This window comes from Bufo bufo, chromosome 2, assembly GCF_905171765.1.
Source record: "Bufo bufo chromosome 2, aBufBuf1.1, whole genome shotgun sequence".
In the NCBI taxonomy this organism is placed as follows: domain Eukaryota; kingdom Metazoa; phylum Chordata; class Amphibia; order Anura; family Bufonidae; genus Bufo; species Bufo bufo.
This window is the reverse complement of record NC_053390.1, coordinates 602,996,443-603,121,963: the sequence shown is the minus strand read 5'-3', so window position 1 is coordinate 603,121,963 and position 125,521 is coordinate 602,996,443. Positions and strand designations below refer to the sequence as shown.

The window sequence follows — 125,521 nt, the reverse complement described above, 5'->3', positions numbered from 1 at the left end:
TGCCTCTGTCTCTTTCTCTGCTTCCTCAAGCTCTAGAAACTTCTGAGCTCTAAACTAGACTCCGTCTCCCTCTCACTTCCCTGACTGGGCCTTATATACTCTAGCTCCCTCTAGTGACTAGAAGCTGGAATGACACCCCTAGCAGGCCTGCACATGTCATAGTAACAGGGAAATACATAACATTACATTACATGACAATTTATAAAGATGACATATACCAACTTCCCCATAAATAAGGGGGGACGACAGCACACCAAGTGACACTTTTGTAGTGACGGGTATTACAGTCCCCGTACACTACATACCCCACTGCTTTAAGCTGAGTACGACCTTGTACTCCATCAGGGCTCGCCCAACTGGAATCTCTACCTGAAACAGAAAAAGAGACATGCAGGCATACATACATGTAATTCATCTGCATTTACATTCACGTCAGGTCCAATTGGCAAAGGTGAAGTGTGGTGACAAGGGGCGTCGTTCTCTTCTCTCAGGATAGTGAATGGAACTGGGGCGCTGACCTGGCACAGCGTAACATTATAACCAGGATAGTCCATGACAATGAATAAGTCCATAATAGAACAGCAACATAGATAAAACAGTATAAAAGTTCTTGGAGGCTCAAAGAACAAACATGAGTCCGTACCCAGGTTATTTTCCTATTAAATCACAGAGGCTCTCATGCGGTGGAGTCCATCTCTGGGCACATTTCCTTTTAAAAGAGCAAAAATCTCAGAGGCTCAGGTTCTTTTGAGTCTGTCTCCGGGCACGGTTCCTTAGTATGAAGTTGCACAATAAAATGACAGTAAAGACACGTACTGTAATACCCCTGATCAACCTGAAAAGGGTGTGAAGGGTAAAAGGTGCAAATAAGGAACAGGCACAACTTGGCGTGGGGTAGCAAAAGCAGGCAGGAGGTCCTGGAAACAAACTTGGCTTTGTTAGCTTTATTACTTCAGTGGTCAACACCTACCACTGAGCCGTGGATGAACTGTCAGCCGCAACAAAGGACCAGGAAACGTAGGACCCCTGTCCTGGAAGGGTTAATACCCTCATTATTTGCTGAAATAAATCAAAGGCCTAGCAGGCTGATTCACAGTGGCACATCATAACCACTTGCCTCTGCTGGCAAGTACGGCCTGTAGTAGTCCTCTACAGGAGGATGGGCCCACATAACTGTATTGGGGGGTAGCTGCAAGGTGAAGGGGCCCCTAATAGGTATAGGCCCCATGGGCCTAGGGGTAAACCCTTGGGTGGACCGTACCGGTCCCGGCATAATGATTGTGGGGTGGAATGGTGTGGTTACCGCCGCCTCAAGCGGTCCGGTGGGCTCTGCGCAGCTATTCACAACTACCGGAGGTCTTCTTTGGGGCACTGGCGGAGCGGTGGCAGCAGAAGGTGGTCTACGGGTGGTGACAGGCACCCTTACCTCGTCCTTCTTTGGCGGCGTCTGGATCCTGGCGGTCGCGATCTTGCGCAGCTCCCGCAACTTCTCCTCCAGCCGGACAATCTGCTCACCGATGCTCTCTGTGTCGGAGTCGCTGTCATCTGCTGGCGCCGCCGGCGCAGGTACAGTCACCGATGGCGCGGACTCGGCCTCTGCAGGTTCTGGCGATGCGTCTGGTCTCCGACCCTTCCGGATGTTCTCCAAGGTAGCATGAAGTCCTTTCAAGTTTTCCATATCTTGTATGGTCTTCTCCCGACGAGGCAGCTCGGGGGAAGGATAGGGGCTCACCCATTTTTCCAACACGGTTGGCTGCCAGAAGACGTTGGGCCCAATGAAGGAGCTCCGCTCCTGGAAGGCGTGATGGGCCGGCTCTGGAGAGCGTTCCGGTTCCCGCTCGCAGCCAGAGTAGTCTTCTTCTTCTGCCTCCCAGTCCTCAGGTTCTCGCTTGGGACGGGTCACGGCAGTTGCATAAGGGCCTCTCAGGCTCTCGGCAGGGGTGAACTCCACTTCCTTTCCCTCGCGGAGGCTGTGCTGATAGGAAGGGAGGTAGTCTCTCTTGACAGATCTTCTGTTAACATATAAGTCTCTGCCAGTCAGGTAATCTTGTATGAACTCGTAGCCACGGGTTTTGTCAAAGGACACCACCACTCCCTTTCTCCTTTCCAGGCGGGGTTGGGTGTTGGTGTGTCGTTCATGGATAGTCTTGGTCAACTCCTCATAATAGATCTTAGTCTTTGTATTCCGCTTTATAGCGGCCTCCCGGATCTCTGCCATTAGTGAGGACCACTTGAAAGAGGGCTGAAAGAAGTCTCTCCACGAGCCATAGCAGGGCTCTGGTTCTTTCTCCCTTGGGCGGCAGGCGGGTTTCTCCGGTCCCGGAGAGTAGGCCGGTGGAGCCTCCTCTGGCTCTACACCAATATCAGACATCTTTGTAATCTCAGGTGCGGACGTTGCAGCAACGCTCTGTTCACTTTCCAACATGCTCGATCCTTCTGAGGAGAGCGATAGGGTCGCGTCAATTAAATCAGCCAGCTCCTCCCACTGCACTGGGAGGCCGCCCCCCAGGTATTCCAGTATATGGAAGGCGGTGTCCATGCTGGCAGACATGCAAATGTCCAGATAAGCAGTGGCGCCTGACCTTGAACTCTTTCCCGCTTTTTCCTCAGAAAGGCGCCAATTTTTCCCGCCTTTTCGGGATGAAGATGACGCAGCAGCAAATTCAGCAAGCTCAGCGGCCATCTTTAGCAAGCAACGCTGTCTATTCACTGACAGCAAGCAGAATTGTAAAAAGTCCATAAAACCACACTCCAATGCGGCGATTTTCTTCCTCTGGGTAGCGCAACACTGCACAGCGCTTTTTAGAGGTTTTAGGTACACTTTGGGTATGTTTTTCAGTCCACAAAGTCCACTTCAAATAAACAGGCAATTTGTCACTTTGGTCACAGGGCAACTGTATAAGGCACAAAGTTCACGCTTCTTGCACTAGAAAGCGTGCGTATCCTGTTCGTGACGCCAAAAGAGAGGTGCAGCGTACTCAAGTTGTGTTTAATAGAGTTTCTGGGTGTAGTAGTGCAATAGACACTAACCTGAGACGGCTGACTCTCTGCAAGGGCAGGTGATGGTAGAAAATGTTCGTGACGCCAGTGCCAATTAAACGGTGGCACGCCGTTTGCTGATAGCAGGAATAAATGAGGAACACCGTGATGTTAAAACAGAACTCCAACTTTAGTAGTTTTAAATATAGAGACATTCACGGAAGCGCAGTTCCTTTGCATACAGTCGATTTTTTCAATACGGTTGATGCAGGCAATACAGATTGAGCAAGGTGACTACAGAGTGTTAAACACACAGGACTTGCAGTACAGGAGCTTGCACTCTATTTCTGACTGATCCTGGAACATAGCAAATCTTCTCCAAGGCCCAATAACCTAGCTCTGGCTTATATCCTTGGTTTTAGCTTTATAAAGTACCTCCTCTGTTATCTTGAGTACCTCTTGCTTTCTTGAGCTTTGCCTCTGTCTCTTTCTCTGCTTCCTCAAGCTCTAGAAACTTCTGAGCTCTAAACTAGACTCCGTCTCCCTCTCACTTCCCTGACTGGGCCTTATATACTCTAGCTCCCTCTAGTGACTAGAAGCTGGAATGACACCCCTAGCAGGCCTGCACATGTCATAGTAACAGGGAAATACATAACATTACATTACATGACAATTTATAAAGATGACATATACCAACTTCCCCATAAATAAGGGGGGACGACAGCACACCAAGTGACACTTTTGTAGTGACGGGTATTACAGTCCCCGTACACTACATACCCCACTGCTTTAAGCTGAGTACGACCTCGTACTCCATCAGGGCTCGCCCAACTGGAATCTCTACCTGAAACAGAAAAAGAGACATGCAGGCATACATACATGTAATTCATCTGCATTTACATTCACATCAGGTCCAATTGGCAAAGGTGAAGTGTGGTGACAAGGGGCGTCGTTCTCTTCTCTCAGGATAGTGAATGGAACTGGGGCGCTGACCTGGCACAGCGTAACATTATAACCAGGATAGTCCATGACAATGAATAAGTCCATAATAGAACAGCAACATAGATAAAACAGTATAAAAGTTCTTGGAGGCTCAAAGAACAAACATGAGTCCGTACCCAGGTTATTTTCCTATTAAATCACAGAGGCTCTCATGCGGTGGAGTCCATCTCTGGGCACATTTCCTTTAAAAAGAGCAAAAATCTCAGAGGCTCAGGTTCTTTTGAGTCTGTCTCCGGGCACGGTTCCTTAGTATGAAGTTGCACAATAAAATGACAGTAAAGACACGTACTGTAATACCCCTGATCAACCTGAAAAGGGTGTGAAGGGTAAAAGGTGCAAATAAGGAACAGGCACAACTTGGCGTGGGGTAGCAAAAGCAGGCAGGAGGTCCTGGAAACAAACTTGGCTTTGTTAGCTTTATTACTTCAGTGGTCAACACCTACCACTGAGCCGTGGATGAACTGTCAGCCGCAACAAAGGACCAGGAAACGTAGGACCCCTGTCCTGGAAGGGTTAATACCCTCATTATTTGCTGAAATAAATCAAAGGCCTAGCAGGCTGATTCACAGTGGCACATCATAACCACTTGCCTCTGCTGGCAAGTACGGCCTGTAGTAGTCCTCTACAGGAGGATGGGCCCACATAACTGTATTGGGGGGTAGCTGCAAGGTGAAGGGGCCCCTAATAGGTATAGGCCCCATGGGCCTAGGGGTAAACCCTTGGGTGGACCGTACCGGTCCCGGCATAATGATTGTGGGGTGGAATGGTGTGGTTACCGCCGCCTCAAGCGGTCCGGTGGGCTCTGCGCAGCTATTCACAACTACCGGAGGTCTTCTTTGGGGCACTGGCGGAGCGGTGGCAGCAGAAGGTGGTCTACGGGTGGTGACAGGCACCCTTACCTCGTCCTTCTTTGGCGGCGTCTGGATCCTGGCGGTCGCGATCTTGCGCAGCTCCCGCAACTTCTCCTCCAGCCGGACAATCTGCTCACCGATGCTCTCTGTGTCGGAGTCGCTGTCATCTGCTGGCGCCGCCGGCGCAGGTACAGTCACCGATGGCGCGGACTCGGCCTCTGCAGGTTCTGGCGATGCGTCTGGTCTCCGACCCTTCCGGATGTTCTCCAAGGTAGCATGAAGTCCTTTCAAGTTTTCCATATCTTGTATGGTCTTCTCCCGACGAGGCAGCTCGGGGGAAGGATAGGGGCTCACCCATTTTTCCAACACGGTTGGCTGCCAGAAGACGTTGGGCCCAATGAAGGAGCTCCGCTCCTGGAAGGCGTGATGGGCCGGCTCTGGAGAGCGTTCCGGTTCCCGCTCGCAGCCAGAGTAGTCTTCTTCTTCTGCCTCCCAGTCCTCAGGTTCTCGCTTGGGACGGGTCACGGCAGTTGCATAAGGGCCTCTCAGGCTCTCGGCAGGGGTGAACTCCACTTCCTTTCCCTCGCGGAGGCTGTGCTGATAGGAAGGGAGGTAGTCTCTCTTGACAGATCTTCTGTTAACATATAAGTCTCTGCCAGTCAGGTAATCTTGTATGAACTCGTAGCCACGGGTTTTGTCAAAGGACACCACCACTCCCTTTCTCCTTTCCAGGCGGGGTTGGGTGTTGGTGTGTCGTTCATGGATAGTCTTGGTCAACTCCTCATAATAGATCTTAGTCTTTGTATTCCGCTTTATAGCGGCCTCCCGGATCTCTGCCATTAGTGAGGACCACTTGAAAGAGGGCTGAAAGAAGTCTCTCCACGAGCCATAGCAGGGCTCTGGTTCTTTCTCCCTTGGGCGGCAGGCGGGTTTCTCCGGTCCCGGAGAGTAGGCCGGTGGAGCCTCCTCTGGCTCTACACCAATATCAGACATCTTTGTAATCTCAGGTGCGGACGTTGCAGCAACGCTCTGTTCACTTTCCAACATGCTCGATCCTTCTGAGGAGAGCGATAGGGTCGCGTCAATTAAATCAGCCAGCTCCTCCCACTGCACTGGGAGGCCGCCCCCCAGGTATTCCAGTATATGGAAGGCGGTGTCCATGCTGGCAGACATGCAAATGTCCAGATAAGCAGTGGCGCCTGACCTTGAACTCTTTCCCGCTTTTTCCTCAGAAAGGCGCCAATTTTTCCCGCCTTTTCGGGATGAAGATGACGCAGCAGCAAATTCAGCAAGCTCAGCGGCCATCTTTAGCAAGCAACGCTGTCTATTCACTGACAGCAAGCAGAATTGTAAAAAGTCCATAAAACCACACTCCAATGCGGCGATTTTCTTCCTCTGGGTAGCGCAACACTGCACAGCGCTTTTTAGAGGTTTTAGGTACACTTTGGGTATGTTTTTCAGTCCACAAAGTCCACTTCAAATAAACAGGCAATTTGTCACTTTGGTCACAGGGCAACTGTATAAGGCACAAAGTTCACGCTTCTTGCACTAGAAAGCGTGCGTATCCTGTTCGTGACGCCAAAAGAGAGGTGCAGCGTACTCAAGTTGTGTTTAATAGAGTTTCTGGGTGTAGTAGTGCAATAGACACTAACCTGAGACGGCTGACTCTCTGCAAGGGCAGGTGATGGTAGAAAATGTTCGTGACGCCAGTGCCAATTAAACGGTGGCACGCCGTTTGCTGATAGCAGGAATAAATGAGGAACACCGTGATGTTAAAACAGAACTCCAACTTTAGTAGTTTTAAATATAGAGACATTCACGGAAGCGCAGTTCCTTTGCATACAGTCGATTTTTTCAATACGGTTGATGCAGGCAATACAGATTGAGCAAGGTGACTACAGAGTGTTAAACACACAGGACTTGCAGTACAGGAGCTTGCACTCTATTTCTGACTGATCCTGGAACATAGCAAATCTTCTCCAAGGCCCAATAACCTAGCTCTGGCTTATATCCTTGGTTTTAGCTTTATAAAGTACCTCCTCTGTTATCTTGAGTACCTCTTGCTTTCTTGAGCTTTGCCTCTGTCTCTTTCTCTGCTTCCTCAAGCTCTAGAAACTTCTGAGCTCTAAACTTGACTCCGTCTCCCTCTCACTTCCCTGACTGGGCCTTATATAGACTAGGGCTCTCTAGCTCCCTCTAGTGACTAGAAGCTGGAATGACACCCCTAGCAGGCCTGCACATGCAAGTGTCATAGTAACAGGGAAATACATAACATTACATTACATGACAATTTATAAAGATGACATATACCAACTTCCCCATAAATAAGGGGGGACGACAGCACACCAAGTGACACTTTTGTAGTGACGGGTATTACAGTCCCCGTACACTACATTCATTCACGGCAAAGGGGGGTTCATGTCACCCAGCAATACAACAGAGGATTTGGAGAGATTTAGGCCCCTGTCAGCAATGCAGAGCAGGGGTTCATTCACGGCAAAATGGGGTTCATGTCACACAGCAATACAACAGAGGGTTTTGAGAGATTTAGGCCCCTGTCAGCAATGCAGAGCAGGGGTTCATTCATGGCAAAAGGGGGTTCATGTCACCCAGCAATACAACAGAGGATTTTGAGAGATTTAGGCCCCTGTCAGCAATGCAGAGCAGGGGTTCATTCACGGCAAAATGGGGTTCATGTCACCCAGCAATACAATAGAGGATTTTGAGAGATTTAGGCCCCTGTCAGCAATGCAGAGCAGGGGTTCATTCACGGCAAAAGGGGGTTCATGTCACCAAGCAATACAACAGAGGATTTTGAGAGATTTAGGCCCCTGTCAGCAATGCAGAGCAGGGGTTCATTCACGGCAAAAGAAGGTTCATGTCATCCAGCAATAGAACAGAGGATTTTGAGAGATTTAGGCCCCTGTCACCCAGGCACAGCAGGGGTTCATTCATGGCAAAAAGGGGTTCATGTCACCCAGCAATACAACAGAGGATTTTGAGAGATTTAGGCCCCTGTCAGCAATGCAGAGCAGGGGTTCATTCACGGCAAAAGGGGGTTCATGTCACCCAGCAATACAACAGAGGATTTTGAGAGATTTAGGCCCCTGTCAGCAATGCAGAGCAGGGGTTCATTCACGGCAAAAGAAGGTTCATGTCATCCAGCAATAGAACAGAGGATTTTGAGAGATTTAGGCCCCTGTCACCCAGGCACAGCAGGGGTTCATTTACGTCAAAAGGGGGTTCATGTCACCCAGCAATACAACAGAGGATTTTGAGAGATTTAGGCCCCTGTCAGCAATGCAGAGCAGAGGTTCATTCACGGCAAAAGGGGGTTCATGTCACCAAGCAATACAACAGAGGATTTAGAGAGATTTAGGCCCCTGTCACCCAGGCACAGCAGGGGTTGGTATACTCCAAAAATGGTAAAATGTCACCCGACAATTGAAAATAAGATTTTTTTCAATTTAGGGCACTAAAATAGTCCTTGAAAAGGCTAGAGGGATGTAAAAGACAGTAAAATGTGCTTAAGAGCATGGCAACTGCTCTGCAAACGAATGTGGATAGGGAAATAACTTAAAATGAAATAAAATAACTAAAAATTACAAATAATTAACCTGCAACTCAGGGAAGGAGGTGGATATGGACTCGGAGGTTGAGGAGGCGGTGAATGTGGTGTTGTAGGTGGAGGCAGCAATGGAGGAGGAGGAGGTAGCCAACAATGTTTATTTTTATTTTTTATTGGGTAGGTAGCCCCCAAAATATTGGGACAAATAAAAAAAAAAGAAAACAAAGAATCATTGCACTTGACTTGAGTACAAGAATGTATGTTTGATGGTGGTATAAATGTCTATTCTGCACAAGGTACAGACAAGTCTTGTAGGATCCAAGCCTGGTTCATTTTAATGAACGTGAGCTTGTCCACGTTGGCTGTGGACAGGCGGCTGCGTCTGTCTGTAATGACGCCTCCTGCCGTGCTAAATACACGTTCAGAGAGTACACTGGCTGCAGGGCAGGCCAGCACCTCCAAGGCATACAGGGCAAGCTCTGGCCATGTGGACAATTTGGAGACCCAGAAGTTGAATGGGGCAGAACCATCAGTCAGTACGTGTAGTCGTGTGCACAGGTACTGTTCCACCATGTTGTTCAAATGCTGCCTCCTGCTAACACGCTCGATATCAGCAGTTGGGGCCGGTTGTTGCGGCGAGGTGACAAAGGTTTTCCACATGTCGGCCATGCTAACCCTGCCTTCTGAGGTGCTGGCGCTGACACAGATGCGTTGGCGACCTCTTCCTTCTCCCCTGCCTTCGCCTTGTGCTTCCACTTGTCCCCCGGCGTCAGTCGGGAATGCTCTCAGGAGCGCGTCTACCAGCGTGCGCCTGTAGTCGCGCATCTTCCGATCACGCTCCAGTGAGGGAATTAAGGACGGCACATTGTCTTTGTAACGGGGATCCAGCAGGGTGGCCACCCAGTAGTCAGCACACGTTAAAATGTGGGCAACTCTGCAGTCATTGCGCAGGCACTGCAGCATGTAGTCGCTCATGTGTGCCAGGCTGCCCAGAGGTAAGGACAAGCTGTCCTCTGTGGGAGGCGTATCGTCTGCGTCCTCCGTATCCCCCCAGCCACGCACCAGTGATGGGCCCGAGCTGCGTTGGATGCCACCCCGCTGTGAACATGCTTCATCCCCATCCTCCTCCTCATCCTCCACGTCCTCCAGTAGTGGGCCCTGGCTGGCCAAATTTGTACCTGGCCTCTGCTGTTGCAAAAATCCTCTTTCTGAGCCACTTCTAAAAGACTGGCCTGAAAGTGTTAGAGATGACCCCTCTTCCTCCTCCTAGTCCTGGGCCACATCCTCTTCCATCATCGCCCTAAGTGTTTTCTCAAGGAGACATAGAAGTGGTATTGTAATGCTGATAACGGCGTCATCGCCACTGGCCATGTTGGTGGAGTACTCGAAACAGCGCAACAGGGCACACAGGTCTCGCATGGAGGTCCAGTTATTGGTGGTGAAGTGGTGCTGTTCCGCAGTGCGACTCACCCGTGCGTGCTGCAGCTGAAACTCCACTATGGCCTGCTGCTGCTCGCACAGTCTCTCCAGCATGTGCAAGGTGGAGTTCCACCTGGTGGGCACGTCGCATATGAGGCGGTGGGCGGATAGGCCGAAGTTACGCTGCAGCGCTGACAGGCGAGCAGCAGCAGGGTGAGATCGCCGAAAGCGCGCACAGACGGCCCGCACTTTATGCAGCAGCACAGACATGTCGGGGTAGTTGTGAATGAATTTCTGCACCACCAAATTCAGCACATGCGCCAGGCAAGGGATGTGCGTCAATCCGGCTAGTCCCAGAGCTGCAATGAGATTTCGCCCATTATCGCACACCACCAAGCCGGGCTTGAGGCTCACTGGCAGCAACCACTCGTCGGTCTATTGTTCTATACCCCGCCACAACTCCTGCGCAGTGTGGGGCCTGTCCCCCAAACACATCAGTTTCAGAATGGCCTGCTGACGTTTACCCCTGGCTGTGCTGACCGGATGAGGAGGTGGTAGAAGAGGTAGAAGAGGAGGAGGAAGCCGAGTAGAAAGAGGAGGCAACAGGAGGCAAAGAATGATGCCCTGCGATCCTTGGCGGCAGAAGGACGTGCGCCAAACAGCCCTCCGCCTGGGGCCCAGCCGCCACTACATTTACCCAGTGTGCAGTTAGGGAGATATAGCGTCCCTGGCCGTGCTTACTGGTCCACGTATCTGTGGTTAGGTGGACCTTGCCACACATGGCGTTGCGCAATGCACACTTGATTTTATACGATACTTGGTTGTGCAGAGAGGGCACAGCTCTCCTGGAGAAGTAGTGGCGGCTGGGAACGACGTACTGTGGGACAGCAAGCGACATGAGCTGTTTGAAGCTGTCCGTCTCCACTAGCCTGAATGACAGCATTTCAAAGGCCAGCAGTTTAGAAATGCTGGCATTCAGGGCCAGGAATCGAGGGTGGCTAGGTGGGAATTTACGCTTTCTCTCAAAGGTTTGTGAGACGGAGAGCTGAACGCTTCCGTGTGACATGGTGGAGATGCTTGGTGACGGAGGTAGTGTTGTTGATGGCACATCCTCTGTTTGCTGGGCGGCAGGTGCCAATGTTCCTCCAGGGGCGGAGGAAGAGGCCGAGGCAGCAGCAGAAAAGGGAGCAGGAGGGGCATGAGCCCTTTCGTGGTTTTGAAGGTGCTTACTTCACTGCAGCCCGTCTCTGGCATGTAGATGCCTGGTCATGCAGGTTGTGCTAAGGTTCAGAACGTTAATGCCTCGCTTCAGGCTCTGATGGCACAGCGTGCAAACCACTCGGGTCTTGTCGTCAGCACATTGTGTGAAGAAGTGTCATGCCAGGGAACTCCTTGAAGCTGCCTTTGGTGTGCTCGGTCCCTGGTGACGGTGGCTAGTAGCAGGCGAACTGTTTTGGCGACGGCTGCTCTGCTTTTGCACCCTGCTCCTGCTTTTGCTACGCTGTTGGATCGGTCTCACCACTGCCTCTTCCTCCAAACTCTGAAAGTCAGTGGCACGACCTTCATTCCATGTGGGGTCTAGGACCTCATCGTCCCCTGCATCGTCTTCCACCCAGTCTTCCTCCCTGACCTCCTTTTCGGTCTGCACACTGCAGAAAGACGCAGCAGTTGGCACCTGTGTTTCGTCATCATCAGAGACGTGCTCAGGTGGTATTCCCATGTCCTCATCAGGAAACATAAGTGGTTGTGCGTCAGTGCATTCTATGTCTTCCACCCCTGGGGAAGGGCTAGGTGGATGCCCTTGGGAAACCCTGCCAGCAGAGTCTTCAAACAGCATAAGAGACTGCTGCATGACTTGAGGCTCAGACAGGTTCCCCGATATGCACGGGGGTGATGTGACAGACTGATGGGCATGGGTTTCAGGCACCACCTGTGCGCTTTCTGCAGAAGACTGGGTGGGATATAATGTGAACGTGCTGGATCCACTGTCGGCCACCCAATTGACTAGCGCCTGTACTTGCTCAGGCCTTACCATCCTTAGAACGGCATTAGGCCCGACCAAATATCGCTGTAGATTCTGGCGGCTACTGGGACCTGAGGTAGTAGGTTCAATAGGACGTGTAGCTGTGGCAGAACGCCCACGTCCTCTCCCTGCACCAGAGGCTCCACCAACACGACCATGACCGTGTCCCTTATTAGATGTTTGCCTCATAGTTAGCGTTTACAAAGCAAAGTAAAAAGTGGTTAAGTCTGTTAAAAAAAAATAACCACCAATAAAAACCCTGATGTAGGGTATTGCACAATTTATTTATTTTTTTAATTCTATATGACAGCGGTATTTGTGGCCTAAATGTGACACTCACTTATGCACGTGTAATCCCAGATGTGCAATAAATTAGAGGCTTTTTTCACCCCAGTAACCAAAAAGGCGTATTTCTGGCCTTTTAATGTGACAATCACTTATGCACGTGTAATCACAGATGTGCAATATATTAGAGCATTTTTTCACCCCAGTAACCAAAAAGGCGTATTTCTGGCCTAAATGTGACACTCACTTATGCACGTGTAATCCCAGATGTGCAATATATTAGAGGCCTTTTTCACCCCAGTAACCAAAAAGGCGTATTTCTGGTCTTTTAAAGTGACAATTACTTATGCACGTGTAATCCCAGATGTGCAATATATTAGAGGCATTTTTCACTCCAGTAACCAAAAAGGCGTATTTCTGGCCTAAATGTGACAATCACTTATGCACGTGTAATCACAGATGTGCAGTATATGAGAGGCTTTTTTCACCCCAGTATGCCAAAGCCGTATTTATGGCCTAAATGTGACAGTCACTTATACACGTGTAATCATAGATGTGCAGTATATCAGAGGGTTTTTTCAACCCAGTAACCAAAAAGCTGTATTTCTGTCCTAAATGTGACAGTCACTTATGCACGTGTAATCACAGATGTGCAGTATATGAGAGGCTTTTTTCACCCCAGTATGCCAAAGCCGTATTTATGGCCTAAATGTGACAGTCACTTATGCACGTGTAATCCCAGATGTGCAGTATATCAGAGGGTTTTTTCACCCCAGTAAGAAAAAAGCCGTATTTATGGCCTAAATGTGTCAGTCACTTATGCACGTGTAATCACAGATGTGCAGTATGTAAGCAAAAAGCTGTATTTCTGTCCTAAATGTGACAGTGACTTATGCACGTGTAATCACAGATGTGCAGTATATTAGAGGCTTTTTTCACCCTAACCAAAAAGCTGTATTTCTGTCCTAAATGTGACAGTCACTTATGCTTGTCTAATCCCAGATGTGCAGTATATTAGAGGGTATGCCAAAGCTGTATTTCTGGACTTGCAGATAGCCTATGCTGGTGCACTATCGTTGCATAAAATGGCTGCCGATCAGGTATTGATATTGATGAAATGAAGAAAAAAAAGTTTGTTTTCAGCAGTAGTTAGCTCAGGGCAGGCTTAAAAAATTGTGCACTGCACCCACAAAACACTTTTTCTGTAGATCACTGAGTACATAAACCAGTTCTTGATAAGATCGCTCCCTGATCTCTCCCTCACAGCAGCTGCAGCCTCTCCCTACACTAATCCAAGCAGAGTGACGGGCGGCGCTACCTGACTCCAGCTTAAATAGAGGCTGGGTCACATGCTGCAGTTGGCCAATCACAGCCATGCCAATAGTAGGCATGGCTGTGATGGCCTTTTGGGCAAGTAGTATGACGCTTGTTGATTGGCTGCTTTGCAGCCTTTCAAAAAGCACCATAAAAATCGCCGAACACCGAACCCGAACCCAAACTTTTACGTAAATGTTTGAGTTCGGGTCCGGGTGCCGAAAAACCTAAAGTTCGGTACGAACACGAACTTTACAGTTCGGGTTCGCTCAACTCTACACATAATCAACACTTCTGCAGAAAGCAAAGCACGTAGACAACCGTTCTGAAATTTAACCACCTCCGACCGCCGTACGCAGCGACGCGTCCTGGAGGTGGTTGATTGATTCCGCCTGGACGCGCCGGCGCGTCCTCTCGCGAGACGCGAGATTTCCTGTGAACGCGCGCACACAGGCGCGCGCGTTCACAGGATCGGAAGGTAAGCGAGTGGATCTCCAGCCTGCCAGCGGCGATCGTTCGCTGGCAGGCTGGAGATGTGATTTTTTTTAACCCCTAACAGGTATATTAGACGCTGTTTTGATAACAGCGTCTAATATACCTGCTACCTGGTCCTCTGGTGGTCCCTTTTGTTTGGATCGACCACCAGAGGACACAGATAGCTCAGCAATATGTAGCACCAAGCACCACACTGCACTACACCCCCCCCCTGTCACTTATTAACCCCTTATTAGCCCCTGATCACCCCTGATCACCCCATATAGACTCCCTGATCACCCCCCTGTCATTGATTACTCCCCTGTCATTGATCACCCCCCTGTAAAGCTCCATTCAGACGTCCGCATGATTTTTACGGATCCACTGATAGATGGATCGGATCCGCAAAACGCATACGGACGTCTGAATGGAGCCTTACAGGGGCGTGATCAATGACTGTGGTGATCACCCCATATAGACTCCCTGATCACCCCCCTGTCATTGATTACCCCCCTGTCATTGATCACCCCCCTGTAAAGCTCCATTCAGACGTCCGCATGATTTTTACGGATCCACTGATAGATGGATCGGATCCGCAAAACGCATACGGACGTCTGAATGGAGCCTTACAGGGGCGTGATCAATGACGGTGGTGATCACCCCATATAGACTCCCTGATCACCCCCCTGTCATTGATCACCCCCCCCTGTCATTGATCACCCCCCTGTAAAGCTCCACTCAGACGTCCGCATGATTTTTACGGATCCACTGATAGAGGGATCGGATCCGCAAAACGCATACGGACGTCTGAATGGAGCCTTACAGGGGCGTGATCAATGACTGTGGTGATCACCCCATATAGACTCCATGATCACCCCCCTGTCATTGATCACCCCCCTGTCATTGATCACCCCCCTGTAAGGCTCCATTCAGACATTTTTTTGGCCCAAGTTAGCAGAAATTATAATTTTTTTTCTTACAAAGTCTCATATTCCACTAACTTGTGTCAAAAAATAAATTCTCACATGAACTCCCCATACCCCTCACGGAATCCAAATGCGTAAAAATTTTTAGACATTTATATTCCAGACTTCTTCTCACGCTTTAGGGCCCCTAGAATGCCAGGGCAGTATAAATACCCCTCATGTGACCCCATTTCGGAAAGTAGACACCCCAAGGTATTCACTGAGGGGCATATTGAGTCCATGAAAGATTGAAATTTTTGTCCCAAGTTAGCGGAAATGGAGACTTTGTGAGAAAAAAATAAATAAAATCAATTTCCGCTAACTTGTGCCCAAATTTTTTTTTTTCTATGAACTCGCCATGCCCCTCATTGAATACCTTGGGGTGTCTTCTTTCCAAAATGGGGTCACATGTGGGGTATTTATACTGCCCTGGCATTCTAGGGGCCCTAAAGCGTGAGAAGAAGTCTGGGATCCAAATGTCTAAAAATGCCCTCATAAAAGGAATGTGGGCCCCTTTGCGCATCTAGGCTGCAAAAAAGTGTCACACATGTGGTATCGCCGTACTCAGGAGAAGTTGGGCAATGTGTTTTGGGGTGTCATTTTACATATACCCATGCTGGGTGAGATAAATATCTTGGTCAAATGCCAACTTTGTATAAAAAATGGGAAAAGTTGTCTTTTGCCGAGATATTTCTCTCATCCAGCATGAGTATATGTACAAAGACACCCCAAAACACATTGCCCAACTTCTCCTGAATACGGCGATACCACATGTGTGACACTTTTTTGCAGCCTAGGTGGGCAAAGGGGCCCACATTCCAAAGAGCACCTTTAGGATTTCACAGGTCATTTACCTACTTATCACACATTAGGGCCCCTGGAAAATCCCAGGGAAGTATAACTGCCCCACAAGTGACCCCATTTTGGAAAGAAGACACCCCAAGGTATTCCGTGAGGGGCATGGCGAGTTCCTAGAATTTTATATTTTTTGTCACAAGTTAGCGGTAAATGATGATTTTTTTTACTTTTTTTTTCTTACAAAGTCTCATATTCCACTAACTTGTGACAAAAAATAAAAACTTCCATGAACTCACTATGCCCATCACAAAATACCTTGGGGTGTCTTCTTTCCAAAATGGGGTCACTTGTGGGGTAGTTATACTGCCCTGGCATTTTAGGGGCCGAATGCGTGAGAAGTGGTTTGAAATCAAAATCTGTAAAAAATGGCCGGTGAAATCTGAAAGGTGCTCTTTGGAATGTGGGCCCCTTTGCCCACCTAGGCTGCAAAAAAGTGTCACACATGTGGTATCGCTGTACTCAGGAGAAGTTGGGCAATGTGTTTTGGGGTGTCATTTTACATATACCCATGCTGGGTGAGAGAAATATCTTGGCAAAAGACAACTTTTCCCATTTTTTATACAAAGTTGGCATTTGACCAAGATATTTATCTCACCCAGCATGGGTATATGTAAAATGACACGCCAAAACACATTACCCAACTTCTCCTGAGTACGGCGATACCACATGTGTGACACTTTTTTGCAGCCTAGGTGGGCAAAGGGGCCCACATTCCAAAGAGCACCTTTCGGATTTCACAGGTCATTTACTTACTTACCACACATTAGGGCCCCTGGAAAATGCCAGGGCAGTATAACTACCCCACAAGTGACCCAATTTTGGAAAGAAGACACCCCAAGGTATTCCGTGAGGGGCATGGCGAGTTCCTAGAATTTTATATTTTTTGTCACAAGTTAGCGGAAAATGGTGATATTTTTTATTTATTTTTTTTCCCTTACAAAGTCTCATATTCCACTAACTTGTGACAAAAAATAAAAACTTCCATGAACTCACTATGCCCATCACGAAATACCTTGGGGTGTCTTCTTTCCAAAATGGGGTCACTTGTGGGGTAGGTATACTGCCCTGGCATTCTAGGGGCCCAAATGTGTGGTAAGAAGTTTGAAATCAAAATGTGTAAAAAATGACCGGTGAAATCCGAAAGGTGCTCTTTGGAATATGGGCCCCTTTGCCCACCTAGGCTGCAAAAAAGTGTCACACATGTGGTATCGCTGTACTCAGGAGAAGTTGGGCAATGTGTTTTGGGGTGTCATTTTACATATACCCATGCTGGGTGAGAGAAATATCTTGGCAAAAGACAACTTTTCCCATTTTTTATACAAAGTTGGCATTTGACCAAGATATTTATCTCACCCAGCATGGGTATATGTAAAATGACACGCCAAAACACATTACCCAACTTCTCCTGAGTACGGCAATACCACATGTGTGACACTTTTTTGCAGCCTAGGTGGGCAAAGGGGCCCACATTCCAAAGAGCACCTTTCAGATTTCACAGGTCATTTACCTACTTACCACACATTAGGGCCCCTGGAAAATGCTAGGGCAGTATAACTACCCCACAAGTGACCCCATTTTGGAAAGAAGACACCCCAAGGTATTCCGTGAGGGGCATGGCGAGTTCCTAGAATTTTATATTTTTTGTCACAAGTTAGCGGAAAATGATGATATTTTTTTATTTTTTTTTTCCCTTACAAAGTCTCATATTCCACTAACTTGTGACAAAAAATAAAAACTTCCATGAATTCACTATGCCCATCACGAAATACCTTGGGGTGTCTTCTTTCCAAAATGGGGTCACTTGTGGGGTAGTTATACTGCCCTGGCATTCTAGGGGCCCAAATGTGTGGTAAGAAGTTTGAAATCAAAATGTGTAAAAAATGACCGGTGAAATCCGAAAGGTGCTCTTTGGAATATGGGCCCCCTTTGCCCACTTAGGCTGCAAAAAAGTGTCACACGTGGTATCTCCGTACTCAGGAGAAGTTGGGGAATGTGTTTTGGGGTGTCATTTTACATATACCCATGCTGGGTGAGAGGAATATCTTGGCAAAAGACAACTTTTCCCATTTTTTTATACAAAGTTGGCATTTGACCAAGATATTTATCTCACCCAGCATGGGTATATGTAAAATGACACCCCAAAACACATTCCCCAACTTCTCCTGAGTACGGCGATACCACATGTGTGGCACTTTTTTGCAGCCTAGGTGGGCAAAGGGGCCCACATTCCAAAGAGCACCTTTCGGATTTCACCGGTCATTTTTTTACACATTTTGATTTCAAACTACTTACCACACATTTGGGCCCCTAGAATGCCAGGGCAGTATAACTACCCCACAAGTGACCCCATTTTGGAAAGAAGACACCCCAAGGTATTCGCTGATGGGCATAGTGAGTTCATGGAAGTTTTTATTTTTTGTCACAAGTTAGTGGAATATGAGACTTTGTAAGAAAAGAAAAGAAAAAAAAAATCATCATTTTCCACTAACTTGTGACAAAAAATAAAAAGTTCTATGAACTCACTATGCCCATCAGCGAATACCTTAGGGTGTCTACTTTCCGAAATGGGGTCATTTGTGGGGTGTTTGTACTGTCTGGGCATTGTAGAACCTCAGGAAACATGACAGGTGCTCAGAAAGTCAGAGCTGCTTCAAAAAGCGGAAATTCACATTTTTGTACCATAGTTTGTAAATGCTATAACTTTTTCCCAAACCATTTTTTTTTTACCCAAACATTTTTTTTTTATCAAAGACATGTAGAACAATAAATTTTGAGAAAAATTTATATATGGATGTCGTTTTTTTTTGCAAAATTTTACAACTGAAAGTGAAAAATGTAATTTTTTTGCGAAAAAATCGTTAAATTTCGATTAATAACAAAAAAAAGTAAAAATCTCAGCAGCAATGAAATACCACCAAATGAAAGCTCTATTAGTGAGAAGAAAAGGAGGTAAAATTCATTTGGGTGGTAAGTTGCATGACCAAGCAATAAACGGTGAAAGTAGGGTAGGTCAGAAGTGTAAAAAGTGGCCTGGTCTTTAAGGGTGTTTAAGCTATAGGGGCTGAGGTGGTTAATGTACACCGTGAGTATGCAGGTTGGAAAAGTTTTTCTTACAGAAATGGGTGACTAATTGATTCTACTACAGTATTTGCCAGGATTTTAATTGGTTTTAGTCATATATCAAACCTGGCAGAGTGGTTCAATTATCTTATGCATTACACATTTTGTATTTTCATTATTTAAGATGCCTACCAACCCAGATTACCTGTAAATGTTAACTGTTTTCATTAATTCACCCATTTCTGTTTATGAAAGTTTATTAGTTTATCAGTTGTGTGATGTTTGCATGAACTTGTTCTTTTTCATATTACTTAGGGCTTGTTTATGTCTGCGTTGGCGGCTTCAATTGTGGCCTTCCGGACAGACACATAGTATGTTAAAAAAAACGGAAAGAAAAATCCTGCATGCAGGACTTTTTTCTCCTGTAAAACACAGGTTAGGGTACTTTCACACTTGTGTTTTTCTTTTCCGGCATAGAGTTCCGTCACAGGGGCTCTATACCGGAAAAGAACTGATCAGTTTTATCCCCATGCATTCTGAATGGAGAGTAATCCGTTCAGTTTGCATCAGGATGTCTTCAGTTCAGTCGTTTTGACTGATCAGGCAAAAGAGAAAACCGCATGCTACGGTTTTATCTCCGGCTAAAAAAACTGAAGACTTGCCTGAATGCGGGATCCGGCATTTTTTCCCATAGGAATGTATTAGTGCTGTATCCGGCATTCAGAATACCGGAATGCCGGATCCTTCCTTCCGGTATGCGCATGCGCAGACTGAAAAAAAGGTGAAAAAATAAATGCCGGATCCGTTTTTGCCGGATGACACCGGAAAGACGGATCCAGCATTTCAATGCATTTTTTCGACTGATCAGGCATTTTTAAGACTGATCAGGATCCTGATCAGTCTTACTAATGCCATCAGTTAGCATACATTTTGCCTGATCCGGCAGGCAGTTCCGGCGACGGAACTGCTTGCCGGATCTCTCTGCCGCAAGTGTGAAAGTAGCCTTACTGAATGGAAATGATAGTCAATGGAATTCAGCTTTGTTTGGGTCAGTTATGTGCCCTATCCAGCATTTCCGTTATTTTCATTGTTCTGCTCCTTGCAGCCCTTAAATGTTATATTTTTCCAAATATGTATACAGCTGATGTATGCCCTATTTCATTAAACTGTAGGCCCTTCATAAATTTAAGAGCTATATTTATGTGAATTACTTTATTTTCCATTGTTACTTCGCATGCTACAAGCAAGGGCCCCTTGCTTGTAGCATGCAAAATAACAATGGAAAATAAAGTAATTTACATAAATATAGCTCTTAAATTTATGATTCTGTAGATACCACTAATTACATTGATTAGTACAATTTTTTATTAGATTGGTATATTACACAAAAAAAAATGCCAGGCCTGTTAATTAAAAATGAGTTCTTGGTTTTCAGGCCTGACTAAAATGTATTCACAAATTTATCAGTGTTACATCTAAAAGAATAGGATGGCAATAATACCTGTCAATATTAAAGTTTTTGATTATAGGGTATAAAGCATCCGTACATATAACATGGGAACAGAAATACCAACCTGAGAAAAGAACCTAATATATCTCATTTATGTTACAGGTTGGCCGATCGTTTTACTGTTTTGAAGTTTGAAAGTTATCAAAGTTTGTTGAATTTGGAAAATATGAAGCTCTACTGTTGGTTCTGGGTGAAAAATGTCACTTGCTTTATTATCTGAAAATTCACCGGTAAATACTGTAAGTATTCTGAGTGTAAGAGTGCATTCATACAACCCTATGTACTTTGCAGTCTATTTGGCATCCATATTTACATTTGGACCCATTGACATGTTCTATCCTTTGCGTAACGGACATATAGATGCGGACAGCACACGTATAGCATTCGTATTTTGTAGAACTACATTTTGCTGTGTGCAAAACAGATATGGTTGTGTGAATGGTCACCAATGGTCACCTGTGTAAAATTTGTAGTTCAGAAAATCTTTTTTTAGGTTTTCAAATTTTTACTTTGCACAAAACTTGACAGGGTCATCTGTTTTGGCTAATATAACAGGAGGTAAATCCAGTATTACTATTGACAACAAATGTATTGAATAAGCTGTAACAGCTCAACTTAACATGTGATATGCACTTTGTTTTACTCTTTCAGGTTTATTTTCTGATCCCTGCCATGCTACTGTATTTCTTTTGACTTGGACTTTCAGATGCAGAACCATGTCATCTTCAAAGTAAGTAAATAATTTATTTTTCATTTCGTATGGGAATATTTTAAATATAGCTTATCTATAATATTTGATTTCTGTTTTATTTCACAGAAAAAATCCTTATTGGAAAATATGTATACTTTTTTTAAAGGGAACCTGTCACCCGATTTGATACATATGCAAATTAACCTGAGATGAGTCCTGTATGTGACTCATCTCAGGGACAGGACTCATCTCAGGTTAATTTGCATATGTATCAAATCAGGTTTTTTACACAATAAAAGCACCCAGAGCTATGGGGACTGGGTATTGCGGATGTGCTAGTGGCCATCTAGCAACCCATGTCCTCAGCTCTATACACAAAATCCCGGTGACAGGTTCCCTTTAAGTTACTTCAGCAAAGTTGGTTAATTAAAAAAGAAATAAAAAGATTTATCCCTAACGGTTTCAGTAGGTCATGTATACAATTCTTTAATGGGGGTGTGGCATGGGAGGAGCCAGGACAGGAGGTGGGATGGGCCAGGGGTCGGTAGTGGGCGGGGTTAGGGGGCCCAATTCAGATTCTTGCTATGGGGCCCAGTGATTTCTATGTACGCCCCTGCTCTTTCCTCAGGCGTCGCTGGGCCCCCCAAATTCAGGCTTCTTCAGTCTTGTAGCCCCACAGCCCTCCTGGCTGGGACCACACATAGCCTCTGCAGGCTTCCTTTCCGAATTCCTCTCCCACCTGAGGATAGATGCTGACTTTTAAATGACAACCGTGGACATGGGCCACATGTGAAACCCAGAGTGGATTGTGGGGAAAACACAGCAAACCATGACATGCATCTCCTCTAATAGGTTTCCTGCACCATTCTAGGAGACCCATATCTTCCCTCTTCATATATGAGGCCTGTCACTGCCTCACAGTCTGAAGACTTTCTGATTTGTACATTACATGTTGAATGGTGTAAGGCAGGGGCGTAACTACCATAGCGGCAGACTATGTGACTACTATGGGGCCATGGGCAAGAGGGGGCCCAGTTGGGATCATCTCCTCTTCTACTGGGGGTGAAAACTTGGTCAGGACTCTACCCTCTAAAGGAACAACTTTTTGCAAATGAGGCAGTGAAAAAATGTCCCAAGGGTCACTGAAAGGGGTTTAGGTGCAAACGCTTCTGTCCTCTTTGAGGGCCTGGTTTGATCCTTACTATGGGGCCCTTACTTCTCCATGTACGCCACTGGTGTAAGGATACACCCACAAGTGGAATTGTATGTGGAAAATCTGCAGCATTTACAGTAGCAGTAAACTGGATGAGAGTTCTAAAAAAAATCTTATCCACATGCGCAGGAAATTGTCCACAATAGGATCCACACATAATTTGACATGCGGTGCCGATTTTAAATCCACAGAATATCAATTTATGTGGCAGATATCTACTGCATTTCAGCCTTTGAAATCTGTGGCAATTCTGCAGCAATTCCAAACTCTGTAGAGAAATCTGGTTTAAATGTTGCCGCTGTAGATTTTTCTGCAGTGACCCTGCTGCACACTTAAAAAGACATTCAGTTTTTTATTAATATTTTTGCACCACCTTAACAAACAATTAAAGTCAAATGCAATTAAAATTTGTGTTTTTTTTTTTTATTACATAAGAAAGTTACATTAAATTAATTTGGGGGGTGGGTGGCAACAAATTAATGGTTCTTTTGGAAAGGGGACGGCATCAAACTGAATTTTTATTCGCAGGTGAATAAAAGTCTAGACCTCTCGCTAAGGCCTCATACATATGAACGTTGTTTGGGTCCGCATCCGAGCTGCATTTTTTGCGTCTTGGATGCGGACCTATTGACTTCAATGGAGCCGCAAAAGATGTGGACAGCCCACGGAGTTCCGCTGACCTTTCAAAAAAAAGTGAACATGTACTATTCTTGTCCGTATCATGGACTAGGATAGGACTGGTCTATTAAGGGCTAGGTCTTCTGTTCTCAAAATGCCGAACGCACACGGCCAATATCCGTGTTTTGAGGATCTGAGACACACTACGGCCGTGGGCATGAGGCCTAAGCATAGGGAAAGATCTGTCGTTTGAACACAATTTCAGTTTCAGAAACCCATCAGTTTTTATACAACTACGCCATCATGTGGGGAGTTTAGAGAGTGCCATTAGCCATGGAACACAATACAATTACATTTCTGCTAGCCTTCTGCTGTCTAGTTCTACTATGTGGATTCTCTTGCACAGAAAATCTGCTATATATTTTCCATTCTTTGTTTACTGCTTAGATCAAACAGCTAGACCCTGCTCTTTGAGATGGGCTGAGCGGAAACCTTTTTGAATTTTTTATTTTTTTTTGCATATTTTGTAGCATTTTTTTTTTACCCTTTTAATGAGATCAAATTTCTCACACATTTATCTGGGTATCTTGGTATCTGGGCAGTTAGAGAAATCTCTAGAAAGGGCACACAGAGTTGGAGCACTTACCTCCTCCGTTTGAGAACGAAAGTCCAGCCACCGCTATCTTGATTAAAGATCTCGCACAAAATCCAGTGTGCGGTGACGTACTGTATGGCATCACCACACCGGTGATGACGTCATCACGGGCCATGCGAGATTTCGCACTAGATCTTCAATCAATATGGCGGTGGCTAGCTCTTTGCGATGAAACGGAGGAGGTCAGTATAATTTTTTAAAATTTTTATTTTACACTGTATTATTACTGTCAGATGCCGTGATCAGCTATGAACGCGGCATCTGAGGTGTACAATGACAGAGGCGGCGCAATCGCCGCTTCCTGTGATTGCACCCACTAGGAAATGCGCTCCACGACAAAGTCATTTGCCACAAAGCGAATAAAAAAAATAATAATTTGGCGAAGCAGCCGAATGAAATTTTTCAATACTTTGCTCATCTCTACCTATGATATTTCGAAAGAACATTTACACTTAATTTGCCTTATAAGGCTTTATTCACACATCCGTGTCTGTGATGACATCCGTGACATGGTGGTTAGTGGTTCATTCATGAAGATGTCCGTGAAGGATTTGTGTTTGGTCTGTGTGTCTGTTTTTTGCCCTCCCTGTGTCATCCATATTCCACAGACACTGCTCAGCTTAAAATTTATTTCCACAGCATCTCCTATCAGTGGTCCGTGAAAAGTCACTGACACAACACTGATGCCATCCGTGTCAGTGGTTTTTCACGGACCCACAAACTTCACCAGGTGTGTTTGGTCTGCATCATGAAGTAGTACTTGCCTCCATAGGTCAGTGGAAAGTCACTGATGTGTTAACCAACACATTAGAATCGGTGGGTACTTGTGCTGTCTATAAAGAACATGGACAGCAGACATCCATGTGCAACGACCGGGCCGCAGGGGCAATATGTGAGTGCTGGTGGGCCGATGGGGGTAGTAGTTGTTTACTCACTGTTCTGTAGAGCTGCCTGGGCCGGCGTGCAGTGAATGGAAGGACAGCACCAGTTCCTTCCGGGGAAACTGTTCATGGACTCCCGCCGGATGGTGGTTCAGGTGCCCTTGGTGGAATGGCTTAAGGTGCCGTGGAGACAGGGTCCCTGGTGTTCGTTATGCCAGCACCATTAGGAGCAAAGGAAGGTGGTAGAAAAGATGAGGAGTCAATGGTTGTAAAGAACGGAACTTTTACTTGATCAATTGACTCAGAGTAGTCTTTACAGTTTAGGCTACTTTCACACTAGCGTTCTGCTGTCCGCTCGTGAGCTCCGTTTGAAGGGGCTCACGAGCGGAGCAGAACGCTTCCGTCCAGCCCTGATGCAGTCTGAATGGATGCGGATCCGCTCAGACTGCATCAGTCTGGCGGCGTTCAGCCTCCGCTCCGCTCGCCTCCGCACGGCCAGGCGGACAGCTGAACGCTGCTTGCAGCGTTCGGGTGTCCGCCTGGCCGTGCGGAGGCGAGCGGATCCGTCCACACTTACAATGTAAGTCAATGGGGACGGATCCGCTTGAAGATGACACCATATGGCTCAATCTTCAAGCGGATCCGTTCCCCATTGACTTTCAATGTAAAGTCTGAACGGATCCGCTCAGGCTACTTTCACACTTAGAAAATTTTCTAAGTTTTAATGCAGACGGATCCGTTCTGAACGGATGCGAACGTCTGCATTATCGGAGCAAATCCGTCTGATGAAACATCAGACGGATCCGCTCCGAACGCTAGTGTGAAAGTAGCCTTATTTGTAATTAGCAAAAGTAATAATCCAAATATTAGCTCAACTGTAATCCTTGTAACAGGCTTGGCAGAAATAGCTTGCAGAGGTGGGAGAGATTCCTTCTTATATCTGTCTACACTATGTCCACACTCTAGCAGCCAGGTACTGGATATAATAACTTCTTAGGCTACTTTCACACTAGCGTTTTGGCTTTCCGTTTCTGAGATCCGTCATGGCTCTCACAAGCGGTCCAAACGGACCAGTTTTGCCCCAATGCATTCGGAATGGAAAAGGATCTGCTCAGAATGCATCAGTTTGCCTCCGTTCAGTCTCCATTCTGCTCTGGAGGCGGACACCAAAACGCTGCTTGCAGCGTTTTGCCGTCCGCCTGACGAAGCGGAGCTAAACGGATCCGTCCTGGCACACAATGTAAGTCAATGGGGACGGATAAGTTTTCTCTGACACAATCTGGCACAATAGAAAACACGGATCCGTCCCCCATTGACTTTCAATAGTGTTCAAGACGGATCCGTCATGTTTATAGAAGACATAATACAAACGGATCCGTTCATGACGGATGCACATGGTTGTATTATTGTAACGGAAGCATTTTTGCAGATCCATGACGGATTTGCAAAAAACGCTAGTGTGAAAGTAGCCTAACTTGTAATTAGCAATCCACAGGGTGCTCTCCCTAACGGCAAAATCCTCTGCTCCATTATTTGTACAGGATACTTTCCTAAACTCTGGTCCACAATGTCCATAGAGCAGTGATGGTGAACCTTTTTAAGACCGAGAGCCCAAACTGTAACCCAAAACCCACTTATTTATCGTAAAGTGCCAACACGGCAATTTAACCTGAATACTACAGTCTAATATAATATATCTTCCATGTACTTTATCATTTAGCTATAATAGCCTGCCTACGTTCAATGCGCTGCCTGTGCCCTTCATAGTGTGCCCTGTACTGATGAATGGCAGGAAAAGTCTAAGGCATATTGGTACACCATAGACTTTTTCCAGGGTGTGGGTGCCCACAGAGAGGGCTCTGAGTGCCACCTCTGGCACCCGTGCCATAGGTTCGCCAACACTGCCATAGAGGAATGTGGTAATAGACAACTTTGCGCCTAGTCGTCCAGCTGTGTCCAGGTGCTTTTAGGCTTCTGGTGATGGGGAGTCCATAAGCTAATGCTGCTTCTATCTACACTAGACTTTCCCTATATCTATGCATTCGCCCTCTGGTCTGGCTAGGTAGCCGTAAGGAATTTGTCCAGACTCCCTCAGGCTGGCCAGGGCCAATAGGTGGAAATTGGATACCTTTTTTACCCAGGGAGGATGGCCTGTCTTTTAAGGCTCCCTATGCCAACTATGTGTGATCTCCACAAGGAGAAACATTATTCCCCCCCAAACCTTTGATAACTACATGTGGAGTGCTTTTCGTCCTATAAGATGCACCTGCCCATAAGACGCCCCTAGGATTTAGAGGAAAATAAGAAAAAATATATTTTTCATCAGACCTCAGATCATACCCACAATGTTTCTCATACCTCATATCAGACCCCCAGTGTTGATCAGACCCCCCAGAGTTTCTCAGACCTTATATCAGATGCCCAATCAGATCACCAGTGTTTATGAGACCGCCAGTGATTCTCAGACCTCAGATCAGACCCCCATTGTTGATGACACCCCCAATCAGACCCCAGTGATTCTCTGATCTCATATCAGAATGAATAAATAACAAAATAATAAAAAATAATTAACAAAAAACTAAATTAATTCACTTCTCCTGACTAGTGATGGCCGAACAAATGTTCGTGAACCGCAATTTCGTGGCGGGCCCCATTCACTTTAATGGCAGGCGAACCTAAAAAACCTTCAGCTCATATTTGCAGCCACCAAATACTTAGTAGAAGTGTACAAATAGTCCCACAACATGGACAGTGACATACTAGAGGGGGATGAATGACAAAAATTCCAACAAAAAATATGTATCTTAATCAGGGGACATTTTTATGCGTCTTAAAGGGAAATTCTCTGAAATGTGCCCTGTTGGAGCCTAGAAAAATTCTATTTTAGGCCACAGGAGTACGGGCCTTAAAAATTAGGCATTCACCTGACATAAAAGAAATTCTAATTATGTGGCTCGAGGTACATTATGCAGTCAATGGATAAAAATTTTACTGTAGGCCACTGGACTACAGGCCCTAAACATTAGGCATTCACTGGACAGAAAAGATTAAGTGATTATGTATATTACATGGTCAATGGATATAAATTTTACTGCAGGCTAGTACAAATACAGGTCAAATCCATATGTTTAAAAGAACAAAAAATATAAAATTGGATTAAAAACATGGCTAACGAAATCCCCCCTCTTGAAAAAAAAACCCTAATGATAATAGTTGAAATTCGATGACACGTGGTTGTCACTGGTGTTGAATTCCTCCGAGGCCGCTACAATTATTTATTCACTGTACAGAAAAGAACAAGTAAGTATGTGGCTGGAGGTAGATCACACCGTCATTGGATATAAATTTTCCAGCAGGCCAGTCTACTACAGGCCTCAAAAATTATGCATTCAGCGTACATAAAAGAAAAAGTAAGTATGTGGCTGTAGGTAGATTACACGGTTATTGGATATCAATTTTCCAGCAGGCCAGTGTACTACAGGTCCCAAAAATGATGCATTCAGCCTACATAAAATAACAAGTAAGTATGTGGCTGGAGGTAGATTACACAGTCATTGGATATCAATTTTCCAGCAGGCCAGTGTACTATAGGCCCCAAAATTATACATTCAGCGTACATAAAAGAACAAGTAAGTATGTGGCTGGAGGTAGATTACATGGTCATTGGAAATCAATTTTCCAGTAGGCCAGTGTACAGGCCCCAAAAATTATGCATTCAGCGTTCATAAAAGAACAAGTAAGTATGTGGCTGGAGGTCTATTAGACGGTCAATGGATATCAATTTTACTGCAGGCCAGTACAAATAGATGTCAAATACATATGTTTAAAAGAACTAAAAATATAAAATTGGATTAAAAACATGGCTAACGAAATCCCCCTCTGGAAAAAAAAACCCTAATGATAATAGTTGAAACGCGTGGTCGTCACAGGTGTTGAATTCCTCCGAGGCCCAAACATTAGGCATTCAACCGACAGAATAGGCCTTTTATGCTGCTGTATTTACCTAAGACAAGGACCAATATTTGTTCTGGGTGGTGGCGGATATTTGTGGGCTGGCATGAGGAAATTCAATTAAACGTGGTCGTCACAGGTGTTGAATTTCTCCAAGATCCATGCCTCATTCATTTTTAGAAATGTGAGGTAGTCCACACTGTCGTGAGCTAGGCGAGTGCAATTATCGGTCACGACCCCCACTGCTGCGCTGAACGTCCTTTTGGACAGGATACTGGACGAGGGGCAAGCCAACAGTTCCATGGCAAATTGTGGCAGCTCTGGCCACAGGTCAAGCCTGCACACTCAGTAGGCCAGGGGTTCCTCACTTCTCAGAGCATCCACATTGGCCGTTACCCCAATGTAGTCGGACACCTGTCGGTCTAGGCGTTACCTGAGGCTGGATCCGGAGGGCCGCTGTCGATGGGTTGGATGCAAGAATGATCTCATATCCGAAGTGACCAACACATCTTAAAACCGCCTTCTTCTGCATGCGCTGTTGGATTGGTACCCACAACTGTTTCTCTGTGAGTGGAAATTTCTCTGGCAGTGCCTGGAAAAGCAGAATGAAGCAAGGCCTGGAAGTGCTGCATTCTGACAGCCCTCTGTGATGGTGGTAACATGTTCGCCATTTTGTTTTTGTACCAGCGGTCTAAGTATGTTGCCACCCAGTACTGATCCTTGCCCTTAATGCTTTTTATACGGGGGTCCCTCTTCAAACACTGGAGCATGAAGGCCCCCATTTGCACTAAACTGGAAGCGATAGAGTGGCCTGGCTCCTGCTCATCGTCCTCGGTCTCCTCCCCCCTAGCCACGGACAACACCAGGGATCCCAAAAAAGTTTAAAGCATGCTCTTCTTGCTCCTCTTCCGCCCCGGTACCATCCTTCTCTGACTCCTCTTCAGACTCCTGTTGTTGACTTGTCTCAGATGGAGTAGCCCCCCCTGAGAATTCATCCAGCATTTCGACTTCCTCATCTTCCTGCTCCTCGACGACTTGATCAATGACACGACGCAATGCAGGCTCCAGAGAGAAGGTGTAAGGTACAATGTCAGTGATGGCGCCCTGGCTGCGACTGACCAGTTTGGTGATCTCATCAAATGGCCGCAGAAGTCTGCATGCGTTGCGCATGAGCAGCCACTGGCGCAGTGAAAAAAAAACAAGCTCCCCAGAACCTGTCCTGCCGCAGAGTTCGTACAGGTAGTCGTTAACTGCACGTTTCTGCTGGAGCAGCTTATCAAGCATATACAAGGTGGAGTTCCATCGCGTTGGGCAGTCACAAATCAGACGTCTGACGGGCAGGTGGTGTCGTCGCTGAACGCCAGCAAGGCAAGCCATGGCTGTGTAAGATCTTCTTCTAAAATTGCCAGAGATTTTCCTGGCCTGCCGCAAGACGTCCTGGACCACGGGGTATTTGGCAACGAATCACTGCACGAATAAGTTCAGGATGTGTGCCATGCACAGCACGTGTGTCATTTTGCACTGTTTCAGCACACTCAGATTGGCACCGTTGTCACACACCACTTTACCAACTGTCAAATTGAGCGGGGTTAGCCACTGATTGGCCTGTGGTAAATGTGAAAAGAGGGGGCACACCAATAAATACAAGTAATCTAAAGAGTGCAAAAGGGTGGTTAAAAAATGGTACAAAACAAGCCTGACCCAAGGGAGAGTCACAAGAACCACCCTATGCATGCACATCCAACAGTAGCCATGTATTAAAATATATATAAAGTTTATTAGACACACCAACAAACACACACATTAAAAATTGTATACAATATGAACAGCGTGTCGGTGTAAAAATTGGTATCACAGACATACAGAATCCACTGAACGTCCGCTGGATAAGGACATGCAATATAACCCAGCTATACAAAATATGCACCTATAAGTAACATAAGGATAATGTCAAATATGGTAAGGCCACTGATAAATAAAAGCAGACCACAATAAGGTCGAATAGCAAAAGCCAAAACCTGTATAAGCAGCTGGTGCAGTGGACCTGAATAGATGAGTGACGCCCAACGCGTATCGCCGGCGCAGTCCGGCTTCCTCAAGGGTACTGAGCCTAATGTCAGTGTGTCACATATATACAGGAAATTAAATCAATCAATAAAGCATAATACAATTCACCTGTGAGATGGAGATGTGGGAGCGCAGCAGCATATCATGAAAACGAACAGCTGAGCAAAAAACGGAAATGGAGGGATCACATGACCGGAAGTATGAAGCAATGGTGAATCGCAATATGCGTTCCACCAGCACCAATAGCCGCCATGTATACATGATGGAGGCATCTAGAGGGCCAATGTGGGGTGCGGATTGCATGCGCTAACTACACAGATATTGGCCCAAAATATGAGAAATATACAAATAATAAAAGAGCCTATATAGAAATCCCAGACTGGAAGTACAGGGGAGCATGTGACCGGAAGTAGGAGGGCCGCAATGGAACGCAAGATGCGTTCCACAAGCGGAACAAGCCGCCGTGGAACGCAAACTGGGCTGCAGATGAGCAGAGGTGTCACGGGGGCCAGTATGCAGCATGAAAAATAGTATACAAATGCATGAAGGATATATGTATGTACACATCAAAGACAAGGCTTGATCAAAATTGGTAGGAGCAATTTAAGTAAGCAAAAATGACAAATGATATATGATGAATAATAAATAGGAAATGGATAACAATAAAAAATAATAATAAATAAATAAGTGACACCATATTAAAGGCTACTTTCAAACTAGCGTTCGGGGCTCCGCTTGTGAGTTCCGTTTGAAGTTCCGCTTGTGAGTTCCGTTGTTCATGGTAATGCAAACGGATCCGTTCTGAACGGATCTAAGCGTTTGCATTATAGGTGCGGATCCGTCTGTGCAGATACCAGACGGATCCGCCCCTAACGCAGGTGTGAAAGTAGCCTTAAGTGTGAAGGTGTAAAAAATACATGCAAAAAGCAAAAACAAAAACCGTGCAAGGGGTGATGGGGAAGGGAATGTGAGTACACCAAGTGAATAAAATGGTGAACAAAACCTGTTGAGGATTGAATACATGATTATAAGATTATAAAAAATTAATAATAGACGATATATACAATAACCGACTAATAATAAATCATGTACTCCAATGGGCACATAAATATAATGTGTGCATAACCCGACCCTAATATTCTGCCATATTGCAGAAAAAATTTAAACAACTGCACTAATGATATATGTGCAGACACCTTGTGTAATTAAAGCACTAATAAGCAATGACGCCCATAGATGCAAAATAAAGTACAAAAAATGTCTAATTATTATTATAATTGCTACCATTATACAATGTATATAAAAATTTATAAAAAATATATAAAAAATATATTAAGCTAACATGATTAGATGACCAATAAATGATTATGAGCCCCTGATAATAAACCCCTAATCAAAGAATAGGTATGTGCAATGTATACATGACAACTCACGGAACTCTATATGATTCCAAAATTCTGGTAACGCAAAAGGACTATGTGCTGTAAAAACCAGTAAATGTAAGTTCTTCATTTAGTCCATGGGGAGCCACCGTTTCCAAAGTGAAGATCCATTTGGATTCTGAACGTAATAGCTGAGAGGTGGCCGAACCTCCCCTCAGATTTTTGCGTACCAGATCAAGACCCACGATCCTAAGTCCAGATATTATGCTTTGGTGGCAATCTAGGAAGTCTGTGGCTATTGAGGTTAGAGGTTTCCTGGCTTGGGTCCGATCTCGTCGAGCCAAGGCAATATTTGATAGGTGCTGTTGAATACGTTTCCGTACTTCCTGACCAGTCTGGCCGACGTAGATTTTGTCATATTCACAGATAAGTGCGTAAACCACATTCCGTGACCGGCAATTGATGTAATGTCCAAGGGAAACCCCATCTGGATGCCTACGGGTGGAAAAGGAGTCAGTGCAAATCATATATTGACAAATTTTACAATTTCCATATGGATATGTCCCACGCAGTCTAATACCCCTCCCTACACCTTGTGTAGGCCTCTGAAAATGGCTACATACCAATTTGTCCCGTAGGTTTGGAGCTCTTCGTGCAATAATCTTTGGACTTGGATTGACATAATCGCGTATCTTTGAGTCCGCCAATAAAAGGTGCCAGTCTGCATTTAATGCTGTATAGAGATCGCGCCATTGGTTGTTGTATCTAGTAATAAGGTGTACCTGGGTACTCCGAGCTTTTGGTTTGGATTTAAACAATTCAGAGCGATCAGCCGCCATTGCTATTTCAAATGCTCCTGATATCACTTTTTTGGGGTAACCACGTGATGGAAATCTAGTCGTCAGATCCCTAGAAGCTTCACTGAAGTCCGGCATGGTCGTACAGTTGCGGCGTAGTCTCAAGAACTGTTCTTTGGGGATGCCCTTCCGCAAATGGACCGGATGGAAACTGTTAAAATGTAACAGGCTATTAGTTGCCGTTTCTTTACAGAATAACGATGTCCGTATGCCCTGGTCATCCAATTGTAGTCGTAAATCCCAAAAATCAGCACTGATTGGCCTGTGACCGCAAAGCTGAAAGGAGTGCAGGACCGGTGTGGCTCTTGGCTTCCAGGCACAACAGCCGCAGCACAGCATGGCAACGTCTCACCTGGCACGTTGAATAGGTTCTGGGGAGCTTGGGGGGCACAGCGGAAGAGGCGGTAGCAGTGGAAAAGGAGGAGTCAGCTGAGGAGAAGACGGAGGATGGAGGAAAAGAAGAGGCAGGCCTGCATGCAATCCATGGCGGTAACACTAAATCCACATGGGTGCCATGGGTTGCATGCTTGACAGTCGTCAGAAGGTTCACCCAGTGGGCAGTAAAAAGTTATGTATCTTCCCTGCCCGTGTTTGCTAGACCACGTGTCTGTGGTCAGATGTATCTTGGCACCGACACTGTGTGCCAGAGATACATTCACTTGTCACTGAACGTGGCCATATAGCTCTGGGATGCCCTTCAGGGAGAAATATTTCCTTCCGGGGGACCTTCCATTGCGGTGGGCCAATAGCCCCACATTTCTAAAGGCCTCCGAGTAGTTGGCGGGCTAGCAATTCTGACAAGCCAGCGGTCAGCCGTTGGGCAAGGGGGTTATCCAGCATCATCATCTTTTTTCATTCGAACATTTGGGCCACGGAGGCCTACCTTTTGCCAGATAAACACGACGACGGCACGGTGGAAGGTGGAGTGGAGGACAAATGGGAGGAGAGGGGAGAAGGAGAAGAGGCTGGACGTGGAGTGCCGGGAGTGTGTCTGTAGGTTCTGACTGTTGTGAAAATTTTATTATGCGGACATTTTATCTTAGGATGTGTGTGTGTTTTTATAGATTGTCATCTGTCTCCCTGTGTCGGATTAAACCGAAGAACGCTCTAGCAGAGGGTACTTGGGTTGAATCGGGACCAGTGGTAAAACCGTCAGTATGAAAACCTTCTCATGGGCTTGGAGACGTGTTCTCAGAGTGTAAGGGGGCGTTTGCCGGTTTGTGAGCACTAAGTGCAATGCACTGGGCTTCTTCCCTTCAAATGTCTATACACATTAGAGAAGTGAAGTCTGCATAACGAGAGATACATATTATACCTCGCTATCTGCTTTTAAGACATGCATATCTGCCTTGTCGGTATACTCATACCGTATACTGACAATAGCCGTAGCAATGTCTCGCAGATAATCTCAAACCTATATAAACCAGTAGAATGATCTTCACTAGATACTGGTCACTTTGAGCAGTATTGAATGGGATCCATGCTGACAGTGATGGGGGATGGGCAGCCACCTGGCTGATCAGACAATGAACATGACTCATCCTTCCTTATACAGGGATGGGGTGTGTGCATTGCACTGTTCGGCCACGTTGATGCCCTCCCCTGTCCTTTGACATGTACCTGCACTATCTCATCTTCCTGTGTCATCACTTCCTGTATCCTTGTCACATGAAGTAAGTGGTCGGGTGACTGGCCAGCCCCTTTCTATTGTTACTGTGACTAAATAAAAGGTGAGCAGACTGTGGAGGAGGGGGAGTGCTCAGCAAGAATTCAAGATGGTAACACCTTTGTCTGACTGCGGTTGAGGGATTTACCTTTCCTTACACAAAGTTTGATGCGAGCGGATTTCTACTATTAATATTTCTATAACATGATGGTGTTGCTCCCACTGGGCTCGGTGATTGGAGGCCAGGTGCCTTCTTAAGGCGGTCGTCCCTAGGTGAGTGTTGGGCTTACCGCGACTTATGCGTTGACAGCACAGGCTGCAGATGGCAACACTATTGTCAGCAGCGGACATGTTAAAAAATGCCCACACTGCGGAGCCATGTGCCGGCGTCCTGGGAGCGCCAGATGTGACCGTGCATGGTGGATGGCTCGTTCTAGATACATTTGCAGTCTGCTTTTTGCCTCCTGTGCACTGTAAGTTCTGCCTGCTTTTCCTCCTTCTCCCTATCTGCTGCTCCGTCTCTCCTCTGAACTCCCCTCCTCTTCCTCTCTTGTGGGCACCCACATGACGTCCATAGACACGTCATCATCGTCCCCTTCACTGTGAAAGTCACTGTTAAAAGGGGCGGCCACTGTGAAAGTCACTGCTAAAGGGGAGGTCAATGTTAAAGGAGCGACTACTGTGAAAGTCACTATTAAAGGGGCGATCAGTGTGAAAGTCACCGTTAAATGGGTGGCCACTGTGAAAGTCACTGTTAAAGGGGCGGTCACCGAAGTCACTGTTAAAGGGGCGGTCATCGTTAAAGGGGCGGCCACTGTGAAAGTCACTTTTAAAAGGGCAGCCACCGTGAAAGTCACTGTTAAAGGGGTAGTCACCGTTAAAGGGTGGCCACTTTGAAAGTCACTGTTAAAGGGGCGGTCACCATTAAAGGGGTGGCCACTATGAAAGTCACTGTTAAAGGGGTGGCCACTGTTAAAGGGGCGGTCACCGTAAAAGTGTTGTGGGGCGGCCACTGTGAAATCGGCGGTCACCGTTAAAGGGGCGGTCATTGTGAAAGTCACTGTTAAAAGGGCGGCCACTGTCAAAGTCACTGTTAAAGGGGTGGTCACCAATGGCATTTGTCACTCTGTGTAGCTGCGGTAACGCAGCAGAACCGCAAACAAATTCTTCACTACCTAAATGCACTATATAGAAAGTATATTATTGGTATATCACACCCTGCTTCAATCAGTTTTTTTGGGGGGCAACTGGTATATCACACCAGTAGAAATAATTTGTTCCAATATCGTTTGGCACTCTGTGTAGCTGCAGTATCGCAGCAGAACCGCACACAACTGCTGCACAATGCAAATGCACTATAATATACTTTCTATGTTAGAAAGTATATTAGAAGTATATCACACCCCTCAGTATATCACACCTATACCAGTCCTCAAAAGGACTTTTGTGGCCCAATTAGCTAGCGTTTGGTGTCCCTAACAGTTTGTCTCTGCTCCACACAGCAACCTCTCCCTACACTGGCAATAAACGGAATGTAAAATGGCAGCCAGATCGGGTTTATTTATAAGGTAGGGGATATGTCCATGTGCTGAAATGTCTCAATTGGCTGTCCTGTACCACCTGATGGATGTGTCATGGGTCAAAGTTCTTCACAATGTAAAAGAATATGGCGACGGCGGACATCGCCATATGTTCGCCCGTTCGGCCAACCGCAAACGAGCAAAGTTTGCTGCGAAACTACCGCCGGGCAAACTGCAAGGCTATCTCTACTCCTGACGACGCCACGGGGAAGACCCTCTTGACCACCTCAGCCCCCAGTGCTTAAACACCCTGAAAGACCAGGCCACTTTTTACACTTCTGCACTACACTACTTTCACCGTTTATTGCTCGGTCATGCAACTTACCACCCAAATGAATTTTACCTCCTTTTCTTCTCACTAATAGAGCTTTCATTTGGTGGTATTTCATTGCTGCTGACATTTTTACTTTTTTTGTTATTAATCGAAATTTAACGATTTTTTTGCAAAAAAATTACATTTTTCACTTTCAGTTGTAAAATTTTGCAAAAAAAAAACGAGATCCATATATAAATTTTGCTCTAAATTTATTGTTCTACATGTCTTTGATAAAAAAAAAATGTTTGGGTAAAAAAAAAAAAATGGTTTGGGTAAAAGTTATAGCGTTTACAAACTATGGTACAAAAATGTGAATTTCCGCTTTTTGAAGCAGCTCTGACTTTCTGAGCACCTGTCATGTTTCCTGAGGTTCTACAATGGCCAGACAGTACAAACACCCCACAAATGACCCCATTTCGGAAAGTAGACACCCTAAGGTATTCGCTGATGGGCATAGTGAGTTCATAGAACTTTTTATTTTTTGTCACAAGTTAGCGGAAAATTATGATTTTTTTTTTTTTTTCTTACAAAGTCTCATATTCCACTAACTTGTGACAAAAAATAAAAACTTTCATGAACTCACTACGCCCATCAGTGAATACCTTGGGATGTCTTCTTTCCAAAATGGGGTCACTTGTGGGGTAGTTATACTGCCCTGGCATTCTAGGGGCCCAAATGTGTGGTAAGGAGTTTGAAATCAAATTCTGTAAAAAATGGCTGGTGAAATCCGAAAGGTGCTCTTTGGAATGTGGGCCCCTTTGCCCACCTAGGCTGCAAAAAAGTGTCACACATCTGGTATCTCCGTATTCAGGAGAAGTTGGGGAATGTGTTTTGGGGTGTCATTTTACATATACCCATGCTGGGTGAGAGAAATATCTTGGCAAAAGACAACTTTGTATAAAAAAATTGTAAAAGTTGTCTTTTGCCAAGATATTTCTCTCACCCAGCATGGGTATATGAAAAATGACACCCCAAAACACATTCCCCAACTTCTCCTGAATACGGAGATACCAGATGTGTGACACTTTTTTGCAGCCTAGGTGGGCAAAGGGGCCCATATTCCAAAGAGCACCTTTCGGATTTCACTGGTCATTTTTTACAGAATTTGATTTCAAACTCCTTACCACACATTTGGGCCCCTAGAATGCCAGGTCAGTATAACTACCCCACAAGTGACCCCATTTTGGAAAGAAGACACCCCAAGGTATTCGCTGATGGGCATAGTGAGTTCATGGAAGTTTTTATTTTTTGTCACAAGTTAGTGAAATATGAGACTTTGTAAGAAAAAAAAAAAATCATCATTTTCCACTAACTTGTGACAAAAAATAAAAAATTCTAGGAACTCGCCATGCCCCTCACGGAATACCTTGGGGTGTCTTCTTTCAAAAATGGGGTCACTTGTGGGGTAGTTATACTGCCCTGGCATTTTCCAGGGGTCCTAATGTGTGGTAAGTAGGTAAATGACCTGTGAAATCCGAAAGGTGCTCTTTGGAATGTGGGCCCCTTTGCCCACCTAGGCTGCAAAAAAGTGTCACACATCTGGTATCTCCGTATTCAGGAGAAGTTGGGGAATGTGTTTTGGGGGTGTCATTTTACATATACCCATGCTGGGTGAGAGAAATATCTTGGCAAAAGACAACTTTGTATAAAAAAAATGGTAAAAGTTGTCTTTTGCCAAGATATTTCTCTCACCCAGCATGGGTATATGTAAAATGACACCCCAAAACACATTGCCCAACTTCTCCTGAATACGGAGATACCAGATGTGTGACACTTTTTTGCAGCCTAGGTGGGTAAAGGGGCCCACATTCCAAAGAGCACCTTTCGGATTTCACTGGTCATTTTTTACAGAATTTGATTTCAAACTCCTTACCACACATTTGGGCCCCTAGAATGCCAGGGCAGTATAACTACCCCACAAGTGACCCCATTTTGGAAAGAAGACACCCAAAGGTATTCGCTGATGGGCATAGTGAGTTCATGGAAGTTTTTATTTTTTGTCACAAGTTAGTGGAATATGAGACTTTGTAAGAAAAAAAAAAAAAAAATCATCATTTTCCACTAACTTGTGACAAAAAATAAAAAATTCTAGGAACTCGCCATGCCCCTCACGGAATACCTTGGGGTGTCTTCTTTCCAAAATGGGGTCACTTGTGGGGTAGTTATACTGCCCTGTCATTTTCCAGGGGCCCTAATGTGTGGTAAGTAGGTAAATGACCTGTGAAATCCTAAAGGTGCTCTTTGGAATGTGGGCCCCTTTGCCCACCTAGGCTGCAAAAAAGTGTCACACATCTGGTATCGCCGTATTCAGGAGAAGTTGGGGAATGTGTTTTGGGGTGTCATTTTACATATACCCATGCTGGGTGAGAGAAATATCTTGGCAAAAGACAACTTTTCCCATTTTTTTATACAAAGTTGGCATTTGACCAAGATATTTCTCTCACCCAGCATGGGTATATGTAAAATGACACCCCAAAACACATTCCCCAACTTCTCTTGAGTACGGCGATACCAGATGTGTGACACTTTTTTGCAGCCTAGATGCGCAAAGGGGCCCACATTCCTTTTAGGAGGGCATTTTTAGACATTTGGATACCAGACTTCTTCTCATGCTTTGGGGCCCCTAGAATGCCAGGGCAGTATAAATACCCCACATGTGACCCCATTTTGGAAAGAAGACACCCCAAGGTATTCAATGAGGGGCATGGCGAGTTCATAGAAATTTTTTTTTTTTGGCACAAGTTAGCGGAAATTGATATTTTTTATTTTTTTCTCACAAAGTCTCCCTTTCCGCTAACTTGGGACAAAAATTTCAATCTTTCATGGACTCAATATGCCCCTCACGGAATACCTTGGGGTGTCTTCTTTCCGAAATGGGGTCACATGTGGGGTATTTATACTGCCCTGGCATTCTAGGGGCCCTAAAGCGTGAGAAGAAGTCTGGAATATAAATGTCTAAAAAATTTTACGCATTTGGATTCCGTGAGGGGTATGGTGAGTTCATGTGAGATTTTATTTTTTGACACAAGTTAGTGGAATATGAGACTTTGTAAGAAAAAAAAAAATAAATTCCGCTAACTTGGGCCAAAAAAATGTCTGAATGGAGCCTTACCAGGGGGGTGATCAATGACAGGGGGGTGATCAATGACAGGGGGGTGATTAATGACAGGGGGGTGATCAATGACAGGGGGTGATCAGAGAGTCTATATGGGGTGATCACCCCCCTGTCATTGATCACCCCCCTGTAAGGCTCCATTCAGATGTCCGTATGTGTTTTGCGGATCCGATCCATGTATCCGTGGATCCGTAAAAATCATACGGACATCTGAATGCAGCCTGACAGGGGGGTGATCAATGACAGGGGGGGTGATCAATGACAGGGGGGTGATCAGGGAGTCTATATGGGGTGATCTCCCCCCCTGGAAGGCTCCAGGGAGACGCCTGTATGTGTTTTGCGGATCCGATCCATCTATCAGTGGATCCGTAAAAATCATGCGGACATCTGAATGGAGCTTTACAGGGGGTTGATCAATGACAGGGGGGTAATCAATGACAGGGGGGTGATCAGGGAGTCTATATGGGGTGATCACCACAGTCATTGATCACGCCCCTGTAAGGCTCCATTCAGACGTCCGTATGCGTTTTGCGGATCTGATCCATCTATCAGTGGATCCGTAAAAATCATGCGGACATCTGAATGGAGCTTTACAGGGGGGTGATCAATGACAGGGGTGTAATCAATGACAGGGGGGTGATCAGGGAGTCTATATGGGGTGATCACCACAGTCATTGATCATGCCCCTGTAAGGCTCCATTCAGACGTCCGTATGCGTTTTGCGGATCCGATCCATCTATCAGTGGATCCGTAAAAATCATGCGGACATCTGAATGGAGCTTTACAGGGGGTTGATCAATGACAGGGGGGTAATCAATGACAAGGGGGTGATCAGGGAGTCTATATGGGGTGATCACCACAGTCATTGATCACGCCCCTGTAAGGCTCCATTCAGACGTCCGTATGTGTTTTGCGGATCTGATCCATCTATCAGTGGATCCGTAAAAATCATGCGGACATCTGAATGGAGCTTTACAGGGGGTTGATCAATGACAGGGGGGTAATCAATGACAGGGGGGTGATCAGGGAGTCTATATGGGGTGATCAAGGGTGAATAAGGGGTTAATAAGTGACAGGGGGGGGGTGTAGTGTAGTGGTGCTTGGTGCAACATATTACTGAGCTGCCTGTGTCCTCTGGTGGTCGATCCAAACAAAGGGGACCACCAGAGGACCAGGTAGCAGGTATATTAGACGCTGTTATCAAAACAGCGTCTAATATACCTGTTAGGGGTTAAAAAAAACACATCTCCAGCCTGCCAGCGAACGATCGCCACTGGCAGGCTGGAGATCCACTCTCTTACCTTCCGTTCCTGTGAACGCGCGCGTCTGTGTGCGCGCGTTCACAGGAAATCTCGGCTCGCGCGAGATGACGCATATATGCGTGACTCTGCGCAGGGCTGCCACCTTCGGAACGCGAATCTGCGTTAGGCGGTCCGGAGGTGGTTAATGCCTCACGCAGTGCTGGCAGACGAAAACCAGGGAGTGGCGAATACAGAGGCCACACAGGGAGCGCTATATTCACCGTTCTCCACTCCTGCTGTACCAATGACCGCTTCCATTCTCTCATTAGTATTCGCCCCATAAGACGCACTGATATTTTTCCCTCACTTTTGGGGGGGGGGGGGGGGGGATTGTGTCTTGTGTAGCAGCAGGAATGGTTAACCAGTTATCGGTGACAGCTGCACTACCCATTGGGGATTTCTACGGCCCATGATGCTTCCTGCTCCCATCTCGAGGATTATGTGATTGCTGGGGAGGGCTCAGTGACTGCAGGAGCAGGGAATAGGGACCTGTGTTTAGCTCGGACAGTCCGGTTTCTAGACTCCTAGTCCTCCATCCAGCACAAGACCAGGACGGACGGTCACAAGTCACTGTCACACGACCCGGATCGAGCGCTCGGCGCACTGACGTCACATGCAGCGCTGCCTGCAGATTTGCGCCAGTCAATTCAGGCGCGGCGGGATTCGCTGAAAGTGGAAGACAGACTCTGAGGAGCGCTGCCTGATACAAGCGCAGCTGCGCTGAGCCAGTGAGGTAGTGGTAGCTTACTGGCATCTGAAAGTGAAAGGTGAAAGGGGGTACGGAAAAAAATAACTACTGTGAAGTGGGGACTGAAAGGGGTTAATAACTACTGTCAATGGGGGACTGCTGAAATTGTGAAGGGCCTTCCCGTTATGTCCCCCGGCTGCGATGGAGGGGGCGTGGCTTCGCGGAGGTGGGCGTGGTTGTCGGTTTGGGGGCGTGGTCGGTGAGGTATGGCTTTCTTGGGTGAAGCCAGTGGCCACCCTTTCACAGGTCCCCCCAAAAATGGCCGGAAATCCCTTTAGGGCCATTAGAATCCATTATGTACTACGAAATGATGCTTTACAGTCAGATACTTATTCAGTCTACTTCACCTTAGAAAAAAAAAATAGTGTAAAAATCGTGTGTAGATAATGAACAACAATATAAGAAAAGTCAGCAATAAAGTGGAGATGCCGGGGATTGAACCCGGGGCCTCATACATGCAAAGCATGCGCTCTACCACTGAGCTACATCCCCTACTTGGAGTCAAGTCCCTTCCAAACGTCTTCTGAGGTAGAGCCTCTCATCATCCCTTCTCACCGCCTCTCATAGCTGCTTACACGTCTTCCATGTTTTACAGGAGCACGAGGTGTGTGCAGCTTGTGTGTATAAACTGCCCTGTGTGAACACTACAACCGTGAGCATCTCAGACACAAGTACAATCACTGCTTGTTCAGCTGCGTCCTCTCGGAAAGTGTGAGAGGAAGTGACAGCCAGGATTAGTTGCTATGGGCAACCAGCGCCTTGATTACACGGCAGGTGCAAGTTGCCTTCTGTGCAGACCATCAGTACTCTGCCGGGAAGGCGTCTACTGGTCACGTGATGTGGTTACTGGCCCCTCCCACAAGTTGGTAAATGGTGGCGTTCATTGCCATCCCATCATTATGTGACGGACATCCCTGTGACTACAGGACGCTGTTTGTTTTCACATATCTTTCCCAAGGTCTCATGTGTGACATGGAGAGACGCTAGGCAGTACAGTTGCCAGGACAACCATCTGACACCTGCATGGGTCCAGTTAAGGTTCCATTCACACGTCCGCAACGTGTTTTGTGGATCCACAAAACATGGACAGCGGCGATGTGCGTTCCGCATTTTGCGGACCGCACATTGCCGTCACTAATAGAATATGCCTGTTCTTGTCCGCAATTGCGGACAAGAATAGGACGTGTTCTATTTTTTTCGGGAAAGGAATTGCGGACCCGGAAGTGCGGGTCCGCAATTCCGTGTCCGGGCAGCACATTGTGCGGCCCCATAGAAGCGAATGGGTCCGCAATTCCGTTCCGCAATTGCGGATGTGTGAATGGAGCCTTATTAGAATGGGACCTCTGACTCAGCAACCATACCTCCCAGCGTCTTCCACACCCTACATGTCAGATCTGGCAGGGGGGTATGTCTGGACAGCCCCTTTAACTTTGCATATTTCAATATCTAGGTGGCATGGGCGTAACCAGTAACATATGTCATGACCATTGGGGATCCGGTCTCCGCCACAGCCAGTGATTGGCTGCAGGCGATGTCAAACCGGATGTTTATATCGAGAGAGCATCGCAGGCCAGGAGCGGGGAGCCAGCAACTCATCTTCTCTTTATGGGTCTGATAAAGTCATAAAATTGCTTACACTCACCCTCCCAGACCACACCGATCCAGCGCCGTGGCTCCATCCCCAGGCAGCAGTCAGTGGTGTATTGTTGTGGCTGCTGTGGTATACGTAGGGTTGATGGTATTTCACCGGCCAAGCCAGTAATTTAGTGCCCCTGCCGGTAATTTTTTTCTACCGCCAATAATAATTGCTGGCATTTTCCTATATGGACTATTACTAATAAGCGCTTCCATTGTGGAGCGCTCATTAGTACAGCCTTTAACTCCCGCCTTCTCCACACAAAAAAGAACTCACCTCATCCATTTGATCACGCCGCTGTGAACACGCGCTGCTCAGGAAAGGACCTGCGAGATGTCATCACCCTGGAGCGCAGGTCCTGTCCTGACCTTCCAGTCAGCAGCGGCATGATCAAATGGATGAGGTGAGTTCTCTTTTTGCATAAGCAGAGACGGGGGCATTATTAATTTTGAGGGGCACTAATGGGGGCATTAGTAATTCTGGGGGGCACTAATGGGGCATTACTAATTACTATCACTGCTAATCGGGGCATTATTAATTCTGGGAAATACTAATGGGGTATTACTATTACTGGGGGCACTAATGGGGGCATTATTAATTCTGGGGGTGCTAATTGGGGGCATTATTCTGGTGGGCACTAATTGGGGCATTAATATTACTGAGAGGCACTAATGGGGGCATTATTAATTATGGGGGTCACTAATGGGGGCACAATTAATACTGGGAGCCACATTATGACATAGCGACTTAACACCCTGTGTTAAGCTAAGCCCTTACAACCACAGCAGCGTATGGCACATATAGGGCACCAGTTTCCTCTAATAAAAAAAAATAACGTGGACAACCCGATGGCTAATTGGTTTATATCTCATATATACAACATGACATCATCATACACCACTCAGTGTGACGTCATAGGCACAAGGTGTCCCAGGATACCGCCCATAGACTTTCCCATTAGATGCATTTTAAGTTTTTTTTTTTATAGCACATCATAAATGTTCGCTCGTCAGAACATCTGTACCTCATTCCAGCTCCACAGCCTTTTGTGATTAGTAGCTTCCATTAGGCCTCTTGCACACGACCATATGGCTTTATCAGTATTTTGCGGTCCGTTTTTTCACAGATCCGTTTTTTGTTTTAGTAGTGTTTCTGCTTTGCCGTTCCATTTTTCTGTTTGTGATCCGTTTTTTGCGGATTGCAAACGGAAACGGAAGCATACAATAATGTTTAACCACCTCCGGACCGCTGTACGCACAGACGCGTCCTGGAGGTGGTTGATTCATTCCTCCTGGACGCATATACGCGTCCTCTCGCGAGACGCGAGATTTCCTGTGAACGCGCGCACACAGGCGCGCGCGCTCACAGGAACGGAAGGTAAGAGAGTTGATCTCCAGCCTGCCAGCGGCGATCGTTCGCTGGCAGGCTGGAGATGTGTTTTTTTTAACCCCTAACAGGTATATTAGACGCTGTTTTGATAACAGCGTCTAATATACCTGCTACCTGGTCCTCTGGTGGTCCCATTTGTTTGGATCGACCACCAGAGGACACAGGTAGCTCAGTAAAGTCCCACCAAGCACCACTACACTACACTACACCCCCCCCCCGTCACTTATTAACCCCTTATTAGCCCCTGATCACCCCTGATCACCCCATATAGACTCCCTGATCACCCCCCTGTCATTGATTACCCCCCTGTCATTGATCAACCCCCTGTAAAGCTCCATTCAGATGTCCGCATGATTTTTACGGATCCACTGATAGATGGATCGGATCCGCAAAACGCATCCGGACGTCTGAATGAAGCCTTACAGGGGCATGATCAATGACTGTGGTTATCACCCCATATAGACTCCCTGATCACCCCCCTGTCATTGATCACCCCCCTGTCATTGATTACCCCCCTGTAAAGCTCCATTCAGACGTCCGCATGATTTTTACGGATCCACTGATAGATGGATCGGATCCGCAAAACGCATCCGGACGTCTGAATGAAGCCTTACAGGGGCATGATCAATGACTGTGGTGATCACCCCATATAGACTCCCTGATCACCCCCCTGTAAAGCTCCATTCAGATGTCCGCATGATTTTTACGGATCCACTGATAGATGGATCGGATCCGCAAAACGCATCCGGACGTCTGAATGAAGCCTTACAGGGGCATGATCAATGACTGTGGTTATCACCCCATATAGACTCCCTGATCACCCCCCTGTCATTGATCACCCCCCTGTCATTGATTACCCCCCTGTAAAGCTCCATTCAGACGTCCGCATGATTTTTACGGATCCACTGATAGATGGATCGGATCCGCAAAACGCATCCGGACGTCTGAATGAAGCCTTACAGGGGCATGATCAATGACTGTGGTGATCACCCCATATAGACTCCCTGATCACCCCCCTGTCATTGATTACCCCCCTGTCATTGATTACCCCCCTGTCATTGATCACCCCCCTGTAAAGCTCCATTCAGACGTCCGCATGATTTTTACGGATCCACTGATAGATGGATCGGATCCGCAAAACGCATCCGGACGTCTGAATGAAGCCTTACAGGGGCATGATCAATGACTGTGGTGATCACCCCATATAGACTCCCTGATCACCCCCCTGTCATTGATTACCCCCCTGTCATTGATCACCCCCCTGTAAAGCTCCATTCAGACGTCCGCATGATTTTTACGGATCCACTGATAGATGGATCGGATCCGCAAAACGCATCCGGACGTCTGAATGAAGCCTTACACGGGCGTGATCAATGACTGTGGTTATCACCCCATATAGACTCCCTGATCACCCCCCTGTCATTGATCACCACCCCTGTCATTGATCACCCCCCCTGTCATTGATCACCCCCCCTGTCATTGATCACCCCCCTGTCATTGATCACCCCCCTGTCATTGATCAACCCCCCTGTCATTGATCACCCCCCTGTAAGGCTCCATTCAGACATTTTTTTGGCCCAAGTTAGCGGAATTATTTTTTTTTTTTCTTACAAAGTCTCATATTCCACTAACTTGTGACAAAAAATTAAATCTCACATGAACTCACCATACCCCTCACGGAATCCAAATGCGTAAAATTTTTTAGACATTTATATTCCAGACTTCTTCTCACGCTTTAGGGCCCCTAGAATGCCAGGGCAGTATAAATACCCCACATGTGACCCCATTTCGGAAAGAAGACACCCCCAGGTATTCAGTGAGGGGCATATTGAGTCCATGAAAGATTGAAATTTTTGTCCCAAGTTAGCGGAACGGGAGACTTTGTGAGAAAAAAATCAAAAATATCAATTTCCGCTAACTTGTGCCTAAAAAAAAAAATTTCTATGAACTCGCCATGCCCCTCATTGAATACCTTGGGGTGTCTTCTTTCCAAAATGGGGTCACATGTGGGGTATTTATACTGCCCTGGCATTCTAGGGGCCCCAAAGCGTGAGAAGAAGTCTGGTATCCAAATGTCTAAAAATGCCCTCCTAAAAGGAATTTGGGCCCCTTTGCGCATCTAGGCTGCAAAAAAGTGTCACACATCTGGTATCGCCGTACTCAGGAGAAGTTGGGGAATGTGTTTTGGGGTGTCATTTTACATATACCCATGCTGGGTGAGATAAATATCTTGGTCAAATGCCAACTTTGTATAAAAAAATGGGAAAAGTTGTCTTTTGCCAAGATATTTCTCTCACCCAGCATGGGTATATGTAAAAAGACACCCCAAAACACATTCCCCAACTTCTCCCGAGTACGGAGATACCAGATGTGTGACACTTTTTTGCAGCCTAGGTGGGCAAAGGGGCCCATATTCCAAAGAGCACCTTTCGGATTTCACTGGTCATTTACCTACTTACCACACATTAGGGCCCCTGGAAAATGCCAGGGCAGTATAACTACCCCACAAGTGACCCCATTTTGGAAAGAAGACACCCCAAGGTATTCCGTGAGGGGCATGGCGAGTTCCTAGAATTTTTTATTTTTTGTCACAAGTTAGTGGAAAATGATGATTTTTTTTTTTTTTTTTTTTTTTTTCATACAAAGTCTCATATTCCACTAACTTGTGACAAAAAATAAAAACTTCCATGAACTCACTATGCCCATCAGCGAATACCTTGGGGTCTCTTCTTTCCAAAATGGGGTCACTTGTGGGGTAGTTATACTGCCCTGGCATTCTAGGGGCCCAAATGTGTGGTAAGGAGTTTGAAATCAAATTCTGTAAAAAATGACGAGTGAAATCCGAAAGGTGCTCTTTGGAATATGGGCCCCTTTGCCCACCTAGGCTGCAAAAAAGTGTCACACATCTGGTATCTCCGTATTCAGGAGAAGTTGGGGAATGTGTTTTGGGGTGTCTTTTTACATATACCCATGCTGGGTGAGAGAAATATCTTGGCAAAAGACAACTTTTCCCATTTTTTTATACAAAGTTGGCATTTGACCAAGATATTTATCTCACCCAGCATGGGTATATGTAAAATGACACCCCAAAACACATTCCCCACCTTCTCCTGAGTACGGAGATACCAGATGTGTGACACTTTTTTGCAGCCTAGGTGGGCAAAGGGGCCCATATTCCAAAGAGCACCTTTCGGATTTCACTCGTCATTTTTTACAGAATTTGATTTCAAACTCCTTACCACACATTTGGGCCCCTAAAATACCAGGGCATTATACCTACCCCACAAGTGACCCCATTTTGGAAAGAATAGACCCCAAGGTATTCGCTGATGGGCATAGTGAGTTCATGGAAGTTTTTATTTTTTGTCACAAGTTAGTGGAATATGAGACTTTGTAAGAAAAAAAAAAAAAAAAAAAAAATCATCATTTTCCGCTAACTTGTGACAAAAAATAAAAAGTTCTATGAACTCACTATGCCCATCAGCGAATACCTTAGGGTGTCTACTTTCAGAAATAGGGTCATTTGTGGGGTGTTTGTACTGTCTGGGCATTGTAGAACCTCAGGAAACATGACAGGTGCTCAGAAAGTCAGAGCTGCTTCAAAAAGCGGAAATTCACATTTTTGTACCATAGTTTGTAAACGCTATAACTTTTACCCAAACCATTTTTTTTTTACCCAAACATTTTTTTTTTATCAAAGACATGTAGAACAATAAATTTAGAGCAAAATTTATATATGGATGTCATTTTTTTTGCAAAATTTTACAACTGAAAGTGAAAAATGTCATTTTTTTGCAAAAAAATCGTTAAATTTCGATTAATAACAAAAAAAGTAAAAATGTCAGCAGCAATGAAATACCACCAAATGAAAGCTCTATTAGTGAGAAGAAAAGGAGGTAAAATTCATTTGGGTGGTAAGTTGCATGACCGAGCAATAAACGGTGAAAGTAGTGTAGGTCAGAAGTGTAAAAAGTGGCCTGGTCTTTCAGGGTGTTTAAGCACTGGGGGCTGAGGTGGTTAAACAGTAAGTACATAAAAAAAATTGGGCCGGACATAATTTTCAATAGATGGTTTCGCAAAAACGGAACGGATACGGAAGACATACGGATGCATTCCGTATCCGTTATGTTTTTTTTACAGCCCCATTGACTTGAATGGAGCCAAGGAACGCGATTTGCAGGCAATAATAGGACATATGGAGTACATTCCGTTTTTTATTTGCGGATCTGTTGAAATAAATGGTTCCGTATACGGAACGCAAAAAAACGGAACGTAAATGGGGAAAAAAATGCTTGTGGGCAAGAGGCCTTAGGCTATGGCTATAATTCAGGGGTAGGCAATCTCCGGCACTCTAGTTGTAGTGAAACTACAACTCTCAGAATTCATACTCTTCTCAGCACTCTCATAGAAATGAATAGAGCATGCTGAGGATTGTAGTTTCATAGCAGCTGGAGTGCCGAAGGTTGCTGACTCCTGCTAAAGATTATTCTCTCTTTAACATCTTACCCTGGAAATACTATGCACCCTCGTTTTTAGTAAAATTATATCATGGAAGAAAAAAAAAAGAGTGGAGATGCCGGGGATTGAACCCGGGGCCTCATACATGCAAAGCATGCGCTCTACCACTGAGCTACATCCCCTACCTGGTTCTGTCTGTGCTTTACTGCCTATCTATAGTAACAATCTGCGACCAGCCTGATGTACTTCATCATTTTATATTGTCTGTGTCATGTCTTATTTGCTGTATACTTGCTACATTAAATAACCGTCTAGCACGTTATTTATTCACAGCAGCACTGAACACAATTCCTCCAGCCGCCGGAGGGCACACATCCCTACTCTTGAGCGATGGTAACAGCCTAGAATGTATGGGCTCCCAAGAGCGATGGATCACGTGATGTCCTCGATCCTTACGAAGTGTCTGCTGGCTCCTCCCACAAGCCGGCGGTTGCGGTGGTGACGGGAGGGTCCTGCAGCCTTGGGCTGCTTTTAGTGACGCAACGTCAGCGCAAAGAGGAGAAGTCATGTCCGCTCCGGGGCCTCCAGCCGCCCAGCACAACGGTGAGAGGAGGGGGTGGATGGGTCGGGCACGGGGTGAGCGGTCGTTGCGGTACAGGCTCTGCTTCTGCGGAGGCCGGCGCTTTCTGCTGACATCACTGTTTGCTGCCTGCTGATAATACGAGGCCGGGGCAGCAGCCGTGTGCCCTGTGTGTGCCCACACATACGTGGCAGTCCGTCCAGCCTGCTGCTGGGTAGCCCTGTGTGGGTCAGAGCCATGGTGATGCCTGGAGGACCCACAACTAATGCTCCATGTCAGGCGGTTTGAGAAGTTTCTGACGGTGTCAACATTGTCCCCCAAGTCCTGGTGGAACTGTTCTGGTCCCAAAGCTTCCAGAATCACCAGTGTATGTGGGGACATCCTGGTGACAGATGTCAGAGGGGAAGGACCTGATCCTTTGTTCCCTTGTGAGGTCAGCTGCCTCCAGAGGTTTGTGACAGCGGCTTCCTCCTGTGTGACAGCGGCTTCCTCCTGTGTGACAGCGGCTTCCTCCTGTGTGACAGCGGCTTCCTCCTGTGTGACAGCGGCTTCCTCCTGTGTGACAGCGGCTTCCTCCTGTGTGACAGCGGCTTCCTCCTGTGTGACAGCGGCTTCCTCCTGTGTGACAGCGGCTTCCTCCTGTGTGACAGCGGCTTCCTCCTGACCTGTTCACCCTTCCCTTCCTACTACCATTCTTTATCAGCCTAACCAGGGATGCTCAACCTGCGGCCCTCCAGCTGTTGTAAAACTACAACTCCCACCATGACCTTCTGTAGGCTGATAGCTATAGGCTGTACTGGAATGATGGGAGTTGTAGTTTTGCAACAGCTGGAGGGCCGCAGGTTGAGCGTGCCTGGTCTGAGGCTAAGTTCACATCTGCACCGTTATCTCCATTGCAGATTCCATCCAAAAACTCCTGGACTGTTGCATCCAGTAAGGGAAACCCGATGGGCCCCCCTTATAGTCAGTGGGATCTGTCTGGTGCCATTAGGTGTGGGACAGAGCACTTGCATTATTTTCATTGTTCTGTACCTGCTAGTGTAAAAAAACCTTCAGAAGGCGGGTCCTCAGGTTTTGGTGAGAAGCCTGCGACTATCTGTCCAGAAGAAGAGGGCCCAAGGGAAGCTGCACAGCTGGGGTGCCATGGACCGCACGCTCCTGGGTGTATATTTCCTAGATACATGCATTTCTCCCTAGTGGGAGGACAGGATACGACATCAATATCTGATCAGTGGGGGTCCATCTTCTGGCACCCCCTACCAGCAGCTGTCTACCGCAGCCTACCAAGCACAGCGCCATGTATTGTACAGTGGCTGTGTTTGGTATTGCATCACAGGACCTTTCACTTGAAATGTCCTGAACCGCACACAGGCCACGTGACTGATGACGTGACGTCACTGGCCTAGGAACAGGCCACAGCGCTAACTGGAGTGCAGCTGATTGGCATGACTTCTGGGAGTTGGACCCCCACCCGAGGACAAATTGTTAATATTTTATGCCCAAAAATGACTTAATAAAGTTTTGGGAAAAAAAAAAAAAAAATATATATATATATATATATATATATATAATATATATATATAAATTTTTTTTTTTATAAAAAGTTTACTTATAACATCAAAAAATATAAAAAATAAATATGACTGGAATTGTTTCTGAAAATATCCCCAAAAAAGCTCCTAGTGGCAGAATTTTTTTTTTTTTTGTCACATCGCCTTCTGACAAAAATAGAATAAGAACTTATCAAAAAGTTGTGTGTCCTTAAAATATATTTAAAAAATAAAAGCTTCCACAGGAAAATAAAAAAAATACAGTAATGGTAGTCAGAATGTCAGTAAGACTACATACAGTTTAAAAAAATATATAAATAAAACAGCTTTGGTTAAACGGTCAGTTTTTCACTGATGCCTTTCTGAAAAACGGTCCCCTTCAATTGTATTGGGGCTGTCAGGCCGGGAAACAGACCAAGTAGGACTCTGACTGCCTGTGTTGATGGTCGTGACTACACCCATAGACTGTCATTGTTCTGGAAATGGCCATCGCACAGCCACTTCTCACTCTCGTGTGGATGTAGCCTAATGGTTCAGTATGACGACACATGGACCGCACTTCACGGTTGAAACTTGTACGAGCTCTGAGGCCTCATTCACATGAGTGATACAAAATGTGTCAGGTTGCGTTCTTTTATTTTTTTTGTTGACTGTGGGACAAAAGCATGATGTGAACAGCCCCCTAGTGACAGCCGGGTGTAATAATGTTGTGTTTTTTTGTATTCCAGGCCCAGCGCAGCCTCGGCCTCCTCATGGCTACAGGCTTTATCCATCAGCCGTCAGCGCTCCTCCAGCGTTCTGCTCCCAAGTGCCGAGTAAAGTTACTCCTTCCCACACGGACCACCAGTATGAGTTTGATTATCACTCGATAAACTATGCAGCCCCACCATTACCACAGAACCCTAATATTCCACCTCTCCCGACCAATCATTTGCATTCAAACCAAGGTCCCCACCAGTTCAGTCATGGACGTTCTCAAAGTGATCACGTTCCAGCATCCCAGCATCAAACCGTAGCTCCCCCTGTACGACCATATCCGCCATTTACTGGTGACTACAGTTATTCTGCCACCTCATCCTTACCTCCTCAGGGATTAGCCAGTCATTCCAGCCACTATTCTGCACCTCTGATGTCTGGTCATATGTATCAAGGCGCACCATACTCCTCCATGCCTGCAAGCAGTCAGTACGGACATGGGACATCTGCCTATGGCACTAACAATGCACAGAGACTGCCGACTGCTCCTCCTCACTTGCTTCATCAAGATTTGCGCAGCTTAAGTGCGCCGCCTGTCCCAGTCGCTGGTCCACAAAGAGCTCATGATGGCCTTGGGCAGAACCAAGCCGTACCCTTGGCTACACACCATCAACAACCCAGTGCAGGTAAGATTATGTCCTTATGCCGCTTTGATATTGCCTCAAACATGTAATCTATGTGTGGCCCTTTGGACCCCAGCATTGTGGAGGCATCTCCTCTCTACCTGCTTTATTGTGAAGGGTTCCAAAAACCATGGAAAAATATATATGCCCCACATTATGGCCTTCTAATGCAACCTTAGGGCTGATGTGCACAACTACTGCTCAGAACAACCTCCGAGCTCTATGGATTCTCAATACGGTACCCTCAGCCTGCCTCCACCATAGAAAGAATCATACTTACCTGCTCCCCACCGCTTCCGTCTTGTACACTAGCTCCCGCATGTCCATCTTCCAATCTGCAGCCAACCACTGGCTTCATCGGTTGGCTCCAGCAAGATGGACATGCTGGACTGAAGCAACAGGGAGCAGGTAAGTAATTCTTTCCGTAGCAGAGACGGGCTACGTGCTTCACTGAAAAGTTATTTCTTCTCAGATACAACCTCTTTAGAGGGGTTTTCCCATCTGGACCTTGAAGGCATATCTCTAGGACCTGCTCCTATCTCAAGAATATGGCTTTAGCTGGCCATGCATGGTCAGCTCCCTCCAGTCACCACTATGGTGCTCTCCGCTATTTGTGGAAGTCCCACAGCAGTGAATGGAGATGACTATACATGCATGGTTCCCGGTGGCGCGCAACAGGGCTGGCACTTCGGATGTGGTTCCCAGAGTTGGGACCCACACTTAGGCTACTTTCACACCAGCGTTTGTGCTTAATCCGTCATAATAATAATACGACCGTCTGCATCCGTTATGAATGGATCCGGTTGTATTATCTTTAACATAGCCATGACGGATCCGTCTCTAAAACCATTGTAAGTCAACAGAGGACGGATCCGTTTTCTTTTGTGTCCGAGAAAACGGATCCACCACCGTTGACTGACATTGTGTGTCAGGACGGATCCGTCTTGCTCCGCACCACACCACACCACGGACAGAAAAACACTGCTTGCTGCATTATTCTGTCCGCGATGGGGAGGCAACCAAATGGAATGGAATGGAACGCATTCTGGTGCATTCCGTTTTGTTCAGTTTTGTCCCCGTTGAGAGTAAATGGGGGCAACACAGAAGCGTTTTCCCCCGCTAGTGAGATGCTATGACGGATCTCCGTAGTGGAAAGGGAAAGCGCAGATGTGAATGTAGCCTTATTAGACACATGATGATAAATGTATGGCCTGATGATCGGCTGATCAATTGCCAGTTACGTTACCTGTTTTGTATTTTTATACTGAACATGCCTGATCATGACTTGGCCAAACCTGCTCTTGTATGCGTGGCCAGCTTTTCTCAAGAATTGGGAGTGGTGTGAACGTTTCATACCTTAGAAATCATGAAGCTCTTTGCCTTGTTGTGGGAACAATTTAACATTGATAAAATACCATGTGGGCTTCCAGTCAGCCTTGGGGGAGGATCTGATGGCATTTACAAAAGGCAGAAGTGGTCCATCTGCTGAACAGGCGAGATAATGAATGTAGAACATCCTGTCACCAAGCCACGAAAAGCATTGAAAGGACTCACTACTGTACTGTAATAATTTATAAAGGCAGAATATAGGGGAAATGTCTCCTGCTACATGCCTAGGAAGAAAACATACTTTCTTGTTCGTATCATTGGGGGACACAGGCTTGACCATGGGTGTAGCTGTTGCCGCTAGGAGGCGGACAATAAGCACAAAAAAAAGTGTAAGCGCCTCCCCTTCAGCTATACCTTTGCGGTGTACGGAGGGGACTTGCAGTGTACGGCCGTGGTGATCCGAATGCTGGAGGGATGCAGAGGTTTTTATCTGAACCTCTGGGCCTCCTTTGCTTCTAGAGAACGGGAAGGAGCAGGGGGTTTGGGAGACGGATTCCCTGTTTGTGATTCCGGAAGGGCCGAGACGAGGGCTGTCAGCGTCACAGACTTCCATTTCCCGATGGATTTGTTTGTCCATTGTGGAAACGTACCGCGTTAAGGACCGGGCCCCGGACTCATTCGGCTCAGGCAGTGGGGGCCTCTTGGGCGGTGCCTCACGGGGCTTTGGCCCTTCAGGTATGCAAGGCGGCTACCTGGTTGTCTTTGCACACCTTTACCAAGTTTTACAGGGTGCACACCTTCTCGTCTGCTGATGCGTCTCTGTAATTTTGCAGACGGCGGTTCTCTGATTGGCAGGAGGGTTCTTTACTATGCCCACCCCGGGGGCTGCTCTGTAACGTCCCATGGTCAAGCCTGTGTCCCCCAATGAGACGGATGAGAAAACTAGATTTTTATAGTTACCGTAAAATCTTTTTCTCTTCCGTTCTTTGGGGCACACAGCTCCCACCCTTTCTTTATGGGCCTCTTTAGGCCTGTGTGGTGCTGGGTTATTACATACTTAGTTTTTTTGGTTTTTGCTCCTCCTACTGCTTTTGCACTAACTGATTAGTCCCTGTAGGAAGGGTATAGCTGAAGGGAGAAGCTCACACTTTTTTTTTTTGCGCTTAGTGTCCGCCTCCTAGCGGCAACAGCTATACCCATGGTCAAGCCTGTGTCCCCCAATGAACGGAAGAGAAACAGATTTTACGGTTAGTACAAAAATCTAGTTTTAATTGTAAAGGGGTTGAAGACATGCCCTATTAGGTCATATGGCTGTCATTTGGGAGATGCGGGGGTTCCCTGCCCAGGATTCCCCTTTGAGCCACTCTGGAAATGGCTCCTGTCCTGGTGTACCTGAGCTATCCCTTTATTAATCTGAATGGCCTCTATGTAAAACTACATTTCCCTTGGCCCAATCAGCTGTTTGCCTGGTGGGGAGCTGAAGGGCCACATTGTGAAGAGTTTTTCCACCACAGTGCCACAAATAGTGATTGTACAAACTTGGCAACCGCACTTTTTAGACCTCGTGCACACGACCATATTTTGTATCTGTGTCCGATCTGCATTTTTTTTGCAGATTGCACGCGGACACGTTCATTTCTATCGGTCCCCATACGAACCGCATACGGATGGCACCCGTGTGCCATCTGCATTTGTGTGTCCGTTCTTCAAAATGATAGAACATGTCTTTATTCTTGGCCCGACCACGGACACATTGAAGTCATTGGGTCCACAGAAAAAAACGGAAGCCACAATGACCAGTTTTCATCTGCTGATTCTGCTTCTTATCTGCTGTGAATTTTGCTGTTGTGAACCTAGCCTAACAGAAGGTCATGGTTTCATGGTACAACAGGTGTGAGCTTGCGTGTGCAGGTGCCTTATGTAGGTTACATTCCCCAAAGAAATGACTAAGAGCGAGAGCATCAGCTGCTAGTGCTTACGGACGGAGAGCAGGTTATATAAACGATCTGTTATCCATTCTACACCACCAGAGAATTTTCACTCAATACATACCATCTAATCTTCAAAATGTGTTATCGTGACCCAAGTAAATGCTGCTGCCCTAATGATAAGGGTCCCATTATCGGGGAAATGGGCAAACGTTCCATGATGTCTTTATGGTGGTCAGTTGAATGGTCAAGAGGCTCCCTAAAAAAAAAAAAAAAAACACACAAGGGGTAATGCCCAAAGGGGACCCTGTCACCACATTTGCCATATGCAACTAATGATTCGGTGTTGTGGGTCACAGAAAATCATTGCTGTGTCTGTTAAAACTGTCAGTTTAGACATTTTGTTGTACCTTTTTCATGTGTACATCTGGGTCATGGACCCATCGTGGAGGTCCAGCTCCTTGGCACCTCTGCTGATGAGCTGTGTGAAGGGGCTACGTGTCTCTGGAGATTGCAGTTATATGCTTGTTATGGCGCCCCTTGTTGATTCCCTGGTGGTCGCACATGCTCAGTTGCTCTGACAAACTAACTGGATCCTCTTGTACATTGGGAGCAAAGTGATTTCTGCAAAGGGTAAGCACAGTGAATAAGGATCCATGGGCTAGAAGTGTCTTCTCACCGTCCTGGAAACCGGCTTAGATGGATGTTCTGAAAGGGAGGAAAAAACATCGGGGGTGCCATAACAGGTATGTAACAGCAATAGCCAGACAATGGAGAATTATTATTTTTTTTTTTTTAAGGGGCTGTCCCGTAAAGACTAAGTGTCTAATCGGCAGGGGCCCAACCACTATGGTCCCTGCCGATTACGGGAAGGGGGCATTTGAATGCAGTTGTGGTCACATATACGTACTGAGGCTAAATTCAGCTCTGTGGGGCTGCCAATCAGTCCTGTAGAAGTGAATGAGGCGCGGACATACATGCATCTCTACCCCTTCATTCAAACAGGGGGCATGAGCCCCAGATCTCAAGTTGTCTTAATGGGACAACCCCTTTAACAATTTTAGTTGGAAATATATTATGTTATGTCTTGCCTGGTCTTACAATAAATTAAGTTAATTTTAGGATAATCCCTTTTAAGCCGTTGGTTGGAACCTCTGGAGGATATTGAGTTGGTGCAGCTGCAACCACAAGCGCAGGGCATGTTGGGTCGTTTGACCCGATTTGAAGAGCTTTCTTCAGGGTTTCCTTGTCACACCTCCCGACACGTCTATTTTCTGTAATACTTGTTCTCCCTATGAAATGACAATTCTGGCACATCTGCGTGCAGAAAATCTGCAGTGGACCCACCACATGGGGTATGTCCACACGAGACGTATATTCTGCAGATTTGCCAGAGTAAATTGACCTGAGGGTGGAATATGAATCTGCAGTGTGCCAACCTATGCTGCAAATTTCACCCTTTACAATGCGCAGACTAAAATCTGCCGGATGTGGCAATGCCCGTATTCTTCCTGCATATTTATGAATCGAAAAGTGTGCATTACCAGTCCCCTTGTCAAACAGCGGTTCTTCTACTGGTCCTGACAGATGTTGACAGCCTAGGTGACAGATGTTGTGTCGATGGTAAGCATTAGCTGCTGAACCAGCAGTGCCTGCGTAAGCCGCAGTGGATTACATCTTCTAAATGAGCACAAGTGGATCACGGTCTGAATCCGAGCACTTCACAAGTACTGGGGTAAAACATGGAGGCTGATGACAAGGAGGGAAAATACATCTGCCAAACTAAAGAAAATTGCAGGAAAACTGTTAAAGGATTTATCCCATGATTATTGTAAAAATATGTAAGTCAGACATCATCTAGAACATGACAATCTCTTTCTAACACAGCTAGAACCAGCGCTGTACCTCACATGGATCCAGAGATCTCCCCATTCATTGCTCTGCTAGATTTACATCAAACTGACAGCTCAAGGGGAGTGTCTTTTCTGCTGCAGCCAAGGGGGCGTGTCCAGGCTCTTCCTATCACAGCTCAGGAGGCAGCTGAGCATGTGCGGCCTTCTCAGTGAGCAGGACAAAGAAAAAAAACAGCGGGTGGCGCTACACAGATACATTTTATTGAATAACTCAGTGGCTATGCTAAATTTTTTATTAAATGCAATTACAAAAGTACCGTATTTTTTGCCCTATAAGATGCACCTAGGTTTTAGAGGAGGACAATAAGAAAAAAAATGCCCATTATACCTCAGATCAGCAATCAGACCCCCAATATTAATCAGACTTCAGCTCACGGCCCTAATCAGACCCCCAATGTTAATAAGACTCCAATCAGACCTCAGATCAGAGCCCAATATAAAGAAGACCCCCCCCCCCCCCATTCAGACTTCAGATGAGAACCCATGCCTCATATCAGCCCCCGGCCATGTTTGATTAGCCCCAGGCCTCAGATCACAAAATAAATAAAGCACTTACCTCTCCTGCTCCTGGACGTGGCCGATCCTCACTGCCTGCGCTCTGTCTTCCTCCTCCGTCGGCTGTGCTGTGAACCAGCGCGCACAGCGTTAGTCACAGAGCGCCCTCACGCTGTGAGCAGCCACTGCACAGCCGAGTACCAGGAAGCGGTGAGTACAGAGCTTCTATAATGGAAGTGCTTATTAGTATTCACCCCATAAGACGCAGGGGCATTTTTCGCCCACTTTGGGGTAAAAAAAAGTTTGTCTTTTGGGGCAAAAATCCAGGTGCTGTAAAATATTTTTCGAAAGTCGGCCCCTTTAACATTTGAACATGGCTTAAAAGGGTTGGCCTACAAACATTTATCACGTGTTCATGAGATGGGTGATAAATGTATGATCGCTGGGGGTCTGACCATGATAAGGGGGGGGGGGGGTCAAGTATGCGCCGTTCCCATAGTAACTTAGTTACATTGTTTGTTAGGGCAGAAAAAAGACATCTCAGGGCTCCAGATGGCGACCAAAATGGTCACCAATGCGACTTAGAATTTACAAATAGCGACAAGACTTTTTAGTCTTGCCGCCATTTGCGACTAGACCTGCAGCTCTGCAGTTGAATACAGCGGCGGGGCAGAGGAGTTGATAGGAGATGAAATGGCTATCATATTTCGGGTTTTGAAGACTCTAATGTGTTTTTTTTTTTTTTTTTTTTTTTTTTTTTTTTTTTTTTTTCCCCCTCAGGGTCACCTGCATTTGCAGGACAGACATCAGATATAGGACGACCTAGTCCAGCTGTATCCGCTTCTAACTCAGTTGCAACCTATCCCCCTTCTGGAAACCAGTCTTCGGGGTCCCCGTCTCCGCTGGCTTCTGCGCATAAACCTCAACCGTCCGTACAGCAAGGTAACCTTCCTAACAAACGCAAAAGGATTTTTAGTAGTGTTGAGCGAACTTGTGTTTTAAGTTCTGCGTCCAAAGTTCGGGTTATCGAAGAATCCCGTTATGGATTCCGCTGCCACGGACCATAGCAGAATTTGGAATCCATAACGGGATTCTTCGATAACCCGAACTTTGGACGCAGAACTTAAAACACAAGTTCGCTCAACACTAATTTTTAGGTGTAACTGAGGCTTGGAGATTGCAAAATGTAGAGCCTGCTGTGCACATAGCTATGACCATTGCCAGATCATTCTGTAAACCCTTTAATACAAATATTGTTACACTGTGGAAAATAGTCCCCGTGTAGAATTGTTGAGAAAAGTTAAAGGGGTTTTCTGAGAATTTTTTTATTTTATTTTCTGATTACAGATTTTTTTAAATTCTATTTCCTGAACATGATTATGGGGCGGCCATCTTGCCTGAGTTCTTCTTAACAGCGTTTAGAAAGCGTTAAGAAAATTACTTTACGGCAGCCCCATGGGCTGTAGACACAATGGTCAGGAGAGGACCTCATTGACTTCTGTGGGAGTTTTCTAGACCTGTTCTGTGACCTGTGCAGAGGTCAGGAGGGAGAAGATAAGCTGTGATATCACCTATTGTAAATGGTGGATCCTGTCTTAAGGCTGTATTACAGAGCTGGATGTAGCAGACGATTGTCAGGAGGAAAGCATTCCCTCCCAGCAATCGCCTGCTCACTAGCGGAGGAGACTGCTGCTATTACATGCAGCGGTCTCCTCCACAGTGTGGGGAGGAGCGATCGCTATGGCATCACTCATCCCCATACTGTATAGTGGTATGCTGGCGGCAGATCATTATTAGACACCACAATATGCCACCTGCAAACAATCGGGCAGTGTAATACAGGCTTTATCTGTCATTCTAATCCTGCCTGTAATGGTATTACCTCTGTGTATAGATAAGCAGTTAACTGCAGTAAAGTCATCTGTACAGACCAAGAAGTGGTGCCTGTTATTAGGCTTAGTGGCCATTGTGAAAACTGCAGGATTGTATGGATAAAAATGGAAAAAAATAACATTAAAAAGTCTTTAAAAATATGTTAAACATAAAAACACGATTTAAAGAATAGGTCATTTTCTGATGACACATTTTCTTTAACTGATGACCTATGCTTTAGTTAGGCCATCAATAGCTGATCAGTGGGGGGTCTGACACCCGGGACCCCCGCCAATCAGCTGTTTGAGAAGGCACCAATTCTCGCAGTAGCGCCACGGCTTTCTCTAAGCTCGCTAAGCACAGTGCCATCCATTGTATAGCGGCTGTGCTTGGTATCACAGCTCAGCCCCATTCACTTCGGTGGGTCTGAGCTGCGCCTTGGCTGTGTGACGATGAACAAAACGTAATATGACCTAGGCAAAGCTGCGGGAAAATCAGCTGATTGGCGGGGGTCCTGGGTGTTGGATCCCCACGATCGGATCCCAGAGGTGGCAATATTTCCCCCAATGACTGAGGTGAGACAACTCCTTTATAGAGGTTGTGCAGGCAATATATTAGGATAGGTCATCAATATCTGATCAGCGGGGGCCCAACACCTGGCAACCCTGCCGATCAGCTGTTTGAAGAGGAGGCGGCGCTCCATGCTCCTCCTTGCAGTGTAATCAGCTTTAATATCTCGGAAAACCCCTTTAATGGAACAGCAGCATTGTACACGTTAATTTCCATCTAGATGCAAAAAAAATGCTGGCAAATACTGTATGTGTGGATAGGGAGATATCGGTGTGCTTGAAGAGAACAAATCGATAACTCCGTTCTTCCTGGAAAGACACATTTGATTCTTCTTATTCCTGTGCCTTCTATTACCCTTATGCGGATCTAATTTAATATTGATAGCCCAAGTTATGGGAGCGTGTTACTTATGAATGCTGAATGGTGTCCTGCATGCACTGCTCTCTCTGACTAGATCTATGCATGCTTGTGACCAGTCTTTATTAAAGTGGCAGTGCTAACGCCGAAAACCCAGCTGTTTCCTGGAGTGTAGGCGCGCCCCACTGATCATGGAATCCATATCTGTCTTCTGGCTATCCACTTCTGAAGCCTGGCTGCGGTTGTGACCAGCCTTGGAGCTGAATGTACAAGCAGGCTAGATCCTCCAGTTGGTGGGGACCATGTAGGTAGGATGGCTGCCTCCACTTCTGGAAGTAGCTGGAGTTTCTACTTTTTGTCCAGGGTATCCCTTTTAGGACTAATTGATATGAAGACAATGTATATATTTAATTTAGTGTTTTTTTTTTTTTTGTTTTTTTTTAAGGGAATTGCATAGATACATAGCTGTGGATCACCTGATTAACATTCTGTTTTTCTTTTTCTTAGTTCTAGAGTTATACTTTTTCTTAGTATGTCAAATTTGGTGCAATGCTGGTGTCACCATTGGTCTTGTTTCACCCAAGCTCTACTCATTTCTGCGGCATGCTTTGATTGACAGGGCCAGGCAGTAGCAATGTAGTGTGTAAGGTGTTGACCACAGAAATGCTTGGGTACAACAAGAGCAATGGTGACATCCTCATAGCACTAGAGGCCTAATAAATCAGCTGTTTGAAGAAGAGGCTTCGCCTGATTACACTGCCCATGTCTCGGCGGTGGACTTGAATGGAGCGAGTACTTGTAATTGCACTGCGCTGCCTCTGCTATGGAGGAGCATGGAGCGCTGTCTCCTCTTCAAACAGCTGATCGGCAGGGTTGCCTCAGTCATTTGGGGCATATTGCCACCTCTGGGACCCGCACCTATCTTTAGAACGGAGCCCGTAAAGTGGAGGGTGCACCGTGCATTCGTGGCCACCCTCCATTCATTCCTATGGGAGCGCATGGAAGTCAATGAAGCGATGGCTGCGCTTCCAATTCATTTCAATGGGCCTGCCGAAAATAGCCGAGCTTACCACTTGGCTATTTTCGGCGCTCCCTTAGGAATTGATGGAAGGCGGATACGCATAGGTGGTGTACCCTCCTTTATTTGCAGGCTCTGTCCTAAAGGTAAGTGTGGGTCCCATGACTCCCACCCCTATCAGACATTGGAGGTATATCCTAGCGATATGCCCCCTATGTCTGACGTGAGACAACCCCTTTAATTTATCATTTTACACCATTCTGAGCCTTTAAAAAATACAATAAAATGTACTTGGTCAGGCAACCCGTTTTAATTGTGGCATCGGGGTGCTCCAGTCACACTGCTGCATGGTTTTGAATGTCATCTTAAAGTCCTGACTTGTGTGAGCCTTCTGTCCTTTACACAGGATGGGGTGATTTCTTGTCTTTCTGACTTTTCTTGTGCTTTCTATGATTTACAGGCATGCAGTATGATGGATATGTCAATAATCAAGCTAACTTTGCACCGACTCCCTTGTCATCCAGCTCAGATGATGAGGAAGAGGAGGAGGATGATGAGGAAGCAGGTCTGCTTTAGCTTTTTACAATCCTAATCATTAACGTGGCATGGCTGTGTCTGACATACTGCAGTGTTATTGGGGCTGAAGTTCAAGGGAATCTCAGGAGCCTGTGATATCTTCTTACCTATTCTACTGGATGTTGGCATGATGGTGCTAGCAGGCTAACCATAGCTGGCATTTTATACACTTTATACGCTATTGTTTGTATCCACCATTACAAGACTTCCCCACCACCTTGAATAACGATGGAATTTATTTGGCAGAAATCCCAATTTGCCAAGTCTTAGTCTAGAAAAATCCAGTATGGATGCCATTGCATCTCCAAGAGGAGGTTGATCCCCCTAGCTTTTCCTGACTTCTATGCTTAAAGTCTATGGTGGTTCAAGTTCCATAAGGCCCCCCACATATGTCTGAGCCCCTCACAGAGGTTGTACTTACCTCGCTCCCCAGCACTCGTGTCACTGCTGACGCCGGCACGACCGCTGCTGCGTCTCCTCGCCGCGTAGATTAAAACATCTGGCTACGGGGGGGCAGCCAATAACAGGCCGCGACGGGAACGAGCCTCCCTAGCATCACCGGCTGAGCTGGTCCGATAAGCGACGCTGGTGCCGGGGAGCGAGGTAAGCAGCATCTGTGTGAGGGGCCTGGGCATATGGAGGGGCATTATACAACTTGGATAACCCATTTTAAGCATAACTGTTACATGGTCTTTTATCATATGCAATTATATTTCGATATTTAGAAGCAAGGCTTATTTCTTTTTATCACAAAGCTGGGTGACCATGTGGCTGCTATTACCGCTCCCTGGAGTTCTTAGCAGCCAATCTTTCACTGCATAAGGCAACATGTACACGACCGTTGTGTGTTTTGCGGTTCGCAAATCGCGGATCTGCAAAACACGGATGGCCTCCGTGTGCGTTCCGCAATATGTGGATCGGCACGGACAGCCATTGATATAACTGCCTATTCTTGTCCGCAATGCGCGGACAAGAATAGGACGGGTTATATTTTTTTTTTGCGGACCACGGAACAGAGCAACGGATGTGGACAGCACACAGAGTGCTTGTAGAAAGAGTAGAGGGCCACAGCAGCATATCCAAAAAATTCTTCTTTATTGATCAATTACCGCATGACACGGCATAAAAAGTAGCAGCAACGTTTCGGCTAAGGTTAGCCTTTGTCAAGCTTGACAAAGGCTAACCTTAGCCGAAACGTTGCTGCTACTTTTTATGCCGTGTCATGCGGTAATTGATCAATAAAGAATAATTTTTTGGATATGCTGCTGTGGCCCTCTACTCTTTCTACACGTTCTTTGGATCACTCTGGATCTGTGGTCCCTTGCCCAGCTGCTGCATGACCTCCATTACCGCTCTACACTAGCCGTTTGATGTGCTGCTTCTGAACAACCTTTCTTTCAGCACACAGAGTGCTGTCCGCATCTTTTGCTGCCCCATTGAAGTGAAAGGGTCCACATCCGAGCCGCCAAAACTGTGGCTCTGATGCGGAACAAAACAACGGCTGTGTGCGTGAGGCCTAAGGCTACTTTCACATTAGCAGTGTCCGGCAGAGCCTACTGGATCCGTACTAACGCTAGCCTGTGTGTGCTGCCGCTCCGGCCCCATTCACTATAAATTCCCCTGCCGGAGCCTGCTAATGTGAAAGGAGCCTAACTTGGTAGAGTCACCATTCAGGAGCCTGGGAAAGACTTCTGTAATTGCAGGCATGGCCTTTTCAGTGAATGTATGCGTGCGCATCCGTATTAAATCATGCCTTCATAATGCAGATTCACTTGAGAGCCTTTTGCAGCTTTCCTGCTTTCCTTCCTTTTTCCTCTGGGCGTGTGCTGAGGGCTGTCATGGAAAGTGAACAGAAATCGGCTTAATAGAAATTGTAGCAGCATATTTTTACATGTGGGCATGATTGTGTATATGGTTGTATTAGTTTCCCCTTTCTAGCATCATTTTATATGATTATAAAGTCCATGGGAATCCCATGGACTTGGGTAAGATGTATTGCGGAGGTGGCTACCTCTTTGTCCAGGATTATGGATATGATTGTATATATACATGTGTATATTTTTACTTGCTTTTTTTCTTTTATTATTGCTGTCTGCCAGAAGTGCCAGGTACTGTTTTAAAACCTCTGCGTTTGCTGAGCTCCGTTATAAGATGCTGAAAGCCTCCACCTTGTCATTATAGGGATGTTCTCCTTTTTTAGTTTTGATAAAAAAAATCGGGTGGCTGACTTATTGGAGAGTGGAAACTAGATTACATGTTCACATTATACCGAGTAACCAGGAGAAAATAATAATCCCCTTCCACTGCAGTATAAATTTATTGGAGAAATAATATCTCCTGGAAATACACTATGAAAACCTATTTACACACAATCCTAATAACGATGAACACGGGTAGCACAATCCTGGTCTTCAGCGGAGCCCTCGCGGTCACGCTTGTAGTGCTATGGCCAAGTGGAATCCATAAAATAGCTGATAAAACATACCATATATCCTGAAAATGTCCAGTAAAATAGTCCTAATAGTTAATACTAGGTCTTACAAAGGTGAGCCTTGTGGTGATGGGTTTAGTTTTATATGGCTGCCTACACTATTAATGTCGGGTAGATTGCCGCCTATATAAATGGCTCCATAGCACATTCTCCAGACGCGTTTTCGAGCCGACCAGGCTCCCTCTTCAGTGGCTCATTCATTTTTCAGTCTTGCAGCAGAGTAATACCCATTGAGATGCACAATCTTTTCTGTAAAGGGGCCATATGGGACTTGTAGTATCCGTATATATTGCCTGATATTCAAAGGGAAAGGTGCGCTCTGTATTATGTTATTTTCCCGTACACTACTAAGTACTACATATCCCTTTGTGTATCTTCACAGGATGAAGTAACACTTCCATTGAACAGGGTATCCCCATCTCAGACATTGATGGCAGACCGCTTGGTCGGCTATTTTCAGAGTTTCCATAGCAGTGAATGGAGAGCATTCTACGCATGTGTGGTATGCTCTCCTTTACTTGGCGGACCCCATTCTGGAGATAGCAGAGGGTCCCAATGGTGGGAAGCGCATGCCATCAGTGTCTGAGATAAAAATTAAAATTAAAAAAATAACCCTTTAACCACTCTGTGTCAAACAATTCAGACAGCACTCCAATTTTTTATGATGCTTAATAGATTTTTATTGGCCGGACATGGTGGTACACAAATCAACGTTTCGGGCACATAGGGTGCCCTTCATCAGGAGCCGGCTCCTTCCCTGGTCGAGTGGACACTCTTTTGCCTGATGAAGGGCACCCTATGTGCCCGAAACGTTGCTTTGTGTACCACCATGTCCGGCCAATAAAAAATTGGAGTGCTGTCTGAATTGTCGAGCACCCACACCAGCTAGAACAGACAGAGTGCTGTGATCAACTAGTATTACCTTTAACCACTCTGCCTATGGAAGTTCAGAAATTGTCCAGCTAGATAGAGGCTAGATGACTGTAAGAGCTATTTTAAAGAGGTAGCCCCATCTCACAATGATGGCATACGGCCAGGATATGATGTCAGAAGAACAGAAAAATAAATGGCTCAAATTTGCAAAACTGATGCACAGGATATTTTTTATTTTTTTTTCCCCTTTATTTTCCTGTTCTTCTGACGGAAAAATAATGGTGATGTGAACTCTACCTTACCAGGGATGGACCTTGCCTGACAAGCAATGGACAGCAACTTAGGTGGAAGTGAGACCCCTAGTGGCCAAGACTTTGCAGTTTTTTGTTTTTTTTTTCAGGTAGATGCAGGCAGATTTTTTAAATGAAGTGATTTAGAAATTTGCCAGTTACACCATTCTCTATTAAATGAAATGAAATTGTGTGAAAGTACAGTGACTCTTGAAGGTTGCATAATTGTGCAATGTGTACTGTATAACGGTATCCGTTAATATCATGGTATCTTTTATAAGCAAACAGAAGTTGGTTAATGAATGCAAATTATATCACCGGCTCAAAAAAATAAATAAAATCCATCTACAGTTAGAAAGTTGATCTGTTTTGCGTGTGGTTTGTGGTCTTGTTAGATTGTGTGTGTGTGTGTGTTTTTTATTCATTTTTTTTTTTTTTTTTTTTTTAAGGCATTGATGAAAGTTCCTCCACCACCAGCAGTGCATCATCCGAGCCAAGAAATTTTGACGTGTTGGAAGGAGGAGGATACACAGGTGAAACTCTTTCTCCAAAGTGTCAGCCACGTGAATCATTTCATTGACCTCTTTATTTGGTTTTGTCACTAAAAGTTTTTCTGATTTTTGCCTATTTCTAGAGACTCCTGCAGCAGCAAACATCCAGCCTCCCGTTAATTCTGCATCTAGACTATCCAAACCATTTGGTCATGGATACCCAGCTCTCCAGCCAGGGTATCAGAATGCAGCAAGTCCCCACAGCTCCCAGTCAAGTACTCCTGTTCATCAGCCGAACTATCCACAGTATGCTCCTGTAAGGACTGTTTATGGGTTCGATGGCATTGTCTGTATCCCATTAAAGTTTATTGGTACAAACTTCTATTTTTGTGGAGTTACATACATGTAGGGAGTCATTTACTATCAGACTTACGCCAGTTTTCTGACGTATATCTGTTGCAGAGATTGCAGCACACAAATTTGATGCTGCTTTCTGCGACTATTCCCTGCTCACACCAGGTCTAAAAAAGGGGGCATGGCGGGGAAGGGGGCGGGGCCGGTAGGCCTGTAAACTTTAAGCCAGTAAGGAAGCTGTCTTACATTTAGACCGGTGGTGGATGCGCCGAAGTTTTGTAGAGGCCACTGCCTCTACATAACTTCGCCGGATCCACTGCCAGCACAAGTGTTATTGAGACCGGCATCTAAAACGCTGGTCTTAATAAATGGACCCCAGTAGTGCCTGTACTGCCTTTCCAAAGTAACGTGTTCCCGAGTGTCCTGTCATTACATGGTCCAGAGGCATATGGTCATATGGTTTTGATCCTTGGTTATGGATTATGCAGATAATCCAGGCCAAACGATGAGTCTTCAGTAGTAGGCCGACATTGCCTATTAAAGTTACATCATCTAGAAATGTTTTTCTGTCAAAGATTTGATCATATACTACATAAAAAGGGTCTATGCCGACAGTAGTACATGACCGAGTAGTCACCAGGTTGGTTGTCAGTCTGTTTTTTTGCTCTTTACAAGCCATATGTTTTACGTGCATCCAAGTCCAGTAGTTTCTCCTCGCACTTCTTTAGTAGGTTTCCTTTCCTCCTAGTTGGCTGTCCTGCTGCATATTCAATGAGTTGTCCTGCTTTATTGCAAACCGTTCAGACTTTCCATATTTCTGCTGTAAATATCTTTACTGCATTGTCAATTGATCAAAATAATGTGGACACCATTACTGGTTAGGCTGAAATAGTCCAGGGGTGGCCATGCAGATTTGCTCAGCCTCCTGATTTCCCCTGTACATCTGCATACATGACACAGTACACGTGTTTTCAACAGGGTGGGGGTTATATTCCATTGCCAGACTCATCTGAAACCAGCTTATCTCCTGTGGGAGCTAAGTATTGGGCCTCCTGAAGTCAAGCATACGCAGTTCTTCTTTCTCCCAACATATGCCATTGTGGGAGAGTGGGACTCGTCAGATTCATTGGAAGTGGTGGGGGGTTTGGCTGACTTTCCTCTATTGTGTAAAGGCATCCAAAACCTCTGACGTGCATATAGGTATGTGATATCCATAAAATATTGTTGGCACTAGTTCTATGAAACCACATTTGTAAAATTTCTGTCCCGTTATGACATCTAAGTACACCTCAGACTGATGCCCCTGTATAGGCATACAATTGCATCTGTTTTCCATTGACTTTCATATAAGGCCAGTGTCACACTGGCGTTTACTTGTTCTGGCAGGCTGTTCCGACAGAGGATCGGTACTACAGTGTACAACCGTGTGCTGCCAGAAGTCCGCCCGGCCCCATTTTCTATAATGGGGAGCGGCGTGGATCCAGCCAGAGCACTGCAAATATGGCGATAGGCGGCCAGACAAAAACCGCTGCGTGGGGTGTACACAGTAGTACGGATCCGGCAGGCTGTTCCCCTGCCGGAACAAGATAAACGCCAGTGTGAAAGTAGCCTAAAAAAGACAATAATACATTAGAAAAAAAAGTATACCACATATTATACCACAAATTGCGGAACGGGTGCGGACCCATTCATTCTCGATGGGGACGGAATGGATGCGGACAGTATTTCCGAAGCGCACCGCCGATCTTCCGGTCCGCGGCTGCGGAGAAAAATAGAACATGTCCTATTCTTGTCTGCAATTGCGGACAAGAATAGGTATTTTTATGGGGGTGCCGGCCGGGTGTATTGCGGATCCGCAATACACTACGGACGTGTGAATGGACCCTTAGGCTTGAAGTAGTAGTCACCTGAAGCTTAGAAAGCTGGACCGTGGTGCTGAAGCACATGAAAATTGCTTATCACAAGTTTTTGTTGGGATAATCTTTGGTTGGGTTTTCATTGCTGGAGTAGTCAGAGAACTCAATGCCAAGTGTTAACTGTTGTGGTGTAAAGCATGTCACCACTGAACTGTATAGCAGTAGAGATGGGTAAACACATGAGTTAAACGCTTGACTTGAGCAGAGAAGGGTATACTTTTCATGTTCCGCAAGCAACTATGGATGTGATGTTCAGATGTCCACATACTTGTATATATATATTGTGTGTAAATGTAATCTGCTGGGAAATTCTGTTGAAATAATTAAATGTATTTTTCTCTTATTTCCCATGTGTATTAGCAATACGGTGGCATGAATCAATTACCAGCTTCCCTAGCAGGATTAAGTCTACAGCAAGCCCAGCAGCCAGAGAGTCTCCGACCTGTGAACCTTATACAGGACCGTAATGTTCTTCCTGTGTCGTCTTTGCCACCTCCAGCTCCAAATCTCAATGCAGACCTTAAAAAACTAAACTGCAATTCAGAGTAGGTAACATGTGCGGAGTTATATCTGTGCTGTTAGCTGCGGCTCCCTGAGCTCTCACCCCAGGGACCATTGTGAATAGCAGTCCTGTAATTGTTTTCCTTAGCGTTTCACCCGCAGGCATGTGCCTCCAAAATGTACATGCACATCAGTTACTATTTTCTTTCAGTCTGTACATGGTTAGTTTTCACCTATCTTTCGGGGGAAGGGGGGGTAAAAACCATTATTATGCCACAAAGTGGCAACCACGGGTACCACAAAGTGGCTTAGTTTTGCAGCCATATCTGTTGTTACCTAGTTTTCGGCAAAGCAGTGGCATAGACTGTCTAACATAACCGGAAAGGGCAACTCATTTGAGGAGATTGGTAGCAAAATTTCATTGCAAAGTGCCCCAAAAAAAGTGGTGTGCCCCATCCAGTCCCAAACATTCTCGATGCGGGAGGGGTCTGGCAGTTGAGCTAGTCGGGGAAGCTGCAAGAGACCCTGAAGAGCACATTGTGTAACGTAGGCACTGTGTGGGAGGGCGTTATTTTGTTGGAACACCACATCTGAGTAGGACTGCTTCCACAATGTCCTGGACATACTGGAGGCTGGTCAATGTTCCTTCCAGGAATATCAGATGTTGACCATGGTATCTAATGGTGCCCCGCGCCATGACATCTGGTGTTGGTACTGTGTGTCTCTGCACTATGCAGTAGGCGCTTTCCAGTCCCCCTGCAAACTCTGATGCAGAATCTGCTTTTATCGCAGAACATCATCGTTTGCCATTGATGACAACCTCAGAGTTTTCAGGGGACTGGAGAGCTTCTACTGCTATCATGCCTGGTGGAGAGACACTGGTTCTTATTACTTGCATTTAGCTAAATGAATGCTTTCCTACTATATGGTTATTGTTGTACATATAAACCAATTAGATACCTTTCTGAGTATACACTGGGGCGGATTTACTAATCCTGTCTAATATTTGGACATTGTAAACTTAGGCAGGCAGTCTAAAGATGTACAAAATTTCCCAAAGTAGCTCATGCTGGATGATACATTTGGTGCCCATTTGAGACATTTTGATCTCGCTACAATTTTGGTGCCCATTATTGCATGTTAAGCCATGCCCCATTCTCAGTAAGCCGTGCCCTTGTTGCAAGAGGCACAAATAGTGTCTAATGCACCAATTAAACCAGGATGCTGACACATTTAGTTTAGTAAATTCTCCATTTGTGGTGTTTTTACTGCTAAAACAAAGTCTAGCATCAGGCCAAGTTCTCTCTCTCTCTCTCTACAGGTTTTTTAGGTGCACCCTCACAAATATTCCACAGACTCAAGCTCTTTTGAACAAAGCAAAGCTCCCCCTTGGATTACTACTTCATCCTTTTAAAAGCAAGCCGGTAAGGATTTCTTGATAATCCGGAATGTCAGGTTTGTTATTTTTATGTATAGACTTAAAGGGAACCTGTCACCGGGATTTGATGTATAGAGCTGAGGACATGGGTTGCTAGATGGCCGCTAGCACATCCGCAATACCCAGTCCCCATAGCTCTGTGTGCTTTTTATTGTGTAAAAAAAACAAAAACAATTTGATACATATGCAGATTACCGAGATGTGTCCTGTATGTGAGATGAGTCCAGCGTGAAGGAGCCCAGCACCGCCCCGCATCCTCAGAATCTCCTCCTTGCTCCCCGACGTCAGAAAGCCAGAGCGCTGTAATCTCGCAATGCGCAGTGTCATCATAGTGTTCCTTCCATGTGCTGGCATCAGCCTCAGGGAAGGGACTGCGCATGCGCTAGCTTGTGCATCGCGAGATTACGGCGCTCTGGCTTTCTGACGTCTGGGAATAAGGAGGAGATTCTGAGGATGCGGGGCGGTGGTGGGCTCCTTCACGCTGGACTCGTCTCACGTACAGGACACATCTCAGGGTAATTTGCATATGAATCAAATCTTTTTTTTTTTTTACACAATAAAAGCACACAGAGCTATGGGGACTGGGAATTGCGGATGTGCTAGCGGCCATCTAGCAACCCATGTCCTCAGCTCTATACATCAAATCCCGGTGACAGGTTCCCTTTAAAGGGGTATTCCGGTAATTTGAAGTAGAATAGGGGATAAATGTCTGTTTGGTGGGGGACTTACCAATGAATGGAGCAGCAGGTTGAACATGTGCAATGCGCTGCATTTATCTCTATGGGACCAACGGAGATAGCCAAGTACACTGCTCAGGCATATATAACAGATGAATGGAGCTGTAGTGTGCATGCTTGACCTACCACTATCATTTTGGGGGCCCTGTGGTGTGCTGGGCCCCTGTTCTTGTGATTGGTGGGGGTCCCAGTGTTAGAATCCCCACCAATCTAATAGTTGACCCTTATCCCATGCATACAAAATAATTTCAATTACCAGAATGACCCTTTAAATAAATTGTATGGGTCTCTAAGTATTTATGTTGAAAGGCCATCGCTATCAAATTGGTGGGGATCTGACTGTGCCTCCACAGGTTAGTGGTGTGAGGTGGTACAGCATAAGTCAGGGTCATCGATTTCAAGGGAATGGGATAAGGCTGCAATCGCCTGCACCTCGGCTATTGTAAGTAGATATCGCGCAGGTAGATGGACAAATGTAAACCATGTAGAGGTCTCGTCAAGCTGATCGGCAGGGGTGTTAGCAGTGAAACCCCCCACCAATCTGATACTAAAAGCCTGTTCTGGGGATAGGCCACCAATATTCTGATCCCAGAAAGCCCTCTAATGCATTGTCTTGTTTGTATTATTTAGCGTATCCCCACTATATCCCCAAGCTCCATTGTGCGATGCAGGAGCTGCAGGACATACATCAATCCCTTTGTATCTTTTATTGACCAGAGAAGGTGGAAGTGTAATCTTTGTTACAGGGTGAACGATGGTAAGTATGATCATCATTATATTTAATGCTAATTAAAATACTCTGCAGAATAGACAAATTTGCCCTTTGCTTGAGGTTTATCCGTCCTGTTTTCCATATCACGGATTTGGTCCAACCCTTGGATAGGATTTCAAGATTTCCAGATTACAATGGGCTTTTGTAAGCTCGGCACCGCAGACAATGCCAGTCTTTGACTCATTTCTTTGGCTGGAATATCACTCTGAAAATTCCAATAAACTAGTACACAGCATTTTGGCAAGTAGATTACTGTAGTACATGCAGTGATTGTCTAGAAGCGCCTCTGTACAGTGCGGTACTACGCGTTCTTTTCTGCTGTTGGCTGCCCTGCTGAACACCAGGTGAGGGCGACTCTTACGCTGTGTGTACTGTACAGGACCATAAAGGATGTCCTGTCCTCTACACATAAAGCGACTTCCAGCCTCCTGCAGCTATTTCGGACTTGAATTTAAAGGCGCCTTTACCCAGGCCGACACTGGGAACCGTTCATTACCGATAACTGCCTGCTCATCAGAGGAGGTGAGAGCTGCATTTACATGCAGCAATCACTTCCACTGTATGGGGACAAGAAATGGCTGCTGTGATCGCTCATTTCCATAGAGAACCACTGTTTAGAGTCAGTACAATCGCCTGCCCAGAAATGATGATGTAGGTGACCCACGCCAGCAATGCTTTCACCCGATGACTAAATGCTTGCTCGTTTATCGGGTGATGGACGCCACCTTTACACAGGGCAGTTATCAGGAATGTTCTTTCCTGATAATTACCCCCCATCATTGTCCTGTGTGAACCTTCAGGGCCTCAGTTATGGTGCTGGCACACAGTGCAGTTCTGACATGCATTCAGGATGCCGTTTTTTATTGTAGCTAGCGGAAATTACTTAAGTCATTCCCACTATGCAGAACATCAGGGTGTAACGAGGCTGCAAAAATGGCCGAATTGAAAACTGCATCCCGAATGCTTGTCAGAACTGCACTGTGTGCCAGCACCCTATTTGCTTGTTGTTTTTTTACTTGGCCTTTATTGCCTTTTAGTATAACCTGTGATATTTTTATTCAAAGTTCCAGAAGAGTTTATGTACAATCCAGTCACTCGATCCTATGGGGAGCCACATAAACGACCTGAGGTGCTGAACTCTTCAGTGGAATTCACTGCTTCATCGGATTACATGGTAAGATTGTGTTCACCTTGCTTGTAATCCAGCTCTTGTGCATGATATTGTATCTGCTTTCTGCAAAGTGATGGATTCTAATTAAAATATGGTTTGTATGGATTACTAACCCAGATGTGAAATGCTAAATACATTATTGCACAGTGTTTTATTTTAGCGGTCACACTTGAAAATATAACTTGTCCCCCCTGTAATTCTTTACTATAATCGCTCCATTACTCAGGCCGTTACTTGTCCGTATGTCCAGATATGGGTTCCACTCAGAACCTCTTCCCCCATCAATCCCATAAACCTTGACTAGAGCAGCAGGGTGCAGGCATGAGTATCACTTCATCCAAACTACTCCAGAACAAGAGGCATTGTAGGGGCCCCAGTGATTATACATTCATTACTAGGTTTTTCATGGGATAACACCTTTAATTGGGTTTGTTTTAATGTTTATATTCCATAAAAACATGTCTGCTTTCATGGATGGAATGAAGATGACTGAGTTTTTGTGTAATAGGTGCATGCTGTCAATCATCCTTTCCATTTTGTTATAATCTATTAGAAATTATTAAATGCAAATGAATTAATAAGTGGCTCCCACCCTGGCAGGCCTGTCATGTCCAAAGATTACATAGTTGGCCATTCATATGAATGGGCAGCATGTGATGGCACATTTCCCTTGTTTAGTGAAGGGGTCGTCTTCCTAAGCAGAGAAGTTTAATTCAGTGTCATTATGGTGTTAGTAGTATTTGGTAACTGCAAACGTTTTTGGCCAGTAGGCTGGTGTCACACAGACATTTTTATTTTTTTTCTTGTTTTTTTTTTTCCTAATGTTTTTGGTGGCTGACATTTTTTGCAGTGTTTTTTTAGGCAAAAAAGTATTCGTATTAGACATTACACCGTTTTTGTTTTTTTGTTTGTTTTTTTTTCCAATCTTAAATGTTTTCCCATAGACTGTAGGGGGAGAAAAATTGGGTGACTAAAAAAAAACACTAGAATTTCGTAGATAAAAAAAAGTGTGGCAGCATATTCTGGAATTCTTACTAAACCCTTAAGCTTCTTTCACACGGGCAAGTTTTCCGCGTGGGTGCAATGCGTGAGGTGAGCGCATTGCACCCGCACTGAATCCGGACCCATTCATTTCTATGGGGCTGTGCACATGAGCTGTGATTTTCACGCATCACTTGTGCGTTGCGTGAAAATCACAGCATGGTCTATATTGTGCGTTTTTCACGCAAACGCAGGCCCCATAGAAGTGAATGGGGCTGTGTGAAAATCGCAATCATCTGCAAGAAAGTGGGGATGCAGTGCGATTTTCACGCACGGTTGCTAGGAGACTATCGGGATGGAGACCCTATTATTATTATTTTCCCTTATAACATGGTTATAAGGGAAAATAATAGCATTCTGAATACAGAATGCATAGTAAAATAGGGCTGGAGGGGTTAAAAAAATAATAATAATAATTTAACTCACCCTAATCCACTTGTTCGTGCAGCCCGGCCTCTTCTGTCTTCATCTTCATCTTTGCCTTGCACAGGAAAAGGACCTGTGGTGATGTCACTACGCTCATCAAATGGTCCGTCACATGATCCATCACCACGGTAAAAGATCATGTGATGGACCATGTGATGACCGCAGTGATGTCATCAAAGGTCCTATTCTTCAAAGAAGAAGACAGAAGAGAAGCCAGGCTGCACGACCAAGTGGATTAAGGTGAGTTAAAAAATTTATTTTATTTTTTTAACCCCTCCAGCACTATTGTACTAAGCATTCTGTATTAAGAATGCTATTATTTTCCCTTATAACCATATTATAAGGGAACATAATACAGTCTACACAGTCTATTTTGGGCAAATAAACATTTATTTTGGTTTATTTGCCCAAAATAAATGTGCTAAACTTTCAGTTTTTGCACCTCACTCCAGTCTTGTTAAGTGGATGTAGTTATCCGTTCAAGCTGATTTACGCCAGATTTATCAACTGCAACTTTTTAAAGTAACACAAATGGTCACAGTCTTCATTAAAGAGGTGGTGTAGAATGTGGAGCAACATCTCAAGACAGAAGTGTTAGCTTTTTGTGGTATTTGCAAATTACAGCCATGCGGATGCCTGCAAAACTGACTTAAAAAATTCCCTTCATGACTATTCTCCCCCCTTGTCTGTCTTCTCTATAAATGATTCTTGTTTGTGATCTTCTCCATAGCTTCGTCCTCCACCTCCAGCAGTTTATCTGTTTGTTCTGGATGTATCATACAATGCTGTCGAGTCGGGATATCTCCAGTGTTTCTCGCAGTCACTTTTGGATAATCTAGACAAGTACGTATGGCATTGGTTCTCAATTTGAATGACTGTAAACCTCGCTGAGGAACCCTTAATAGGGTCACTTCACATGATTTTGAAAAACATGCTTAAAAAAATCAACGTGTCTTTTTTTCAGCACGGAATACACGCTTGTTTTTTTAACCAATGGGTTTAATACAAAGCTGAATTTTCAGCTTGAGGTTTTTGAAGCAGATCTGCGCCAAAAAGTGCGGAAAATGCACAAAAAAACGCTTGATCTTATTTGGAGCCGTTTGTTTCTGCTCCCTGTTCATTTCAGTGGTAGATTCAGCGCCGATTCTACCCCAAGATAGGAAATGCTGCTTCTTTTTTACACGTGTAAAAAAGAAGCCAGTGATGTTTGGCATTGAAATATGGCGTTTTCGGAGCAGATTTGGAACTGATTGAGGCAGAAACGCTCCAAAATCTGCGCCAAAAACTCAGTGTGAACTGACCCTTACCTTTCCCTGTGTGTAATATCGGATACAACGTACCATCCATACTGATATCTCAGTGTTGGCGTTACCTGTCTGCTCTTACCTACATAATGTGTAGGTAACCCATGAGACCCCTCTATACAATCAATATGGTAATATTTCAATACTATGAACAGACAAGTTTGTATACAATTTCATTTGCTGTATAGTTATTAATATGTGGGTAATAACCTGTTTGACTATTTTACTCCTTTGTTTTAAGGTTACGTGGAGATTCAAGAACAAAGATTGGCTTCATAACATTTGATAGCACTGTGCATTTCTACAACTTACAGGAAGGTCTTTCTCAGCCACAGATGCTGATTGTGTCTGATGTAGACGGTAAGTTGAGAGAAGGAGTAAGGTTTTCTAGCAGCAGAAGAAGAAACGGGTACCACAACATGTGTTTAAAGGGTCCTGTCATTTTAGCAAACTTTGTCAGACGTTTTGATCTTTAGAGGACCGGTGAAACGAAGTACACTGGCACTATGCCCCTTCGTTTTTGGTTTCCTTGGAGAGCAGAGTAAGCGTTCAGATTCATAGAGAGTCTTCATTTTAGAGAACAGTGGTGGGCACAGCTCTTGGTCCCCACCTTTCAACATTTCTCAAAGTAATATATTTAAGATGTGTGATGTCAGAACCTTTTGATCAGTGTTGGTCTGGGTGCAGAGACCCCCACCGATCACTAAAACAAAGGGGCAGAGGTGTTTAGCTGAGCACTGTGCCTCTTCTTTTCAGTTCCGCTCACCTGTCCTTGGAACGCTGCGTGAGCAGTGTACACATTTAGAAATAATCTATGGACTTCCTATGGACCTGTACACCCTGTGCAGTGCTGAGCACTCAGACCCTCATTGGTCAATACTTCTGAAATTTTACCAAGACACTACCACTCCAAGTTTCAGAAAATTGTAGCTATCCTTTAATGGTTGCCTACAAAGTGAATTATGCCTACCAAACAACTCCCAGCACTTGGTAGGAGACAAAAACCTGTGAAGACACAAACGTTTGTCTTTTGGTTCCCATCTAATTTTTTTTTATTACTGAGAAAATAAATTTTATTCAGGTATGCAAATTAGGTGGCCCATTCCCTGAGGGCTGTCTTAGGCCTCCTGCACACGGCCGTTTTTTTTCCCCGTTTACTGGCCGTTTTTTGCGTTGCGTATACGGAACCATTCATTTCAATGGTTCCGCAAAAAAAACGGAATTCACTCCGTATGCATTCCGTTTTTCCGTTCCGTTTTAACATAGAACATGTCCTATTATTGCCCGCAAATCACGTTCCTGGGGCTCCATTCAAGTCAATGGGTCCGCAAAAAAAACTGAACACATACGGAAATGCATCCGTATGTCTTCCGTTTCCTTTCCGTTTTTTGCTGAACCATCTATTGAAAATGTTATGCCCAGCCCAATTTTATCTATGTAATTACTGTATACTGTATATGCCATACGGAAAAACGGAAACAAAAAACGGAACAACGGATCCGTGAAGAAAAACGGACAGCAAAACACTGAAAAAGCCATACGGTCGTGTGCAATAGGCCTTAGTCATGTTACAGGTCTCTCTTGTAAACTTGATCCAATACTTCCCCCTTTTTTTTCCCAGCTTCCCACTATATTCTATGCAATATTAAGTGGTACTATTAGAAACTGCAAAGTGTCCTGCAAAACAACAAAAAAAAATAAAAAAAATAAAAAAAATTATAGCTCCCGGAGGGCAGGGAACGAAAAAACTGAAAATTTCTGCGTCAGGAAGGGGTTAAAAATGTAGCAATGACCTCCATGTGCAAAATCCAAAAAGTTACCAGTGTATGACCAGTTCTACAGCCTTCTGTGGGATATTGCTCACAATTCCCCCTGCAGTATATGCCAGTCATCTAGTAACGTGGGAGTGTTCTTTTCATGTTAAGTAGCTTCATTTTCAGATCCTCAAAATCCAGTTCATTATCATTTTCTCAATCTGTGGGCAATGATATTACACTGCTCAAAAAAATTAAACAACACAATGTAACTCCAAGTCAATCACACTTCTGTGAAATCAAACTGTCCACTTAGGAAGCAACACTGAGTGACAATCAATTTCACATGCTGTTGTGCAAATGGGATAGACAACAGGTGGAAATTATAGGCAATTAGCAAGACACTCCCAATAAAGGAGTGGTTCTGCAGGTGGTAACCACAGACCACTTCTCAGTTCCTATGCTTCCTGGCTGATGTTTTGGTCACTTTTGAATGCTGGCGGTGCTTTCACTCTAGTGGTAGCATGAGACGGAGTCTACAACCCACACAAGTGGCTCAGGTAGTGCAGCTTATCCAGGATGGCACATCAATGCGAGCTGTGGCAAAAAGGTTTGCTCTGTCTGTCAGCGTAGTGTCCAGAGCATGGAGGCGCTACCAAGAGACAGGCCAGTACATCAGGAGATGCGGAGGAGGCCGTAGGAGGGCAACAACCCAGCAGCAGGACCGCTACCTCCGCCTTTGTGCAAGGAGGAACAGGAGGAGCACTGCCAGAGCCCTGCAAAATGACCTCCAGCAGGCCACAAATGTGCATGTGTCTGCTCAAACGGACAGAAACAGACTCCATGAGGGTGATATGAGGGCCCAACGTCCACAGGTGGGGGTTGTGCTTACAGCCCAACACCGTGCAGGACGTTTGGCATTTGCCAGAGAACACCAAGATTGGCAAATTCGCCACTGGCGCCCTGTGCTCTTCACAGATAAAAGCAGGTTCACACTGAGCACATGTGACAGACGTGACAGAGTCTGGAGACGCCGTGGAGAACGTTCTTCTGCCTGCAACATCCTCCAGCATGACTGGTTTGGCATTGGGTCAGTAATGGTTTGGGGTGGCATTTCTTTGGAGGGCCGCACAGCCCTCCATGTGCTCGCCAGAGGTAGCCTGACTGCCATTAGGTACCGAGATGAGATCCTCAGACCCCTTGTGAGACCATATGCTGGTGCGGTTGGCCCTGGGTTCCTCCTAATGCAAGACAATGCTAGACCTCATGTGGCTGGAGTGTGTCAGCAGTTCCTGCAAGACGAAGGCATTGATGCTATGGACTGGCCCGCCCGTTCCCCAGACCTGAATCCAATTGAGTACATCTGGGACATCATGTCTTGCTTTATCCACCAACATCACGTTGCACCACAGACTGTCCAGGAGTTGGCAGATGCTTTAGTCCAGGTCTGGGAGGAGATCCCTCAGGAGACCGTCCGCCACCTCATCAGGAGCATGCACAGGCGTTGTAGGGAGGTCATACAGGCACGTGGAGGCCACACACACTACTGAGCCTCATTTTGACTTGTTTTAAGGACATTACATCAAAGTTGGATCAGCCTGTAGTGTGTTTTTCCACTTAAATTTTGAGTGTGACTCCAAATCCAGACCTCTATGGGTTGAAAAATTTGATTTCCATTTTTTTATTTTTGTGTGATTTTGTTGTCAGCACATTCAACTATGTAAAGAACAAAGTATTTCAGAAGAATATTTAATTAACTCAGATCTAGGATGTTATTTTTGTGTTCCCTTTATTTTTTTGAGCAGTATATATGTGTGTGTGTATATATATAGATATAGAGATAGATAGATAGATAGTATTGGCTCCGATCAGCTGAAGTTATTGCTTCGTTAAGTCTCGCGACTTTGAGTAATAACTTCATAAATTAATTTGTGCTGTAAAAAAACATTTCCCAAACTCTGGTTCGGTTTCAAGTGGTACCTTCGGCTCATCAGAGCCAATACATTCTAATACTGTATGGAGCTCCTGCTCCGTACAGCATTGGAACGAAAGTTTTATGCGAATCGACTTCGGATGTTTCGCTCATCCCTAGTGGTATTATATAATTAGCCTGTAGGAAGAGTACAATGTATAGAACTGATTATGTTTGCTTTATCTCCCCTTTGTGGCCAGCTCATACTGCAAAATGAGGATCCCCACCTATCAAACGTTTGTTTTTCTGTAAATGTCGTTTGGTGGAATACCCCTTTAAAATGTTTCTAGTGGTGCAACCATTACTTTTGCCTGTATTTTTTATGATAATTCCAGCAGCAAGCACCATAGCGGACTCTGGTTATTGGGAAACAAGAAATGGAATTTGGGAACAGTAGTTGAAAGGGTGAGGTATCATTAGAAGCTCACATGTTTTTATCATAAAAAATTTGTGGCGCTTCTCACTTGTCAGCTTTGCTGTTTAGACAGGAACAAGTTCAGCTGAGGGAGGTGGATTTAAAGAGGACCTTTCACCACTCCTGACATGCCTGTTTTAATAGCTTCATGCATTTCCCATGTAATAACAATTCTGGAGCATCTATTCTTATGTCTCTATCTTGTGCCATTCCTTTATTATACCTGCTAGAAGATATGAATGAAATGCTAGCAGTCTGCAGTAAGGGTACAGAGGGGAGGTAACCAGGGGGTTACCTGCACAGACTCACTCCATCCAATCAGTGCTGCAATTGTCAGTCTGTGCAGGTACACACCCCCAACTGGTTACCTCCCCTCTGTACCGCAGACTGCTAGCAATTTATTCATAACTTCTAGTAGAAATAATAAAGGGATGGCACAACATAGAGCCATAAGAATAGATGCTCCAGAATTGTTGTTACATGGGGAATGCATGAAGCTATTAAAACAGGATTCTCAGGAGTGGTGACAGGTCCTCTTTAATGGGGTTGTGCACGTTCCTGGGCAGACCTGTGAAGGGAAGCATACTTACCTGTTTCTCAATACTGGCTTCTGCACCCTCAGGCTTCCATTTGTCCACTAAGGTCCCTGGATGTTGACTTTTGGCGATTGGGTGCAGCGGCATCGAACTGGAATTTTACATCCAGGGACCCGAGCAGACCAATGTCTTTGTATATAAACGCATGCCTTCTATGTTGCCTTTCGTCCTTGTAGCTTAAAGAACTTTTTCGCTTTCTTTCAGAAATATTCTTGCCTACACCTGATGGCTTACTTGTAAATCTTCATGACAGCTTGGAGGTGAGCATTGTTGTGTTTGTTTGTTTGTTTTACAATTTAAATACTCAGGCAAACCATATGGGAGGAGTATTACAGTGAGGAACAGAGGTATTTGAACACCCTGCGATTTTGCAAGTTCTCCCACTTAGAAATCATGGAGGGATCTGAAATTCACATTGTAGGTGCATTCCCTCTCTGAGGGACAGAATAAAAAAAAAAAATCAGGAAATCACATTGTATGATTTTTAAAGAATATATTCGTCTTGCACTGCTGAACATAAGTATTTGAACACCTGAGAAACAGCAAGAATTCTGGCTCTCAAAGACCTGTTACTGTGCCTTTAAAAAGTCCACCTCTACTCCACTCATTAATCTAACTTGGTAGCACCTGTCTGAGCTCTTTAAAGACCCCTCTCCACCCCACAGTCAGCCAGACGCGAACTACTACCATGGGCAAGACCCTACGGGCTACGGGTGTGGAATTAGCCCAGAACTACAAGGGAGGAGCTGGTCAATGACATGAAGAGAGCTGGGACCACAGTTTCAAAGGTCACTGTCGGTAAAACACTACGCCGTTATGGTTTCAAATCATGCATTGCACGGAAGATTCCCCTGCTTAAGTCAACACATGTCCAGGCCCGTCTGAAGACTGCTAATGACCATCTGGATGATCCAGAGGAGGCATGGGAGAAAGTTATGTGGTCAGATGAGACCAAAGTAGAACTTTTTGGTCTAAACTTCACTCGACGTGTTTGGAGAAAAAAGAAGGATGAGTTACTTCCCAAGAACACTATCCCTACTGTGGAGCATGGGGGTGGTAACATCACGACTGTACTGTATTAAGGAGAGGATGAATGGGGCCATTTATTGTGAGATTTTGAGCAACAACCTCCTTCCCTCAGTCAGAGCATTGAAGATGGGTCGTGGCTGGGCCTTCCAACATGACGACAACCCAAAGCACACAGCCAGGATAACCAAGAAATGGCTCCGTAAGAAGCATATCAAGGTTCTGGAGTGGCCTAGCCAATCTCCAGACCTAAATCCAATAGAACATCTTTGGAGGGAGCTGAAACTCCATGTTGCCCAGCGACAGCCCCGAAACCTTACAGATCTAACGGAGATCTGTGTGGAGGGGTGGGCCAAAACCCCTGTTGCAGTGTGTGCAAACCTGGTCAAGAACTACAGGAAACGTTTGACATCTGTAATTGCAAACAAAGGCTTCTGTACCAAATATTAACACTGATTTTCTCAGGTGTTCAAGTCCTTATGTTCAGCAGTGCAAGACAAATACATTCTTTAAAAATCATACAATGTGATTTTTTTTATTTTTTTTATTCGGTCTCTCAGAGTGGGAATGCACCTAGAAAGATAGGTCATCAATTCAAAGAAGTCGGAATACCCCTTTTGAAGCTCCATATGTCTGGGAATGCACCTAGAATGGGAATTTCAGACCCCTCCATGATTTCTAAGTGGAAGAACTTGCAAAATCGCAGGGTGTTCAAATACTTCTATTCCTCACTATATGTCGCTGAGCTGCCCTGTCAGCCTTGCTTGGTCATGTTATCTCTGCAGACTGACTTAAGGGCGTATTCCAGATTTTTGATATTGCAGACCTGTACCAGATTGGCAGATATCAGACATCCGGCACCCCCAGTGGACAGAGGCAGAATCAGAAGGCTCCGTCCACTGTGTAGCGGCAGTACCAGTGTACTACAGCTTAGTCCTCATACACTTCCATTGATCAGATATTGATGAGCTTATCCGAAAGATAGGTCATCAATTCAAAGAAGTCGGAATGCCCCTTTGAAGCTCCATATGTCTGTTTTAATTGGATGCTATTCACAAAGCTCAGCACCCCACACTGCTTGTTAAAGGGATTCTGTCATCAGAAATGAGCCCTATAAGCTAAACATATGGCGATGTCCCTTGTAAAACACTGAATCCTAAAGTGAGTTTATCAAATGCCCCTGTGGCTCTATATTCATATAAAAGCGGTTTAAATCACCTGTCAATCACTTAAAAATGTGTCCAAGGGGACGTCTCATGGTGAAAGGTGCCCGGCGCCACCTTCTGAGCTGAAATCGCCGCCCTCCCTTTCATTCGATCCGCCTACCTCAGGTGACTAACCTTCCTTGTGCCCAGCCACGCCCGCCTGTGAAGGAGCCCAGCACCGCCTATGTCTCCTCCTTTCATCAATGATAGATAGCCGTAATCTCGCGATGCGCGAGCTCGCGCATGAGCAGTTCTTTCCCTGAGGCTGATGCCAGCATAGGGAAGGAACACTATACCGGCACTGCGCGAGCTCGCGCATCGCGAGATTACGGCTATCTATCGTTGATGAAAGGAGGAAACATAGGCGGTGCTGGGCTCTTTCACAGGCGGGCGTGGCTGGGCACAAGGAAGGTTAGTCACCTGAGGTAGGCGGATCGAATGAAAGGGAGGGCGGCGATTTCAGCTCAGAATGCGGCGCTGGGCACCTAAACGGCCGGGCACCTTTCACCATGAGACGTCCCCTTGGACACATTTTTAAGTGATTGACAGGTGATATAAACCGCTTTTTTAGGAATATAGAGCCACAGGGGCATTTGATAAACTCACTTTAGGATTCAGTGTTTTTCAAGGGACATCGCCATATGTTTAGCTTATAGGGCTCATTTCTGATGACAGAATCCCTTTAAAGTCCCTTGTATTTCACAGTGACACTTTAAAGGCCCTATTACACAGGAAGTTGCTGGGCTGATGACAAGTGCCAATTAACAATATACAAGTCGATTGGTTCTCCCTTAAAGGGCCCAATGCAAACTGAAAGGGGGACGAACGATCATTATTCTGATCGTTGTCCCCCCTTCCCTTTACCTTTGATGGCAGCAGATGTCCTGCTGACAAAGAGAGGTTTTTGGTGCCACATGGCTGAAGTGTTGGGTGATCCGCACCTTTACATGGGTCAGATATCCGGTCCTGGCATTTGTATGAACATTTGTTCCCAATAATTGTCCTTGTCATCTGCCCATTTAAAAGGACACTAAGAGTACAGTCATGCATCATAATTGTTGCAGAAACTTCTGTGACTGAAAAATCCATTCCATACACCTGATGTGCATCGATTTCTGCTGGTCCTATTCAGATGAAATGGAAATCTGCAGAGACATAGTACAAGGACAGATGCTTTGTGCAATACATGTACATGCGTTTTTCATTGTGTGATTTAAAGGGGTTGTGTCACTTCAGCAAGTGGCATTTATCACGTAGAGAAAGGTAACACAAGGCACTTACTAATGTATTGTGATTGTCCGTATTAGTTCCTTTGCTGGCTGGATTCATTTTTCCATCATGTTATATATTGCTAGTTTCCATGGTTATAACCACCCTGCAATCCATCAGTGGTGGCCGTGCTTGCACACTATAGGAAGAAGTACTGGCCTCTCTGGTGGCTGGGACTGTGGGAGTGTGCATAGTATACTATATAGCACATTTTTTACCTTGACATTTTGTTGCTTTTAGCTGATCAAGGATCTGTTGACTGCCTTACCGGGAATGTTTACCAGCACAAGGGAAACGCACACTGCCCTGGGTCCTGCTCTTCAAGGGGCGTGCAAACTGATGTCTCCCACGGGAGGACGGATATCAGTATTTCAGACTCAGCTACCATCTGTAGGAGCTGGACTTTTACAGTCTAGAGAAGATCCCAACCAAAGATCCAGCTTAAAGGTACAGTGTCCATTGTGCGTATTGCACTCTGAAGATTTTGTTGTGAGAAGTGTGAAAAATAACTGATATACACAGTTCACATGTACCGTACGTACAGAATGTAGGGAATACCAATAGTTAAGGCCGCCTGTGGTAATAAAGAATGTTTTATGTGATTGTATCTCTATAAAGGAGTTTTCTTGAGGGCCCCTATCCTGCATCGCCTACTGAGAGATTCACGCTTACCTGCTCCCCAATGCTCGCTGGCACCCGTTCATCCATAGCCCAGTCCCGGCTTGTTTTTTTTGTTTTTTTTTGTTCGGCCAGGGCATGGACATGGTCACCTGTGCCTCTGCAACCAATGGCTGGCTTCAACAGTGATGTGTCACTTGGGAAATATATCAGCGCTGAAGCCATTCCATACCGGACCAGAAGATGGAGGCACGCGATCCAGCACACAAGACTGGAGCATCGGGGAGCAGGTTAAATATGAATCTCTCAGTAGGCAATATAGCTAAAGGGCTTTCCGTTAATAGCTAATTATTCCCAGAAAACCCCTTTAGGGGTGATGGTACTTAATTTTCATCAAATATTGCAGTGTTTTTTTTGTTTGTTTTTTCAGGGAATACAGCATTTGGGCCCCGCCACTGATTTCTATAAAAAGTTGGCATTGGATTGCTCCGGACATCAAACGGCTGTGGATTTGTTTCTTTTAAGTTCTCAGTATTCTGATTTGGCGTCGCTAGGTTTGTCACCATGTTGTCATTTTTTGTTTTTCTCTTCTATGCGATTGCAAAATCGTACAATGTTACACACACCTCTGGTGTTAAAAATGGAAAACTGGCAATAGGTTCTTTGTCACATGTTCTCAAAAATTTCCAGGGCTTTCTTCCTGTGATGTCTGCCATAGGAGATAATCTAACAAGTTGGACTCTTTGTTCCTCTGTCAGGGATGCTCAACCTGCGGCCCTCCAGCTGTTGCAAAACTACAACTCCCAGCATGCCCTAATAGCTATAGGTCAGGCACGCTCAACCTGCAGCCCTCCAGCTGTTGCAAAACAACAACTCCCAGCATGCCTGAACAACCTGCAGCTATCGGCCTACAGAAGGACATGGTGGGAGTTGTAGTTTTACAACAGATGGAGGGCTGCAGCTTAAAGGGAACCTGTCACCTCCAACAAACATCCCAAGCCGGCAGCAGTACCTTAGAGTAGCCAGCAGCATGTTTGTAACGATCATTTTCTTCCTGTAGGCAGAGAAGCAGAAGCTGTAAAAACGTTCTTTAATCCCCTGCCGGCGCGCTTCTCTAGTCAGGCTTGAAGTCACGGAGGCAGCGGCAGGGAAGGGGGTGTGGATACCGTGACTTGTAGCAAGGAGGCCGCTGCCTCTGTGACTTCAAGCCTGACTAGAGAAGAGTGCCGGCAGGGGATTAAAGAACGTTTTTAAAGCTTCTGCTTCTCTGCCTGCGGGAAGAAAGTGATTGTTACAAACATGCTGCTGGTTACTCCAAGGTACTGCTGCCGGCTTGGGATGTTTGTTGGAGGTGACCGGTTCCCTTTAAGCATCCCTGCTGTAGGCTGTCCAGGCATGCTGGGAGTTGTAGTTTTACAACAGCTGGAGGGCTGCAGGTTGGGCATCCCTGCTCTGTGTTCCTCTTATTGAAATAAATAATGCTTGCTTGGCCAGTCCAGGCATGCGTGTTTATAGAAGAGTTGGAGGAGTGGGGTTGGACACAGTTCTACAGCCACCATGACCTATGGCAGTGTATACACAGAACAGGAGTTAGTCTGCAGATTTCACCACTAACTATATACAGTGGTATACTGTGAAAGAAATTAAGTGGTTAATGAACATGAAGGGGGAGATTGATCAAACTGGTGTAAAGTAGAACTGGCTTAGTTGCCCATAGCAACCAATCAAAGTCCACCTTTCGTTTTTCAAAGGAAAGGTGGAATCTGATTGGTTGCTATGGGAAACTAAGCCAGTTCTACTTTACACCAGTTTGATACATCTACCCCGAAGTGTGCAAATTGTACTGAATTATTACATATTCTCCATTTTTAAGTTTTCATGCCCAAATGTCTATCTGCTAATATTCTGATTGAGTCATAAAAAGCATGATTTTTACAGACTGCAAGGAAAGAGGAACTGATGAAGTTAGCCGTATTTTTGGCGACTATTCCGTTAAGCAGAATACATTTTGTCTACACCCTCTCTATGTTTCATCATACTTATATAGCCTGGGTTTTCTTTCATCTGTTTCTCAATTATCATTTATAAGGAACTTTAATTTAGTTGTATTTGCAAGTAGTGAAACTGCGGAGATGGGCAAGACGTCGTATTTAGAAAGTGGCTTTTTGCAAGAACACGCACATCTATGTAATGTTTAAATATAACAGATACATCCTGCTTTTCCATCATTCCTTTCTCCATACACTTCTGACACTTTAATAAATGCTTCTAACGGGTTGTGTGTATGGAAACCAGTAAGGGGACACACACACCCCCGGGAGATAGTTGATAAGAGTTCCACGGGCTACATCCCTTAGTGAATCCATTACACTATTCTTAGGCCAGCCGATTTCCCTTGGCACAGACCATTAACCAGTTTGAATCCCACAGAAAAGACTAGTTTAGTCCCGTAGGTTGGGGGAAAGCTTTCACTGCTTTTTCCTGCAACCTCCTCTAGGAAGAACTCTCTGCAATAGAGGTTTATACCTCCTCATATGTACTGAGCTCCCCCTAGTGGTTGCTGCAGGTAGAACTTTGTTGGTGCGATATGGAGCTCACTGGAGATTACTCAGTGGATTTATGGCAGTTTTATAACCTAAATTCATTGAAAAATATAATGTTTGGGATGAACACCATACTTTATCTGACCTGTGCAGCTGTGCCAGGCAGATTAAGGATTCATTCACACGTCCGCAAAATGGGTCCGCATCCGTACCGCAATTTTGCGGAACAGGTTCGGACCCATTCATTTCCAGTGGGCCGGAATGTGCTGTCCGCATTTGTGGATCCGCACTTCCGTTCTGCAAAAAACTAGAACATGTCCTATTCTTGTCCGCAATTGCTGACAAGTAAAGGCATTTTCTATGAGAGTGCCGGCGATGTGCGTTCTGCAAAATGCGGAATGTACCAGTGTCCGTGTTTTGCGGATCCGCAAAACACATGCGGACGTGTGAATGGACCCTAACAATATGTCACATTTATTGGACTTTTATTTATTTATTTATTTATTAAATTTTTTTTTTTTTTTTTTTTCCTTCTAGTGTCTTTTTTTTTTTTTTTTTTTTATAACTGTGGCCACATATTAGCTTAAGGGTCCATTCAGATGTCCGTAGAATGGGTCCGGATCCGTTCCGCAATTATGCAGAACGGGTGCGGACCCATTTATTATCAATGGGGCTGGAAAAGATGTGAACTTCACACAGTGTGCTGTCCGCATCCGCATTTCCGTTCCGCGGGTCCGCAAAAAAATAGAGCATGTCCTATTCTTGTCCGGAGCTGCGGACAAGAATAGGAATCCTCTATTAAGTGCCGGCGATGTGCGGCATCAGTGTTTTGCGGACCGCAAAACACTACGGACCTCTGAATGCACCCTAAAGGGAATCTGTCAGCAGTTTTCTGCTGCTCATTCTTAAATCCTACCAGCTCCAGCGCATGCCAGTAAGGCCTCATATTCATGAGCTCACGGCTCTCCCCGCCTTCCTGCCGCTGACGGGTTGTTTCCATATGAATCAGCAGCAGGTGGGCGGGGGAAAGCCAGGACCTTGTTAATATGAGGACTCTTCATTATGCACTGGACCTGTTCAATACAAGATTTTAGCAAAATGGCTGGATCAATGAAAGAAAGTGACCCAGCATTTGGCTGAGGAGATCTGTCACTAGTTTGTTGCCCTTAGTTAAGATACCATAAAACTGGTGACAAATTCCTTTTAAAGTCAATATAGAAGTGTATAAAAGGCCCAACAATACATTCTTTGTTTTTTTTTTGTTGTGTTTTTTTTAAACACCGCATAATGTAGGTGTGGGCAGAAAACTATGTATGAAGGATGCCTTAGAGAAGTGACAGAAGATAATGGCAGGTCCAACTGTGCGCCATTAACAGACATTGGTGCGGATTCACACCACTGCCATGATCCGGGAAACACGGACCATGTGTTGGCCACATCTCTCAGACCAACCGCAGATCTTTTGACCCAAACCGACTCTGTCAAAGTAATTTCTGTTAGTCAGTTTCTATCTGATCATGGGTCTGTTGTACTGTACTCGCATCATCATTTCAGTACAGTATTATAGACCCGCAATCAGATAGGTACTGATTGTACCATAAATCACTATGATGCAGTCAGATCGGGTCAGGATAGCCGCAATCTGAGGTGCAGCCAACACATGGCCCGTGTTTCAAAGATCAAACGCTGTGGTGTGAATCAGTCCTCAAAGGGGTTGTGTCACTTCAGCAAATGGCATTTATTATGTAGGGAAAGTTAATACAAAGCACTTACTACTGTATTGTTATTGTCCATATTGCCTCCTTTGCTGGCTGGATTCATGTTTCCATCACATTATACCCTGCTTGTTGCCATGGTTACGACCACCCTGCAATCCATCAGCGGTGGCCATGCTTACATGCTATAGGAAAAAGCATCAACTTCTTTGGTGGCCAGGAGCACGACCGTGTGCACAGGCAAGCATTTATTCCTATAGTGTGCAAGCACGACCACCGCTGCTGGATTGCAGACTGGTCATAACCATGGAAACCAGCTGTGTATAATATGATGGAAAAATGAATCCATCCAGCAATAGAGGCAATATGGATAATAACAATACATTAGTAAGTGTCTTGTATTAACTTTCTCTACATGATCAATGCTATTTGCTGAAATGAGACAATCCCCTTTAATATGGTGGGGACTTAGATTTCTGTGTACGTAGCTAACAAAGGAAGGTGGGGAATTTGTTTTCCAAGGCACTTCAGACACTTATTGTACAGTATATCAAAAAAGTGAGTACACCCCTTACATTTTTGTAAATATTTCATGTGACAACACTGAAAAGATGACACTTTAATACAATGTAAAGCAGTCAGTGTACAGCTTGTATAACGGTGTAAATTTGGTGTGCCCTCAATATAACGCAACACACAGCCATTAATGTCTAAACCGCTGGCAACAAAAGGGAGTACACCCCTAAGTGAAAATGGCCAAATTGTGCCCAAAGTGTCAATATTTTGTGTGGCCACAATTATTTTCCAGCTCTGCCTTAACTCTCTCTTGGGCATGGAATTCACTAGAGGTTCACAGGTTGCCACTGGAATCCTCTTCCACTCCTCCATGAGGACATCACGGCCCTGGGGGATGTTGGAGACCTTGCGCTCCTCCACTTTCTGTTTGAGGATGCCCCACAGATTCTCAGTAGGGTTTAGGTCTGGAGATAGGCCTGGCCAGTCCAGCACCGTTACTGTTTCTTTAGCAAGGCAGTGGTAGTCTTGGAGGTGTGTTTGGGGTCGTTATCAGGTTGGAATTCTAGTTTCTGAAGGGAGGGGATCATGCCCTGCTTCAGTATGTCACAGTACATGTTGGCATTCATGGTTCCCTCAATGTCCTGTAGCTCCCCACAGCAGGCAGCACTCATGCAGCCCCAAACCATGACACTGCCACCACCATTCTTGACTGAGGTAAGGAAGGTATACTTGTCTTTGTACTCCTCACCTGGTTGCCGCCACATCTGAACCAAATAAGTTTACCTTGGTCTCATCAGACCACAAGACATGGTTCCAGTAATCCATGTCCTTGGTCTGCTTGTCTTCAGCAAACTGTTTGCGGCTTTTTTGCGCATCATCTTAAGAAGAGGTTTCCTTCTGGGACAACAGCCATGCAGACCAGTTTGATGCAGTGTGTGGCATATGGTCTGAGCACTGACAGGCCGACCATCCATCCTTTTAACCTCTACAGCAATGCTGGCAGCACTCATACGTCTATTTTGAAAAGACAACTTCTGGATATGACGCTGAGCATGTGCACTCAACTTCTTTGATCGGCCATGGTGAGGCCTGCTCTGAGTGGAACCTGTCTTGTTAAAATGCTATATGGTCTTGGCCACCGTGCTGCAGCCCAGTTTCAGGGTGTTGGCAATCTTCTTATAGCCAAGACCATCTTTATGTAGAGCAACAATTCTTTTTTCAGACCCTCAGACAGTTCTTTGCCATGAGGTGCCATGTTGAACTTCCAGTGACCAGAATGAGAGTGATAGCACCAAATCTAACACACCTGCTCCTCAATCACACCTGAGACCTTGTAACACTAACGAGTCGCATGACACCGGGGAGGGAAAATGGCTAATTGGGCCCAATTTGGCCATTTTCACTTAGGGGTGTACTCACTTTTGTTGCCAGTGGTTTAGATGTTAATGGCTGTGCGTTGAGTTATATTGAGGGCACACCAAATTTACACTGTTATACAAGCTGTACACTGACTGCTTTGTATCAAAGTGTCATCTCTTCAGTGTTGTCCCATGAAAAGATGTAATAAAATATTTACAAAAATGTGAGGGGTGGACTCACTTTTGTGAGATATTGTATGTCCACATGAATGTCTAGGGCTAGATTCACATTGACTGCACAATTCTGGCCACACCATTAGCTGTAATAGGGTCCATTGGGTTTCTTGCATGGTTACCAATATTTGGCCATCCAAAATACTGTAGCAGTAGATGTGAGCCTTGCCTAAACCCTGAACCGTACTGTAATATTGTGTTCTGTGTTTTCCAGCTTGTGTTTCAAAGTACTCTGCTGGCTGCATCTATTACTATCCATCCTTCCATCAAAAGCACAATCCAGCTCAGGCTGAGAAATTAAAGCAAGATCTGGATCATTATCTTACTAGAAAGATTGGTTTTGAAGCAGTCATGAGAATCCGCTGTACAAAAGGTACTTGTAATGTTATAAACAAGCATATGCTGTCCTTTTGTCTCATTTACGCAGACCTTTAACCACTTCAGCCCCCAGTGCTTAAACACCCTGAAAGACCAGGCCACTTTTTACACTTCTGACCTACACTACTTTCACCATTTATTGCTCGGTCATGCAACTTACCACCCAAATGAATTTTACCTCCTTTTCTTCTCACTAATAGAGCTTTCATTTGGTGGTATTTCTTTGCTGCTGACATTTTTACTTTTTTTGTTATTAATCGAAATTTAACGATTGTTTTGCAAAAAAATGACATTTTTCACTTTCAGTTGTCAAATTTTGCAAAAAAAACTACATCCATATATAAATTTTGCTCTAAATTTATTGTTCTACATGTCTTTGATAAAAAAAAAGTTTGGGTAAAAAAAAAATGGTTTGGGTAAAAGTTATAGCGTTTACAAACTATGGTACAAAAATGTGAATTTCCGCTTTTTGAAGCAGCTCTGACTTTCTGAGCACCGGTCATGTTTCCTGAGGTTCTACAATGCCCAGACAGTACAAACACCCCACAAATGACCCCATTTCGGAAAGTACACACCCTAAGGTATTCGCTGATGGGCATAGTGAGTTCATAGAACTTTTTATTTTTTGTTACAAGTTAGCGGAAAATGATGATTTTTTTTTTTCTTTTTTTTTTTTTTTCTTACAAAGTCTCATATTCCACTAACTTGTGACAAAAAATAAAAAGTTCTATGAACTCACTATGCCCATCAGCGAATACCTTGGGGTCTCTTCTTTCCAAAATGGGGTCACTTGTGGGGTAGTTATACTGCCCTGGCATTCTAGGGGCCCAAATGTGTGGTAAGGAGTTTGAAATCAAATTCTGTAAAAAATGACCTGTGAAATCCGAAAGGTGCTCTTTGGAATATGGGCCCCTTTGCCCACCTAGGCTGCAAAAAAGTGTCACACATCTGGTATCTCCGTACTCAGGAGAAGGTGGGGAATGTGTTTTGGGGTGTCATTTTACATATACCCATGCTGGTGAGAGAAATATCTTGGCAAAAGACAACTTTTCCCATTTTTTTATACAAAGTTGGCATTTGACCAAGATATTTATCTCACCCAGCATGGGTATATGTAAAAAGACACCCCAAAACACATTCCTCAACTTCTCCTGAGTACGGAGATACCAGATGTGTGACACTTTTTTGCAGCCTAGGTGGGCAAAGGGGCCCATATTCCAAAGAGCACCTTTCGGATTTCACAGGTCATTTTTTACAGAATTTGATTTCAAACTCCTTACCACACATTTGGGCCCCTAGAATGCCAGGGCAGTATAACTACCCCACAAGTGACCCCATTTTGGAAAGAAGACACCCCAAGGTATTCCGTGAGGGGCATGGCGAGTTCCTAGAATTTTTTATTTTTTGTCACAAGTTAGTGGAAAATGATGATTATTTTTTTTTTTTTATTATTATTATTTTTTTCCATACAAAGTCTCATATTCCACTAACTTGTGACAAAAAATAAAAACTTCCATGAACTCACTATGCCCATCAGCGAATACCTTGGGGTCTCTTCTTTCCAAAATGGGGTCACTTGTGGGGTAGTTATACTGCCCTGGCATTCTAAGGGCCCAAATGTGTGGTAAGGAGTTTGAAATCAAATTCAGTAAAAAATGACCTGTGAAATCCGAAAGGTGCTCTTTGGAATGTGGGCCCCTTTGCCCACCTAGGCTGCAAAAAAGTGTCACACATCTGGTATCTCCGTACTCAGGAGAAGTTGAGGAATGTGTTTTGGGGTGTCTTTTTACATATACCCATGCTGGTTGAGATAAATATCTTGGTCAAATGCCAACTTTGTATAAAAAAATGGGAAAAGTTGTCTTTTGCCAAGATATTTCTCTCACCCAGCATGGGTATATGTAAAATGACACCCCAAGACACATTCCCCACCTTCTCCTGAGTACGGAGATACCAGATGTGTGACACTTTTTTGCAGCCTAGGTGGGCAAAGGGGCCCATATTCCAAAGAGCACCTTTCGGATTTCACAGGTCATTTTTTACAGAATTTGATTTCAAACTCCTTACCACACATTTGGGCCCCTAGAATGCCAGGGCAGTATAACTACCCAAGTGACCCCATTTTGGAAAGAAGAGACCCCAAGGTATTCGCTGATGGGCATAGTGAGTTCATGGAAGTTTTTATTTTTTTTCACAAGTTAGTGGAATATGAGACTTTGTATGTAAAAAAAAAAAAAATCATCATTTTCCACTAACTTGTGACAAAAAATAAAAAATTCTAGGAACTTGCCATGCCCCTCACGGAATACCTTGGGGTGTCTTCTTTCCAAAATGGGGTCAGTTGTGGGGTAGTTATACTGCCCTGGCATTTTCCAGGGGCCCTAATGTGTGGTAAGTAGGTAAATGACCTGTGAAATCCGAAAGGTGCTCTTTGGAATGTGGGCCCCTTTGCCCACCTAGGCTGCAAAAAAGTGTCACACATCTGGTATCTCCGTACTCAGGAGAAGGTGGGGAATGTGTTTTGTGGTGTCATTTTACATATACCCATGCTGGGTGAGAGAAATATCTTGGCAAAAGACAACTTTTCCCATTTTTTTTATACAAAGTTGGCATTTGACCAAGATATTTATCTCACCCAGCATGGGTATATGTAAAAAGACACCCCAAAACACATTCCTCAACTTCTCCTGAGTACGGAGATACCAGATGTGTGACACTTTTTTGCAGCCTAGGTGGGCAAAGGGGCCCAAATTCCTTTTAGGAGGGCATTTTTAGACATTTGGATACCAGACTTCTTCTCACGCTTTGGGGCCCCTAAAATGCCAGGGCAGTATAAATACCCCACATGTGACCCCATTTTGGAAAGAAGACACCCCAAGGTATTCAATGAGGGGCATGGCGAGTTCATTGAAAAAAAAAAATTTTGGCACAAGTTAGCGGAAATTGATTTTTTGGATTTTGTTCTCACAAAGTCTCCCTTTCCGCTAACTTGGGACAAAAATTTCAATCTTTCATGGACTCAATATGCCCCTCAGCGAATACCTTGGGGTGTCTTCTTTCCAAAATGGTGTTATTTGTGGGGTGTTTGTACTGCCCTGGCATTTGAGGGTCTCCGCAATCATTACATGTATGCCCAGCATTAGGAGTTTCTGCTATTCTCCTTATATTGAGCATACGGGTAATGAGATTTTTTTTTTTCCGTTCAGCCTCTGGGTTGAAAGAAAAAAAATGAACGGCACAGATTTCTTCATTCGCATCGATCAATGTGGATGAAAAAATCTCTGCCAAAAAAAGAAAAAGGAGGGGAAAGGCGTCTGCCAGGACATAGGAGCTCCGCCCAACATCCATACCCACTTCAGCTCGTATGCCCTGGCAAACCAGATTTCTCCATTCACATCAATCGATGTGGATGAATAAATCATTGCCGGGATTTTTTTTTTTATATATACAAAGTGTTTGCCAAAGTATATGAACACCGCCACCTCCTCAGCTCATATGCCTCGGCAAACGTATCTTTTACTGCAGAGGAGAAATCTCGTCTTGCAGCGCCGCATACACCGACTTGCGTGTAATCTGACAGCAGCGCAATGCTTCTGTCCGAATGCACATCAGTGCTGCAGCTAGTCGATCGGTTGGTCCACCTGAAAGGTAAAAAAAACAAAACAAAAAAGAAAAAACCAGGCCGCAAAGCAATAACTTTATTAACTGTTGAACAGAACATAGAAACTTTTTTTAAACTTTTTTAACTGAACGTTTAACTTTTTTACTTACCGGTATTTTTTTTTTTGTTTAGTTTTTTTTACCTTTATAGAACAAACCTCTCCTTCCCCATGGGACAATGTGCAAAGCGCAAATCGCCCAAAGATGTGGCGAAGTACGTTATGCACTTTATCCCAGGTGAAAGGAGAGGTTTGCAGCAGCTGTGAGTGAATGGGCCCTAATAGCCCTGTGTGCCTGTCCTGGTGATATGTGATCCCTATGCTAGGTGTACCTGTGTGTGGTACTTCCGGAAACACTCTCCATAGCATAGGGCAGGGTGGTCAGCACAGTCAGGACAGAAATAGCGGGTGTCACGCCTTATTCCACTCCTGCTACAGACACGACATCTTTTTCGGGGTGACGGTTGGGTTGAGGTACCAGGAACGACACTGGGGAAATGTCGCTCGTGTAGACGGCTAACTACACTGGTGGATGGGGCCACGGAACCTCCTGGGTAAAGGAGGTTCTCGATGATCTCTTCCTGGAATTTGAGGAAGGATCCTGTTCTCCCAGCCTTACTGTAGAGAACAAAACTATTGTACAGCGCCAATTGAATCAAATATACAGACACCTTCTTATACCAGCGTCTGATTCTGCGGGAAACTAAATACGGAGACAACATCTGGTCATTGAAGTCCACCCCTCCCATGAGCCCATTATAGTCGTGGACACAAAGGGGCTTTTCAATGACACGGGTTGCTCGCTCAATTTGGATTGTCGTGTCTGCGTGAATGGAGGAGAGCATGTAAACGTCACGCTTGTCTCTCCATTTCACCGCGAGCAGTTCTTCGTTACACAAGGCAGCCCTCTGCTCCCTTGCAAGACAGGTGGTTACAAGCCGCTGGGGGAAGCCCACGCGACTAGTTCGCGCGGTGCCACAGGCGCAAATCCGTTCTAGAAACAAATGCCCAAAGAGGGCCACACTTGTGTAGAAATTGTCCACATAAAGATGGTACCCCTTGCCGAATAAGGGTGACACCAAGTCCCAGACTGTCTTCCCACTGCTCCCCAGGTAGTCGGGGCAACCGACCGGCTCCAGGGTCTGATCTTTTCCCTCATAGATCCGAAATTTGTGGGTATAGCCTGTGGCCCTTTCACAGAGCTTATACAATTTGACCCCATACCGGGCACGCTTGCTTGGGATGTATTGTTTGAAGCCAAGGCGCCCGGTAAAATGTATTAGGGACTCGTCTACGCAGATGTTTTGCTCAGGGGTATACAAAGCTGCAAATTTCAGGTTGAAATGGTCTATGAGGGGCCGAATTTTGTGGAGCCGGTCAAAAGCAGGGTGGCCTCTGGGACGGGAGGTGGTGTTGTCGCTAAAATGCAGAAAACGGAGGATGGTCTCAAATCGTGTCCTGGACATAGCAGCAGAGAACATGGGCATGTGATGAATTGGGTGCGTTGACCAATATGACCGCAATTCATGCTTTTTTGTCAGGCCCATGTTGAGGAGAAGGCCCAAAAAAAATTTAAGTTCGGAAACTTGGACTGGTTTCCACCGGAAAGGCTGGGCATAATAGCTTCCCGGGTTTGCGGTTATAAATTGTGTGGCATACTGGTTGGTCTCTGCCACGACTAAGTCCAAGAGCTCCGCAGTCAAGAACAGCTCAAAAAATCCCAGGGCCGAACCGATTTGAGCCGTCTCAACCCGAACTCCAGACTGGGCGGTGAAAGGGGGAACTACTGGTGCGGCTGAAGTTGGTGACTGCCAATCAGGATTTGCCAGCACCTCAGGGACTCTAGGGGCTCTACGGGCCTGTCTGTGCGGTGGCTGCGACGGGGTAACTAGTGCACGTGCCACCGTACCAGCTTCAACTGCCCTTCTGGTGCTCGCTACTTCACCAGGTTGTACGGCAGTGCTGGTACTAGGTCCAGGAAGGGCTGCGCTACTGGTGTATGCCTCACCACGTGATCCGGCAGCGACAGCCCCACTCTGCTGCTCTTGAAGCGGATCCTGCGTAACCTGTGGTCTAGCGACATGGGGCCGGGTACGCCTGGTGCTGCCAGGGACCTCAACCTCCTCGTCTGAACTTTGGGTCAGAGAGCCACTGCTTTCTACAGGTTCATATTCTGACCCGCTAGATTCGTCAGATGAGGGTTCCCACTCCTCATCCGACTGGGTCAGAATCCTGTAGGCCTCTTCAGAAGAATACCCCCTGTTTGACATTTTGGACTACTAAATTTAGGGGTATTCCCTGAGACTACCCAAGAAAAAAAGCAAACCTGTCTTACAAAGGGGAGGCTAGCGAAGTACCGGAGGCTGCTGCGGTTGATAAAAAATATCAAAACTGATTTTTTTATCGCCGCAGTGCGTGTAAAATGAATGTGCAGTGATCAAAAAAATATATATTTTTTGTCACTGCGGTGGGGCGGGCGTGGGTGAACGCACGTGTGGGCGACCGATCAGGCCTGATCGGGCAAACACTGCGTTTTGGGTGGAGGGCGAGCTAAGGTGACACTAATACTATTATAGATCTGATAGTGATCAGTTTTGATCACTTACAGATACTATAAAAGTACAAATGCTGATTAGCGATACGCTAAACAGCGAATAAAAGTGACTGCGGTGCGGTGGGGTGGGCGCTAACTGACGCTAACTACCTAACCAAGGGGCCTAAACTATCCCTAAAACCTAACAGCCAATACCAGTGAAAAAAAAAAAGTGACAGTTTACACTGATCACTTTTTTTCCTTTCACTAGTGATTGACAGGGGCGATCAAAGGGTTAATTGGGGTGCAGGTGGGTGATCTGGGGCTAAGGTGTAGTGTTGGTGTACTCACAGTTCAGTCTGCTCCTGTGCTGGATCCAACCGACGAAAAGGACCAGCACAGGAGCAGACAAGCCATATAACAGATCATATTTACTAATATGATCTGTTATATGACTTTGGATTGGATTTTTTGAAAATCGCCAGCCTGCCAGCCAATGATCCTTGCTGGCAGGCTGGTGACGAAATACTTCTTTTAATTTTGCCGGCCCGCGATGCGCATGCGCGGGCCGGCTTTGAGCGAAATCTCGCGTCTCGTGAGATGACTCGTATATGCGTGACTCTTCGCAGCGCTGCCACCTCCGGAACGCAATCCTGCGTTAGGCGGTCCGGAGGTGGTTAAAGGGCATCTGTCCCTATAAAAATGGGCGACCTGTTACATGTGCACTTGCCAGCTGAAGGCATCTGTGTTTGTCCCATGTTCATATGTGCCTGCATTACTGAGATAAATATATATATTTTTTATATATATGCAAATGAGCCTCTATGAGCAATTGGGGTGTTACCGTTACACACAGGCTCTGCTGTCTCTGCAAGTGCTGCACTTTGACAGGACCAGGTGTGATGACGTTTTCACTGTGTGGTGTGGCGTTTTGCACGCGCGTGAGAAAAATCGGCATGTTTGATACCCAGACCTGAACTGATCAGTGTTGTGTAGATTTTATTATTTTCCCTTATAACATGGTTATAAGGGAAAATAATAGCATTCTTAATACAGAATGCTTAGTAAAATGTCCATTTGAGGGGTTAAAAATAATAAACAAATTTAACTCGCCCCATCCACTTGGTCGCGTAGCGGATCTCCTCTTACTACTTTCTTCAGGACCTGGCTAAAGGACCTTTGATGACGTCACTGCGCTAATCACATGGTCCATCACCATGGTGATGGACCATGTGATGAGCGCAGTGATGTCACCACAGGTCCTTTTCATCAAAAAAAGAAAGACCTGCCAGGCTGAGCATTCAAGTGGATTAAGGGGAGTTTATTAATTGTTTTATTTTCCACTTCACCACCATGACGGCCCAGAGAGATTGACCCCTGACCTCTGTAGGGGCAGGAACAGAGATAGGTTTAAAGGACCCCTCCCACCACCATTCACCAGTGTGTTCCTGCCCCTATAGTGGCCAGGACAGAGAAAAGTCCTCTCTGGCTTCAGGGAGGTGAAGTGGACCTCGTTTTTTTATTTTCTAAGTTACCTGGGTGACCGCATCGGCGGTCCTTGTGGCCTCCCTTACGGGTCTATCGTCCTGGAAAGCGTCCCCTGCTCTCCGGCGGACTAGTTCCAAAGCTGGCAGGGTGACGCCGGGGTCACGCCCCCTACGGAGGGAAGCCTGCCCTGAGCTGCCGCAGGTCGCCTACCTCCCTGTGGGGGAGCCGACCGAAAGGACGTTCTGCGCAGTCGCGCGCGTCTGACGTCACTTCCGGGTTGCCGGTGAAACCCGGAAGTAGACGGGGCCTCTACAAAAATGCTCCCAGCACTCTTCCCCGCTGCGCTCTCTGCATCGCTCGCCCACCGGACATGTCGGACCAGGAGAGGGAGAAAGAGCCGCAGCAAAAGGAGCCGCAGCTGAAGGAGCAGACCGCTTCAGAGCGCCCCTGCGTGAGTAGCCCACCTGGGCAGCCGGCAGCTTCACGGATACCAGGGGGAGGGGGGGTGGTGTATGTAGGTGTGCACACCCTAGTGTATTCACTGTTCCCTCCCCCTGGGGGTCTGCGGGTATACTGCATCTATATTATGCTCCTATACCTGAGGGGCATAATTTAATGGACTGCCTCTCTCACTTTAGGCCAAATTACCTTTAAAAAAGTCAAAGAAGACCGCCAGATGCATCCAGTGCTCCGTCCGGCTTCCTGATGACTATACAAAAAAACTTTGCAGGGATTGCATCGCTAAATTAGTGAGAGAGGAACAGCCCTCAATTATGCAGGAGTTCAGATCCATGATTCGGGAAGAGGTTAAATCTTCCCTGGCCTCCCTCCGTGAGGATATCGGGGGGTCTCGCCCACCTAAACGGCCCAGGATGGCGGATATTTCTGACTCCGAGGATTTAGAGGACGATGCCTCATCCTCTAAAAAGGAGGACGACTACCCCCTATCTGAGGGCGAGATCGTCGAGGACGCTAGGAAATATTTCTTTACCTCCAGTGAGATGAGTGACCTTTTAAAGGCTGTCAGGGATACCATGGGGGTGGAGGATATCCAGCGACCCCATACGGTTCAGGAGGAGATGTTTGGTGGATTGAAGATCAAACGCTCCAGGGTCTTCCCCATAAATGAAAACATTAAGGAGATGGTGATGGATGAATGGGCCCATCCTGAAAAGAAACTGGGAATTTCCAAAGAGTTCAGGAACCGCCTTGTGTTTGACCCGTCAGATTCTAAGATTTTTGACGAGGTTCCTAGAATTGACGTCCAGGTGGCCAAGGTCAATAAAAAAACCTCACTTCCATTAGCGTCAAGACAAACATAGCTGCTACTTCAGTCGCCAGGTCTATGTACCTATGGCTGAATGAATTAGAAGGTCATCTAGTTAACAAGACATCTAGGGACCAGATACTCGATACTATTCCCCTACTAAAATCCGCCACGGGTTTTCTAGCGGACGCCTCTGCAGAGACTATTAGGTTCTCAGCCAAGGACGCCACTTTGGATGAAATCTTGGTCGGGTGACATCTCTTCCAAGATGAAGTTATGTTCTATAGCCTTCTCAGGGGAATATGTGTTTGGTCCTGTACTGGACAGGATCCTTGAGTAGGCAACAGATAAGAAGAAAGGTTCCCTGAAGAGAAGACCGTTAAAAGGAAATCTTCCTTTCGTAGCCAATTTTCCCAAAATGGCTCCTTTCGTGGTAGGGGTAAATCCGGACGTTGGAGTTACCCAAAAGGGGGGAGGGGTAGAGGTTTCCTCCTTAATCCCCAAAACAAGGGAGGTGACAAACAGTGACGCCAGGATGGGGGGAAGACTATCCCAGTTTTTTGCTCAGTGGCAACAGACTTCTCCCAGCCTCTGGGCTCAAAATCTTGTCAGATACGGTTACAGGATAGTTATCTCCCCCCCCCTCCAAATGTGTTTCTGGTTTCTCACCACCCATCTCCTTGTCAGCACAGCCAGATCTGGAGGGAGGTTCAGAACCTCCGGGACTTGGGAGTGGTAATTCCTGTTCCCGAACTTCAACGGGGGCAGGGTTTCTACTCCAGCCTTTTCTTAGTAAAGAAACCGGAGGGTTCCTTCCGGATGATCATAAATCTCAAAAGGCTAAACAAATTTGTTACCTACAAAAAATTCAAGATGGAATCTCTAAATTCCACCATTCCTTTAATTCAAAAGGATGCGTCCCTCTGTACAATCGACCTAAAGGACGCATACTATCATGTTCCTATTCACTTCCAGTCTCAAAGGTTCCTGCGGTTTGCAATAAGAGATCACAGAGGGTCTGTTCACCACTTCCAGTTCGTGGCTCTCCCCTTCGGCTGGCCTCAGCCCCAAGGATTTTCACGAAGCTGGTGGTAGAGATGGTCGCCTCCCTGAGGTCTCGGGGTGTGACGGTCGTTCCTTACCTAGACGACTTTCTACTAATTTCCAACTCAGTAGATCAGTCTATAGCAGACCGAGACATCTTCTGCTCTCTTCTGACATCTCTGGGGTGGGTGATAAACCTAAAAAAATCATCCCTAGTTCCAAAGACCAGGGTAAAATTCCTGGGGGTTCTGTTAGATTCAGAAAAACTAACAACCTTTCTTCCAGCAGAAAGAATTCAGAGCCTGCAGTCAGCTATCAGGGCCTTCCTGGGACGTCGAGCCTTCTCGTGCAGAGAAGTGATGAGTCTCTTAGGTCAGATGACAGCCTGCATAGTAGCAGTCCCTTGGTGCCAGGCCCATTACAGAGCCCTTCAGTCCTGGCTTTTAAGGAAGTGGGACAAAAATCTATCCTCTTTGGACAGGAAAATCCTGATCCCAGGCCACATAAAATCCTCAGTACGGTGGTGGCTTCAAACAAAAAACTTAACGAAGGGCATGGTCTGGTTCAAATCCCCAGCAGTGCTTATTCATACCGACGCCAGCGTAAAGGGGTGGGGCGCAAAAATTTCTTCCGATCTCTACCAGGGAGACTGGCCTCAAAGTATTGCAGCTCAGTCTTCAAACTACAGGGAGCTCAGGGCAGTTTGGGAGACAATACAGGTAGCCGCTCCAAAATTAAGAAATCAACATATAAAGGTCTATTCAGACAATGTAACGACCGTGTCCTACCTCAAACATCAGGGGGGCACACGGTCTCAGAAACTAGAGGGTCTGTCCAAAAAGATCTTCCTCTGGGGGGAAAAGAACGTAAGGTCGATATCTGCGATTCATTTAAAAGGAAGCCTAAACTGTGCAGCGGACTTCCTCAGCAGGACTACCATAGACCAGGGGGAATGGTCTTTAAACAGGGACGTCTTCAATCTGATCGTCCAGAGGATGGGCCTCCCTCTGGTAGATCTATTTGCTACAAGAATAAACGCAAAGGTATCAACCTTTTGCTCCCTAAATCCAAGGGACAGGCCCCTAGCGATCGACGCCTTCTCCCTACACTGGAACTGGGACATTGCATATGCCTTCCCTCCGTTCCCATTAATCCCAAGGGTTCTCCAGAAAATCATCAGGGACAGAGCCAGAGTAATCTTGGTCACTCCGTACTGGCCCAAGAGGAGCTGGTTCTCGGTTCTAACCAAACTCTCCTCTCAGGAAGCCTTTATTCTCCCCAAGACGAAGGATATCCTGATCCAGGGGCCGGTTCTCCATCCCCATCCGGAAATCTTCAGTCTCTCGGCTTGGATCCTGAGTCCAACCTTCTAAGACGTAGAGGTCTCTCTGGGGGGGTTATTTCCACCTTGAAGGCCAGCAGAAAGAAGGTGACAAACGCCATTTATTTTAAGATCTGGAAAAAGTTCTGTACCTGGTCGGGCGACGAAGCCCCAGACCAAACCAGACCGAATATACTGAAGATTTTGGATTTCCTGCAGAAGGGCCTAGAGTCTGGGTTAAGTCCTTCTACCCTTAGAGTCCAGGTCTCAGCACTTAGTGCATACTTCGATTCCGAATTAGCCAGCCATAGATGGATCCAAAGATTCCTGAGATCGGCAGCCAGACTAAGACCTTCTCTCAAATCTAAGGTACCTACCTGGGACTTAAACACTGTCCTTAACGGACTCACAGGTCCGCCTTACGAACCCTTGGACTCAAGTTCTCTGAAGCATCTTTCCCAGAAGGCGGCTTTTCTTATTGCTATAACATCAGCAAAAAGATTGAGCGAGATCCAAGCATTGTCAATAAGACAACCATACCTCACAATACAGGACGACCGTGTCACCTTGAGGCTAGATCCGACGTTTCTACCAAAAGTAGTAACTGACTTCCATAGGAACCAGGAGATCATCCTTCCCTCCTTCTGTGAAAACCCTAAGAATTCTGGAGAAGAACGTTTCCATACCCTGGATGTTAAACGAACAGTGCTAAAATACCTAGAGGTCACTAGAGACCTGAGGAAAGTGGACAACTTACTAGTGCTCTTTTGTGGTAAAAATAAGGGGAAGGCAGCTTCCAGATCTACCATTGCCCGATGGGTAAAACAGGCTATTACAGACTGCTACAGGATCGAAGGCATCAGTTGTCCAGAGGTCATTCGGGCTCACTCTACGAGAGCCATGTCGGCCTCTTTTGCTGAAAGAGCAGGAGCTTCCCTAGATCAAATATGCCGGGCTGCAACCTGGTCTAGTGTAAATACCTTCACTAAACATTACAGACTTGACTTATCCAGGTCCTCTGACCTGGCTTTTGGTCGCAAGGTCCTACAGGCCGTTGCCCCACCCTAAGACGTATATAATTTGTTATGTCTCTCTGGGCCGTCATGGTGGTGAAGTGGAAAGCCGGAATTAGACTTACCGGTAATTCATTTTCCACGAATCCACCATGACGGCATTATATCCCACCCGAAAATACATTTTACTCCAAAATTTGGTATGACTTAATACCAAAAAAAAAAAAAACACTTTGTGGTTTCACTTGTTAACTGGTGATTGTGGCACTATAATCTGGAACTCACTGGTGAATGGTGGTGGGAGGGGTCCTTTAAACCTATCTCTGTTCCTGCCCCTACAGAGGTCAGGGGTCAATCTCTCTGGGCCGTCATGGTGGATTCGTGGAAAATGAATTACCGGTAAGTCTAATTCCGGCTTTTTAACCCCTCCATCACTATTTTACTAAGCATTCTGTATTAAGAATGCTATTTTCCCTTCTAACCATGTTATAAGGTAAAATAATAAAGATCGGGTCCCCATCCCGATCATCTCCTAGCAACCGTGCGTGAAAATCGCACCGCATCCGCACTTTCTTGCGGATGCTTGCGATTTTCACGCAGCCAAATTCACTTCTATGGGGCCTGCGTTGCGTGAAAAACGCACAATATAGAGCTTGCTGCGATTTTCACGTAACTCACAAGTGATGTGTGAAAATCACCGCTCATGTACACAGCCTCATTGAAGTGAATGGGTCTGAATTCAGTGTGGGTGCAATGCGTTCACCTCACGCATAGCACCCGCGCGGAATTCTCGCCTGTGTGAAAGGGGCCTAACAGCAACACGTCCATTGCTCCTAGAAGCTCATTTACATACATTCAAACATCATTTTTTCTCAGTAATGTGGACCAAAATGGGACCAACACAGATGCCAAGTGCACATGTTTCATAAGTAGGAGTCTGCTGAGGATGCCTTGTAAAGGGAGTCTGTCACCTCCAAATTCCATTTCAGCGTAAGGATACCGGTGCCCTGCAGCATACCAATACCTTTTCTGTGAAAATCAGGTCTTCTAAGGCTCTATTCACATGACTATATTTTTGGTTCGCATCTGATTCGCATTTTTTTATTTATTATTTTTTTGTGGATTGCATGCGGATCCATTCATTTCTATAGGGTTGCAAAAAATGCGAACAGCACAGGAATTTTCATCAATGCCTTGTCCACATCCATGCAGCTGTGCGGACAAGAATAGGCCTTTTTACAATGGGGCTCACAAAAAGTGTGAAATGCACCTTGTCCGCATCCACATTTTGTGGCTCCACGATTTAGATACAGTTGTGAGAATATTGCCTTATCCTGAGAATTTTTTTTATTTTTATGCAAATAAGTTTGTCAGGGCTCCGTAGGTGGGGGCACTCTGGTGCACTTAGCTTCCCCTACTGACTCTCAGGGACCATCAATCAAACTAGAGTGGGCTAGCTGGGCACTCGTACTACATGGCGGTATTCAGTTTTGGAGCTGACAGACTCTTTTCAAATGAGGTTTCCACAAAGCTGTTTTATTCAAGTGTCAAAATGATTGCTATTCATTCCTTGCCATGTTCAGTGTTTAATTCCATACTGTGATATGCTGGATCTCAATGTTTATTCATTTAAACCAGGGATTCCACTTTCAAAATCAATTACTGAAGTTATTCAACAAAGTCTCGCTCAACTTCGTGAATAACTAACTTCAGCTCATCGGAGCCCATACATTCTAATACTGTACGGAGATGGATCTCCGTGCAGGATCCTGAAGTTTTGAATGAAGCATCCGAAGCTCGCTTGGCTCGACACTAGTCATAACTAAATAACATAACATGCCTGAAACCGCCACTAGAGGGAGAGACTAACTTCATGCTGTTATGCATTGAGCTCCATAAGATAGTACGCACCCTCTAGTCTTTCCCTTTTTGATCAGTTTTTACTTTTGACATACTTTTTCTCAAAGTAGGCACTTTATGAAAATCCCACCAAGCACTTTCCGAGCATGGGTGTCTTCATGCAATTTTGTCCCATTCTGAACCAAGTAGAGCCCTAGATGCACAACACCTAACAATAAAAGTGCACAATGTGCCAGAAGAGTTCATCCTTGGCACTTCTGTCTATGGCTACATGCCATGGAACTCACTACATGATAAAAGGTGGAGGTTAATTTTAAAGAATATTAGGATGTTTTCACATGACGTATGTGCCAATGTGGATCTTAACCTGATGTGTGAACATAGCCTTTAGTGGCCTCTCATGTGAAAGGGTTGGTCTCCTCTCAGGAGAGATGAGACACAGACTCGACCACCAGCCGACCAGGATACAGTAGATCCCTTCTGCGCTCTTTGTTTCAGTGGCTCCCATTGCAGTGCTTGAGACTTACGGAAACAGCGTAGCACAGCAGGCTATGCTTTCTCCCTAACTCGGAAACTGTATCGCTTGCGCCACGCTGTTTCTGTAGCTCTCATGCACCACAATGGAAGCTACTCACTGACACAGCAAGCGTTGGCGCGCTCTACTGTTTCCCAACCAGGAGGTGTCGGACTGTGTCTCATCCTACCTTAGTATTTGCACATAAATGATTATTTTCCATGTGTGCAGTTTGTATAGTAATAACGAGGACCTAATTAATGTTGGCTTTTGTTGCGTAGCTTATGTTTTACTCTGTTTTATATTAAACATATAGGCCTCTCAATACATACGTTTCATGGGAATTTTTTTGTGCGATCAACGGACCTGTTATCACTTGCCAATATTACGGAGGACGCTGGATTTGCAGTACACATGTCCTTAGAAGAAAGCCTGACGGACTCCTCCTTGGCATGCTGTCAGGTGGCCCTCCTTTACACTTCTAGCAAAGGTATTCATCAGTTTAGTGGGTTGTTGCAAGTGTTTTATTAACTAAAGTGTTTTGTGCATTTAATGTTATTGTGGCTGCACATTTAGCCAGATAAAAATACAGAAAAAAAGAGCATTTTTATTTTTTTTAATCCCATTTTGAATTATCATTTAATGTTCCTTGTTTAAAAATAATCTGTCACCGGTGACCTCCCTATGAAACTGTTTGCATTTAACCTATTAAAAACAGTTTTTTTTTTAGTTTTTTGTTATGCGGCTCCATTCTTAGGGTTTGATACTTTTTCTTAATAAGCAATTAGGCCTTTGGTGCAATGAGGGCGTCGCCACTGCGCTTGTTGCTCCCAAGCTCCTCTCCTTTCTGTGGCCAGTCCCTGGGCCTGTCAATCAAAGCAGCCAGGGAAGGGCTGTCCCCAGAAAGAATTGGAACTTGGGTGCTACAAGAGCAATGGTGACTCCCTCATAGCACCAAAGGCCTAATTTGCATATTAAGGAAAAGTATCATAACTCTGGAATGGAGCCTCGGATCAACAAAAGAAAAACAAAATTTTTAATAAGGTGAATTACAGCTGCGTGTCCATGTAAACAGTTCAATAGGCGGGTCGCTGGTGACAGATTCCCTTTCATTAGAGCAGTGTGGATTACTTGCATTTTATTCCTAATCATTTGTGTTTACATACATTAAAGAGGAGCTGTCGCCTCTCCTCACGTCAGTTTCAGTAACCATTTGCATTCCTCTGGTAATAACAATTCTGGAACATCTATTCTTATGACTCCATAGTGTGACATTCCTTTAGTCATAAACTTCTAGTAGGAATAATAAAGTTCCACCAGTCTGCTATAAAGGTCCAGATGGCTGGAGGGTGTGTTGGAGGTGTGTCTCAGTCTCTATCCAATCGGTGCTGCCAGTGTCAGACTGTGCAAGGACGCACCTACAACTGGTAACACCCAGATGGACCTTTTATAGCTGAATGGTAGTAATGCATAAGGTTCTAGTAGGAATAATAAAGGAAAGACGCAGCATAGAGTCATAAGAATCGATGCTTCAGAATTGATATTACATGGGAAATACAAGTAGTTACTAAAACTAACAAGTCAGGAGAGGTGACAGGTTCTCTGCCTAAAAATGTGAAAACGGAGTCTTTGAACGTACAACAAACTCAATGTGTTGATTTCCAACAGGTCAGCGGAGGATACGTGTGCACACCTTGTGCTTGCCTGTGGTAAATTCACTACCTGATGTGTTCGCAGGAGCAGATGTTCAGGCTATTACTTGCCTGTTGGCAAACATGGGTAAGATTGTCGTCTTAATAATAATATGGAGTCATTTATAATAGAAATCGCATATATACATAATTATTATCTATGCATTGCAGTTATTACCTCATTCTGTGCTTATTTTGACAAAATTAGCCTCAGAAATGGTGGCGAGATGGGCCATTGTGTCTCCCAAACACACTCTACTTCTGCAGAGTTTTTGCGACAAAGCTTAGGGAGTGAAATAATGAATTTTAAAAGTAAATTCACAGTATGACCCCATTATGTCATTAAGATGCCACATACTTCATAGCCATTAAAATGACATAATGGATTTCTATGATTGGCTAGTTAAGGGTACTTTCACACTTGCGTTGTTTGATTCCGGCAGGAAGTTCCGTTGCCTGAACTGCCTGCCTGATCAGGCAAACTGTATGCAAACACATGTCATTTTTCTGACTGATCAGGCATTTTTCAGACTGATCAGGATCCTGATCAGTCTAAAAAATGCCTAATCAGTCAGAAAAATGCATTGCAATACCGGATCCGTTTTTCCGGTGTCATCAGGCAAAACAGATCCGGTATTTTATTTATTTTTCTCATTTTTAAAGGTCTGCGCATGCGCAGACTGGAAGGACGGATCCAGCATTCCGGTATTTTGAATGCCGGATCTGGCACTAATACATTCCTATGGAAAAAAATGCCAGATCCGGCATTCAGGCAAGTCTTCAGTTTTTATTCGCCAGAGATAAAACCGTAGCATGCTATGGTTTTCTCTTTTGCCTGATCAGTCAAAATGACTGAACTGAAGACATCCTGATGCATCCTTAACGGATTACTCTCCATTCAGAATGCATGATCAGTTCTTTTCCGGTATAGAGCCCCTGTGACGGAACTCTATGCCGGAAAAGAAAAACGCTAATGTGAAAGTACCCTAATAATGACTGCTGGTAAAATCTACGCCCTGGTTTTATTAGTTATATTTGTAATTGTTACAAAGTTTATATAGTTTAATAAAATAAATATCTTCTGCATGTATATTCTCCCTGTGTTTGCAATGGTTTCCTCCCACACTCCAAAGACATACTGATGGGGATCTTACATTGTGAGCCCCACTCAGGACAGCAAGTGATGCTAATGTCTGTAAAGCGCTGCAGAATATGTCAGCGCTATGTAAGTGAGTTAGTGGCTTGGTGTTAGTGGCTGCGATAGAGGTTATAATATAGAGACCGCACTGTGTTGAGTATATTAGTCTCTGGAGCCTTTTACACACTGTTTTCATGGCTAGAACTTAGAATAATCAGCACCGACTTCTTTAATAAGGGTTTTATAGTGTGGTTATTTTGATGTATAAATGAAAAGTTCTGCAGCTTTCTAATGTATTTTTTGTTTTTTGAGATATTCTGTTTGCTGTCAGTGAATGAACATACTCCTGTTTACTTTCACACCCTGTACATACCTCGGCTGAGGGTTGTACCCAGAGTAGACAATGCTCTGTGAACTTTGCAGCCTGGTACATTGAAGCAAACTACCAGAGAATCAGTCCAGGCTCTTCACCAGACCAGGTAAATCTGTGCCCACTTCTCAGCGGAGTGCAGGACTAGGTCTATGCCTCTGAATGGTAAACGAGTTTTCTTTTTCACTGACAGCAAATATCTGGAAGTTGATGAGTTATTGAAATGCAAAGGGGGATAATTTATCAGCCCCCCATGTGCCAGAAAAGTGGCATCCACAACTCGCAGCTTTTGCACAAGCACCATCCAACCTTTGGGGTTTGACGCCACCTTTCTGAAAAGTGGCCAAGGGGAAGGGACGTGGCCTTTCATAAGAAACTGGTGGCTGGCATAGATTTGACTTTCTGGTGCACTGAGGGCCAGAGTTGCGCCTTTTAATAAATTGGACACCTCTTACTCTAGTGCAAAGTAGGTCAAGACTGGCGTATAAAACAAGTATATTAGAAAGTTGTAGAATAGGAGATAACATGTATGTAATAAAGTTCTTTATGGTACACCATCCTTTAGTGCTGCCAGTGCCTATAGCTCCATAGTACCAACTCCTAGAGACTCCATGTGCCAGCTTTATGCAGCCGTTGTGCGCATGGCTCTGCTGTGTACTGTTCACACTGCACAGGGCCTGTCTTGTATTATTGCTTCATCGGTTTGGTCATTTTATGTTTTGCAGCTGTAGACCGATCCATTACTTCCAGTCTTTCTGATGCGAGAGATGCCTTGGTGAACGCAGTGGTGGATTCCCTGTCCTCCTACAGGTCAACACTTTCAAATCTACAACAATCCACTCTCATTGCACCCAGCGCTCTCAAGCTTTTCCCTCTATATATTTTGGCTCTTCTGAAGCAGGTGAGGAAATTCATTTTTTGGCCACTCAGGCTAAGGCTACATGCACACTACAGTTGTTTTTTGCGTCCGCAAATTGTGCGTCCGCCCAAAAAAACGGATGCGGCATCCGTTTTTTTTGGGAGGATCTGTTTTTTTTTCAACAGATCCCTTGTAATAAATGTCTATCCTTGTCCGCAAATGTGAAAAAAGTAGGACATGCACTATTTTTTTTTGCTGAAGGGAAACACGGACAACGGACACGGAACACAAACGGATGAACTATCAGCATTTTTTTGCTGACCCATTGAAATGAATGGGTCCCCATTCTATCCGCAAAAAAAACTGTACGAAGGCCGAGAAAAACAACTGTCGTGTGCATGAGGCCTAAGGCTACTTTCACACTGGCGTTTTGGCTTTCCGTTTGTGAGATCCATTTCAGGGCTCTCACAAGCGGTCCAAAACGGATCAGTTTTGCCCTAATGCATTCTGAATGGAAAAGGATCCGTTCAGAATGCATCAGTTTGGCTCCGTTCCGCCTCCATTCCGCTCTGGAGGCGGACACCAAGACACTGCTTGCAGCGTTTTGGTGTCCGCCTGAAGATGCGGATCCGTCTTGAACATCATTTAAAGTCCAATGGGGGACGGTTCCGTTTTCTACTGTGCCATATTGTGTCAGTGAAAACGGCTCTGTCTCCATTGACTTACATTGTGTCAGGACGGATCTGTTTTCACTGACACAATATGGCACAATAGAAAACTGATCCGTCCCCCATTGACTTTCAATGGTGTTCAAGACGGATCTGTTTTGACTATGTAACAGATAATACAAACAGATCCGTTCTGAACAGATGCAAGCGGTTGTATTATCTGAACGGAAGCGTTTGTGCAGATCCATGACTGATCGGCACCAAACGCGAGTGTGAAAGTAGCCTAAGGCCCTCATGCACACAACCATATGTTTGGTCTTCATCCAATCCGCACTTTTCCTTTGTGAGATCCGAGTTTTGCAGACCGCAAAACATTTATGGCCCTGTGCATGAGGCTTAAAAGGATAAAGGTGTACTTTTTTTAAAGTGATTTTTAGCTAGGAAGTATCTAACGCAGGTTTACATATGAAACCCATGTGGTGAAGGTGAACTACAATGCTGTCAAAAACCACAACATAATGGGTGAAATGTATCAGTAATTATTATGTATTTGTATTTGGCAACCAACCAAATTGCCGCTTGAGAATAAAAACCGCAACCTAAGGCTACATGCACACGAACGTTGTTTGTTTCCGTGTCCGTTACGCTTTTTTTGCAGATAGGATGCGGACCCATTCATTTCAGTGGGTCCGCAAATAACGCAGACAGCACACCGTGTGCTGTCCGCATCAGTATGTCTGTTCCGTTGCCTCGCAAAAAATATAGTGCATGTCCTATTTTTTTCTAGATTGCAGACGAGGATAGGCATTATTACAATGGATCAGCAAAAAAAACGAATGCCATATGGAACGTCATCTTTTTTTCATTTTAAATTTTATTTTATTTTTTTTTGGACCACAAAACACATACGGTCGTGTGGATGTAGCCTAAAGGGTTTTTTCCCCATCTCATGAAGTGATGACATAGTGCATGTCATCCAAGCTCTGGGACAACCCCCCCCCCCCCCCCCCCCCCCGTTCCCGAGTAGGAAGGGACCACAATAGTAATTTCACAATGGTGGTGACAAAGCCAGCCGCAGTGTGGTGACCTGGAGTCCATTGTGCAGAGAAAACCTTGAAGGGCTGAGTTGGCTGCATATCCCTTCGTTCTCAGGATTGGTGAAGGTAACCTGATACATATAGTGGCATATATACTAAGACTGGTATGACATATGGCAGTCTTAGTATAAGGTCCGATGGTGTAAAATGCACAAAACGCCTCTTAATAAATTTGGCACATCTGACCGCAGATGCTGGTGTATATTTGAACTACTAACCCATCCCGCTAAGGCTTACCCAGAAATAGCGAGAACAGTGAAAAGTCACAAATTATGGCGCATTACATATCTGCAGCGTAATTCGATTTTTTTTTTTACGCCACAGAGTGGCATACCACACTTACGTTTTCTTTTCAATGCAATTATGACAGACTGCACTGGTAAACCTACCCTAATGTGTTGACACAGGGAGAAAGTTTAGTACTCCCAAACGGACGATGGCATATGTTTAGCTGAGGTAATGCCATCTGGACGGCGCAGTATAGACGCTAGGTTCTCAACCTGTGGTATTTGTACTCCGGGGGAGCATGCCATTCTCTGGAACTACTTGTATTGTCCTCATCCTATACATTTAAAGAGGACCTTTCATGGTTTTGTATTAATTGTGATAAATACCTTTTACTTGGGGGCTGATGCTGCCACCCTGGCTGATTTTATATATTTTTTTTTAAATATCACTCTTGCTCCCCGCTGTGACCCCCCCGCCGCATTTTTCCCGCTCAGTATGCTAATAGTATTAGCATACTGAGCAGGAAAACTGCGGGGGGCACAGCAGGGCACAGGAGCGATATTTAAAAAAATCAGGCAGGTTGGCAGCATCAGCGGGGGTACCCCCCAAGTAAAGGTATTTATCTCAATTAATACAAAAAGGTCCTGTTTAATATGAGCAGCACAAAGTAGGATCGTATCCTTGGGGGCCCTTTAATGTAATCTAGGTAAATGTTACTGGGCTTAGTAATGTTAAAGTGCACTAGCCTACGATTATACAGGATCCGATATTGCTTTTTTGTGCATTTTGGGATTGGAACTCTAAATTAAAAGAATTTTAACAGGCATGGACAAATTCTTTGCTTTTAAATGGTCAAGAAAACCTGAGGCAGCTTCTAATATTCTTAAATCAATAGTAAACCTAGCGATGAATGATAAAAGTAAATGGAGATGAACTGCTTTTTAGTCTTAAGGGTTTTCTGCAATTTCTTCCCTTTTATATTTCTTAATTAAAAGAAATAATAATTTCCTCCTGATCACTTCCATTTTTGGATGCGGAGGCTGGGGCTCGGCACGGCTGTTCTCCCGTTGTAGACAGAAAGGCGCATTCTGCAGCCAGTTGTCTTCCAGCCAGACACATGTTTGTGGGTAGGAGGAGGAAAAAATGCTTTATCCCCCATCCACACTGTGTAAAACCTTGATGTATATCTGATGCTATACAATTTTCTAGGAACTTTGTAAACTATGCCTTAAGTATGTTCTGTTTTAGGCCCCATTCAGACAAATTTATGGCCTCTGTGCCGTGTCGCAGTCCGCAAACTTGAATGGGTCTGCGATCCGCATCATGTCCTGTCTTTTGCGGAGTGAAGGCACGGATCGAAAACGCTCACTGCATGCCTCTGCACTGCAAAAGATAGAACATGTTCTGTTTTTTTATGTATGTTGCGGATCGTAGACCCATTCAAATCAGTGGGTCCAAATTGCAATACGGAGTTCATGCTGCCAGTGCCCGTGTAATGCAGACTCGTTGTTTGTGGTCTGCAACACGAGCATGGAGGCCATACGTTTGTCTGAATGAGGCCTTACTCTGAATTCAAAGGGGTTCTCCAGGAATTCTTTTAAATGACCACACACAACCTGTCCTTCAATGTGAGTGGGACTGGTTGCTTCCACTTGCAGGGCTCCACTACACATTCCGCTCTGACACTTGCATATACTTTACATTGGTGAGTCTTCCTGGCAGACTGCTCAGCCATGATGGCATATCCTAGGCAGATCACATCATTCCCATCTATTGCCCTTGCCTCCTCATTCCCCTAGTCAGCTCTGCAAGTGGGGACAACCAGTCCTACACACAATCTTTAAGACCGACTGCTTGCGGGCCATTTAGACTCCTTCCCAGAGAACCCCTTTAATACTAACATTCAGCTGTTCCGCTAGACTTCGCTGTGGTGTTCCATTTAGCAAATCGGTACAGATAATGGAATTCAGTAACTGTAAAGCACCGATTGCCTGAGTCATCTGTGACATGTTGTTAATGTGCTTGATGGCAATTGCAAAGAATAATTTCATTTGTACCGTCTCCTCAGAAAGCCTTCAGGACTGGCACCTGCACACGTCTGGACGATCGTGTTTTTGCAATGTGCCAGATAAAATCTCTGCCGTTGCCTCATCTGATGAAAATTATTCACCCAAGCCTCTACCGAATAGACAGGCTTACTGATGAGGTAGGAAAGCATCTACCTGAAATATGAGGCAATTTGAGGTCTTGCTTTGGGCTATGCGATTCTAGACTGATTTGTTTCCCATGTAATTACTCTTGTGTCATTCCAGCTAGAAGTGCGCTTTGTAGTCCTTTGGCTTTATTCTATTAGTCCTGTGTAGAAACACTAATGCAAATTGAGGTTTCTCCATAGCAATTATATTTCACTATTATATTGTATTGTTTTCTTCTTTTTTTTTTTTTTAAAGAAATCTGTGACCTGATTGGTCATTACGGGCAACTTTGCATTAGTTATATACTTTATATGACCAGGAGGTCACAGCTTTTGGTCACACAAGATGTTCTGGCAGAGGAACACACTGACGGAGTTCATCATATCCAGCATAATGGGACCTGGCTGGGATTCGGCAGGACAAAAATCACTTCTTGCAGCGGTATTTGGCTGAATCTTGGCACACAGGCCGGATCACCGCCAGGTCCCATTATAGTGTATGGGGCCTGGCGGTGCTCCGGCTGTTTCCGGCAATGCCAGATGCTGTAACCTCCAGCAGGCTGTTCCTCTGCCGGAAACAGCCTGCTGGAACGTTTTAGTGCTAGTGTGAAACTAGCCTTGGGGTACTTTCACACTTGCGTTAAACTTTTCCGGTACTGAGTTCCGTTTTAGGGGCTCAATGCCGGAAAAAACTGATCAGTTTTATCCTAATGCATTCTGAATGGAGAGCAATCCGTTCAGTATGCTTCAGGATTTCTTCAGTTCAGTCACTGTACGGTTTTTGGACTGAGAAAATACTGCAGCATGCTGCGTTATTTTCTCCGTCCAAAATTCCAGAACACTTGCCAGATTGGCGGATCCGGCATTATTTTCCATTGAAATGCATTAATGCCGGATCCGGCACCAAGTGTTCCAGAAAAACAGATCCGGTTTTGCGGTCTGCGCATGCACAGACCTTTAAAAATGTGAAAAAGATAAATACCAGATCCGTTTTTCTGGATGACAACCGGAGAGACTGATTCGGTATTGCAATGCATTTGTGAGACAGATCGGGATCCGTCTACAAATGGTATCCGTTTGCATACAGATTGCCGGATCTAAAGGCATTATTTTTGAATTGCTACAAATGTTATTGCTGTCCATTTTTTTGAATACACTTAGTCATAGCCTGGGGATTGTGATTTGTTATGTTTTATTTACTTCAGATTATTATTTCTTTGAGCCAGAAAATTCAAAAAGATGGGATAATAATTTTGTATTTTATGCTTTGTTTCACAGGGGGCGATTCTGGTTAATGACTTGGTTGTTCCACAGCCACGTCTTCAGCACTTATCTGCCGAGAAACTTGAGCGGGATGGCGCTTTTCTTATGGATGCTGCTTCAGTATGTTCTCACTTCCTTTGTGTTAGAGCCCATTTACACACACACTCCGAAAGAGCAGGCAATGATTAGGAAGGAAGAGAACGTTCATTCCCACTCATTCTAGTAACATTTGCTGCCGTATGGGGATGAAGGATTGTTACTATGATTGTTGGCCCCCCATACAGTTTTTGTGTCGGCATTACATTTCTGTGTACACAGGGTGATGTGCTGCCCACAAACGATAATTCTTGGTGGTACATAAAAGATACATTTGCTCATTTGTCGGCTGATGACAGGCACATTTGCAAGGGCCAGTTATCGTGAACAAGCATTCATACAAACATTTATTGATCAGATCCTTTCCCTTATAGAAGGGCTCTTACTTATAAAACATTTCATGCAGGTGTAGCACGTGTATTTGCTGTAATATGTGGCGAATGAGACATAAGGAGAGACTTATCATCCCTATATGCCAGAAAACTGGCTTAAAAAAAGTCGCAAACTTTTTGAGACTTTTCAAATGCCATTTGTGCAGAATTTTTGTGTGCAAATATCGATTTTACGCCTTCCTCAGTTTTCTGGCGTAAATGACGACCGAAATCTGCCTCTAAAGATTAAGTTACCATGATAAAAAGGCTTAAACCTAAAAACCTACACATGACATGCAGCAACTAACAATATGCCACAACTATGCCTACCGTGAGTGGATTTTCTCTGCCTATAAATCTGGTATATTATGCACAAGCATATTGTATTAGGAAAATGTCATTTGCACATCTCGGGCTAGGCTGAGAAACACAGCCCTTTCCATCCTGAAGGTCCTCAAGCTGCAAGAAAGGAGATTGAAAGCTCCAACTAACTGCAGCTTGAGGACCTTTGATGTCACGAGTGGGAGAAGCCAGACCAGTGGTTGTAAGTGCACAGAAATATATATGTTTTTTTCCCCCTGTGTGTGAGACCTGTGTATGCAGCAGGGGTGTGTGTGTGTGTGTGTGTGTGTGTGTGTGTGTGTGTGTGTGTGTGTGTATTTATGTAAGTTGTGTTTGTAGCAGAGCTGTGTGCGTATCTTCAGTGTGTTTGTGTGTATGTATAAGGCTACTTTCACATTAGCGTTTTTTGCGGATCCGTCATGGATCTGCAAAAACGCTTCTGTTACAATAATAAAACCGCAACCACATCCGTCATGAACAGATCCGATTGTATTATGTCCTCTATAGCCATGACTGATCTGTCTTGAACACCATTGAAAGTCGATGGGGGACGGATCCGTTTTCTATTGTGCCAGATCGTGTCAGAGAAAATGGATCCGTCCCCATTGACTTTCATTGTGTGTCAGGACCACATCGCAGACAGAAAAACACTGCTTGCAGCGTTTTTCTGTCCGCGATGGGGACGCAACCAAACGGAAAGGAATGCACTTTGGTGCATTCTGCTTCGTTCACTTTTGTCCCCATTGACAATGAATGGGGACAAAACGGAAGTGTTTTCTTCCGCTATTGAGATCCTATAACGGATCTCAATAGCGGAATTGAAAACGCTAATGTGAAAGAAGCCTTATGTGTGCGTAGTAGAGCTGTGTGTGTATAATGTGCATCCCACATTGCTGTGTGTGCGTATAATGTGCGTACCGTAGTGCTATGTGCACTTGTATTTTTATAATGTCGTGATCGTGGACAGTAAAAAAAAAAAAAACACATACCTAATAAAAAATAAAAACATGAAAGGAACAAGCACTGCAGAGCTAGGACAGGAGACACCTGTACTTGGTAGGTACATTAAATGAGGTGACTACATGCGCCATTGCTGTTTGTTACAATGGTCAACAGATCACACACTATGGGTACCAGGAGCTGACCAAAACTACACTGCTCAAAAAAATAAAGGGAACACAAAAATAACACATCCTAGATCTAAGTTAATTAAATATTCTTCTGAAATACTTTGTTCTTTACATAGTTGAATGTGTTGACAACAAAATCACACAAAAATAAAAAAATGGAAATCAAATTTTTCAACCCATGGAGGTCTGGATTTGGAGTCACACTCCAAATTAAAGTGGAAAAACACACTACAGGCTGATCCAACTTTGATGTAATGTCCTTAAAACAAGTCAAAATGAGGCTCAGTAGTGTGTGTATGGCCTCCACGTGCCTGTATGACCTCCCTACAATGCCTGTGCATGCTCCTGATGAGGTGGCGGACGGTCTCCTGAGGGATCTCCTCCCAGACCTGGACTAAAGCATCTGCCAACTCCTGGACAGTCTGTGGTCTGTGGTGCGTTGGTGGATAGAGCGAAACATGATGTCCCAGATGTGCTCAATTGGATTAAGGTCTGGGGAACGGGCGGGCTAGTCCATAGCATCAATGCCTTCGTCTTGCAGGAACTGCTGACACACTCCAGCCTCATGAGGTCTAGCATTGTCTTGCATTAGGAGGAACCCAGGGCCAACCGCACCAGCATATTGTCTCACAAGGGGTCTGAGGATCTCATCTCGGTACCTAATGGCAGTCAGGCTACCTCTGGCGAGCACATGGAGGGCTGTGCGACCCTCCAAAGAAATGCCACCCCACACCATTACTGACCCAATGCCAAACCGGTCATGCTGGAGGATGTTGCAGGCAGCAGAACGTTCTCCACGGCGTCTCCAGACTCTGTCACGTGCTCAGTGTGAACCTGCTTTCATCTGTGAAGAGCACAGGGCGCCAGTGGCGAATTTGCCAATCTTGGTGTTCTCTGGCAAATGCCAAACGTCCTGCACGGTGTTGGGCTGTAAGCACAACCCCCACCTGTGGACTTCGGGCCCTCATATCACCCTCATGGAGTCTGTTTCTGACCGTTTGAGCAGACACATGCACATTTGTGGCCTGCTGGAGGTCATTTTGCAGGGCTCTGGCAGTGCTCCTCCTGTTCCTCCTTGCACAAAGGCGGAGGTAGCGGTCCTGCTGCTGGGTTGTTGCCCTTCTACGGCCTCCTCCACGTCTCCTGATGTACTGGCCTGTCTCCTGGTAGCGCCTCCATGCTCTGGACACTATGCTGACAGACGCAGCAAACCTTCTTGCCACAGCTCGCATTGATGTGCCATCCTGGATAAGCTGCACTACCTGAGCCACTTGTGTGGGTTGTACAGTCGTGGCCAAAAGTTTTGAGAATTACATAAATATTGGAAAAGTTGCTGCTTAAGTTTTTATAATAGCAATTTGCATATACTCCAGAATGCTATGAAGAGTGATCAGATGAATTGCATAGTCCTTCTTTGCCATGAAAATTAACTTAATCCCAAAATAACCTTTCCACTGCATTTCATTGCTGTTATTAAAGGACCTGCTGAGATCATTTCAGTAATCGTCTTATTAACTCAGGTGAGAATGTTGACGAGCACAAGGCTGGAGATCATTCTGTTAGGCTGATTGGGTTAAAATGGCAGACTTGACATGTTAAAAGGAGGGTGATGCTTGAAATCATTGTTCTTCCATTGTTAACCATGGTGACCTGCAAAGAAACGCGTGCAGCCATCGTTGCATAAAAATGGCTTCACAGGCAAGGATATTGTGGCTACTAAGATTGCACCTCAATCAACAATTTATAGGATCAAGAACTTCAATGAAAGAGGTTCAATTCTTGTTAAGAAGGCTTCAGGGCGTCCAAGAAAGTCCAGCAAGCGCCAGGATCGTCTCCTAAAGAGGATTCAGCTGTGGGATCGGAGTGCCACCAGTGCAGAGCTTGCTCTGGAATGGCAGCAGGCAGGTGTGAGCGCATCTGCACGCACAGTGAGGCGAAGACTTTTGGAAGATGGCCTGGTGTCAAGAAGGGCAGCAAAGAAGCCACTTCTCTCCAAAAAAAAAATCAGGGACAGATTGATCTTCTGCAGAAAGTATGGTGAATGGACTGCTGAGGACTGGGACAAAGTCATATTCTCCGATGAAGCCTCTTTCCGATTGTTTGGGGCATCTGGAAATAGGCTTGTCCGGAGAAGAAAAGGTGAGCGCTACCATCAGTCCTGTGTCATGCCAACAGTAAAGCATCCTGAGACCATTCATGTGTGGGGTTGCTTCTCATCCAAGGGAGTGGGCTCACTCACAATTTTGCCCCAAAACACAGCCATGAATAAAGAATGGCACCAAAACACCCTCCAACAGCAACTTCTTCCAAAAATCCAACAACAGTTTGGTGAACAACAATGCATTTTCCAGCACGATGGAGCACCGTGCCATAAGGCAAAAGTGATAACTAAGTGGCTCGGGGACCAAAACGTTGACATTTTGGGTCCATGGCCTGGAAACTCCCCAGATCTTAATCCCATTGAGAACTTGTGGTCAATCCTCAAGAGGCGGGTGGACAAACAAAAACCCACTAATTCTGACAAACTCCAAGAAGTGATTATGAAAGAATGGGTTGCTATCAGTCAGGAATTGGCCCTGAAGTTGATTGAGAGCATGCCCAGTTGGATTTCAGAGGTCCTGAAAAAGAAGGGCCAACACTGCAAATACTGACTCTGCATAAATGTCATGTAATTGTCGATAAAAGCCTTTGAAACGTATGAAGTGCATGTAATTATATTTCACTACATCACAGAAACAACTGAAACAAAGAACTAAAAGCAGTTTAGCAGCAAACTTTGTGAAATCTAATATTTGTGTCATTCTCAAAACTTTTGGCCACGACTGTAGACTCTGTCTCATGCTACCACTAGAGTGAAAGCACCACCAGCATTCAAAAGTGACCAAAACATCAGCCAGGAAGCATAGGAACTGAGAAGTGGTCTGTGGTAACCACCTGCAGAACCACTCCTTTATTGGGGGTGTCTTGCTAATTGCCTATAATTTCCACCTGTTGTCTATCCCATTTGCACAACAGCATGTGAAATTGATTGTCATTTAGTGTTGCTTCCTAAGTGGACAGTTTGATTTCACAGAAGTGTGATTGACTTGGAGTTACATTGTGGTGTTTAAGTGTTCCCTTTATTTTTTTGAGCAGGTATTAACCCCCTCTATGCTAGACTCCAAAGTTGAATGGCCTTGACCGCCTCAACTTTATAAACCACAATTAATAAGTAGAAAAAATGTATTTCTAATTTTCTGTGGTCTAAACCCAGAGGCATCTTATAGTAAGGTGCAACTTATAATCTGAAAAATATGGAAATGCCCTTGGAAAGATATTGATGATGAAAAAGGCAATCAAACCCAGACAATTAAAATATGTAAATTCAGGGCATTGCTGCTGTGTTTTTCTTAACTATGCAGTACTGTGTTCACTGCTGTCAGTGCTTGGTAACTGCAAATGCTGTAAGCATATAAATTTGACAAATAAGATGTTCTTGTAGATATAGATTGATAGATTGAGGTTATTCAGATAGCTGGAACATGTATTGCAGCCTAATGTTCTTATAGTGTCAGACATATACTTTATACTGTGTTTCGTCATTTTTTATTTTTTTGGTTTTACACTGAGCAACTGTGAACTATAAATCTGAATCCCCCTTTTTTTTTTTTTTTTTTCTTTTTTTTTTTTTTACATAGTCACTTTACCTCTGGGTTGGAAGAAACTGTGATACCAATTTTTTAAAGGATGTCCTAGGATTCCCTAACTATGCATCTGTGCCCCAAAAAATGGTAACTACAACTTTACATCGATTTTTTTATTTTATTATTCTTTTTCTTAGTCATATTTTTAATGCTTCACCAACCAATAAATGTTGCTTTAGATAACTAGGCCTTAAAGGGGTTTTCCCATCTCAGACAATAGGGGCATATCGCTAGAATATGCCCCCATTGTCTGATAGGTGTGGGTCCCGCACCTACAATGAGAACGGAGCGGGGAAATTAACGGAGGGCTCACTGCGCATGCTCATTTCTATTGGGCCACCGAAAAAAGCCAAGCGCTGGCTCTGCTATTGCCGTCTGCCCCATAGAAATGAATGGGAGCATGGGCCGCGCATGCGCGGTGCGCTACCATTCACTTCTATGAGAGCAACGCTTGGTGGTGGTGGACGGACCCCGGGAAATCCGGGGTCCTCCAGCCACAGCGCTTCCCTCTATGTTGTAGGTGCAGGTCCCCAGCGGGAGCCGCACCTCTCAGACAATGGGGGCATATCCTAGCGATATTCCCCCATTGTCTGAGATGGGAATACCCCTTTAAGTTAATTGATTTTGTAAACTCGTATCTTAAAATACTTCTTTGGCGTGCAATGTATTTTCTCGTTTGTGTAAATTCAAGTTGGTCATCTAGAATTATAATAGTGCTTTATGTTGGTTGTTAAGCTTTATTCACTTTCACATAAAGGGGTTTTACGGGAGTTCAAGATATTGATGTCCTGTTGGACTCCCAGCACCCCTGCCGATCAGCTGTTTGAAGAGGCCGGGGGCTCTCGTGTGAGTGCCATGGCCTCTTCCTACATCAGTGACATCACTTTCATAGGTCACGTTTTCTATTGTTTAATTTTGTATTTTCATGCAAAAAGATGTTTAGTTGCTTCTGGTAGTCATGGAAGAGAAGCTGTGAGTCCTGCTTCCCCTCCCCAAGAGGATTGCCTGACAGCGCTACATGTATACAAACTTATACAATAAAAGCTGCTAATGATTCTGTGGGCTGGAGATAAAGGACTCCATTTTCACAAATTTTACAGTAAAATTTGTAATGAAATCATACACATTGGTGCCAGGCAGCTTCAGCGCGCACTGTGCAGTTGCACAGTTTTCTCGATATTCGTGCGCTGCACTTCATTAGAGCTGTGCCCGAGTGTTGAGCACAGAGTGGTATCTGGTCTTATTATGCCACTGGCGCTGCAGTTATGACAGCTCAGACTCTCCTACTTGCCAGTGATTGGCTGCAGCAAACACACTGGGTCTTCAGGACTTGATGCCATTTAGGCCTTATTCACACAGTCAGTGTTTGGTCATTGCCAGGTGCAGTTCTAAACAAAGAACAGGTTCAAACCTTCTACCTGTGTAGCCTCCAATCCTGGTTTTGGTTCACAATCAATGATGGAAATCACTGACCAAAAAACGGATGTGTGAATAAGGCCTAGTGCAGATTTTTTTTTTTTACTTTGTTTTACATCTTGTATACATGATTTATTTCACTGATTTTAAGGTTTTCTTTTGTAGACCCAGCTTCTGGAGTTGGACAATGTGGTATCAGAAAGAACACACAATTTTATTTCATGGCTTAAGCAGGACAGTCCATTAAACCCTGTTTTATATGTGTTGAAGTAAGTACACAAGTGTGCTGGAAGTACACAAGCCAAAATGAAAAGCTACTGTATGCACTTTTTATTTTGACACATCCTCAAGTCCATTATAATCCTATTATCGGAAATGCAGTTCATAGATTTTGTTTTGCTAGAATAATTGGTTTGTGTTTTCTAACTTTACTTTGTGGGTTTTCTGTGAATTGTTGTCTTCGCTACAGTAAAGTTTCTTTTAATAAAATGAATTCTAAAAGATTTTAGAAAGGGATTTAATACTTGCCTCGTTCTGATCTATAGTAATAATTCATCTTTGTGATTCCAGGGACGACAGTGCTGGGAAGACTGAATTCTTTCAACATTTAATTGAAGACCGTTCAGAGGCTGCATTCTCATACTATGAATTTTTACTTCACATTCAGCAACAAATATGCAAGTGATAAGGATATGAAAAGCAGTCTTTATCTTGAAAAAGTAGCTCTACTTAATACCGAGCGTCCCGGCCTTTGGTGTATATTAATTCTGTTTCTTATAAATAGGCCACACCAAAGTCCTTCTTTTTTTTGTACGGTTTCTAGGCTGTTGTGAATTGGCATCACGGTCTCTGTTTTCGGCAGAGTTTTGTGTGTTGGGTTGTGTGGCATTTTGGTGCAGTGTTTTTTATTTTATGTGATGAATGACTTATACATTTACATTTGGCAACTGTTTTTCTCTAAATCTATTTTTCCGGATATGAACAGACGCCAAAGACCAGTGTTACAGTGTTTACTACAATTTGAGAAACTTATATGATCTTTTGGCATCCTTGACTGGGAACATAAGACTTGGCATATATCTCTATAGAACGAAGCTGTATCATGTATATAGAAAAGAATTTGTAAAATGTAAAAATGTAACTAAGAAAATGACTTGCTGAAGTGTGACACATTGATGAATGTAGAGCCCTTCTACAAATACATTTATCCCAGATAAAAAAAAAAAAAGTTTACAATAATTCTGTGGACTTATTTATGACTGATGTACTAATTAAACATATTTTGCTTGACCATGTGTTTTATACTTATGCAAGTGATATCTATTTTAGAGACCAACATTAAAAGTTTTAGACCCTTGATTTATTGGAAATGTTATTAAACCCTTTTATTTCTCTGAATACTATAAACTTTTCAGTGTTCGATTTTGACTTTGTGTATTACTGGCATGCCCAATTATGTACCTAAAGTGACCCTCCATTGCAAGAAAAAAATTCTGGGAAACGAACAGAATACTTATCTGATGAATTATTTTTCATTTTCTTTTTTTTTTAAAGTTTCCAAGATGGTTGCACTGCTTCTCGGACTAGCTAATGCTTACTTTGCATTGGTAGCCTAAAACGCGTCCTACTTGTCCAGTTCTGTTCTTGGAGTGGCCTACACTGCAGGGCTGGACAAGTAGGACGTGCTTTAGGCTACCAATGCACAGTAAGCAATAGCTAGTCTGAGAAGCAGTGCGCCCATCTCGGACGGCAGAAGAGGAACCCAGGAATGATCATATCTGCAACTAAAAAAGATGAAAAGGAGGTCACATGTACATTTTATGTTAATGTAATTTATTTAATTTTTTTCATGAACAATTTTGGAGTGGTTGGCCAATTTCCAGTTTAATAGGTTAAATGCCATATACAGTCATGTATGCTCCATACAAGCATACATGACTGTATACTATCCTCTCGCTGTCCTGGCACCAGTGAAGTAAACCTACTCACCTGTCATTCTCCGCAGGCAAGATGGCGACAACCTGTGCCTCTGGATGCTCCTGGGTAAGCTTCTTTTCTGCACAGGCACTGAATGGCAAATGGATTCGTCCAGTGCATGTACAGATAAAGGGAATTCTACTGCCTGCATCTGCTGGACGTGTCCATTTGCCGTTCAGCATCTACACAGAATAGAAGCTTAACCAGGAGCATCCAGAGGAACATGTTTGTCCCCATCTTGCACGCGAAGAATGTATGCAAGTATTTTTACTTCACTGACACCAGGGTACCTCCATTAGGACACCTGGGAGATGCTATACAGTAATGTATGTTTGTATGGAGTATACATGACGGTATATTGGATTTTGACTAACTACATTGCATATTGGCTAAGCACTTTAAAGTGTAACTGAAGAGGTATCTAATGTCGGGCATGGAGAAACACAACTGCACACGGAGTGGTACAGTTTCTGATGTAACCATATGACGCCCAGTG

At 45.0% G+C, this 125,521-nt stretch overlaps 1 protein-coding gene and 2 non-coding genes across 4 annotated transcripts; 1 reads left to right on the top strand and 2 right to left on the bottom strand.

Moving 5' to 3' along the window:
• Positions 1–41,769: 41,769 nt before the first annotated feature.
• Positions 41,770–41,841, bottom strand: TRNAA-UGC. The gene has a single exon. It is a non-coding gene; the product is annotated as a tRNA-Ala (tRNA).
• A 7,101-nt stretch (positions 41,842–48,942) lies between these two features.
• On the bottom strand, positions 48,943–49,014 carry TRNAA-UGC. Its single transcript has one exon. It is a non-coding gene; the product is annotated as a tRNA-Ala (tRNA).
• Positions 49,015–49,304: 290 nt separating this feature from the next.
• SEC24B (SEC24 homolog B, COPII coat complex component) lies at positions 49,305–124,449 on the top strand. 2 transcript variants are annotated; one of them, XM_040418378.1, is made up of 24 exons: positions 49,305–49,435; positions 51,691–52,344; positions 58,787–58,948; positions 62,284–62,388; positions 66,503–66,586; positions 66,688–66,860; positions 69,175–69,359; positions 70,637–70,739; positions 72,121–72,247; positions 73,327–73,436; positions 75,631–75,743; positions 76,446–76,564; positions 81,146–81,201; positions 84,682–84,888; positions 85,490–85,613; positions 91,640–91,798; positions 106,819–106,992; positions 108,171–108,281; positions 110,427–110,602; positions 114,622–114,759; positions 116,026–116,130; positions 121,627–121,719; positions 123,214–123,317; positions 123,619–124,449. In XM_040418378.1, exons 1-24 carry the CDS (start codon positions 49,399–49,401, stop codon positions 123,731–123,733), a joined length of 3,534 nt encoding a protein of 1,177 aa, XP_040274312.1. In that variant the 5' UTR covers positions 49,305–49,398; the 3' UTR covers positions 123,734–124,449. The 2 variants fall into 2 exon arrangements, with proteins under 2 accessions (XP_040274312.1, XP_040274313.1); XM_040418379.1 differs by lacking the exon at positions 62,284–62,388.
• The last annotated feature ends 1,072 nt before the right edge of the window (positions 124,450–125,521 follow it).

Bases quoted from the DNA above. Each gene is read 5' to 3' on its own strand.
- SEC24B (XM_040418378.1), top strand. From the start codon at position 49,399: ATGTCCGCTCCGGGGCCTCCAGCCGCCCAGCACAACG. The intron at 58,949-62,283 runs GTAACCTTCCTA...TATGATTTACAG, and splicing joins TCAACCGTCCGTACAGCAAG to GCATGCAGTATGATGGATAT. The intron at 108,282-110,426 runs GTAAGATTGTCG...TATGTTTTGCAG, and splicing joins TTGCCTGTTGGCAAACATGG to CTGTAGACCGATCCATTACT.